The sequence below is a fragment of the Phoenix dactylifera genome, chromosome 2, assembly GCF_051530095.1.
Source record: "Phoenix dactylifera cultivar Ajwa chromosome 2, Ajwa_hap1_PhDact_Kaust_v1.1, whole genome shotgun sequence".
In the NCBI taxonomy this organism is placed as follows: domain Eukaryota; kingdom Viridiplantae; phylum Streptophyta; class Magnoliopsida; order Arecales; family Arecaceae; genus Phoenix; species Phoenix dactylifera.
The window spans coordinates 46,071,365-46,215,543 of record NC_143191.1 but is presented as its reverse complement, the minus strand read 5'-3'; the positions used below and the strand labels follow the sequence as shown (position 1 = coordinate 46,215,543).

Here is a 144,179-nt window from a genome sequence, read left to right as displayed (position 1 = left end):
CTTATAATAACTGTTACAATCGCAACTATTTTATTCTCAAATAAACTCATTTTAGAGAAAATAGCCGTTATTTCTGTTAAATGGAAAAGAGTTTTGACTGCGGTGAGTTACGGTATTTAGTGCAAGAACCCTATTTTTTATTTTTTTGGTATAATATAAGGACGGAACTATTCAAATTTCAAAACCCGAGGGTGGAGTTATTCTTTTTGTTTCCCTAAATTAATAAAAAACTGTAAATGTACTCTTCTTTCCAGCTGTCTGCAGGAACAAACAGCTCTGGTCCTCCTATTTCAACGCAGATGTCCTTATCGGACAGAGACTACCAACCTAAGCCGTCTGATCTGCTGTCTGTTTGTGCGAAGTATTCCAAATCGGTTAACGAGTTATATTATCATTAGATAAAAAATAAATTTTTAGATCTGACGATCAAGATTAAGCGAGTAAGATTTTAGGAACAAATCCCTCCCATGCATCGCAAAAGCCTTGGACGGATTAATTTCCACTGGGCTGTTCACCTATGGCCCAATTAGTGATGGCTCTCCTATTCCAGCCTTCCAGGTTGCGCCTAGGAATATGCCGATCTCAGTATTTTTTTTCTGAACTTAAATTATTATATCATAAAATTTTCATTTGAACACTCCAGAGTCTAGAGAACCAAGTTGAGAACTTGGATTCTACTTGTTGCTGAAAATTGGACCCTGGGGCGGCTGTCGGCTGAGAAGGAGGAGCTCCGGCGTGAGATGTCAGGTGGCGGTCCGTCGGCGGGCGGCGTCCTCCGAGGACCTGCAAAAAGCCGGTGGCCGGGGTTTCTGGCGCCGGCCTTTCGATGCCTAAGTCAGAGGGGGTCAATATATGTTGGAAATTGTATCCTAAATGTCAATCGCCAGCATATTGATGATTGAATTTTGTAAATGAATTGATAAATTAATAAAGTGTTATTTGGCATTATTCATCATTTTATCTTCAAATGAACTCTTATATGATGAAGTCCTTAGGACTTATGTTATGATAAAGGAGGATTTATCTTTGAGTCCTTAAACTTGTTCGCGACCAAATGATATGTTGTTACTAGGACGACAACATTATCGAGAGTAGGTCGTTGTGTGACATATACGTTGGTTGTCCTCTTAACCAAGGAGTGTGGAGACACTGGTATGCCACACAGGTGAAGTATAGGAGTACATTTCATCGAACGTGACCAATTCCGGAATGCTCTACTGTCGAGAGATGTTCCGAGTAGATATGGGTATAAGTTTGGCCTTCTGACCTGAGACCGCAACCTGTGACTAACAAGCAACTCATTGTACTTTGGTACCGGACTACCTGAATTTCTAATTCAGTGACGGAAGGTCACTGGGTGTAGTCAAGTACTTGCATAGTCAGTTGTGAGTCAAGATGGAATTGACCCCTCCTGGAAACAGGAGATAATGTCTTGTGATTAATTTAGCAAAACCTTGGCCAGGGTAATCCTAGTGAGGAGTCACGGGATATCTGAAGTTAATCACATAATGGATGTACTAATTATAGGGTTAACAGTGAGCTCTAAGTCATCCTGGCATTAGAAGTCAAAGGGATTGAATTATACAGTAACCATAGTCCAGGGTTCCAGAATATTTGCTTCGCATATATTCGGCCTATCTGGACGTCGGGTACCATTGCTAGATGGTCACATCGATTAGTATAGGAAGATGTTCCTATACTATCGGCTTAGGTTCGAATCTATGAGGCCACATGCATAGAAGTTTCTAGGTTGATCAAATGGCTGATTGATGACTAAGAATCATTCAGGAATAATTTGGTCAATTCGATTGACAAATTATCCTAAGCAAAAGTTGCATTAAAATAATTATTGAATTATTGAAGGATTAATTAGCAATTAGATTGCTAATGAACTCAATTTGATTGAGTAATTGGGCTTAGGTTGAGCCAAATTGAATAGGATTCAATTTGGGCTGCATCAGGGTTTGACCTAATTGGATTGGGTTCAACCCAAGTAGATTGAGCTTGACCAAATTGATGAGACTTGACCCAATTAGATTGGGATTGATCTAAATCAATTAGAAGACCTTATTTGATAAGGATTATGAGTCCAAATAATCAGAATTGGATAAGGAGAAGAATTCCTAAATTTTAGGAACCCATCCTTATCTTCTTGGAGAAGAATGACATCTTGATTTATCCCCAATATTTTTTATGCCTATCCTCCTTATTTTTGGCCAAAAATTGGCATGAGAAGAGAGGAGGCGTGGAGCTATATTTTCTATAAAAATGGCATCTTAAATCCTTCTAGAAAGATTTAGATGAATTTCCTAATTTGTAGGGATTGCATGGTGTATGAAATAGGGTGGTCTGCGGCTGACTTTGGATGCATGAATTCCTATCTTTTAGGGATCCAAAATGCACAAAATTTGGATATGTTTATCTCCTCTTATCTACCAAACCACCAGAATTTTTTGGGAATTTTATCAGCTAAATTAGTTGGCTAAATTAGGTGTGAGGAGTGGGGTGGTTTTTTAGCTATAAAAGACCCCCATGCCTTGGGTTCAATATATACAATATTTAGAAGTTTCAAAAAATTCTGAAAAAAATTTCTGAGTGCCTCCATCCCTTCTTCTCCTTCTTCCTCACGTCCATCCTCTATATCCTTGAATAACAATCAAAGGTTGAGTGTTTAGAAGGAGACAACTTCAGCCATTGCAACGTTCCTGCGCGAGCTAGCACTCCCGTGGAAGACGATCTACCTAAGGCTTCGCGTGTACTTCTCATAGAGGCCATTCGTGTGCGTGGCTGCGAAGTCAAGGATCAGATCTATAAATTTCTTCTATCATAAAAGGTATTAATCTCACATCAATATTTTATTTTGGAGTCAGGGTCTAGGTCTGATTTTCCGAGGTTTTATCTTTCTTTGGGGCTCCTCACGGAGTTATCTCCAGAATCCATTCGATGGATATTCGGAGAATAATCGGAATAGATTGTTTACCTTTCAGATCTGATAGTTAATCATGCATGAAAGTTTTAGCATAATTGTTTAAACGATTCCGGCATAATCCTATGTGTTCTTAAGGTGCTGATTTCTAGATTTGATCTTGTAAGCATGCACGAATTAAATTGTTTGATTCGATTTTTTCGCTACATTTTTGAAACTTAAAAAGAACTATATATGGCTTGATCCCCCTTATGAAGGGGTACATAGGCAACTCGATGAAGTTTAGCCATGGTCTTAAAAAAAAAAATTCAGCATGCTTAATACCGAAGAACCTAGGATTCACTTTCATGGGGGGAGAGAAAATATGTCTCAGGAGTTTCAGAGTCCAACCCCCTCTAAGATGGAGGGGTTCCCCTTTTATATAGGGGTACAGGATTACCTGTGATGTGATGGGGCAAACGGGTTACCGTCATGATTGAGCATGTCGTATGAATTAATGCACGATCGTGTGAATTAATGCATTGCTGTAGGATATCAGGCCGGAGCCAATGAGTCGTCGTGGCTGATCGGACGTAGCCGAGCGGGTCAGCTGTTTGCCGTGGAGGGCTTGAGATCCGGAGATAACATGGGCATTAATTGTTGAGTAAGCCGGAGATTAGCAGAGGCCATTCATATTAATTGTTAAGTGAGCTGAAGGTCAGCAGAGGCCATGCGCATTAATTGTTGACAGCGGTAGCAGGGCATGGTCCCCGGTCGAGCTGTAGAAGGATGTGACCGCAACGGGTGGATAGTGAGGCCGGGCTTCCGAGGTCGAGGATGCTGAAGTTGGGTGCCCAGGTCGGGAGTCTCGAAGTTGAGCGCCTGGCCAGGCGCCAGGTCGAGAGCCCTAAGGTCGGGTTTCCAGTTGGGCATCTTGAAGTCGGACACCTCCAAGTCGGGCGCCAGGTCGGACACCCTCAGGTCAGATGCCCTCAAGTCGGGCGACTCCAGGTCGGACGCCCTCAAGTCGGTTGCTTTCGTCATGTGCCGGCGATGCGTTCATGCGTTTTTGGGGTGATTTGCTTTTCCCCCAACACTACTTAAACTCAGATGCTTGAATTAGTCAATCATATTCATTTCCATTGATCCATATGCCTTAATGATCGATGGAGAATTATCATACAATCCCTATGTTTATACATGTATTTCTTGGCTTTCTTTCTTTCTTTCTTTTTCTTTAACCTATGGTATTTCTGTTGAAGCAGAAGGAACTCTAGTATTTGAAACCGGTCTTGAAGCGTGAATTAACACTGTCCTTAAGCGAATTTTGCCCCCACTATGATGCTGTTGATGATCCAGCAAATTCGCTCCAGGATACAACAAAACCGAAATAGAGCAAAACTAGGATTTCCCAGAACAACGGAATGAAAGATTTTTTTTTTTATATAGAAGAAGTTAATTTAATCTGTGAAGGAAATTGGCAATTTATAACCCTGAACTAAACTCTAAACCAACACAACTTTTGGAACAATGTCTGTTCAAAACATAACTGCTAGTGTAGTTATTTTGTGCAAAATGGATAAAAACTGCTAATCAGAATTTTATTTTACACGGATAAAGTTCCAATTGCCAATCTTTGATTAATATAATATTGGCTTTCCCTCCACAACTTCCCACCAAAAAGTTACTTTATCATGTGTAGGATATGAATGCTTATAAAGCTATCTAAAAAACTCTATACAAGTAATGTGGGACTAAAATCCTTCTCAATATTATAAACTACTAAAAGGAAGGAGACTTCTAACAATTTCTTTTTCCCACCTCTATACATAAGAATGCTTGGAGATAGGTAGGGTTAATGAAAAAATATAGAAAGACCTCATGATTGGAGTTTTTTTAAAAAAAAAGATGAAAAAGTAAAAGCTTATGTAGGATATGGAAAAGTCCAATTTCCATTAGCTGGTAATTAGAATATTTTTTTTCCAAATATGCCTTTAAGTTTTTAGATAGAATGGGATAAAATCTTTCCATTTATTAAAGGCATACTCAGAGCATCAGCTTTCTAAAAAAAATATTCTAGCAAATTTTTTTTTTCCGCAAATCAAACGAACCCTTATTATCTTATGTCATGCCTTTGCCCAAGTCATTAACAAGATGAGTAATAAGTATGCGAGTTGCTTATCATGTTGATTCCTAATCATAACAAAACTGTAACTTAAAAAAGATTTCCGGAATGCAATGCAGTGATGGTGTGTAAATACTTTATCCAGAATAATATTCACTGCATTATAAAGCTGCTTGGCGGAAAGTTGGTTGCTTCCTGTTTTGATTATAAGAATGATTCTATTAGCTTCAATCTCTAAAAGCCAACCGCATGGATGACAAATATAAGACTGCAGATATCCGAGAGGGAGTGTAACCAATAATTCTTTATTCATTAAGTAAAGTTGGATATTATTAAAACTACAATGGCCACAATAGTAGAAAATTGATACATGATTGTTAAATGATAGGATGATGATGCCTTACATTATTTGTCCAAAGATGCCCTTATTAAATTAATGTAGCGGCAGTTGCTTAAAAACAACAAGCATACTGGAGACGGCCATCCGTTTTTTTTTTTTCCTTTTAAATTTTTTCCTTTCATAAGCTAATACTCATGGACGTACTTTTTGTAAGAATTTATTTTTTTTTGAAATTTTTTTGAGGATACATGCGCGCGTATGTTTAGTCCTATATCGATTATTTACTGAATAGATCCTGCATATTTATATAGGATTAAGAAATCTAAATAATACCTTTCGGCTAGCCACTTTAGATGAGATCCTAGGTTATTATAAATGGCATCAGAACAGATCCAACTCATAACCTATATGAATTAAAGAGAATTACAGTACGGATATATTGGGACTGACCACATGCCGATGTCGAGAAACTTAAATCAAATATTGGGGCTAGTCTTTTTAGGTGAAATCATGACTTGTTACAAGTTTTGAGGCTTTGCAACTCTGCTTCAGATTTCAATGTATCAATTTTTCTTTTTTTAAAAAAAAGACGGCAGAGTGCCACATATTTCTAGACCATTATCTTAAAACTAATCTATCTTATTTATCTTCATCTAAACCATGATTAATTTTATCAATTACTGTCCGTTGGCTTTTTGGAGTGTTGTTTGCTTCTAATCCATCATCATTTGGACCACCATGACCATTGGCTTGGATGGGATCATTGACCCTTATACAAGACAGTCTCATGATCAGAATATCCACATTAATTTACAGATAATAATGCTTTACTAATGTCAGGAAAACAAAAACTCATATTAAAAGGTTAGATAGCTAATGTGCCCGTTGAAAAGGGATTAATATGAAAGCTTCACTCTAGCTGTTTAACCCTTTTTTAGTGTAAGATTTCCATCATATCTTTTTTTTGTTTTAAATTAAATAACTAAGTGCCTTGTCATATATTTGTTTTAAAGGGAAGGTACACCACTTGACACTATTTAATTTGGACAAGTAGTTTTCATGTATTCAGTTATTGTTGAAGGTGGTGAACTTGTCCTTGAAGATGATGGAGTAGAATTCTCTTCCTTCTAGGCAAGATTAGGTGAGCCTCCTAGCACAAAATAAACAATTCAGTGATTTCTTTAAAACAAAAGAATTCAGTAAAATGCCTCAATCCCTAGGTCTAAAACAATGCCACTAATTAAACGTGGCCATCTAAGATTCATTGTTTCACTGTGTCATAAACTACACATTAGGGCATTTGCCATTTCCATCACCATCAAGCCACCTACGCAATTGGGCATACAAGGCATGTGGATACGTTCATTTGTTAATAAAGGGAGAACTTTCAACATCTCTACTTTGGTTAGTGTAAATAAGAAACAAAGCAACAGGGGAAAAAAAAGGGGAACCTCAGTAATTAAAAAACTTAAATGAAAAGGCAAAGGCAAAGGCAAAGGAAATCCATTTGATCCTTTGCTTCCCAAAAGCCAACTCTCACCAAACCCATTCCTGTACTGACTACAGCTAACCCTTCAATCTTTATTAATTACTTACCTCCAATTGGCTAATGTCCAATCCTGGTCTCTCTCTTCCTATGTATTTAGAGGAGACAGCTTGAACACGGCAGTTTCTTTAGCTATTGTTTAACCTTGGATCCAAAACACAAAGAACAGCTTGGAAGATTGGAATCTTCATTGCTTCTGTAAACTGTAAAGCTCCCTTCTTTCCTTAACCCTTACCCCACCCGCCTTTTGTCAGTTCCTTTTTCCATTGGCTGTGTTTAGCTGATCTTGCTCATGACCAAAGCCTCTCCAAGTCGTTTTTTTAGCATTGTTGGTATCATGTGTTGACTTCCATTCTCTATATATTTGAATGTTCTCCTTTGTGGGCATAAGGTTTTGGGGTGAATTTAGTGAAGAGTTTTGACACAAGATTGAGGGGGAAAAAAATATCAAATTCAACCCATGGTAACATTTGGAAAAGTTGGAAGGAGGAGAAGGGTTTGTTTTTTTAACTTTTTTTTTTTTAAGGACATTGAATAACACCCACATGGTTTGGGGCTTTGCAAGTTATAACTGGAGATACCTTCCCCACAATGCAGCTTTGTGGAGGGCTGGAGATCAGGGGAGGAACAGAACCGTAATCTTAGCTCCTCTTGGTCTCTTCCTACTCTTTTTACTTGCTGCATTGGGCCTGGAAACTTTCTGTGGGTTTTCTGAAGCAAGACCCGATTTTGATGTCGTAACTCGAGGAAAAATTTGATTTTGAGATCTAAACATCAAGGGTTTAAGAGCATTGTGAGGAATTAGGGGGTTTTCGTTGTTTAGGCTGCTTGTCTATATTTTCAGGGAAGGAGCAATGGTTCCAAGCTTGGTTCTTTCGGAGTGGTGGACGAAGGACACGAGGAAGGGGGGCACGCCGGTGGTTGTGACAATGGAGAACCCCAACTACTCGGTTCTCGAAATCAATGGCCCCGACCCCGAGGCATTTGGATCGATGGACAAGGACCGTGGGAAGAATGCCAAGCAGTTCACTTGGGTCTTGCTCCTCAGGGCTCACCGTGCGGTGGGCTGCGTCGCTTGGCTGGCCGCCGCCCTGTGGGCTCTGCTCGGCGCTGTCAAGAAGAGACTCTTTCTCCGGCGTGGAGTCTCCCAGGAGCGCGAGAAGCCCGGCAAAGGCCGGCTGCTGTTCAAGTTCATCAGGGGATTCTTGGTGCTGTCATTGGCAGCTCTGGCTTTCGAGCTTGTCGCTTATTGGAAAGGATGGCACTTCCAGAACCCCGATTTGCATATGCCGGAGAGCTTTCACATGCTGGAAACTATAGAGATCCAGGGGTGGATGCACAAGTCCTACCTTTCATGGCTTTCGTTCCGAGCTAAGTACATTGCCTACCCAATTCAGGTCTTGTCAAACATATGTATCATTCTGTTCATCATACAGTCGGTGGATCGCATGGCCCTGTGCCTTGGATGCTTCTGGATCAAGTTCAAGAAGATCAAACCAAGGATAGAGGGAGATCCTTTCAAAGCTGATGATGGTTCAGAGTACCCCATGGTTTTAGTTCAGATTCCCATGTGCAATGAGAGGGAGGTAATGAACTCTTACCTTTTAGTTCTATAATTCTTTTGTTTCCTTTTTTTTTTCTCCTTGATGAAACAAACATACATATAGCTTTCTTTGGTCAGCACATGAGTTAAAACAATCGGTTTCTTCGATTAGATCTTTACATTGCCATACATGTTCCTTCTATTAATCCTGAATTATATTCCACTGTTTTCAAATGTCTTTGGCATGATCTTTACATCACCTTTTCCCCAGGTATACGAGCAATCGATTTCTGCTGTGTGCCAGCTCGATTGGCCCAAAGACCGTCTACTAATCCAAGTGCTTGATGACTCTGATGATGACACCATTAAGCTTTTAATCAGAGCAGAGGTTTCTAAATGGAGCCAGCGGGGTGTCAACATAGTCTATCGTCATCGGTTGGTGAGGAATGGTTACAAAGCTGGAAATCTTAAATCTGCCATGAGCTGCGACTATGTCAAGAATTACGAGTTTGTTGCTATTTTTGATGCTGACTTCCAACCAAACCCTGATTTTCTCAAGCAAACAATTCCACATTTTAAGGTATTATTGATGCCTTGCAGTCCAGCTTCATGAAGTTTGTTTCCAAATAATACTTGGGTCCTTTCGGTTCATTAAACATCCATTTGACTTGTGATTCAGGGAAACCCTGAGCTGGGACTAGTTCAGGCACGGTGGGGTTTTGTGAACAAGGATGAGAATTTGTTGACTCGCCTTCAAAACATCAACCTCTGCTTCCACTTCGAAGTGGAGCAGCAGGTGAATGGCATCTTCTTGAATTTCTTCGGCTTTAATGGGACTGCCGGTGTCTGGAGAATCAAAGCTTTGGAGGATTCTGGAGGTTGGCTCGAGCGAACAACAGTCGAAGACATGGACATTGCCGTTCGTGCCCACCTCAGTGGTTGGAAATTCATCTTCTTGAATGATGTCAAGGTGCTTACATGCTTTGAGCTATAATTCTCATGTTTTATGTCCACTTTAGTATGCACTTGGATTAATGATAGTAACACCATTCTGCAGGTCCTCTGTGAGGTTCCTGAGTCTTATGAAGCTTACCGGAAACAGCAACACCGTTGGCATTCTGGCCCAATGCACCTCTTCCGTTTGTGCCTTCCAGCAATTATAACTTCCAAGGTTTGCCCTCTCCTTGGAAAATAAATATTGTTATTTGTCTCTTAGTTCAAAATTCTGAAGGAATCCATTGATACTGGATTGCAGATATCCATGTGGAAGAAAGCGAACTTAATCCTCTTATTTTTTCTCTTGAGGAAGCTGATCCTTCCATTCTATTCTTTCACATTGTTTTGCATCATCCTGCCTCTAAGCATGTTCGTTCCGGAGGCCGAGCTACCTGTTTGGGTAATCTGCTATGTGCCTGTTTTTATGTCCTTACTCAACATTCTTCCAGCCCCAAGATCCTTACCTTTCATTGTGCCATACCTCCTCTTTGAGAACACCATGTCTGTGACCAAATTTAATGCTATGGTCTCTGGATTATTCCAATTGGGAAGCTCATATGAATGGGTTGTTACTAAGAAAGCTGGTAGGTCATCAGAATCAGACCTGTTGGCAGCAGCAGAGAGGGAATCAAAGACCTCACAGCTCCATAGAGGATCTTCTGAGAGTGAACTCATTGAGCTGAACAAATTGAAGGAGCGGCAAGAGAAGGCTCCCCTTCCAGTTAAGAAGGCCAACAAGATATACAAGAAGGAGTTGACTCTTGCTCTTCTCCTCCTCATTGCAGCGGCACGGAGTCTTTTGTCTGCCCAGGGAATTCACTTCTATTTTCTGCTCTTCCAGGGAGCGTCATTCCTTCTTGTGGGTCTTGATCTAATTGGGGAGCAGATGAGCTGATGCAAGGGAGGAGAAAAAGAAAAAAAAAAGGAAAAAGTGGAAACAACCCATTTTGTCTGAGCCATCCAATTTGCACTTCAATGGAAAAGAACATACGGGGATCGTATCTACATATTGGTTAAGTTAAGATTGTCTGGTTAAAAGATCTCCTATCAATTCCCACTTCTTCTCTTCAGAAGCATTAAGGGAGGAAGCTCCTCCCAAACAATATGATATCAAGTCCTGTATAAGATTCTTGTCAGTCTCTATGCTCTTAGAGTCTCTCTGCTACAAAGGCATTCATTCCTTTCTCTAAATTAATACTCTTTTAATTGGTCTCTACCCAGACCTGGCCTGTTTGTACTTGAAGAAGCTGCAAGGACCCAAAGGAAGAGAGAAAGAGTTGGGTTCCGTTTGTACTTTTGAAATGGTGATAGAGTTTGTCATTCTAGCTCCCCAGTCCAATTATACTGAGATTGTGTAACAGTATGTATATCAGATTTAATTCAGTTTATTATAAAGTTCAAAGAGATATTTGTTTCTGAATTGTCTTCATGGGCCTTGTTTGCTCCTCTCCCTGTGCTTGCCTTTTCCCTTTTATCCTCATCTCTCTCCCTTCTTGTTCCTTTTGGCTGATCATGACTGTGTTTGGTTATAGCTTGAGAAATTGTCGGCAAATACAAAGGTTTTGTTTAATAGCAACCACCACTCAATTATGTATTGAATCATGGAGGGCTGGAAGGGCTTCGAGCTCTCAAGCATATGGACCCACTCAGAGCATCTCTGTGAGAAGAGCATAACAGAATTCTGACATGCCATTGCTCCAACTTTCACATAGGAGGATGGGGTTCAAAACAAGTTAAAAAAGTTCAGTTGGTATTGAATGCCGACAGCAGTTCTCTAGCTGTTGATGCTGCCGGCAGCTTTGTTTGCTCATGGGCATCACATGTCCCTGCTGCCAGCCAATGATGAATATGGAAGTGGATCCAGAATTAGATAGATCGGTTACCTTGTAATGAGTATATAAGTGCATAATAGATATGTCTTTTTGTAATCTCATAACCTACCCTGTCTCAGATTAGGAGCCATGAATATTGAAGCTAAAATAATGTGCAACTTATAGGCTTGGCATACTTGCGAATGTGAAAGTTCTCATCTGCTTTATATAATGTGGATGGTTTTTAATCTTGGATCCATGAGTGAGAGACTGATTGGGGTTAACAAAAACATATTACATGAAATGAGGTTCTTTTTAACTGTCCTGGAATCTAATTATAGAAAGGAAAACTAAATGAAGAAATACTAATGAAGATTTTCATGAGGCGTCGAAGCTAAAATTTGTGCCGGATAGAATTGTAACTCTCCATCCCACCTCTCATAAGAAATTACAGCTGACTGATGCTTCCAACTCACTTCTCGTAGTGAGGTTAGAATATGCCAGATTTCAGGGGCAACTACTTTCTTGTTTGTTCATCTAACCAGAACGTATTTCTTACAAAGGGAATAACAAGTATGAAGTATATCTAATCTTCTCTGAAATAGTCAATAATACTTTTTTTTTTCTTGTTTGTTCATATAACCAGAACTTATTTCTTACGAAGGGAATAACAAGTATGAAGTATATCTAATCTTCCCTGAAATAATCAATAATGCATCGCTGATAAAAATCTCTCTCTCTTCCTCCCACCACCCGGGCGCTGCGCATGCACAAACAATATCAATTGTCTGAATTCAGCCTGGTTAGTATGGCAGTATCCTCAAAAATATCTCAACCACAAACAGCAAGACTAGCACCAAAAGTGAGAATAATTTTGAGTCCTCGGATGTACATAGCCTTGCCCATGCATTTGGAGATGCTATTTGCATGTTTCGAATCCGTGATAGCTAATGAAGCAACCTTACTATTGCACCAAGGTCACCCTCTTCCACCCATGGACCTTTCATTATAGAAATCAAACCGATATTTAGATTATTATTTCCTATACAGCGCATCGAGACCCATAACATAAAAAGAACCATTTTAGCTACAGCACAAGGAGATTCGGATACTCAGGCATGTTTGCGATCTTTTGGCACAGAAATCGGACAGCCCATCGACCATAGGCCCAGTGGCGGGCAAGAAAGACTGAAGGCATGGCACCCATGTCCGAGGGGGATGTTGCCGACGACGACCTATGGTTTCAGCTCGATGATTGCGTGATTGGAGCAAGTGGAGAAGAACATGGCCTTGTAGCCTCTTCTGATACCACCTTGCCATGAGTCAATCCATGGAGGGATGAACCGGTACGTGGAGGCAAGCACGTGTTCATGGGGTGAGATCGACAGGCGACCTAACGCCCACTTCGTCGAGACAAATATCGACAGCATGGCCTAATGTAGATACTGGTCTGCTTGCGTTCGGCCTGGCATTGTTGCCGCATTTAAGAAGATTTAACGGTTCATGAACTGAGGCCAATTGCCTTCTGGGTGGATTCTCCTTCTCTAGTCGGTGGTTGGTTGTGTTAGATTGTGGCCTGGAAAGCGTTTGAAACTGTGATGCTGGTAACTGAGACTTCCCCTGCTTTAATATCTTTGTGGCCCAAGGGGACAAGGCTTGGGACAGATGATAAGGTGTGGGTTCCAGGCCTGGCGGGCGGATGTTCATTACTCGTGCCCTGCTTTGGCTTATTGAGAGTCTCCGTCTCCCTCCCTCCCTCCCTCTCTCTCTCTCTCTCTCTCTCTCTCTCTCTCACACACACACACACACACACACAAGTGGGTTCCAGGCCTGGCGGGGGGATGTTCATTACTCGTGCCCTGCTTTGGCTTATTGAGAGTCTCCGTCTCCCCCTCTCTCTCTCTCTCTCTCTCTCCCTCCCTCCCTCCTCCACCCCCCCCCCCCCCTCTCTCTCTCTCTCTCTCTCTCTCTCTCTCTCTCACACACACACACACACACACACACACACACAATTTGTCCTCTTAATAATACAAGAATATTATTGCCTTTAATTTAAAAAATAATGAATCACTACCAGAAAACACGTGTATAGTGACGGAGATTTCCGTCACTATACCGTGTTTCCGGTTACTAATACGGAATTTGTGATTGGAGCTTCCGTCACTGAATTAGTTACAAAAACACACGTCAGTAAATTCTCAGCGACGGCAGCGATTCCTGTCACTAAACTCCATGACAAAACCGCCGTCACTAAGCCGTTACAAATTCAAAAATTAAATATTTAAGAAATTACGTATTTTCCGTCACTAACCAGTCTCTGAGTTAGTGACGAAGATAACTTGGTCACTGATTTGTTATGGAATTCGGTCACAAGTTTGGTCACTGATCTGTCACAACTTTCAGTGATAGATTTAGTCGTTACAGACATGGTCACAAATTTTGTCACTAATTTTGTCATTAATCCCGTCACTGACCTAGTGATAAGGTTACCGTCACTAATTTGTCACAACTCACTGAGCAAAATCAATTTTTAGTAACCGAAATCATGTCACTAAGTTTATGGCTGCTCGTCACAATACTTGGTAAAACAATTCAGTAACCAAATTTGGTCACTAATCACATTCCAATAACCTAGTACATTTGGTACATTGATTGGCTCATAATAATAATAATAATAATAATAATAATATCAGTAATAGCAAAGGCATTTAACATTACGCAAAAGTCATTTAACATGTCATTCAAAATAGGCATCAACATACTCTAAATCCATCAAAATCAAAGTCCAAAAGTATGTCATAGAGATCAACAGAGATTTCATTCCTCCTACAAATGCAAAGACCTACCATCTAAGGCAAAAGCAATCATAATGAAGCATGATAAGCAGAACCAGAATCACCATTACTTTTCTGATCTGCATGCCTTGGTCTAAAGCCAATCTCTTCTCTCATCTTTTGAAGAACCTCGTTTTGCCATTTTTTCTTTTCGTGCTCAAGAATACCTAGAAGGTCTTCATGCGTGTACAGCTCTGGAGCTTGACTTATGGAAGTGGAAGAGGATGATGATTGCCCAATAATTCCATTAAGATCCTCCAGGGGAAGGATCATACAATGCTGGGAGAAGAAAAAAAAAATACCAACCTCCCTAGTCCCAATATACAAAGGACAATGTACATGCATGGAAAAGAATCTAATCCTCATTACATAAATAATCTAATTAAACCACCAATTTCCGACATGTAACTACAACTCAGATTCATTGGAAACTGTCCACCCTAAAGGATGAATTTTGATGATTACAAAACACTTGAGATGATGTTGTGTACTAATGACATTGCCTTAATTGTGAAGTTTTATAAGTCAAGAAAAATCAGAAGAATTGAAGCATTGCAAAATCTTAAGTTCCTCGCAAATATCTCATTGGACATATTCTAAAATAAAATGATCTTAATCTAGTCCATGGAGATCAGAGATGAAGTCCAAAGTATTCTGTTTGAAAGACTTGAGTCAACCCCTAAGCAAAAAAGGACAAGTTTAAGTTGATTCTGATATGTTTTATTCAAGGAACACAGTCAATGAGTCGACCCTCGCAAAACATGAGTCGATCCTTATATAGTTCAAAGTAAACAGAAAGCTTTCACCGCCTGAGACAAAGTCTGAAGAGTCGATCCTTGTTCAAAATGAGTCGATCTCCGAAATTGAAGAATCGACCCCTGCATTTGAAGAGTCGACCTCTACTCAGTCTTAGCGCCGGCCGAAAAACCAAAGCATGAGCCGACCCTTGTATTTAAAGAGGCGACTCCTGATGAAGATGAGCCGATCCTTAAGGATAAAGAGTCGACCCTTTGCAAATATCACAGCATAAGCCTTCTTGATATTTTGAAGTGCCAATCCAGAATGAACATGAGTCGACCCCTGAGTTACATGAGTTGACCCTTATACTGCTGGGACCACAACAGGAAGCTTTGAACGACTTTTGTCTTCTTCTGTAACAGAAAAAGATTCTCATCAGAACAAGAAGAAAGAATTTCAAATCCCGCCGAAGAATTTGTCTATAAATACGAGGGAACCTCAGAATGGAAACAATAAGAAAAGAAAAAAGATTCTATAGAAAACAAAAAGGTTTCCACTGAGAAAAAGAGAAGAAAAGCTTAACAGTTCATCATCTTCACTGGCATTGAATCAAAAACTTTCTCCTGGGAGGAAATCAGTCGAAGCTTCTCACTGCAACGTGAAGAGTTGCTGTTTGGACATTGGAACATCCTTCCACAGCCAACTTCTTCATCGGCTTCAGCTTTTATTTTCATTGATTCACTCTTTATATTCTGAAGCTTTAAGTTTACTGGTTACAATATTCTTTTTTTTAGTTGGATTAATTGTTGCTGTAACAGTTTCATTGATTTGAAACTTGTAAAGGCTCTTCTAAGCCTTGATTGGAAGTTTCCCGATTCAGCAAGGTTTAGAGTTTTTGGTTGGTTTATCTGAAAACTGACTGGGTTGTTTGTGAGCCCGAAAAAACAAACGGTGTAAAGTTTTTGGTTGGTATTGCCCAAGGTGACAAGCCAAGAGGGGGGGGGGGGTGAATTGGTTTCTTCTAAATTTTGATGCTTTAAACGTTTTCTTAATTAAGTGCGGTGGATGCTTTCTTAAGCTATTTGAGTGAGTTAAACTAACGCAAGAGTAGAAGATGATGCAAGAGTAAATGAAAACACAAGCACAACACAAACACAACAATATATAGTGGTTCGGTGCTCTCCTTAGCACCTACGTCCACTCCCCAAGCGTCCCCTTGGGAATTCACTATAATCTCGCGGATTACAGTTGGATTGTTTTCCGGGCTCACAATCCAAAAACCTTTGTTGGTTTTACGGGCTCACCAACGAACCTATACACTTTGGTTTTTCGGGTTCACCAAAAACCTTTGTTGGTTTTGCGGGCTCACCAACTAACCTTTACACTTTGGTTTTCCGGGTTCACCAAAAACCTTTGTTGGTTTTGCGGGCTCACCAACGAACCTTTACAAAGTGTTTAATTAACAAAAGGAAAGATTCAAACTCCTAAATGAGCATATGAAACAATATAAGCTACAAGGAAGAGTTAGAAAGTATTTATCGCTTTGAAGTCGCTTTGCTCTTCTTTGTCAAGGATGCTTCACTCTTTAAAGGGGATGGAGCTCTTGATGCCTCTTTGAATCTGCTCAATCCCTTTCTTTGATTCTTGAATGAAGCTCTTGATGAAGAAGATTAGGGCACTTTTGTATTCTTGGGTACTCTTTGATATTCAACTCAAAAGTTGTTCTCTCTGATGAATAGTGCCCCTTTAAATAGCTTCCCACCTTCTTAGGACAAGTCCCAATGGTTAGATTTGAAAAACTAGCCGTTACTCACCTTGGGAAGGACAAAAAGTACAGTTGCAGAACTAGCCGTTACTGTTCAGCCCGTGTTTGGGTCGGCTCAACCTGTCCTTGGGTCGACCCAACTTTGCCTTGGGTCGACTCAAACATTCCTTGGGTCGACCCTCTCAGAAACCACAGAAACTTCAATTTCAGCCTTCCTTCCCATGGGTCGACCCAACCATTCTTTGGGTCGACTCAAAGTCCACTTGGGTCGACTCAACTTCTTCTTGGGTCGACCCTCTCAGTAATTCCAGAGAACCAATTTCTGTCTGTCTTTCTGTCTTGCCTTTGGGTCGACCCTCTCAGGGTTTGGGTCGACTCAAGCTTGGGTCGACTCAACCACTGTTTGGGTCGACCCTCTCAGTAAATCCAGAGAGCATTCTTCAGTTGTGTTTTTGAGGTTCTTCAAGGTTGGGTCGACTCATGCTTACCTTGGGTCGACCCAACTCACTGTTCATTTGTGCCATTTTTGCAGGAGTGTGCCAAATGATTTCTTGATGTGCCGGGGTTGACCCAATCAACCTTTGGGTCGACTCAATCCACACTTTGCTGCATTCTCAAGGTTAGATTCATTCAAATGAACAAGGTCATGTATCTATTTTCAATTAACCAAATATACTGAGAGTAATGAACTTATAAATGAAGTATCAATTTAACTTATAGCATACTCTAGATAATTGCTTGTCAATCATCAAAATAACACTATCATCCTCAATCTCCCCCTTTTTGATGATTACAAAATAAAGAGTATAAGTCTATTGATACTTGTCTTTAAAATCAGTTTATAAAAGGGATTAAATTGCTGAATTTCAGCTTTTCATATATACTTGTGAAATCTCCCCCTATATCATTCAAATGTTGCCAATTTGACTTTTTGAATTGCTCCCCCTTTCATTTATAATTCATTAGCAATGAAACTTCAAAAATTGGAGATAAACTCTGAGTTTCAGGTTATGTATCGGGGTGCGAGAGGTGCGTGCCAAATTCTGAATTTATATGTGCCAAATTCTGAACTTTGATGGAAATTTTTGATTTAGTCAATTTCATTGTTACAAATTGCTCCCCCTTAGATGTATAAGCTTTCTTATATGATTTTCAATTTGTTTGCCCATTTATTTCTCTTTTCTTTACATAACTTTTATCTTTATTTCTCCCCTTTTTGTTATATTTCTTTACTTCTCCCAAAATTAATACTCTTTCTTTACTTCTTAAATAAAATACTCTTTCTTTACTTAAATTGAATACTCTTTCTTTTCTTAATACTCTTTCTTTTCTTAAATACTCTTTCTTTTCTTCTCCCCCTTTTTGTTATCATCAAAAATATATATATGGGAAAAGATGCAATAAATAATAAACTTCAAACTTCATTGATCAAAATAGGAACATTTTCATACATTCATGTCAAAAACAAAGACAGATACAATGTTCCTTACTCAAGATTTAAAGATACATAAGATAAAAACAAGATACATAGGAGAAAAGCAAGATACATGTGAGAACTAGATATCTAGCCTAGGCTCTAAACATAGACGCTAAGATCAGCCTAGGGGGAATCTAATAGCTGGGATCTAGTCCTCATCCTCATCCTCTGGTGCCTCACCCTGAATGCCTGCACCGGTGTGAATCCACTGCCCGTTCACTTTCGCATATCCCATGCGTATGAGTGTCCGTGCAGTGTACGTATCCGTGTGATGCAGACTCTTGGATGCCTCCTCCTCAAGAGGTAAACCATGCTGACGGAAGATCAATGTAAGTATCATACCATAAGGTAGTGATACCCTGTTGCTGCACATCACCTTCCTCATCTGTCTTAATATCATAGCCGGAAGATTTAGAGGAGTCCCCCGAATCATACACTCCATAACTGCTAGATCTCGCTCTGAGATGAGATCAAATCTCCCGGTCTTCGGAAATAAAATCCTATTTATCATATTGAGCAATAACCTCATCTCAGCGGAAAGAGAACTAGCTATTACCTTCTGAGAAAAATCGAAGTTCTCGTTTTCCATGATCAATTGCAGAGCTCTCATTTTGTCTTCTGGCCTCTCCGGAGTGGCTCCTATGCAGGGTAGGTGTAGTAACTCACTCAAGCTCTCCTCGGATACACGGATCCGAACCCCTCGAACTTCCGACACAAGCCCTCCCATAGCAGTCTTGAGGAAGGCATAGAACTCTTGTACCAATCCGGGGTAGATGACCACATCTAGGGAGCAAAGATACTCCCAACCTTGTCTTTGGATCCATTCCCAAATCCGAAACCCTTCTTGATTGAAAAACTCCGAATGGATCCTTCTCCCGGTAGTAACCGGCCTCCCCGCAAATCTTGCAAGGATCACTGAGGGGGAAGGAGGAGGAGGGACCTCCGCACGTGCCTCACGTCGTGGAGACACGGGAGAAGGCTCGGTAGGACGCCTTTCCTCTTGTTGGACTCGGGTCACTCTTCCGGATCTCTTGGCTACGGCTCGTTTGGGTCCCATTTCTCCAAGATCCTCAGGAAATCTACTGTTTGGAGGAGTTTAGTGGAGATTGGAGAGTGGGGGCTAGACTTTTCGGAAGGAGACAAAGGGCAAACAGTGCCCTAGATGAGCTCTCGGGCCCCCTTATAACAGTGGGGTCCCGACGTTGGGTCGACTCAAGAATTTTCTTGGGTCGACTCAACGTAGGGTCGACCCATGTTCTGGGTTGGGTCGACCCAAGTGCAGAAATTTTGTTTTCTCTCCCTTTTTGCTTCTAAAAAGTTTTCCTTGCTTCCAATCCTTATAACCTCTTTATGGAACAATGATACATGAGTAAGGAATCTATAGATAACAAATTTGACTCATGTTTCATGGGATTTTTGAAGTTAGAGGAATGTATCATGACACTATTAGCTCCCTTTCATATTCATTCAATAAAAGGATCACATATACCTAATTCCCTCCTGAGCATACAGAATCTATCTTCACTCAATGGTTTTGTAAATATGTCGGCCAATTGTTTTTCTGTGCATATATGCTCAATGCATACGTTTCCATTTTGCACATGATCCCTAATAAAATGGTACCTTATTTCTATGTGTTTGGCCTTAGAGTGCTGAACTGGATTTTTAGTGAGATTGATAGCACTCGTATTATCACATTTAATAGGAATATTATCTAGTTTAACTCCATAGTCCTCTAATTGTTGCTTGAGCCATAATACTTGGGCACAACAACTACCAGCAGCTATGTATTCAGCTTCAGCTGTGGATAGTGCCACTGAGTTCTGCTTTTTACTAAACCATGATACTAAGTTATTTCCTAGGAATTGACATGTCCCACTTGTGCTCTTTCTATCTAATTTGCATCCGGCAAAATCTGCATCTGAATATGCAAGCAAATCTAGACAGGAGTCTCTCGAGTACCATAATCCAATGGTGGTAGTTCCTCTTAAATATCTAAGGATTCTCTTAACTGCACTTAAATGTGACTCCTTAGGATCCGATTGGTATCTAGCACATATCCCTACACTGAATACAATGTCGGGTCTACTAGCAGTAAGATAGAGCAAGGATCCAATTAGTCCTCTATAGAGCTTAATATCCACACTTTTCCCTTTTTCATCCTTGTCTAGCTTACTAGTGGGATTCATTGGAGTGCCAATTCCCTTATGATTTTCATTCCCAAACTTCTTCAGTATTTCCTTTGTATACTTAGTTTGATGAATGAAAATGCCTTCTTTGGTTTGTTTGATTTGTAATCCTAAAAAGAAACTTAGTTCTCCCATCAAACTCATCTCAAATTCTCCATGCATTAAATCAGCAAATTCTTTGCACAGAGTATCGTTAGTGGCACCAAAGATTATGTCATCTACATATATTTGTACCACTAGTAGATTTTTGTCCTTTCTTTTGAGAAATAGAGTTTTATCTATATTTCCTCTACAAAAATCATTATCAATCAGAAATTTACTTAGTCTATCATACCAAGCCCTAGGTGCTTGCTTTAATCCATATAATGCCTTATGTAATTTAAACACAAGATTTGGCAATTCATGATTTTCAAATCCTGGAGGTTGTTCTACATATACTTCCTCCTCAATAATACCATTTAAGAATGCACTCTTCACATCCATTTGATATAATTTAAAATCCATAAAACATGCAAATGCTAGAAGTAATCTAAGAGCTTCTAATCTAGCTACAGGAGCAAATGTCTCATCATAATCTATTCCTTCTTCCTGATTGTATCCTTTAGCTACGAGTCTGGCCTTATTTCTTATAACTACTCCATTTTCATCTAGTTTATTTCTAAATACCCATTTTGTTCCAATTACTGAATTATGCTTTGGTCTTTCAGTTAATGTCCATACATTACTTCTTTTAAATTGATTTAATTCCTCTTGCATGGCATTTATCCAGTTAGTATCTTTTTCAGCTTCTTCATAAGTTTTAGGTTCTAATTGTGAAACGAAAGCAAGATAATCATTTAAATTTCTAAGAGAAGATCGAGTTCTTACCCCTTGAGATGGATCACCAATAATTAAGTCTTTAGGATGTCCATGTGCATACCTCCATTCTTTTGGCACGTCTTGGGGTTGTGGTGGCACGCAATCATCTCCCTTATCTTGATTTGGTACGTCATCAATTTTTAACTTCTCAAAATCGATAATTCCTGTATCATCATCAATAGAGTTTTCTTTCCTAGCAGACTCACTATCAGACTCATCAAATATAATATTGACTGACTCTTCTACTACTAAGGTTCTTTTGTTGAATACTCTGTATGCCTTGCTAGATGTGGAGTATCCTAAGAAGATACCTTCATCTGACTTGGCATCAAATTTACTTAAGTCCTTCTTGCCATTATTTAAGATAAAACATCTACATCCAAACACTTTAAAATATTTTGCAGTTGGTTTCTTATTCTTCCAAAGTTCATAAAGAGTTTTCTTAGTTATAGGTCGTATTAAAACTCGATTTAGAATATGGCAAGAGGTGTTTATAGCTTCAGCCCAAAAGTATTTTGGAAGATTTGACTCGCACAACATTGTGCGTGCCATTTCTGCCAATGTCCTATTTTTCCTTTCAACAACCCCATTTTGTTGAGGCGTTCTAGGTGCTGAAAATTGATGTGATATTCCATTTTTAGTGCAAAATTCCTCGAAGTGTTGATTTTCAAATTCAGTACCATGATCACTTCGAATGGCTACTAAGGTGAGTTTCTTTTCATTTATGATTTTATTATATAGTTTCAAAAATTCTGAAAATGCTTCATTCTTATGTGCCAAAAATGAAACCCATGTATACCTTGAAAAATCATCAACAATAACTAGTCCATATTTCTTTCCTCCTAGACTTGTAGTTCTAGTAGGTCCAAATAAATCCATGTGTATGAGTTCAAATGGTCTAGTTGTTGATACTACGTTTTTCGATTTGAAAGATGACTTAGTTTGTTTTCCCAATGAACATGGTCCACATATTTTGTCCTTTTCAAAAATCAATTTTGGCACATCCTTTATTAATTCCTTCTTAACTAGTTTTGATATTAATTCCATACTAGCATGTCCTAATCTTCGATGCCAAAGCCAACTAGTTTCAATTTTCTTTTCTTCATTAGTAATTAAGCATAAACCATTTTTCTTGCCTAACTCATGAAGATCTACTAAGTAAATATTTCTTTGCCTTTGTCCCACAAGTACAATGCTATTATCTTTAGGATTTGTGATTATGCATACAGATGCTTCAAATGTAACTTTAAATCCTTTATCACAAAATTGACTTATGCTAAGAAGGTTATGTTTCAAACCCTTAACTAATAAAATATTTTCTATAAAAATAGATGGAGCAATGAAAATTTTACCCTTTCCAATGATATACCCTTTACCATTGTCTCCATAGGTCACTACTCCACATTTCTTTGGTTCCAAGGTGACAAATTGATCTTCGTCACCGGTCATGTGTCTTGAACAGCCACTATCTAGATACCATCGTTTTTCCATTTTATCAGCTGCAAGACACACCTGCAATCAAGATCAAGAAGAACCTTTAGGTACCCAAGCTAAGTTGGGTCCTTTAGGGTTAGTACTCCATGTTCCTTTTGGAACCCAAACTTTCTTGAATTTTATCTTTTGATTATTACTTGATCTGTTTTGACTAGACTTTCTAAAATTACATTCATATGCTCTATGTCCTATCTTATTACAACAATAACAAGTAATATTTTCCCTTTTAGCTTTTACAAAAATATTCTTTAAGAGTTTTTGTTTCCTATTTGTTCTATACCCTAAACCGGCCTTATCATATACAGCTTTTTAGCTATCAAGAATCAAGTTTAATTTGGTAGAACTAAGAGTAAATCTATCTACCAAAGATTTATATTTTTCAGCATCTTCTTTTAGCTTGACATTTTCAGCAATTAGATTTTTGGTTTCATTTTCAAGTTTCCTACTTAATGTTTCATAGTTATGAGACAGTTTTATCTTATCTTTAATGAGAGATTGATTTTCTTCTTTTAGAGCTTTATTTTTATTAATTACTTTCTTATGTTCTTCCATGAGTTCTAAGAATGCATCATGCAATTCATCAACAGTAAAATCACAGTCAAGTTCAGAATCTACCTCATCGTCATTGGCCATATGACATATTTGGGCTGTGTCTTGATGATCTTCGTCCTCCGAACTTGATTCCTCACTTTCACTCCAATCGGCCATAAAATTCTTCTTTTTCAACTTTCTTGCCATCCTCTTCAAATCTGGGCAATCTATCTTATAATGCCCGGGTTTGTTACACTCATAGCAAATGGGAGTCTCCTTTTCTTTTTCCTTATCCTTAACCTTTTCTTTGCTTGAGTTACCTTTAAGAAAGGGTTTCTTTTTATGGAACTTATTCTTATCTCTCATGAATCTTCTGAATTTTCTCCCAAGCACTCCCATCCCTTCTTCATCAATATCTTCATCATCATCTGAATCTTCCGATTCAGTTTGTTGTCTAGGGGTGGTAGTCTTTAGGGCAATGGGTTTTCTTCTCTTGACCTCATCTTCTGAATTTTGCCTCATTGTCAACTCATGGGTCATGAGAGATCCTAGGAGCTCCTCTAACTGCAGTGTGTTGAGGTCCTTTGTCTCTTGAATAGCGGTTACCTTGGCCTCCCAATTTCTTGGTAGAGACCTGAGAATTTTACGCACCAAATCAGAGTTAGAATAAGACTTTCCTAAACTTTTAAGCCCATTTATAATATCAGTAAAACGAGTAAACATATCAGTTATGGACTCAGTAGATTCTATTTTAAACAGTTCATACTTGTGTACTAATATGTTTATCTTGGACTCCTTAACTTGATTGGTCCCTTCATGTGTGACCTCAAGTCTATCCCAAATTTCTTTGGCGGTGGTGCAAGTGGATATTCTATTAAATTCATTTACATCTAAAGAGCAGTAAAGTGTATTTACAGCTTTTGCATTTAACTGTGCTAATCTTCTATCACTTTCATTCCAATCCATTTCTGGTTTGGGTATGATAGTGCCATCTATGTTAAGTGTGGGTATGTGAGGTCCTCTAGTGATGATTTGCCACAGTTCATAGTCCGAAGCTTGAATGAATATCCTCATTCTAGCTTTCCAATATGTGTAGTTTGTGCCATTAAATAGAGGTGGTCTATTTGTGGATTGCCCCTCACTCATTGCACATCCCACTTGGGTTGTCATGATCTTTAACTCTTGATTGTTAGATCAATGAGCACTATTAGAGCACCTCGCTCTGATACCACTTGTTGCCCAAGGTGACAAGCCAAGAGGGGGGGTGAATTGGTTTCTTCTAAATTTTGATGCTTTAAACGTTTTCTTAATTAAGTGCGGTGGATGCTTTCTTAAGCTATTTGAGTGAGTTAAACTAACGCAAGAGTAGAAGATGATGCAAGAGTAAATGAAAACACAAGCACAACACAAACACAACAATATATAGTGGTTCGGTGCTCTCCTTAGCACCTACGTCCACTCCCCAAGCGTCCCCTTGGGAATTCACTATAATCTCGCGGATTACAGTTGGATTGTTTTCCGGGCTCACAATCCAAAAACCTTTGTTGGTTTTACGGGCTCACCAACGAACCTATACACTTTGGTTTTCCGGGTTCACCAAAAATCTTTGTTGGTTTTGCGGGCTCACCAACTAACCTTTACACTTTGGTTTTCCGGGTTCACCAAAAACCTTTGTTGGTTTTGCGGGCTCACCAACGAACCTTTACAAAGTGTTTAATTAACAAAAGAAAAGATTCAAACTCCTAAATGAGCATATGAAACAATATAAGCTACAAGGAAGAGTTAGAAAGTATTTATCGCTTTGAAGTCGCTTTGCTCTTCTTTGTCAAGGATGCTTCACTCTTTAAAGGGGATGGAGCTCTTGATGCCTCTTTGAATCTGCTCAATCCCTTTCTTTGATTCTTGAATGAAGCTCTTGATGAAGAAGATCAGGGCACTTTTGTATTCTTGGGTACTCTTTGATATTCAACTCAAAAGTTGTTCTCTCTGATGAATGGTGCCCCTTTAAATAGCTTCCCACCTTCTTAGGACAAGTCCCAATGGTTAGATTTGAAAAACTAGCCGTTACTCACCTTGGGAAGGACAAAAAGTACAGTTGCAGAACTAGCCGTTACTGTTCAGCCCGTGTTTGGGTCGGCTCAACCTGTCCTTGGGTCGACCCAACTTTGCCTTGGGTCGACTCAAACATTCCTTGGGTCGACCCTCTCAGAAATCACAGAAACTTCAATTTCAGCCTTCCTTCCCATGGGTCGACCCAACCATTCTTTGGGTCGACTCAAAGTCCACTTGGGTCGACTCAACTTCTTCTTGGGTCGACCCTCTCAGTAATTCCAGAGAACCAATTTCTGTCTGTCTTTCTGTCTTGCCTTTGGGTCGACTCTCTCAGGGTTTGGGTCGACTCAAGCTTGGGTCGACTCAACCACTGTTTGGGTCGACCCTCTCAGTAAATCCAGAGAGCATTCTTCAGTTGTGTTTTTGAGGTTCTTCAAGGTTGGGTCGACTCATGCTTACCTTGGGTCGACCCAACTCACTGTTCATTTGTGCCATTTTTGCAGGAGTGTGCCAAATGATTTCTTGATGTGCCGGGGTTGACCCAATCAACCTTTGGGTCGACTCAATCCACACTTTGCTGCATTCTCAAGGTTAGATTCATTCAAATGAACAAGGTCATGTATCTATTTTCAATTAACCAAATATACTGAGAGTAATGAACTTATAAATGAAGTATCAATTTAACTTATAGCATACTCTAGATAATTGCTTGTTAATCATCAAAATAACACTATCATCCTCAGTTGGTTTATCCGAAAACCAACTGGGTTGTTTGTGATCCTAGAAAGCAAAAGATTTTCGGTTGGTTGCCTAGGAAAACCGACTGGATTTTGATTGTAAGCTCGGAAAACAATTAGACTGTAATATGCTGGGTTATAGTGAAATCTCAAGCTAGGCTTGAGGAGTGGACGTAAGTGCTGGAAGTGCACCGAACTACTGTAAACCTTGGTGTTTGTGATTGTGGTTCTTCTCTTCCTTTCCTTTGCATTTTTCTGACTGCTTTCCTAACTTTATTCACTATTGTATTTGTGCAGTCTTGTTTCCGCTGCTGAATCTATAAGATAACAGTAACCCATACTCTCTATACATTTTATCTTTAATTATTTTTTAAAGAGACCCAATTCACCCTCTCTCTCTTGGGCTGTACCTCTGGGCAACAAGTGGTATCAGAGCCTAGTACTCACAAAAAACGTTTTGATCTAAAAATCAAGAGTTAAAGGTCATGGCAACCACTATGGGATCCTCTGTTATCGAAGGGTAATCTACTAACTGACCACCTCTTTTCAATGGCACAAATTTCACTTATTCAAAAGCTCGTATGAGAATTTTTATTCAAGCACTTGACTATGATTTATGGACTGTTATTGTTAATAGACCTCACACACCAGCTAAAATTTTTGATGGCATCACCTTATTCAAATCTGAGACTGAATGGAATGACCATGATAAAAGAATGGATCAGCTGAATGCAAAAGCTATGAATGTTCTTTACTGTTCTTTAGATACAAATGATTTTAATCACATATCTATTTGCATGACTGCTAAAGAAATCTGGGATAGGCTGAAAGTTACACATGAAGGCACTAACCAGGTCAAAGAATCTAAAATCAGTATGCTAGTGTATAAGTATGAATTATTTAAAATGGAAAATAATGAATCTATAACTGAAATATTTACTAAATTTACTGATATTATAAACGGCATGAAAAGCCTTGGTAGATCTTACTCTAACAGTGATCTTGTTCGAAAAATTTTTAGATCTCTTCCTAGAGCATGGGAAGCAAAGGTTACTGCCATTCAAGAAGCAAAAAATCTCAACTCTTTCCCACTAGAAGAACTGTTGGGTTCCTTAATGACTCATGAGCTCTCAATGAAATAGAACCTTGAGGAGGATGAACCCAAGAAGCGCAGAACCATTGCTCTTAAATCCACTCAACATGAAGATGAGAGCGAGGATTCTAAATCTGATAACAGTGAGGAAATGGCCCTGATTACAAGAAAGTTCAAAAAATTCTTTAGAATAAATAAAGAAAACTTCAAGAGAAGGCCTGTAATCAAGATGGAGCAAACCAAAGAAAATAAGCAACAATATGTTTTTTATGAGTGCAAAAAGCCTGGACACTTCAGAACAGACAATCCTCTGTTGAGAAAGGCTCCGAAGAGGTTAAGGAAGAAAGCTATGATGGCTACTTGGAGTGACAGTGATGAATCTAGCTCTGGAAAAGAAGAGCAGCAACAAAAAGCTGCAAATCTGTGTTTAATGGAACACGAAAATGAGGTATATCTGAATACTGAATATGATTTCACTTTTAATGAGCTTCAAGATGCTTTTTCTGAGCTTATGATTAAATATAAAAAGCTTAGCTTAAAGAACAAGGAACTGAAGATTAAGAACCAATCATTAGAAAAAGAAAAAAACTCTGCTTCTGAATAATAAGAAGAAACTGCATGAAGAAAATCAGAAGTTAGTAAATGAAGTTAAAAAACTGAACCTATAGTTGATAAATTTATCCTAAGCTCTGAGAAATTAAATCTAATTCTAGAAAGTCAGAAAGCTGTTTCTGATAAAGCTGGTTAGGATATAATTCTTGGAAGAAACAGAAATCATTTAGGAATATATTTGTAAAGCCAACTTATGTAAAACCGAAATCTACACTGTTTAAGTTAGATAAACTGAAACAAGAATACACTGCATGTAATCCTAAAAGCAAAAAACTGGTAAGTAATGGTTCAGTTAGGAAGATCTGGGTTCTGAAGGAAACCATCATTGCTAATATTCAAGGATTCAAGAAAGCTTGGGTACCAAAGATAAAGAATTGAATTTCTGATTTGCAGGTGTGTTTAGCACCCTAAGCATCAAACAGAAAATGGTATTTGGATAGTGGATGCTCTAGACATATGACAGGGGATGAATCTCAATTCATGTCGCTCAAAAAGAAAGATGAAGTAATGGTTACCTTTGGTGATAATGGAAAAGGCAAAATCATTGATATTGGTAACATTTGGATTACTCCAACTACTGTTATTGAAAATGTTTTATTGGTAGATAGATTAAAACATAATTTGCTAAGCATTAGTCAATTCTGTGATAAAGGATATGTTGTGACTTTTGAATTATCAATGTGCTTAGTTTCTAGTACTAATAACAGTGGTATAATATTTACTGGACATAGACATGAAAATGTGTATTTGGTTGATTTAGATCAAATACTCAAGAAAAACATGGACTGTTTGGTAGCAATGAAAACCAAAAACAGTGAAGCTAGCTGGTTATGGCATCAAAAATTAGCTCATGCAAGCATGGACTTAGTTTCAAAACTTATCCGAAAAGAACTTGTTTTCGGCTTGCCTAAATTGTCATTTGAAAAAGATAAAATCTGCTCTGCATACCAACTAGAAAAACAGACCAGAACCTCTTTCAAATCTAAAAATGTTGTCTCCACAAATAGACCTTTAAAGCTTCTGCATATAGACTTATTTGGACCAACTAGAACTACAAGTCTAGGTGGAAAGTATTATGGTTTTGTTATTGTGGATGATTTTTCTAGGTATACATGGGTTTTGTTCTTGGCACACAAAAGTGAAGCATTTTCAGCTTTTACTAAACTGTATAAAAAGATTTCAAATGAACATGGACTGCAGACCATCAAGATTAGAAGTGATCATGGAACTGAATTTGAAAATCATGACTTTAAAAATTTTTGCACTGAAAATGGTATTGATCATAACTTTTCTGCACCAAGAACACCACAACAAAACGGTGTTGTAGAGAGAAAGAATAGAACTCTTACTGAAATGGCTAGAACAATGTTATGTGAAAGTGACTTACCTAAGTATTTTTGGGCTGAAGCCATAAATACAACTTGTCATGTTCTTAATAGAGTTACTATTAGGTCAATTCTAAAGAAAACTTCTAATGAACTTTTGAAGAATAAGAAACCAAATCTTTCATACTTTCATGTTTTTGGTTGCATCTGTTTGGTTCTAAATAATGGTAAGGATAACTTGGAAAAATTTGATTCAAAATCAGATGAAGCTATTTTTCTTGGATATTCTTCATCAAGCAATGCATACAGAATATTTAACAAGAGAACTCTAGTCGTAGAAGAGTCAATACATGTTATCTTTGATGAATCTAATGACCCTTCTTCAAAGAAGAATGTAGATCTCAATGATGATGTAGAAGAACTAGATGAGCAAGTCAAAAAATTAACCCTAAAGATGTTTCTGCATCTGAAAATTCAGAGCATGATGAAAATCAAGAAGAAGAAGATCAAATGCTTAAAGGTAAAACTAGTCTACCAAAAGAATGGAGGTATGCACATAGTCATCCTAGAAATTTAATAATTGGTGATCCTTCATAAGGCATTAGGACTGGATTCTCCATTAGAGATGTTAGTAATCATCTTGCATTTGTTTCTCAAATAGAACCAAAATCTTTTGAACAAGCTGAAAAAGATAACAATTGGTTAATGGCAATGCAAGAAGAACTGAATCAATTTGAAAGAAACAATGTTTGGAATTTAGTTAGAATGACCGAAAATATTTCTGTAATTCGAACAAAATGGATTTTCAGAAATAAATTAAATGAGGATGGAATTGTAATTAGGAATAAGGCTAGATTAGTTGCTAAAGGGTATAATCAAGAAGAAGAAATTGATTTTGATGAAACATTTGCACCTGTAGCTAGACTTGAAGCTATTAGATTATTATTTGCATTTGCATGCTTCATGGATTTTAAATTATTTCAGATGGGTGTCAAAAGTGCATTTCTAAATGGTTTTATAACAGAAGAAGTTTATGTAGAACAGCCACTTGGATTTGAAAATCATAAACTTCAAAATTATTTTTTAAATTGAATAAAGCACTTTATGGCTTAAAGCAAGCTCCTAGAGCTTGGTATGATAGACTAAGCAACTTTTTAATAAAGAATAATTTTTTAAGAGAAAATATTGATAAGACTCTGTTTATTAAAAAGAAAAATGCTGACATTCTAATTGTTCAAATATATATTGATGATATTATATTTAGTGCTACTAATGAAAGTTTATGTGAAGAATTTGCTAAGCTCATGCAAAGTGAGTTCGAGATGAGTTTGATGGGTGAACTCAACTTTTTTCTCGGACTCCAAATTAAACAAATAAGAGATGGAATCTTTATTTGCCAAAGCAAGTACACAAAGAAAATCTTAAAGAAGTTTGGAATGGAAGATTCAAAATCAATAGGTACTCCTATGAGCCTCCCTTATAAATTAGAAAAAGATGAGCATGGTAAATCCCTTAATTCAAAGCTGTATAGAGGAATGGTTAGATCTTTGCTTTATCTTACAGCAAGTAGACCTGATATAATGCATAGTGTTTGTATGTGTGTAAGATGTCAAGTAAATCCTAAAGAATCATACTTAATTGCTGTTAAAAGGATATTAAGATACTTAAAAGGAACACAACACTTAGGCTTATGGTATTCTAAGACATCTACAATTGACTTAATCGGATATTCAGATGCTAGTTTTGTTGGTTGTAGATTAGATAGAAAAAATACAAGTGGAACTTATCAATTCCTTGGAACAAACTTAATTTCTTGGTTTAGCAAAAAATAAAATTCTGTAGCATTATCTACAGCTGAGGCTGAATATATTGCTGCAGGAAGTTGCTGTGCTTAAATTCTATGGATTAAGCAACAACTCGAGGACTATGGCATAAAACAAAATAAAATTCCTATAAGGTGTGACAACACTAGTGCCATAAATCTTACAAAAAATCCCATAACACTTAAGGTCTAAACATATAGAAATCAGATATCATTTCATAAGAGATTATGCTCAAAATGGGGATATAAAAATGGAATTTATAAATACTGATAAATAAATTGCAGATATATTCACTAAACCTCTTAATGAAGAAGTATTTTATAAATTTAGAAGTGAATTATGCATTTGTGATCCATTTTGATGACTGATTATGAATGATAAATTGTGTATTTTGATTGACTATTAATAGTTGAATTTTAGTTGATTTGATCCATGGTTTACAATTGAGTTTTAAATGTTGTTCAAAAAGATTTTACCTCTTGAACAGTCTGAGGAGACGACTCATGTAGTAAGAGACGACTCTTAAGTTAAAAGAGTCGACCCCTAACTCACAAGAGACGATTCTTAAGTTAAAAGAGTCGACTCCTAGTTTATAGGAGATGACTCATGAGTTGAATGAGTCGACTAAAGAGAAAACTATTCGAAACGGATTCTAAAAGGCTTTTTCTGTCTCTCTCTGAAACGTTGAACCTGAAAGGTTTCATACCCCTTAGAGCGCCTTTCTTGACTTCAAACTCTTCTTCAAATAAAAACCTCCAAAAACCCTAGAAAATCTTTTCGAGGTCTTGATTGATCTTCCAATGGTGAGGGTAAAGCAAGTGACATCCGGACCTAAGAGGAAGAATGCCACTTCACACACAAAGAGAAGAACGAAGGCTAGGGCAGAAAAGGAGATGAATCCACAAAGGCAAGCAACGCCACCGCCTCAACCTGTCACAACCCCTCTGTCACCTCCGTCCTCGGTCTCAAAACAAGGACCTCTCTCCATAAGAAATGTATCCACAGGAAGGAGAGTGGATTTCAAGTTCTTGGAAAAGGAAAACTTCCCGCTATGGCAGAATCTAAAGGATATGGGTTGGGAATACTTATGCTCCCTGAATGTGCCAACCTACCCAGACCTGGTACGAGAGTTCTACAACAATGCCAGATATGAAGAAGAACAGATCTCGTCCAAGGTAAAAGATGTACCTATTCTAATTACTGAAGAGATTCTTAGAGATACCCTTCGAATTTCAAATGATGGTGAAAACAGAGATCACCTAGAGAATAGAAATGAAGGAATAAGTACCATTTTGAATAGAGAAGTCACAAGAGATTGGATTGAGATCAGTGCCAATCAACTGAATTCAAAGATGCGTCTACTGCATCACATGATCAACAAAATGTTCTTCCTGAAGACAGAAAAATTTGATCATGTTTCAGAACGGGATATGCTAGTAATGCATCATATTTTACAAAGATTTCCGCGGAACCTACCCTGCTTGATGCTTAGATACATGGAAGCTCAAGGACAGAGAAAAGGAGCTTCACTTCCTTATGGTATGGTCTTAACTCAAGTCCTCTGTAACTTCAATGGAAATCTAGAAGGAGAAACCAAGAAAGAATTATTGTCTTCTGATGTTTAAAATGACAAATCATTGAAGAGGATGGGATTTGTCAAATCTGAGGGAAAATGGACTCATAAATGGAAAGGATCTCAAGATGAAAGTGGTCAAGACACTCCTACACCACACAAAGGCAAAAGAATTCCTACACAAGCACCTCCAACAGAATCTCTAGTCAGTTAGCCTCCACCTATTCAAAGGCCATTAGATCCTCCACTCAGACTTGAGAAATGGCAGTTAAAGTTCATTAGAGATAACATCATAAATACAATGTTCAACTCTGGAGTATGCTGGATTTAGGTTATTGACCTCATTGATTTGGTAAAAGAAGTAAAATCTGAACGGCAAGGATTGAGGCAACTAGCAGCTAACCATCAGAGGAAAATTACCGAGATTGAAAATCAGTTGAAAGAACAAGAAAATACTATTCAAGGCTCTATTCAAGAATTGAAAGAAGAACACACTCAGCTCAATTGCTCCATCACTGCACTAAACAGTAAAATTGACAAGCTGATGGAAGAGCCAAAGAAAGATCAGTCTAGACCTTCATCTTCAAAACCTTCAACCTAGACTGACCTTAGACTGAACCTAACCTGAACTTAGACTGAAACCCATGTTTTCAAAATATAATTTTGTACTAAGCTGAGTTTCATGTTTATTTGGCATACTTGTATGCTGACTGATACCAATTGATACAAATTGTAATCTTCTGATTTATCAAATGTACTTCACAATGAATGATTATCTTTCTTGGAATATATGTCTTTATTAATTTATACACTACTTTGATACCTATCAAAATCTGTAATGGTATCAAAATCCTTAATGTTAGCGTCAGATATTATTTTTTAGTTTTCTTCCTTTTATTGATGACAAAAAGGGGAAGAAATATATGAAAAAGAATTCTAAACTGAGAAATAAGAAATGTGAAAAGAATTCAGAATACAAATCGGGAGAAATATATAAAAAATAATTCTAATATGAGAAATAAGAAATGTGAAAAGAATTCAGAATACCAATCTCTACATTAAAGATAATATATAGGGGGAGATTTAAATTATGATGGTAAACAAAACTTAAGAAAAGATGAAAAACAAGAACTCTGCATAATTCAAATGTTTATAATTGATAGGGGAAGACTTTTCTCCTTAATTTGGTGAAATTATGCATATATCTCTAAATGTCATATGTGCTCTGAACTTCATCATAAAATTTTGATAATTGCTGTGAAATTTCTTGCAAAATTCTTTTTAACTCAATGATTTTGTCATCATCAAAAAGGAAGAGATTGTCAACCCTAAAGGATGAATTTTGATGATTACAAAATACTTGAGATGATGTTGTGTATTAATGACATTGGCTTAATTGTGAAGTTTTATAAGTCAAGAAAAATCAGAAGAATTGAAGCACTGCAAAATCTTAAGTTCTTCACAAATATCTCATTGGACATGTTCTAAAAGAAAATGATCTTAATCTAGTCCATGGAGATCAGAGATGAAGTCTAAAATTTTTTATTTGAAAGACTTGAGTCAACCCCTAAGCAAAAAAGGACAAGTTTAAGTTGATTCTGATATATTTTATTCAAGGAACACAGTCAATGAGTCGATCCTTGCAAAACATGAGTCGACCCTTGTATAGTTCAAAGTAAACAGAAAGCTTTCACCGCCTGAGACAAAGTCTGAAGAGTCGACCCTTGCGTTTGAAGAGTCGACCCCTGCTCAGTCTCAGCGTCGGCCGAAAAACCAAAGCGTGAGCCGACCCTTATGTTTAAAGAGACGACTCCTGATGAAGATGAGTCGGCCCTTAAGGATAAAGAGTCGACCCTTTGCAAATATCACAACATAAGCCTTCTCGACATTTTGAAGTGCAAATTCAAAATGAACATGAGTCGACCCCTGAGTTACATGAGTCGACCCTTGTACTGCCGGGACCACAACGGAAAGTTTTGAACGACTTTTGTCTTCTTCTGTAACAGAAAAAGATTCTCATCAGAACAGGAAGAAAGAATTTCAAATCCCACCGAAGAATTTGTCTATAAATACGAGGGAACCTCAGAATGGAAACAACAAGAAAAGAAAAAAGATTCTATAGAAAACAAAAAGATTTCCACTGAGAAAAAGAGAAGAAAAGCTTAACAGTTCATCATCCTCACCGGCATTGAATCAAAAACTTTCTCCTGTGAGGAAATCAATCGAAGCTTCTCACTGCAACGTGAAGAGTTGCTGTTTGGACATTGGAACATCCTTCCACAGCCAACTTCTTCATCGGCTTCAGCTTTTATTTTCATTGATTCACTCTTTATATTCTGAAGCTTTAAGTTTACTGGTTACAACATTCTTTTTTTTAGTTGGATTAATTGTTGCTGTAACAGTTTCATTGATTTGAAACTTGTAAAGGCTCTTCCAAGCCTCGATTGGAAGTTGCTGAATCAGGAACATTCAGCAAGGTTTAGAGTTTTTGGTTAGTTTATCTGAAAACCGACTGGGTTGTTTGTGAGCCCGAAAAAACAAACGGTGTAAAGTTTTTGGTTGGTTTATCTGAAAACCAACTGGATTGTTTGTGATCCCGGAAAACAAAAGGTTTTCGGTTGGTTGCCTAGGAAAACCGACTAGATTTTGATTGTGAGCCTGGAAAACAATTAGACTGTAATATGCTGGATTATAGTGAAATCTCAAGCTAGGCTTGAGGAGTGGACGTAGATGCTGGGAGTGCACCGAACCACTGTAAACCTTGGTGTTTGTGATTGTGGTTCTTCTCTTCCTTTTCTTTGCATTTTTCTGATTGCTTTCCTAACTTTATTCACTATTGTATTTGTGCAGTCTTATTTCCACTGCTGAATCTATAAGATAACAGTAACCCATACTCTCTATACATTTTATCTTTAATTATTTTTTAAAGAGACCCAATTCACCCTCTCTCTCTTGGGCTGTACCTCTGGGCAACAAGTGGTATCAGAGCCTAGTACTCACAAAAAACTTTTTGATCTAAAAATCAAAAGTTAAAGGTCATGGCAGCCACTATGGGATCCTCTGTTGTCGAAGGATAATTTACCAACAGACCACCTTTTTTCAATGGCACAAATTTCACTTATTCGAAAGCTCGTATGAGAATTTTTATTCAAGCACTTGACTATGATTTATGGACTGTTATTGTTAATAGACCTCACACACCAACTAAAATTGTTGATGACATCACCTTATTCAAATTTGAGACTGAATGGAATGACCATGATAAAAGAATGGGTCAGCTGAATGCAAAAGCTATGAATGTTCTTTACTGTTCTTTAGATGCAAATGAGTTTAATCACATATCTATTTGCATGACTGCTAAAGAAATCTGGGATAGGCTGAAAGTTACACATGAAGGCACTAACCAGGTCAAAGAATCTAAAATCAGTATGCTAGTGTATAAGTATGAATTATTTAAAATAAAAAAAAATAAATTTATAATTGAAATATTTACTAAATTCACTGATATTATAAACAGCATGAAAAGCCTTGGTAGATCTTACTCTAATAGTGATCTTGTTCAAAAAATTCTTAGATATCTTCCTAGAGCAAGGGAAGCAAAGGTCACTGCCATTCAAGAAGCAAAAAATCTCAACTCTTTCCCACTAGAAGAATTGCTGGGTTTCTTTAATGACTCATGAGCTCTCAATGAAATAGAACCTTGAGGAAGATGAACCCAAGAAGCGCAGAACCATTGCTCTTGAATCCACTCTACATGAAGATAAGAGCAAGGATTCTGAATCTGATAATAGTGAGGAAATGGCCCTGATTACAAGAAAGTTCAAAAAATTCTTTAGAAGAAATAAAGAAAACTTCAAGAGAAGGCCTGTAATCAAGATGCAGCAAACCAAAGAAAATAAGGAATAATATGTTTGTTATGAGTGCAAAAAGCCTGGACACTTCAGAACAGACAGTCCTCTATTGAAAAAGGCTCCGAAGAGGTTAAGGAAGAAAGCTATGATGGCTACTTGGAGTGACAGTGATGAATCTAGCTCTGGAAAAAAAGAGCAGCAACAAAAAGCTGCAAATCTGTGTTTAATGGAACATGAAAATGAGGTATATCTGAATATTGAATATGATTTCACTTTTAATGAGCTTCAAGATGCTTTTTCTAACCTTATGATTGAATATAAAAAGCTTAGCTTAAAGAACAAGGAACTGAAGATTAGGAACCAATCATTAGAAAAAGAAAATACTCTGCTTCTGGATAATAAGAAGAAACTGCATGAAGAAAATCAGAAGTTAGTAAATGAAGTTGAAAAACTGAACCTATAGTTGATAAATTTATCCTAAGCTCTGAGAAATTAAATCTAATTCTAGAAAGTCAGAAAGCTGTTTCTGATAAAGCTGGTTTAGGATATAATCCTTGGAAGAAACAGAAATCATTTAGGAATATATTTGTAAAGCCAACTTATGTAAAACCGAAATCTACACTGTTTAAGTTAGATAAACTGAAACAAGAATACACTGTATGTAATCCTAAAAGCAAAAAATTGGTAAGTAATGGTTCAGTTAGGAAGATATGGGTTCCGAAGGGAACCATCATTGCTAACATTCAAGGATCCAAGAAAGCTTGGGTACCAAAGATAAAAAATTGAATTTCTGATTTGCAGGTGTGTCTAGCATCTCAAGCATCAAACAGAAAATGGTATTTGGACAGTGGATGCTCTAGACACATGACAGGAGATGAATCTCAATTCATGTCCCTCAAAAAGAAACGAATTGATTTATCTGCTATAGCTGATGCCACCGTCGATCCATCTGGACTCTGCTTCAACAAATGAAGGAGACGATCTAGAACATTAGCATGACCATGCAGTAAATTTTAAAAAAAAATCAATTATAGACAATTCTCTGCTTTTGTGGCTTCTAGACCTGAGAAAGATGTAGGACTCTGGTTTCATGACCTCTTAAATCCACAATCTTTGACATAGAAGGGTATGACCACAAACTTAGATGATTTTGACTGTAACCATGGGCACTCAAAATCTCCTTCTGATGTCTGTTCCACTCCAATGCACAGACTTGTTTGATAATATCAAATACCTTGAGACATGAGACTGCTATTAAATGGTAACAAGTTCCTACTTATAAGTTATTCTTTCAAGATGGAGCTGAAAAACGGAACAGAAGGAAAATATCACAAATTAGGCTCATTCCATGATCTATGGAGAGAGAGAGAGATGGACTTTACCTGTGCATAAGTGTCGATGCTTTTTGTACACTTCCCTGTCCGGGCATTCCAAATCTTAATGCATCGATCAGCAGTGCCACCACCAGATGCTAGTATATTTGACTGAAATGGGCACCAAGCAAGGGCCCTTACAGCTGCACAGTGATCAGTAAACTTATGCAGGTATTTGGAGGATCCCATGCTTGAAGATTCCTAGACATGAACAAGATTGTCATTGCCACCAATGGCCAGCAAATCCCCAGCTCCTGACCATCTCAGACCACACAACTCGTCGGTGTGCCCTTGCAAATGGGTTGCTGATCTGCCAATTGATCTCATTGCAAAAGGAGTCGCATTTGGAAAAAAGAAAAGGTTATTCTAGAACTGTTATATCTTCTTTTTTTCATCTCTTTGTGCAGTTTTATGCAAACATAAGGTATAATGTAATGAAGGGTAAGAGAGAATGTACCATCATGGTTGATGATAGAGGCATCAAGGCTCCCTGATATCAAAATGTTCTGATTCCAAGAAAGGCTTCCAACTCTAGATGTGTGTCCTTCTAAGATTCTCACCTGAGGGAAACCTTAAGATCAGATCTATTTTCCTCTATTTTTGAAATTAAGGTAACAGGATTGTTGATATTTGCAACTAAAACCACCATTACAGTTTAAAATGTTAAATAGATACTGCAAAGAGAAGTCCCCTCAATGGTGTTTTATTTTTCTAGTCAAATAATTCTCATGATAAACAAGATTAGGATTTGCTTCTGGTTTACCTGCAGCAATTCCTAATCCAAGAACCAACAATATCCGCTTGTTTGTTATTGTGATATTGAAAACTATCTGATCTATTGTTAGAACAAATTAAGTATTCCGCGGCGACATGCAAAACTGATACAAGTTTACATTAACTTTGTTCCATATCTAACGCGAGGATGTAACATCCCAGAGCGCAATTCTGAACCTTGCAAATCCAACAGCCAATCTTTTCCCTTCTCCAGACCATGCAACACTTGTGGGGTGATCCTCCTCATCATTCACTCTTAGGAGTAACTTCACCTTACCATTCTCAGCATTCCGCAGGTATATTGAGGGTCCCAATGCAATAGCTAGGATGTTACTCTTCCCCCAATCCAAGAGGTTTAAATAATAGTCATCCATTAAATTTGGCCCATCTAATATGCTATTTGCAGTCTGCTCCACCATTAGAAAGGAAAAGAATGCAGTAAGAATCACTAAAAATCATTCTTTCTTAAATGAACATAATCTACAGGTATAGTAGAAACTCCTATATCATGGATCCCCAAAAGCTTTTAAAGAAGAAATTGATGAATTAATGCCATCAACTAGTATAGTTTATTTCCATAAATTTGCTTAGACAAAGATTATCAAAATACCACCAGCTCATTAAGAAAGAAAAATAAATACAATCTGCTCATATAGAAGATACTCTGATACCATTGATCTAATCCTTCATGTTTTTCATAACGTTCAGATGCCCCAAAAGCTTTCAAAGAGAAGTAAGAGATGAATAAATCTTAAATTCCTTAGAGAAACTTAACGAAAACTACTAATTCTTTAAATACCGCCAACTCATTAAGAAGTTGATTTCATGCTTTCATTATTAGATTACCATAATGAGTTGGTTGCCTGGGCATGCCCCAAATCGATATATAGCCTTTATCTACACAGAAAGAACCAATATGCACCAATATCTTAAACATAAAGATGAAATCTTTCCCCTTTGTTTTACTGAGTTAAGGGATCACGACAAGAAAATTTAGGCATTACTGTGGGAATGCGACGGAAGGGCTTAAAGGGTCTGGGTCATTCCCACTCCTCTTGCATCATCTCTTCGACAAGAGGTGTGTTCTTGCATCTTCTTGGGATTCCCCTAAAAGTCAGCATCCTAAACGGCTTTCCTTCCGAATCCAGCGTTAGCTGCTCTCTCACCTTCCTCCTATACTCATTCTGCCAACAAAATTCGGGCAAAGTAATTCAAAAAAAATATGTCTAAAGAAAGAAAAAGATTAAGAAAGAAAAGGAGGAGATGAAGGATTATCCTAGTGGTCAAGATTGTCGAGCGATCATCTTTCTTCTACGGCCTTTCCCACAGCAAGCTTTGTGCGAGGTCAAGATTCATCAGGCTCCTCGTGGGTATGAATCGATCTCCCTTGAGAAGCGAAAAGAAGAAATTAGGGGAAAAGGGTTCAAGAATTCAAGAATGAGCAAAAGAAGGAAGGGGACAAGGTTTCCAATTGACACGAGTATGGGTTATTTATAGAGAGAGAGAGAGAGAGAGAGGGGGGGGTGTTCTTCCCGCCTCTTTGCGAGTCATGTTCTGTAACGGAGTTATTAACAGCGTTGAACAGATTATGTGAAACTTTCTATGGGTTTGCATGGATCAGTCCAAAAGGATTTCCTCCTCACTTGGGATATAGTATGTTAACCTATCCAGTTTAGTAGTCTTAGTATCCATTCACTATCTTCTAGACAGGATGCATTGATGATAAGACATAATGTCAAACTACTTTTAGAGCCTCAGAATTTTTGGAGTATGTTGATGAGAGTCAAGTATGGAGTGGGTGATTTGAACATCAAGGGTAACTAGTAGTGTAATTGCTCTTTCATTTGAAAGTTGATATGCTCTTTTATTCCCTTGCTTGCCTGTAGATTCAGATGGATGGTTGGGGACTGAAGGACTATCAATGTAGTGAACAAACCTTGGATTTCTATAGTTTAATTGGCTTGTTGTCTATACACTATCAAGTATGAGGCCTTTAATAACAAAATAATATGTGATTTGATGGCTACTACAATGAGAGCATGGGACAAAGGACTTACTGAACAATGCTTTGGAGTTGACTGTCAATGAGTACTGACCCCCCCCCCCCCCCCCTGGGCTGAATAGCTGGATAACAAGTGGTATCAGAGCCTAGGACTAAAGCCTCTGATTAACCTAACTGTCAATGAGTTAAACATCTATGGCAACGCCAGTTGGAATCTCTCTTGTCGAGCAACAGTCTACAAACAGACCTTCACTTTTAAATGGAATAAATTGTTTTTATTAAAAGCATGCATGCATATTTTTGTTCAAGCACTAGACTATATCATGTGGGTGGTAAAATCAAATTTAGTAATCCTTTTGAAAAAGGGAGAGCTTTTGGTGCAATTTGGGTGGTAAAATCATGCTATGATGCTTCCACAAGCTACAACAAGTATGACACAAGCCGAAATAGTTCGATCATTGCCATGCAACTTTTTTATCCTGTTTTAGAATGGAGGGAGTATCAATCTGCCAGCTTGCATGAGTGCAACTCTCATGCAGCTAACCTACATTGGTGCAGTGATGTAAACTAGCTTCATGCAGCAGCTGAAGTTTCGAAGGGATGGCAGAATGAGCAGGGTAATCAGAATAAAAACCTCTTCCCACCAGCCAATCAGCAATAAAATTGGCGTCTCTATAAGCATGAACGGCCCTGAACTAATCCAGCGATGAAATAAGATACTGAATATCCTTTTGAAGGGGACTATAGGCTGACTTATGAGATATGTCATTGATCCGGATGATAACAGTAGAAAAGTGTCCTTCTAAGATAACTACCCTGCATTGCAAAACCATGACAGCAGTAGTGAGCCCCTACCAAGCTGCCCTCAATTCAGTCAGAGGCAGTTGGGAAGTTCTTTGAACTAGCTAATAGAACTTGGCCATTGTGAACTCTAATAACATGGTACCCTGCACCACCAGATTCATCAAAATTAATTTTGAGCAACCCATAGGGAGGGAGCATCCAATGAACCTATAAAGGACGAAGTAAATAGGAGCTACTCGGGCTGCAGGTGTCCCTAGATTGATTAGCAATAAGATAAGGATTAGAGACAGCGTTCTTCAAAATTCTATTATTTCTGGATATCCACAACAACTAGGCCGCATTATGGAGTAATAGACTGAAGAATAGAGTGGTCCATGGTGAAAGGGAGGTCAACAAATCGTGCAAGGAGACATAGGGACCAGAGAAACCATACTATTCTGAACCTATAACATAATTGAACCCATCGTCCCCATCTTTCTTCTTACCTTTCTTCCGCGCCTATATCTAAATCTAAACAAAATTTGAGCAAAATCAATATTGACCGCATTCCAACTATATTCTAATGAGGTTATCCTGAAAGTAGACATTAATTCTTTTTACAGGCAAATGACTTCTTTGGCCAATCAAAAAAGAAGAAAACCTGAATATGAACATGACTTCTTTGGCCAATCAAACTTGCAGCCTGCAGGCTAACAGCGCAGACATTGCAGTAATGCAAAGTTGCAACCAAATTCTATTAAGAAAGCTATTCAGCTACACCCAAGGTGTTAATTAGGTGGAGATAATTGTCACCATCATCCTCTGGTGAGGTTTCACCTTTCAATGTCCAATGCCGCCTCGGCACTGGCTTCTGTTAGTCGTCCACAATCAATGTGAACCGCGTAAACTGCTCTCTTAGATATCGTCTTCCTCATTTTACATTGGATAAGTCATATTATGATATTAAAGTGAATATCAACACAATCCTTATATTTTAGCGCACCGATTGGTATTTCATTTGACTATGGACAGAGTCATTCTAAGCCCTAAGCCGGCCAAGGCCAAATCGGTGGTCCACTTACTTGGTCTGACCATTTGATAGATAGATACCTGTTTGACTAACTTGGCCTGGAAAATAGAACTGTTTATTGGTAAAGAAACATGCAAAAACAGCTATTGGTGAATAGGATAAAAATATTGAGTTCACTAACTAGGAATACAAAAGAAGAAAGAGGGCGATGACATTAGATTAGGTAAAAAGAGGAAATGTCACTCAGCCTACCATTGGACAAGAACTTCAATAATTAGCATCCATTTACCTTCAATCTTATGCATGAGAGTATTATGTAAAATAAACAACTTAAGATGGAAGTTCAAGATGATTGTGAGCTGATGCATCACCATGGAATCTATAATTACTAAAAAAAATCAAAACATCCATTTCTCCTGCTTGTTTGCTTCACTGATTCAAATCAACACCCAACAAGAGAGGTGCCTGCTCTCAGATAACAGCTATAAGTTACAGTGTCAGCTGCAGACATTGAAGTAAGACGAGAATGCAAATTTTGAAGGGGTAAAAGTGATGTTCGTTGTGATAAATACACCTAGATTGTACAATGTGAGGGAGCCGGAACTTATAACAACTACAGACCTACTGATAGAATACAACACCATTGCTATCGGAAACCATCTCCTTTTGCTTCAACAAGTAAGCCACATCCCAGGAGTTGTAGATGAATAACTATTTGGATGGAGATTTGGATCCCATAAACCCCATAGCATACAAGGTAGAATCCTTTCCGAGAACCCCTCCATGCTACGGGGGATTCAGTGAAACAAGCAGCACCAGCCACCGTAATGAGTATCAGTAGCTACTAATCATATGGGTCTGCAGAGAAGTCAGGCTCATCTGGTTTCTGTAACTTGGGCATATCAATGCCCTTGATTTTTTGAGCTCCTTTTCTTGTGCTGGCAGCAAATTTTGAAGCCAGAATGGTCACCCCAAGATTCTGTTTAGGTTGAGAAGCATTAATGGAGCTTGAGTTGCCGTCCTCTTCCTCCTGTCCTGACTCATCAGCAGCTTGTTCATCTGACTGGGAGGAGAATGATTCCCTCTTGTTCAGATCCTTTGCCATCTTTCTCCTCTTGAACCGACGCCATGCTGCTTGAATGAAGCAAGCTGCCCATGTTCTCCAATGGTGGGAATAGAAGCAGAATGTGTGCTGTAGTTTCCTGCTATGAAGCTGCCTAAATTGGTTGGCAAAAAATTTTAGGTCTTCTGCTCGCAGTGCAAAGGCCTCCACTTCGGCAAGGGCTCTTACGGTCCAAGTGGAGGAAGGCAAATTGACAGTGGATTTTGGAAGCAGAGCAGAGCCCAGGCAAGCAGTTCCTCACCACAGAAGTCACCAGGTCTCAAAGTTATGGAATTAAAGAAATCTGTCCGGCCCCCATTGGTGGTAGAGCTTTCTAACCTGCCACGAATGATAAAGAGCATTTCTGTCACGGGGTCACCCTCACGGACAATGTAGGTACCTTCGGTGATCAAGCAGGATACCAGACGTTCGCATATGGCATCAAGAAGCTTATCATCCATTTGTGATAAAAAAGGAAACTGCAATTTGGAATTTGGAAAAAAAAAGGCTAGTTTTTAACAAAAATTGAGAAAAAATATTAGAAAATCAGTCTATATAGGAAAACATATATCGTAAGATGAATATCATTTGAGGTCGGACAACCAAAATGAACTATTGATATCTCACATGGTGAAAAAGCTTTCTAAACCCTGTTTAGCCTATTTTCCAAACGTTATCTGCATCACTTGAAACCAATATATGAAATCATTACACCTATATAAAAGTCTTGATATTTCTGTCCGTTGAAACTTTGACATTTTCTAAACCAAATCACCCCTGTGCCCAAAATAACCTTAAAATATAATCAAAAAAATAACTTATAATATCCATGACAAATAATAAACAGAGCAAACTGTTCGGCATAAATTTTATTCCTAAGATACACCTTATAATTGTAAATACCATATTGTATACTATTTCCTCCCCTTTCCTCGATCACGAACAAGGATTCAGTTTCCATTTCATGTCTCATTATATGATGCAATCCTAGAACCTGGCCACCACAACTCAACCATCCACTCTTCCCTGATGGCATCTTCAAAACCCACCCTCAACTTTGGGATGCCCAAAATACACATCCCCTTACTTTCCAATAATAAAATCCCCACCAGTCATAGCTGCAGCACTACAATTCCCACCAACTTCAGGAGATGAGTCAGGTGGTGACAGGGATGATATTCTCTCCATTCTTCATATTTTCTTTCACTTCTAAAATATATCTCGACGATAGTCATTATAAATTTAGCTTAGTACCACTTCTTAAACAACTTAAGCTTGCAGGTAATTTGTTGTGCTAATATAATAATTGCCAACTTTATGCTTTATTTGGTGTGAGACCCACTGAGATCTATGGAAAAAGCTGAAGTTTCAACATAAAGAAATCAAAAGGAACAAAAAAAAAAAAAAATCTTCACATGTTCTGATATATAGGAGTTATTGTAGTATTATCAAGTCCATTTATTAGAAGGATCCGAAATAATCATCATGCATAATAAATGGATTTCAACCTAAAATCACTAATAGATGATTGCTTGCTCTTTAGATTTCCATTTGCACTAGTTTGGCATGCCAATCATACCTAAACATAAATTAATATAAACCCTCATACAAATTTCAGTGAGTAGGAACCTTTAAATTTTAAATTGGATTTCATCGAGCAAAATGAATGAATTGGCCAAAATTCATGTAAAGTGAATGATCAGTAGACTAATATATTTCCCCAATAACTAGTCTTCCTTGAAAGCTGTTATTTATGAAGCATGTTTGACACATTATAGCAACGTAAGCTCATCCATGATATCATACATATTACTCAATAACCAGACACGAAACTCTTCTAAAAATCTTCTATGTGACTGTTGGGTATAAATCAACACATTTTAATTGCATCACATTCCACTGGTTAAGCTAAGGCAAGGTTGTAATTGAGATGCTCAAAACATAAGAAGATCGAATTAACTAAATGATATTTTACATTAGGACATTAAAAAGGAAGTTTGAAAAAAAGAATCAAAGAAAGAACAAGTATCTGGAAATGAAGTGAAGAATGACACTCCACATTGCATAATGCTTTTGTCTTCCATTTATAGAAGTAGATTAATTTGATAAGAAATAATCAATTTAATTAACTGCCTTTCCATGGATCATACAGAAAAGGAATCTGAAAGATAAGTTTGTCCTTTCCCTCCATGAATGAAGGGAAAAACTCCAACAGATACCAGTGTCTTATCTATTGAGATCTAGATAAAAGATGGGGTTAACATTGTACCCGTCAAACAAGGTCCAAGCAGAGGTGACGTTGAATATCTCGTCGAAGGTCTGCAGGTAAGCCTCGCAATATAGATTCTTCATCAACGCCTCGGGTTGCAAGCCACTTATATTGAACAAAACGCTTGACTCCTTCCCGCAGATCATGAGGAAGTTGGCGATGTCTCATCCACTCTTCAGTGTCTCTTTGCTTTAGCCTCCATTCTTCAAGCCTTACAGTTATAGATTGCAGGTATGTCTGAAATATAAATAGAATTTTATCAGATGAGAGAACAATAATAATGTTGCGCATTCTAGAAGCCTGAAACAAGCACACAGGACGTCAAATTTTCATTTTGCCAATTTCATGGTTTTAGTTTAAATCAAATAGGGAAAGGCATGCCCAAAACAGCATAAAAGAAAGCCAATACAGAATAGAAAAATATATCAATAAGAATACAATAATATAATCAAATACGAGGCTCAGCATTAGTTCATAAAATAAAATCAAGAGAATGCACACCTAAAAACATGGAATGGCACTAGTTAATTAGAAGCATAGATTCAATACAGCATGGCATATATGGTGTTGAACATTATTGGTGTGTGGCACAGCTTGCATGCTATTGCGCCAGTGTATGCCACGCACCAGTATGACACGGCATGCCATGATACATACCATGCCAGTACCAGTCCAGCATGCAAGACCTCAATCCTCGATACATACAAGGTTATGCATTGGAAACATAAGGTGATGGAAGATATGTATGTACGCATGTAATATGCCAGACATTTTTCTATTTACATTGCTAAGAACGTTATAACACAAGTAAATGAGTATTGGTACTGTAACATTAAAAAAAAGTACACTAATGAACATAATAGAAATGAAACTAACTCAGAAAATAATAAACTCAGACAGAAATGCAGCATAAAGAACATTAGTGCACATACCTCCAAGAAAAAATGAGATAAAATAAATTAAAGCACAAACACAACAGTGGATAGTAGAAAGCAGTGATAATGTTCCAACAGACAAGTGGCCAATGCCTCACCTAACAAATAATAGCAACCACAACCAAATCAACAAACCTTATATATTTTGGAACTTTGGATCACCTTTTATGAATTTAGTGCTCACAATTTTCATCAAGGATTTCTTAAGCCACCCATCATTTTTACCACTCAAAACAAAATCCAAAATTCATCTCTATCAAGCCCTTCCTGTTTTCTAATTACAGTTGCAGCAAAGCTCATCCTCCTTTTATGAAAACTATATGTGACATAAAAAATGTGAGTGCAGATAAAACTAACAAGGGCAAACTTAGACCAGCCAAACGTCCATTTAGACAACATAAGTCTTGCCTAAGTCCAAACCCACACGATTCCACTCTGCACATCACCATCTGCATGCTAATCACAATGCAATTATGAAGAAATATAGAGGCAAATGCATTGAATGAAAAACCAAAAAGTGATAAATTTTGATCTAAGAATAAATTATCAATAGCAAAAAGTGAATTGCGGCAGTGGTCACATCAAGAGATTCTTGATTCGATTCTTCGATGGCATATCACCACAAAATTTGGACTTGAGTAAGGCCTCACTATATACGTACATACATACGCACACATATAAAGGTCTTTGGTAGTTGATATCACCCAATTATGTCCAAAACAAAATTAAACCTGTGGTTTGACCTAGTGTATGCATGAAGGAACAAGAAAAGCAAGACAAGCTGTGGGTCATCTTAATTACAGTAGCAAAGAAAATTTGCTAATTAAAAGAGTCCAAATACAATAATGCAATTTCGTAATCTAGGTTACTAAGGAAAAAGCAAATTAAAGTACTGAGCTCATGCTAAAACAATGGGCATGGGTTACATGCTACACAAGTAGCATGGTTTGATGATGCTACCCCCATGTAAATACTGCCAACTAGACATTGCTTCAATTAAAACTTAGAAAACCAATCAACAGCTGTCAGCCTATAATTTAAGGGGCACCATGTCACTCACCAAAGTCATCGTAGTTCAAAGTGAGTATCATACATGGAGGGTAGCATCATGATGGTGCTACTTTGTAGTACCTAAAATTCATCCTAAAACAATACGGCGATGATCTCATGCTCTTTTTATAACATCTATCCAGGACTATAAAAATTCAGGAATCACTTAATTTTTAGGCTTGATTAGTTAACAAATAACTTAACATTCCTGAAAGATGTAACATAATACAATTGGATAAAGGAAAGCTTGGAAATTTGCATTATTTTTGTACCTGCATGTTTCCAATTAAATGTGCAAATAAGACAAGACCAAGGATAGCAAAGAGTATAGCAAACAACATCTCCCCGATGAAGGTGCTTGTAGTCAAAGTCTGACCATATGAGCTGACAATAAAAAGAGAGAGATATTAAAAATCTGAAATCAATGTATATCAAGAAAAATTCCTAAACAGCTGTTATAGACACTGTCAAATTAAATCAACCTTTTCTTTGTTAAGTGATGCCATAAAAAACATTTTCACAAAAGATGTTCCACCTAGGCAACTAAAAGGGAAACTAGTGAGTGGCGCAAAGGGCACATTTTTCTACTCGAAATGGACTGGACTAACAATGGCCAACGAAAAATGCTATACTTCAATTATACCCTTGTGAGATATATCTCCTGCTAGCTCAAAGGGTTAGGATCCTAAGGCACTCATTTGGTAACTGCAATCAGCCTAATTTGACTAAATTGGATAACAAACAAGAAGATATAGGGCCTCCAAATCAACAGTAACATTGCTAATATACTCCTTTTTTTGGAGAGGGGGGGGGGGAGCATGAGAACCAAACAAAATCATACCTCAAATTTTGCAAACCCCACCAGAGACAATAGAAATATTTCCTGATGAACCCCGCGGAGACAGCATCATTGGTTAGTGCAGGTGAAAAATGCCAAAGTTGAAAGAAATATCAGAGTTACTAGCATCACAGTTTGTAAAGACGGTCGTGTTAGTTGCCCAGACTTGTCGATTGCTTTTTCTTGAAGAATCACAATCTAGAAACTTGGGATCACATAATGGTGTATCCATAGTGCCTTTCTCCTTTTTGCATTCTAACTTCCAACATGTTGTCAGTCTTTCAACTGATAGCAATTACCATGATGCTCCTAAAAGCTGATCAGATAGAACTTAATTCAGAAAGGGATTAATTTAGAGTGTAAAATAAACATATTGAATATAATCTTTGAGTAGTACATCCTATTGTAAATTCCAACAAAATCATATAGAGTAATTTATGCAAGTTAAGTAAGGGAAAGTTACAGACGTGGCTAGCTATCATGTAAAGCAGTAGATTATAAGCAGCTCCCACCCAAGCAGTCTTTGTAACAACTCCAGTTGCCTTAATAATTTGGTAGCTTAGAGGAAATATGAGATATAATCTTGGAACATATTGAATCAGAACAATCAGAGCAAGAGCATTATTATTATGATCAGCCCTTGAATTCCTAATTGCTGGGATCACTAGCCAAATACCAATCTGCAAAATGTAAAATAAAAAGTAGTGTTAAGGCAACTGTTAGATATCAAAACAGAAAAGACAACCTGATGATGACACCTACCTGTGTTTACAACTTTTGGAGCTCAAGAATATTCATAAAAGTAGAAATTCTCTTCCACATAAATCTTTATGTTCCACCAAGGGTAAGTTTGAGGTTGACCAACAAATAAGGTTTTAGTACTCATGCAGTTATCCTGTTATACTACACCCTCACAGAAACTGTTATAACTTGTAGTGGATACAAAGGCCCTTATTTACCCAAATCTATCTAGATCAAGAGTATTTGGGATTAAAATAATGATAGTTACAGGATCCGTTCTTTGCCATTATAATGAGAATAACTTACAGTTAAAACTATGTTTTCTTCTGTGTCTTTTTTCAATTCCTTTGTTCATAAAAGTAGTTGTTCAAATGCACAAGATCGCCATGCAGAAATAGAAAATCGACCTATCAGAAATTCATCCTGTAGCTATGGCCCATAGCTCCTGCAAATTGTAAATGACTAGCCAATACATCCACTAGAACAGCAGTTTTTGTTAGCTATCAACACATGAAAATGTGTGCTATCAGCATTTAGTGGCCCTTCCTCTTGCTAATACAAGAATATTATTGCCTTTAATTTAAAAAATAATGAATGTATATTTCACAAAATCATACAACGCTGGGGGAAGGAAAAAAAAGATACCAACCTTCCTAGTCCCAATATACAAAGGACAATGTACATGTATGGAAAAGAATCAAATCCTCATTACATAAATAATCTAATTAAACCACCGATTTCCAACATGTAACTACAACTCAAATTGATTGGAAACCCACACAAGGCATGACCACCTTGCTTACAGACAGATTTTGCTCATCTTATGTGCAATCTTTTCAGGGACAAGAGGCTGGTATCATCCTCATCGCGCTTCCTTGAGAAGGCCGATGGAGGTGGTTCAAACACCTTCCAGAAACGAATTGATTCATCTGCTGCAGCTGATGCCACCGTCGATCCATCCGGACTCTGCTTCAACAAATGAAGGAGAAAATTGAGAACATTAGGCTGACCATGCAGTAAATTTAAAAAAAGAAATCAATTATAGACAATTCTCTGCTTTTGTGGCTTCTAAACCTGAGAAAGATGTAGGACTCTGGCTTCATGACCTCTTAAATCCACAATCTTCGACATAGAAGGGTATGACCACAAACTTAGCTGATTTTGACTGTAACCATGGGCACTCAAAATCTCCTTCTGATGCTTGTTCCATTCCAATGCACAGACCTGTTTGATAATATCAAATACCTTGAGCCATGAGACTGCTATTAAATGGTAACAAATTCCTACTCACAAGTTATTCTTTCAAGATGGAACTGAAAAACGGAACAGAAGGAAAATATCACAAATTAGGCTCATTCCATGATTTATGGAGAGAGAGAGAGAGAGATGGACTTTACCTGTGCACAAGTGTCGATGCTTTTCGTACACTTCCCTGTCCGGGCATTCCAAATCTTAATGCATCGATCAGCAGTGCCGCCACCAGATGCTAGTATATTTGACTGAAATGGGCACCAAGCAAGAGCCCTTACAGCTGCACAGTGATCAGTAAACTTATGCAGGTATTTGGAGGATCCCATGCTTGAAGATTCCCAGACATGAACAAGATTGTCATTGCCACCACTGGCCAGCAAATCCCCAGCTCCTGACCATCTCAGACCACACACCTCGTCGGTGTGCCCTTGCAAACGGGTTACTGATCTGCCAATTGATCTCACTGCAAAAGGAGTTACATTTGGAAAAAAGAAAAGGTTATCCTAAAATTGTTATATCTTCTTTTTTTCATCTCTTTGTGCAGTTTTATGCAAACATAAGGTACAATGTAATGAAGGGCAAGAGTGAATGTACCATCATGGTTGATGATAGAGGCCTCAAGGCTCCCTGATGTCAAAATGTTCTGATTCCAAGAAAGGCTTCCAACTCTGGATGTGTGTCCTTCTAAGATTCTCACCTGAGGAAAACCTTAAGATCAGATCTATTTTCATCTATTTTCGAAATTAAGGTAACAGGATTGTAGATATTTGCAGCTAAAACCACCATTAGAGTTTAAAATATTAAATAGATACTGCAAAGAGAATTCCCCTCAATGGTGTTTTATTTTTCTAGTCAAATAATTCTCATGATAAACAAGACTAGGATTTGCTTCTGGTTTACCTGCAGCAATTCCTGATCCAAGAACCAACAATATCCACTTGTTTGTTATTGTGATATTGAAAACTATCTGATCTATTGTTAAACAAATCAAGTATTCCGCGCCGACATACAAAACTGACACAAGTTTACATTAACTTTGTTCCATACCTGACGCGAGGATGCAACATCCCAGAGCTCAATTCTAGAGCTTGCAAATCCAACAGCCAATCTTTTTCCATCTCCAGACCATGCAACGCTTGTGGGATGATCCTCCTCATCATTCGCTCTCAGGAGCAACTTCACCTTACCATTCTCAGCATTCCGCAGGTATATTGAGGGTCCCAATGCAACAGCTAGAATGTTGCTCTTCCCCCAGTCCAAGAGGTTTAAATAATAGTCATCCATTAAATTTGGCCCATCCAATATGCTATCTGCAGTCTACTCTACCATCAAAAAGGAAAAGAATGCAGTAAGAATCACCAAAAATCATTCTTTCTTAAATGAACATAATCTACAGGTATAGCAGATACTCCTATACCATTGATCCCCAAAAGCTTTCAAAGAAGAAATTGATGAATTAAAGCCATCAACTAGTATAGTTTATTTCCATAAATTTGCTTAGACAAAGATTATCAAAATACCACCAGCTCATTAAGAAAGAAAAATAAATACAATCTGCTCATATAGATGATACTCTGATACCATTGATCTAATCCTTCATGTTTTTCATAATGTTCAGATGCCCCAAAAGCTTTCAAAGAGAAGTAAGAGATGAATAAATCTTAAATTCCTTAGAGAAACTTAACGAAAACTACTGATTCTTAAAATACTGTCAACTCATTAAGAAGTTGATTTCATGCTTTCGTTATTAGATTACCATAACAAGTTGGTTGCCTGGGCATACCCCAAATCGATATATAGCCTTTATCTACACAGAAAGAACCAATATGCACCAATAACTCAAACATAAAGATGAAATCTTTCCCCTTTGTTTTACTGACTTAAGGGATCGCTGCAAGAAAATTCAGGCATTACCGTGGAAATGCGACGGAAGGGCTTAAAGGGTCTGGATCGTTCCCACTCCTCCTGAATCATCTCTTCGACAAGAGGCACGTTCTTGCATCTTCTTGGGATTCCCCTAAAAACCAGCATCCTGAACGGCTTCCCTTCTGAATCCAGCGTCAGCTGTTCTCTCACCTTCCTCCTATACTCATCCTGCCAACAAATTCGGGCAAAGTAATTCAAAAAAAAAATAAAGAAAGAAAAAGATCAAGAAAGAAAAGGAGGAGATGAAGGATTACCCTAGCGGTCAAGATTGCCGGGCGATCATCTTTCTTCTGCAGCCTTTCCCACAGCAAGCTTTGTGCGAGGTCAAGATTCATCAGGCTCCTCGTGGGTATGAATCTATCTCCCTTGAGAAGCGAAAAGAAGAAATTAGGGGAAAAGGGTTCAAGAATTCAAGAACGAGCAAAAGAAAGAAGGGGAAAAAAAGAGCGAATCTTTGGTACCGGTTCAGCGAATCTGCTCGAGGACGGGGTGGACCACTGGTGCTCTCGAAGCCTCATCAGGGGTGATCCCATGCTGTATCTTGGAATCCTCTGATCCATATCGGCGGTCACCGATTGTTGAACGATGGAGAAGAAGCTAAAGATTAGAGGAGGAAGGAGAGATTAGAGCTTCTTTTTCTTTTCTTTCTTCGAATTGATGCAGAGATTAGGGTTCTTGGCAGAACGAAAGAAAGCGGGAGAGAAGGAGGGAGAGACAGGAGCAAACGGCAAGGTTTCCAATCGACACGACTGTGGGGTATTTATAGAGAGGGAGAGAGAGAGGGGGGTGCTCTTCCCGCCTCTCTTTTTTTTTTTTTTTTTTTTTGCTAAAAAAAAAAGGGGAAGGGGGGAGGAAGGGACAAGCCCACCCCGCGTAGCAGCCCCGACCACTGGGCCCCCACCCCGCCAGGAGAATGTTCGATGCGGGTAGACCGAGTCGTGTGTTGGGCACCCCGACCTATTTTACTCATACCCTCCCCACCCGTGGGCCGGCTCAGTTATCCGACCCGACCCTCCGTGTGAGTACGTCACACCTGGCACCACCCAGGCTACCAGCCGACCAGTAGCGCTTCCAGACTCCGTGTCCAGGCGTGGGGCATCCGGTCCCCAAATTTAATCGACGCCCGTGCGTTTCGAACCTGGAACCACTTGGTTGGAAGCAAACGCTCCGTTCCAACTGGGCTACCACCTTGGTGGCCTCTTCCCGCCTCTTTGCGAGTCATGTTATGTAACGGATAACCCGATCCGAATAGGTCTTGTCCGGGATCAGGTGGAGGTGTGTGTGTATATATATATATATATATATATATATATATATATATATATATATATATATATGCTCACACACTATAATAATATATAATATGATAGATATTTTATATTTTAAATATTTCACTTCTCTGACCTGATTCATCACAGTTGCCATGCCGACTTGCGACCACGCAAAAACCATCACCATGTGGATGATTTGTTTTAATTTCTACCTCGTCCAACAACTCTTTCGGATCTCCTAAGGAGGACCAATAAGACTGTCTAAACTACATGTGATGCTATGCAACTTGATTGTTGTAGTTACTTTAATTGAATTTTACATACACACATACATATATGTATACGTGATATATACGTATGTATGTATGTATCAATATGCTTCTTTTGAAAAAAAAATTAAAAAAAAATTTGTGGAGCCTTTTGAGCTATTCCGTTTTCTTGTTACCAAATTTTTTATATATAAAATGTTGTATCCAGTTGGTCGGTTGAGAATACTTGTTTGGAAACATCTGATTTATTCATGAATGAGAACATTTCTTGATAGAAGAGAACTGGTGAGAAACCAAAGAGAAGAGAGAGAGAGAGAGAGAGAGAGAGAGAGAGAGAGAGGAGAAAGATATAGAATTAGACAGAGATAAAAACAAATATCCGTTTGCATCAGGGCTGCCTATTGTCACCATACCTATTTAGTCTATGTGCTTATTCTTTGATCAGAATGTTGAATCTAAAGATCAATTAGAAGCTTTTGAGTGTTTATTAGGATAAACCGGTTGGCTCATCCACCATCGCATTTATTGCTAATTGATGATCACTTATCAATTGCTAGAGCTACTCTAATTGATGCTGTAGTGATAAGAGATTTAGTTTAGGACTATTGCTTGATGTCGAGTCAACATGTAAACATTCATAAATCTGCTATTAAATTTAGCCTTAATGATCTCCGCATCAAGCATCAGATTAAAGTATGCTTTGGTGTTGAAGAAAATGAGAGGGTGTGGCAGTATTTGAGGTTACCTATAATGGGTAGACGACCTCGTTATTCTAAATGCAGCCCAAGGATTCAGAGAGTCCAAGATTGCTTGGAGGGATGGCAATGGAACTCATTATCGATGATGGGCAAAATTGTTCTGATCAAATTAGTGTTGAGTACTATGCCAGCATATATTATGGCTAACACTTTCTTACCTAGAGAAGTTATTAACAGAGTTGAATAGATTATGTGAAACTTCCTATGGGTCTGCATGGATCAGTCAAAAAGGATTCGCCTCCTCACTTGGGATATAATATGTCAACCTATTCAGTTTAGTAGTCTTAGCCATTCACTATCTTCTAAACAGGATGCATTGATGATAAGACATACTGTCAAACTACTATTAGAGCCTCAGAATTTTTGGAGTATGTTGAGAGTCAAGTGTGGACTGGGTGATTTGAACATCATGGGTAACTAGTAGTGCAATTGCTCTTTCATTTGGAAGTTAGATATGCTCTTTTACTCCCTTGCTTGCCTTTAGATTTAGATGGATGGTTGCGGACTAAAGAACTATCAATGTAGTGAACACACCCTGGATCTCCATAGTTTAATTGGCTTGTTGTCTATACACTATCAAGTATGAGGCCTTTAATAACAAAATGGTATGTGATTTGATGGCTACTACAATTAGAGCATGGGGCAAAGGACTTGCTAAACAATGCCCCCCCCCCCCCCCCCGAATAACAAGTGGTATCAGAGCCTAGTACTTAAGCCTCTCATTGACCTAACTGACAACAAGTTAAAGATCTATGTCAATGCCAGTTGGAATCTCTCTTGTCAAGGAACACTTTACAAACAAACCTTCACTTTTAAATGGAATAAATTGTTCTTAGTGGAAAGCACACAAGCTGAAATAGTTCGATCATTGCCATGCAATTTTTTTATCCTATTTTAGAATGGAGGGAGTATCAAGCTGCCAGGTTGCATGAGTGCAACTGTCATGCAGCTAACCTACATTGGTGCGGTGAAGTAAATTAGCTTCATAATGCTACACCATTTTTTTTTTTTTGGTACAAGTGATGAAGGTGCCAAGAAACAGCAGGAAACAGAATCAAACTCAAACAAACTAATTATCAAGAGAACCGAAAATAAGAAAAACCCATAGCTTCTATTTGAGGCAGCAGCTGAAGTTCCGAAGGGATGGCAGAACGAGCAGGGTAATCAGAATAAAAACCTCTTCCCACCAGCCAATCAGCAATAAAATTGGCCTCTCTATAAGCATGAACGGCCTTGAAATAATCCAGCGATGAAATAAGATATTGAATATCCTTTAGAAGGGGACTATAGGCTGACTTATGAGATATGTCATTGATCCGGATGATAACAGTAGAAAAGTGTCCTTCTAAGATAACTACCCTGCATTGCAAAACCATGACAGCAGTAGTGAGCCCCTACCAAGCTGCCCTCAATTCAGTCAGAGGCTGTTGGGAAGTTCTTTGAATTAGCTAATAGAACTTGGCCATTGTGAACTCTAATAACATGGTACCCTGCACCACCAGATTCATCAAAATTAATTTTGAGCAACCCATAGGGAGGAAGCATCCAATTAACCTATAAAGGACGAAGTAAAGAGGAGCTACTCGGGCTGCAGGTGTCCCTAGATTGATTAGCAATAAGATAAGGATTAGAGACAGCGTTCTTCAAAATTCTATTATTTCTGGATATCCACAACAACTAGGCCGCATTATGGAGTAATAGACTGAAGAATAGAGTGGTCCATGGTGAAAGGGAGGTCAACAAATCGTGCAAGGAGACATAGGGACCAGAGAAACCATACTATTCTGAACCCATAACATAATTGAACCCATCGTCCCCATCTTTCTTCTTACCTTTCTTCCGTGCCTATATCTAAATCTAAACAAAATTTGAGCAAAATCAATATTGACCGCATTCGATCTATATTCTAATGAGGTTATCCTGAAAATAGACATTAATTCTTTTTACAGGCAAATGACTTCTTTGGCCAATCAAAAAAGAAGAAGAAAACCTGAATATGAACATGACTTCTTTGGCCAATCAAACTTGCAGCCTGCAGGCTAACAGCGCAGACATTGCAGTAATGCAAAGTTGCAACCAAATTCTATTAAGAAAGCTATTCAGCTACACCCAAGGTGTTAATTAGGTGGAGATAATTGTCACCATCATCCTCTGGTGAGGTTTCACCTTTCAATGTCCAATGCCGCCTCGGCACTGGCTTCTGTTAGTCGTCCACAATCAATGTGAACCGCGTAAACTGCTCTCTTAGATATCTTCTTCCTCATTTTACATTGGATAAGTCATATTATGATATTAAAGTGAATACCAACACAATCCTTATATTTTAGCGCACCGATTGGCATTTCATTTGACTATGGACAGAGTCATTCTAAGCCCTAAGCCGGCCAAGGCCAAATCGGTGGTCCACTTACTTGGTCAGACCATTTGATAGATAGATACCTGTTTGACTAACTTGGCCTGGAAAATAGAACTGTTTATTGGTAAAGAAACATGCAAAAACAGCTATTGGTGAATAGGATAAAAAATATTGAGTTCACTAACTAGGAATACAAAAGAAGAAAGAGGGCGATGACATTAGATTAGGTAAAAAGAGGAAATGTCACTCAGCCTACCATTGGACAAGAACTTCAATAATTAGCATCCATTTACCTTCCATCCTATGCTTCACTGATTCAAATCAACACCCAACAAGAGAAGTGCCTGCTCTCAGATAACAGCTATAAGTTGCAGTGTCAGCTGCAGATCTTGAAGTAAGACAAGACAACGCAAATTTTGAAGGGGAAAATGTGATGTTCGTTGTGATAAATACACCTAGATTGTACAATGTGAGGGAGCCGGTACTTATAACAACTGCAGACCTACTGATAGAATACAACAACACCATTGCTATCGGAAACCATCTCCTTTTGCTTCGACTAGTAAAGCACATCGCAGGAGTTGTAGATGAATAACTATTTGGATGGAGATTTGGATCCCATAAACCCCATAGCATACAAGGTAGAATCCTTTTCCGAGCACTCCTTCATGCTGCAGGGGATTCAGTGAAACAAGCAGCACCAGCCACCATAATGAATATAAGTAGCTACTAATCATATGGGTCTGCAGAGAAGTCAGGCTCATCTGGTTTCTGTAACTTGGGCATATCAATGCCCTTGATTTTTTGAGCTCCTTTTCTTGTGCTGGCAGCAAATTTTGAAGCCAGAATGGTCACCCCAAGATTCTGTTTAGGTTGAGAAGCATTAATGGAGCTTGAGTTGCCGTCCTCTTCCTCCTGTCCTGACTCATTAGCAGCTTGTTCATCTGACTGGGAGGAGAATGACTCCCTCATGTTCAGATCCTTTGCCATCTTTCTCCTCTTGAACCGACGCCAGGCTGCTTGAATGAAGCAAGCTGCCCATGTTCTCCAATGGTGGGAATAGAAGCGCAATGTGTGCTGTAGTTTCCTGCTATGAAGCCGCCTAAATTGGTTGGCAACAAATTTTAGGTCTTCTGCTCGCAGTGCAAAGGCCTCCACTTCGACAAGGGCTCTTACTGTCCGAGTGGAGGAAGGCAAATTGACAGTGGATTTCGGAAGCAGAGCCCAGGCAAGCAGTTCCTCACCACAGAAGTCACCAGGTCTCAAAGTTATGGAATTAAAGAAACCCGTCCGGCCCCCATTGGTGGTAGAGCTTTCTAATCTGCCACGAATGATAAAGAGCATTTCTGTCACAGGGTCACCCTCACGGACAATGTAGGTACCTTCGGTGCTCAAGCAGGATACCAGACGTTCGCATATGGCATCAAGAAGCTGATCATCCATTTGTGAGAAAAAAGGAACCTGCAATTTGGAATTTGGAAAAAAAAAAAAAAGCTAGTTTTTAACAAAAATTGAGAAAAAAATATTAGAAAATCAGTCTATATAGGAGAACATATATCGCAAGTTGAATAGCGTTTGGGGTTGGCAAAATGAACTATTGATATCTCACATGGTGACAAAGCTTTCTAAACCCTGTTTAGCCTATTTTTCCAAAGGTTATCTGCATCACTTGAAACCAATATATGAAATCATTACAGCCATATAAAAGTCTTGATATTTCTGTCAGTAAAAACTTTGACATTTTCTAAACCAAATCACCCCTGTGCCCAAAATAACCTTAAAATATAATCAAAAAAATAACTTATAATATCCATGACTAATAATAAATAGAGCAAACTGTTCGGCATAACTTTTATTCCTAAGATACACCTTATAATTGTAATTACCATATTGTATACTATTTCCTCCCCTTTCCTCGATCACGAGGATTCAGTTTCCATTTCATGTCTCGTTATATGATGCAATCCTAGAACCTGGCCACCACAACTCAACCACCCACTCTTCCCTGATGGCATCCTCAAAACCCACCCTCAACTTTGGGATGCCCAAAATAGACATCCCCTTACTTTCCAATAATAAAATCCCCACCAGTCATAGCTGCAGCACTACAATTCCCACCAACTTCAGGAGATGAATCAGGTGGTGACAGGGATGATATTCTCTCCATTCTTCATATTTTCTTTCACTTCTAAAATATATCTCGACGATAATCATTATAAATTTAGCTTAGTACCACTTATTAAACAACTTAAGCTTGCAGGTAATTTGTTGTGCTAATATAATAATTGCCAACTTTATGCTTTATTTGGTGTGAGACCCACTGAGATCTATGGAAAAAGCTGAAGTTTCAACATAAAAAAATCAAAAGGAACAAAAAAAAAAAAAATCTTCACATGTTCTGATATATAGGAGTTATTGTAGTATTATCAAGTCCATTTATTAGAAGGATCCGAAATAATTATCATGCATATAAATGGATTTCAACCTAAAATCACTAATAGATGCTTGCTTGCTCTTTAGATTTCCATTTGCACTAGTTTGGCATGCCAATCATACCTAAACATAAATTAATATAAACCCTCATACAAATTTCAGGGAGTATGAACCTTTAAATTTTAAATTGGATTTCATCGAGCAAAATGAATGAAGTGGCCAAAATTCATGTAAAATGAATGAGCAGTAGACTAATATATTTCCCCGATAACTAGTCTTCCTTGAAAGCCGTTATTTATGAAGCATGTTTGACACATTATAGCAACATAAGCTCATCCATGATATCATACATATTACTCAATAACTAGACACGAAACTCTTCTAAAAATCTTCTATGTGACTGTTGGGTATAAATCAACACATTTTAATTGCATCACATTCCACTGGTTAAGCTAAGGCAAGGTTGTAATTGAGATGCTCAAAACATAAGAAGATCGAATTAACTAAATGATATTCTACATTAGGACATTAAAAAGGAAGTTTGAAAAAAAGAATCAAAGAAAGAACAAGTATCTGGAAATGAAGTGAAGAATGACACTCCACATTGCATAATGCTTTTGTCTTCCATTTATAGAATTAGATTAATTTGATAAGAAATAATCAATTTAATTAACTGCCTTTCCATGGATCATACAGAAAAGGAATCTGAAAGATAAGTTTGTCCTTTCCCTCCATGAATGAAGGGAAAAACTCCAACAGATACCAGTGTCTTATCTATTGAGATCTAGATAAAAGATGGGGTTAACATTGTACCCGTCGAACAAGGTCCAAGCAGAGGTGACGTTGAATATCTCGTCGAAGGTCTGCAGGTAAGGCTCGCAATATAGATTCTTCATCAACGCCTCGGGTTGCAAGCCACTTATATTGAACAAAACGCCTGACTCGTTCCCGCAGATCATGAGGAAGTTGGCGATGTCTCATCCACTCTTCAGTGTCTCTTCGCTTTAGCCTCCATTCTTCAAGCCTTACAGTTATAGATTGCAGGTATGTCTGAAATATAAATAGAATTTTATCAGATGGGAGAACAATAATAATGTTGTGCATTCTAGAAGCCCGAAACAAGCACACAGGAAGTCAAATTTTCATTTTGCCAAGTTCATGGTTTTAGTTTAAATCAAATAGGGAAAGGCATGCCCAAAACAGCATAAAAGAAAGCCAATACAGAATAGAAAAATATATCAATAAGAATACAAGCATATAATCAAATACGAGGCTCAGAATTAGTTCATAAAATAAAATCAAGAGAATGCACACCTAAAAACATGAAATGGCACTAGTTAATTAGAAGCATAGATTCAATACAGCATGGCATATATTGTGTTGAACATTATTGGTGTGTGGCACAGCTTGCATGCTATTGCGCCAGTGTATGCCACGCACCAGTATGACACAGCATGCCATGATACATACCATGCCAGTACCAGTCCAGCATGCAAGACCTCAATCCTTGATACATACAAGGTTATGCATTGGAAACATAAGGTGATGGAAGATATGTATGTACGCATGTAATATGCCAGACATTTTTCTATTTACATTGCTAAGAACGTTATAACACAAGTAAATGAGTATTGGTACTGTAACATTAAAAAAAACTACACTAATGAACATAATAGAAATGAAACTAACTCAGAAAATAATAAACTCAGACAGAAATGCAGCATAAAGAACATTAGTGCACATACCTCCAAGAAAAAATGAGATAAAATAAATTAAAGCACAAACACAACAGTGGATAGTAGAAAGCAGTGATAAAGTTCCAACAGACAAGTGGCCAATGCCTCACCTAACAGATAATAGCAACCACAACCAAATCAACAAACCTTATATATTTTGGAACTTTGGATCACCTTTTATGAATTTAGTGCTCACAATTTTCATCAAGGATTTCTTAAGCCACCCATCATTTTTACCACTCAAAACAAAATCCAAAATTCATCTCTCTCATCTCTCTATCAAGCCCTTCCTGTTTTCTAATTACAGTTGCACCAAAGCTCATCCTCCTTTTATGAAAACTATGTGTGACATAAAAAATGTGAGCGCAGATAAAACTAACTAGGGCAAACTTAGACCAGCCAAGCGTCCATTTAGACAACATAAGTCTTGCCTAAGTCCAAACCCACACGATTCCACTCTGCACATCACCGTCTACATGCTAATCGCAATGCAATTATGAAGAAATATAGAGGCAAATGCATTGAATGAAAAACCACAAAGTGATAAATTTCGATCTAAGAATAAATTATCGATGGCAAAAGGTGAATTGCAGCAGTGGTCACATCAAGAGATTCTGGATTCGATTCTTCGATGGCATATCACCACAAAATTTGGACTTGAGTAAGGCCTCACTACATACATACATACATATGCACACATATAAAGGTCTTTGGTAGTTGAAATCACCCAACTATGTCCAAAACAAAATTAAACCTGTGGTTTGACCTAGTGTATGCATGAAGGAACAAGAAAAGCAAGACAAGCTGTGGGTCGTCTTAATTACAGTACCAAAGAAAATTTGCCAATTAAAAGAGTCCAAATACAATAATGCACTTTCGTAATCTAGGTTACTAAGGAAAAAGCAAATTAAAGTACTGAGCTCATGCTAAAACAATGGGCATGGGTTACATGCTACACAAGTAGCATGGTTTGATGATGCTACCCCCATGCAAATACTGCCAACTAGACATGACGTTGCTTCAATTAAAACTTAGAAAACCAATCAACAGTTGTCAGCCTATAATTTAAGGGGCACCATGTCACTCACCAAAGTCATCTTAGTTCAAAGTGAGCATCATACATGGAGGGTAGCATCATGATGGTGCCACTTTGTAGTACCTAAACTTCATCCTAAAACAATACAGCAATGATCTCATGCTCTTTTTATAACATCTATCCAGGACTATAAAAATTCAGGAATCACTTAATTTGTAGGCTTAACTAGTTAACAAATAACTTAACATTTCTGAAAGATGTAACATAATACAATTGGATAAAGGAAAGCTTGGCAATTTGCATTATTTTGTACCTGCATGTTTCCAATTAAATGTGCAAATAAGACAAGACCAAGGATAGCAATGAGTATAGCAAACAACGTCTCCCCGATGAAGGTGCTTGTAGTCAAAGTCTGACCATATGAGCTGACAATAAAAAGAGAGATACATTAAAAATCTGAAATCAATGTATATCAAGAAGAATTCCTAAACAGCTGTTATAGACACTGTCAAATTAAATCAACCTTTTCTTTGTTAAGTCATGCCATCAAAAACATTTTCACAAAAGATGTTCCACCTAGGCAACTAAAAGGGAAACTAGTGAGTGGCGCAAAGGGCACATTTTTCTACTCGAAATGGACTGGACTACCAATGGCCAACGAAAAATGCTATACTTCAATTATACCCTCGTGAGATATATCTCCTGCTAGCTCAAAGGGTTAGGATCCTAAGGCACTCATTCGGTAACTGCAATCAGCTTGCTTCCCCTTAGTTTTTCTGAGCTAAATGAATAAAGAGAGAAAATGATTTCCAGAAACCGGTCCTGATAAGATTTTATATTATTTCAAGAAAATATGTAGTAAACAAATGCAAGATTTGACTAAATTGGATAACAAACAAGAAGATATAGGGCTCCAAATCAACAGTAACATTGCTAATATACTCCTTTTTTTGGAAGGGGGGGGACATGCCTACTTTAGCCTGTTTCTGGAAAAAACAAAAAATACACCATAATAGTTCCATGTTGGCTTTCATATGAGAAATATGGGAACCAAACAAATTCATACCTCAAATTTTGCAAACCCCACCAGAGACAATAGAAATATTTCCTGATGAACCCCGAGGAGACAGCATCATTGGTTAATGCAGGTGAAAAAATGCCAAAGTTGAAAGAAATATCAGAGTTAGCATCACAGTTTGTAAAAACAGTTGTGTTAGTTGCCCAGACTTGTCGATTGCTTTTTCTTGAAGAATCACAATCTAGAAACTTAGGATCACATAATGGTGTATCCATAGTGCCATTCTCCTTTTTGCATTCTGATTTCCAACATGTTGTCAGTCGTTCAACTGATAGCAAGTACCATGATGCTCCTAAAACCTGATCAGATAGAACTTAATTCAGAAAAGGATTAATTTAGAGTGTAAAATAAACATATTCAATATAATCTGTGAGTAGTACATCCTATTGTAAATTCCAACAAAATCATATAGAGTAATTTATGCAAGTTAAGTAAGGGAAAGTTACAGACGTGGCTAGCTATCATGTAAAGCAGTAGATTGTAAGCAGCTCCCGCCCAAGCAGTCTTTGTAACAACTCCAGTTGCCTTAATAATTTGGTAGCTTAGAGGAAATATGAGATATAATCTTGGAACATATTGAATCAGAACAATCAGAGCAAGAGCATTATTATTATGATCAGCCCTTGAATTCCTAATTGCTGGTATCACTAGCCAAATAACAATCTGCAAAAAGGAAAATGAAAAGTAGTGTCAAGGCAACTGTTAGATATCAAAACAGAAAAGACAACCTGATGACAACACCTACTTGTGTTTACAACTTTTGGAGCTCAAGAATATTCATAAAAGTAGAAATTCTCTTCCAGATAATTTTTTATGTTCCACCAAGGGTAAGTTTGAGGTTGACCAACAAATAATGTGTTGATACTCATGCAGTTATCCCGTTATATTACACCCCTACAGAAACTGTTATAACTTGTAGTGGATACAAAGGCCCTTATTTACCCAAATCTCTCTAGATCATGAGTATTTGGGATTATAATAATGATAGTTACAGGGTCTGTTCTTTGCCATTATAATGAGAAATAACTTACAGTTAAAACTATGTTTTCTTCCCTATGTCTATTTTCAATTCCTTTGTTCATAAAAGTAGTTGTTCAGATGCGCAAGATCGCCATGCAGAAATAGAAAATTGACCTATCAGAAATTCATCCTGTAGCTATGGCCCATATCTCCTGCAAATTGTAAATGACTAGCCAATACATCCACTAGAACAGCAGTTTTTGTTAGCTATCAATACATGAAAATGTGTGCTATCAGCATTTAGTGGCCCTTCCAACTTTTCAACATAGTTCAGCAAAAGCAAGCCTAGAATTATGTGCAATAGCACACACAAAAAGTTCATATATCTCGCAGAGGTTTGGAGCAGTGGTAGTCAAAGGTTACACATTTCTGTGATATTAGATATCAATACATGAAAATGTGTGCTGTCAGCATTTAGTGGCTCTTCCACATTTTTGAGTTCGGAGGGCTAAATCAAAAATGTTGAATTGTCACTCTGGGGGATGGCGGAAGCGCTACAGACAGCTCCTTTTTTGTTATAGGTCGGATTGCTGCATACTTAGAACTCTCTTCCCATACTGCTTGTACGGAGTCTTTCTCGACCATATTTTTCAACATAGTTCAGCAAAAGGAGAACTAGAGTTATGTGCAATTGCACACACAAGAAGTTCATATATCTTGCAGAGGTTTGGAGCAGTGGCAGTCAAAGACTACACATTTCTGTGATATCTTTAAGCAGCTGCCCAACAGTACCAACTTCATAATACACTTGTTTACTCTTTTCATCTTTTTGATAGATGTCTAAGAATCAGCTTCAGTTTAGAAGGAAAAGTATTTGAAGAATCCAGATGAGGAACTGCCAAAAAAAGCAAAATAAAGAAACAGAATGCAAAAGCTTGTAAATTTAGTTTTTAATCAGTGACATGACACATTATATATGACTTGAAGGCTTGCGAAGAACTCATAATATAAGCTTTAGAGATGCATGTAGTTTCCTCTTCATCCTTATTCTTCTTATTCACTCGATAAGAATAGCTGCAAGGTTTTAAATACTGGTACCAAGCCCTATCCCATGTTTCAATTGGAATGGTATGGTATAGGTATTAACATTACATACTGAAATTGTCATATTCCAAAAACTTAAAAAACTATGGATATAGATGCTGACAGATACCGCCACCACGCATCATTACTAACCGGTTCAGACTAGTACAGCTGGGATGCACCGATACAACTATTTTGGCATCCCAACACCCGTATTAGTGCCCATTTCATGTCAGAATGGTACAGTACCAGTCGTATCATTCTGCTTCAGCAATTTTTTTATATGTAAGTTATGGTACCATCATAGTCTACAAGTAATAGGAAACAACTAATCAGTCAATGATTACTAAAATGCTACAATTGGAAAAAGCATGAACCCCAACAGGAAAACTTTGATTTTGCTTCATCAGAAAAATGTGTTATAACTAAATGGATTCATCATAAAAATGTTTCAATAAGGAAGATTGCTTTCTTAATTCTGGTTTTAATAGAGGTTAAAGTTTTGGTCTTTTAGAGTCAACAGGGTCCTTTGGTGCTTTTGGAATTTTTTATACGAAAAGGGTTCAATGAAGCTCCAAAACAGAGAAGACCTCATCTCAAGAAGTTCACTCCAATATCTTAAACACTCCCTTTTTCCCCTTACAATGATTTGCTCAATCTTGACTCAAATCAGAAGGTAATTCTTTTCTTAAAAAGCTGTGGGAATGTCCGTTTATGGTTATTATGTAGTGGCAGGATGAATTGCTAAGGAGAAATTGAGCAAACAAGCAAGCATTTCTACGTATATGTGGGATATTTAAGACTATTAATACTGAACTTAACAGTGAAGATTTAGATCTTTTTTAAGAATCTTATAAACTTGATTAAACTTGATTAAATTATAGCTACTTCTCTACTTTTATTTTATTAAAAGGAAGGCATATCCATATCAATGTACTTCCTGCATTTCACATATAGCTTATCTGAGCGATAACATTTATGACAATGAAATTTTAGAGATAAACCACATCAACAATTCAATAGTCTTTCTAAAGATCAACTTTGAAAGAGAAGAAAATACCTGTGGTAGAGGCAATGCAGCTGCCAGATCAACAAAAAAATCGGATCTCAAATATCTCCTGGCAATCTTTTTAGGATCCTTGACAAGCTCTCCCCGCCCAAACACCCTGGAGCTCGGTGCTACGTAAGCGGTCCGAAACTTTATAGCCATGTGCAGTACATAGAATAAATCAGCAAGTGTCCGGAAAAAGGTAACAATGATGCTCAGATGATGGTCCATCCTAATACATGAAGTTTTATTGCCCTTACTGATGGAAGGCAAATAGAAATATAGAGGATCTATAAAAAGAGCGACCAAGCATGAGACGAGGAAAACCCAGTTCCATTTTAACACAAGGTCACTTCCTGGATCAAGGATCCGCTTCCTCCATGGCTCATGATCCTCGGCAAAAACCTTGGACTTTCCAGAACTCCCACTACTAATTTTGCTCGTTACAAGTCCTCCAGGTTTTGCTATCCGATAGGTGGGTTTGGCTGGGTTTTGCATCTCATCACGATTGAACCTGCATAACAACGAGGCACATCAACACCATGAGAAAACTTTTAAACAGGTAATGCTTCTGGCTCTTGCTTGATCCTGGAACCTCATCGGACAATTCAACAATCATGTTAAATGGACTTGTTAAGAGGGAGGGAGGGGGGGAGTTCTTAAATTCTGGCAATGAGTTAGATACAACAACGGTGTATTTTGCTTCATTCTGTATTTGCATCAGGAAAAACATCAGATGTCTGATATGATCCCATAAAATTATTAGCAGTTCAACAAAGGTTCTTCTTCAAATTTTCAGTTCATCCTGTAAAACAAAGTCAAGAAATTCTAGCAAAACCTATAGCACTAAGAGAATCAAGACAGGTTTTGTTGGGGTTGGGTTTAAATCCCAATGTCACAGCCACATCAAATATCTGCTTTCTAACCGTGCCTTCTCCAAAAAAGGAAAGCAACAAGGGTCTGCCTACTGCTATCGTGCGAATCTTCCTCAGTTCGTAGAAGTATAAATCCAAGAGAAGTAAACTGCGGGTTTTGTTCATTTCTAGATGCGAAAAGAATGAAATCACTGATGGATTCTATCGGGCTTCAATTCCTAAGCTAAGAACCACATCAAGATTGGATTTTTTTTTTTTTAAAAAAAAAAATAAGTCTTGCTCAAAAAGAACAATAATAAAGATGGTTCGCGCACTCACCTTACGGTTCTCTCCTTCTTGAGCTCCATCTCATCGTCAACTCTCTTCGATCCAAACATCGCTTCGAATCCGATCGAACTCGCAGAGGATCTACAGACGACCTCGTCATCGAGCGAACTCTTGAAGAACCCCTGCAACCCTAGCCATTTACTCCAACAAGGGGCACTAGAATGCCGACTGGAAAAGGGAGCAAAGATGACTCCTTTTGCTACAGTGGACCTCCCGACTCCCGCACCGCCAAGTACGGATCCTTTTCTCAGCTGGGAGTGGGTCCAAAGAGGAAAGAAAATCTCTGGAGGCCAGTATCGTCGCAGAAGCCGAGCGAACGAGACCGGGATAACCTTTTTAATTTTTTTGTTTTCTTATATCTATGCAGGCGGTTGATAAACTTTTGTGTTTTCATCAGACCTCAACCTCAGAAGGGGGAGCGTCACGGAGGAACAGAGAAGCAACAAGAAACTTTTGATTTTTCTGTACGAACACACGAAAAAGAACTCGAACATAGACCCAAGTGAAGGAACCGGGAGCCAGGCTTGCACGACCTTCAATCTAGACCTTGTTTACCGGGGTCTTTTTTTTTTTTTTTTTTTTTTTTTTATGAGTCTGCCGGTGGCGCAGAATTGAAAGTAGCTTGAAAAGATATTACCGATGCCAAAATTGCGCTGAAGCAGATTATAATCATCTTGAAAAAAATTTTGAGTGATCGACTAGATTCAGCAGAATGTTGATAGACGGATGGAGTGACTGGCACCCACTACTGCATGATATATGTGAGCTCATAATGGAGCTTGTGGCATTTCGGGCCACTTATATGTTTTGGAAGAAGAACAGTGCAACGAACTGGATCACCACCTTCGCAGTACACCATTCAGAAAAAATTTTATCAGAGAGTTTTAAGTCCATCTATTTTCTTCCCCGCCCTCTATTTTACTATGGCTCTTATGGGCGCACTTATGCGCGTATAGCATGAGCTATCCTGTATTGAAAAAAAAACAACAACAGACAAACTGTATATATTTAGTATGCATATATCTAATAAATTTAGAAGATAAAATATTCTAAAGTAGCAGCGGGACGGAGAACTCTATCCGCAAAATTTCATCGGAACGCTGGATCCAATCCGTATGTATGCCTGGCATTCTAGAAGTCTCTGGGCTTCCCACTTGAGTAGAAATATTTTAGTATTGAAACTGAGCATAAAAGTAGTGTCCCCCCAAGCTGCTTAATCTTTTCCTATTAGAACTTATCCTAACATAAAAGTTGTTTTCTATTTCCAGACAGAGGCACGTTTATTAATCCATTTATTGTTTACACAATGTCTCACTTTCAAATCCCTGCTTGTGCTAGGATAAATGCTTAGATTGTTTATGTTGATAGAGGAAGTCTAGAGTCAATGGATAGATTAATTTATTCATAAAGAGAAACGAGTTGTTTCATTTAATTTTGCAATACCTGTTTTACTTTGAAGATCAATAAAATTTGATATTATTTTATCGGCTGAAAATAAAAGGAATAAAGTTGGAGAATATTATTTCATCTAATTCCATCTTATTCTGCAGCCAAACTCGATCCGTATCATACTTCAAAATTATGGAATGTACTGTGGTCCAAATCTAATCAGCCAATCATAAGTGATGTATAATATTAAGAGATAAATAAATAAATATATATATATATTAATTGAATATTTTTTTAAAAAAATAACCAAAAGGTTGTTTTCGACCTCACTTAAGGCTTAGAAATTTAATACGGGTTGGTTGGACAATAATTCGGTATCTGTCAAAAAAAAAAAAAAAGGCCTGGCATATCAGATTGTGAACTCTCCTTTCTGATTCGTTATTTAGAGTTTAGTTTTCTTATCATTCTCCATAACGTTTTTAGTCTTTCTCACGGACATAACTCCGGTGATTTTTATTCTATTCTTCGTCGTTCCTTGGGGGTGCAAATCGATATCTTTCAAATTTTAGTATCGGACAATGGCAATAACAAAATCTATATTGGTTTAGTTTGTAGGAAAAAAAATTATTAAAATATTTTTTAAAAAAAATTGATTTATAAAAATATATCATTTAAAAAAATAATTTTAGTATATTTGGTTGACAATAAAAAAAATTTCTTTTTAGAATGAATTATTTTTGGTTGAGCATCTTTTTTTTGAAAAAATACTTTTAATAAAGAAAAAAAATTTAATCCATCGATTTTAATGGCTTAAAAATAGTTCACAAGAAAAAAATTAATTTTTAATTGATGGAGAAATAGCTTTCTATATTTTATATAATTTTTTATAAAATATAAAAACTTATTTTTTTTATAAAAATACTATTGTTTATTTTTTGAAAATATTTAAAAGAAAAAAAATTTCTGCAAATGTGTTTTTGTTTTGTATAATTGCGGCTCACATTTTGCGAGTGCGGATGCGGCCAATAAAATTAAAAATAATAAAAATAAAAAATTTGGCACTCCTTGGGAAAAGAAAAAAAAAAGAAAATTCCCAAACGAAATTGTTGGTCGTCGTCCATTCAGTCCACCTTTTGATGCCGTGGGCCCGTTAGATTCTTTCATTTTATAATGCGAAGGGACCGCCGAGGCGCGTCGTGCTCTCCACGGTAGTCATCGCCGGTTCTTTTGGACGTCGATGTCCACCCCACCTTTGGGGGTCGCCTTGACTCTGGAGACCGGACCCACCAAAGAGGACTTACAGCTCCGCTTAACGGTCCGGCATAAGAGTGGCAGCGACCGCGCCACGTGTATTATAAGGGTTCACACTGCCGTCCCTGCACTGAGGGATAGCTGGGTCTCTGTATTACACAAAAGTCTTATAGATCGGATCAGGATAGATTGGATATAAATTGAATAAATACAAATCGGATCTAAAATTCATCAATCAAAATCAAAGTTTTAAATATGAATCTGAATTTTTTATTTTGACCTGCATAATCTATTTTTTAAACAGAATAAATAAATTTTTAATGAATTAAATAAATTTAAATATATTGAACAGATTAAATAGGTTGAATTAAACATGCTAGAAAGAGATTAAGTATGTTAAATAGGTTTATTGAATCGTAACCTGATCTAATTATTAAATGGATTAAAACGGATTAAGCAGGTCAAAGGTTTAAATCCGAACCCAACCTATTTAATAAATAGGTTAGATGGGTTGTTCATTTATGATCCAAATTCATTTATATCAAACCAAAACCTGCTTAAAACAGAGATGGATGTTGTTGCATCCGAAGAACCGAACCATCAAGTTCAAAGGGGTGAGAAACAAGTCCAAGATCGAACAGCTTAGCACAAATCCAAGAGCACGATGAATGCTGATGTTTTTTAAGGTTTGAACGGCTGACCGGGCATGGTTGTCCCTTGCCATCTTCTTATTAAATAAACAGATGATTTACCAGATGCTTCACTCGCCAAAGTTCGAAGAGAGAAGGAAAACAGTACGAAGATGAAGAAGGAATTGGAACAACATAACCAGGATGCTAGAAGCACAGGGCGATGCTAAATCGGCCAGGATGGCCGATGAGGTATATTTATTTATATATTTTCTTACACTTTTTCTTATATGTGGGCCGGACTTTCCTTTAATGGGTGAATCCAACATGTGAAATTTTTAATAATGGGGTTAAAAAGTACGGAAACAGGTTCGAACTCAGAATCTCTGTTTTGATACTATGTTGAAATCACCACTTGGCTCAAAAAATTAAATTGATAGGATGACATGGATTTATTTATATATTTTATATTTTCTTACACGGGAAGAGCATATCAAGCCTTGGTGTCATCCATTCAGGTGAAACCAAGACTTCGTATACCAGATAATTATAGAGAGGGATGCACTTCGAGTACAAAATGGGTGCATGGAGCGTGCAATGCGTTTTCTAAATGACTTGAAACACATGAAGATACTAGCATCAAAAAGCTCTGCCTTCTATCAGCGATACCACGAGAGCAACTCCTGCAGTAGAAAAGACTTCAACAAGTAGCAAATCAACTTTGATGAACAGTTCCGTAAACCAGATTTCCGGAGAGGGGAGAAGAAAAGAAGCTCTAAAAGAAAATCACCTTTTTAGGCTCAAAATCTAAGATTAAATTACTTGGGAAATTATCTGTGGTGAACAGACATGGAAAGCAGCTTCCATGCTCTGCCTCAACAAATCATCTGCAATAGTCAGCAGGTTTCATCGAAAATACGAAGCTTTCAGACCCACAAGCAAATCTGTTTTTTTTTTTTTTTCAGATGCTGAGGTTGATGTTGCCTGTACTCGTTAGCGGGCAGGCCGGAGGTAAGTTTCTTGGCCGAGGGTTTTCATTGGACTTTATTCAAAGGGAGTTGAAGAGGAGGTGGAACTTGGAAGGTAACTTCCTTGTGTGGGTGCTATCAGAGGGGGGGTTTTGGTATTTTAGTTTTCCAACGGAGGAAGCTAAAAATCGGATGCTTGAAAGGGGTCCGTGGCCGTTGGCGGGCCAACTGTTGGGATTAGAAAGCTGGAGACCAAATTTCCAACCTCGTCTGGATACCTTTTGGTACGCTAACGTATGGGTACGGCAGCCGGATCTTCTGTTGGAGTTGTGGAAAAGGATAGTATCTTGAAGATAGCTTCAATGGCTAGCCAACCCCTATCCCTCGACGAATGGACGGTATCTTCATTCAAGATACAATAATTTGGTTTAGCCCGATCCTTTTCTAACAAGCACGACCCAACCGACCCATTTAGATATTCAGAAAATAAAAAAATAAAACAAGAAGTTGAAGCATAGAAAAACTCTCGATCCGCAGAAGAAACTTTCAAGAGACAGAGTACTGGTGAGAAAAAAGTGAGATCGGATTGTTTTTGAATTAATTTTAGAAAAGTTTATTTATAGACTTCATCTGGAACACCGAAGAGACGCAATGTTTCTAAAATACGTTTCAGAAATATCGTATTTTTTTGGAAACCAACGGCCTTTCGAAAAGTCACAATTGTTCCAAAAAGCGATATCTCAAAAATATATATATATATATATATATTTTAAAATATTTAACACAACTAAAATTCAAGGGATAAAAAAATTAAAAAAAATTTAATTAAAACTCCAACAAACCAGAGATCAAATCAAAAGGACTCCATGCACTTGGGCAGGATTTTCGTTATTAAATTCTTTTTAATTAAAACTCCAACAAACCAGAGATCAAATCAAAAGGACTCCTTGCACCTGGGCAGGATTCTCGTTCTGCTCCTTTACTTAGCAAAGAAGTCATAGCATCTTAGTAGTCACAAGCGATAGATTTTACTTTTACTTTTACATCCAAAGGAGGGACTTTGGGGGGGAACTACTTTTAAGGAGAAAATAAAGCGATCGCCTCCGAAGGATCAGGTGGCTAGGTCGCTTGAATCTGAATCTCCCTAACGAGGGTGCTAGTTGTTCTATTTCTGATCAGAAACAAGGTGACCAACTTGAGCAGCTACAGGGTGATAAGCAGGAGGGAGTTTCTATGATGCAGGGTTACAAGGAAGGCCGGAGGAAGGAGATTTCAATGAGCAGCTTCAGAAGACTCAGGTCGACTCTTTGCATCAAGTAAGGTGTCTACTAATCACTCTTTGCAATTTTCTAAACTTCAGCACTCCTTTCACATTACTAAGTCACAAGAGGGTCATAGTAGGGCAGACTCATCCGTGGGACCTGAGGTGGGGGTATTTGATTCTGGTCAGTCTGTTGGGTTACTAACGGAATGGGATAGTCTTCTTCCTTGTCAATCTAAATGAAGGCTTTGACTTTGAATGTAGAGGGGTCTTCATCAAAAAAGACTTTGAATGTAGAGGGCCGGTGAAGACTTTCTTTGTAAATGATACCAAGACTCTTGGAGGAGTCTTTGCCTTGAACAGTTGAACCCATAGAGTGATGGGGTCCGTTTGGGATGTTTATATGGTCCCAGCGTTAGCGCTGTTTGGAGGGATTGTTGTGGCATGGCGCAAGGATCTGTAGTGTTTGGTCTTATCACACAACATGATTCATCGCCTTGGATTTTGGAAATTCTTTATGTTAGCACTTGTGGCATCCAAAAGGAGATCGGTGTCCTATGTTTACCGAAAGGCAAACAGTGCTGTTGGCTAAGTTGCCTTCCATGCAGCTCATTATTTTTTTCTGATTTTATTGGTTGTTCTGATACCCATCATGTGTGAGGCGTCGTTGTACTTAAAATAAAAAAAAAAAAAGAGAGAGATCACTTTGCAATCTCTTGGCATACCTCTTGTGGTGATTGGCGATTTCAATTGCATTTTGAATGCAGAAGATAAAAAGTGGGGTAGACCTTTTTGATTGGATAGGGACATTAGAGAGTTCAGGGCATTCTTCAACATACTGGTCTTTTTGATCTATGTTTTCAAGGTCCCCAATATACTTGGTGCAATAACCAGAAAGGCTTGGCCAGGGTTTGGGAGAGGTTGGATCGGGCATTCGCATTGGATGCATGGTTGGATATGTTTCCGAATTCCATGGTAAGTCATTTAACCCGCTTTGCATCAGATCATTGTCCCTTGTTATTATTTGCTGTGCATACTAGACATAGAGGTTCATCTTCCTTGTGGTTCGAGAAATTTTTGCTCTGGAGCCGAGGGATTAATGAGGTTGTCCATCATGCTTGGACTTGTAATGGTAATCATTCTCCGGAGGTCAGGCTTTCTTTGTTATTATCTAATACCAGGAGGGCTCTCAGAAGGTGGAACAGGACCAATGTTGGTTCCATATTCAGGTGGGGTGAGATTATTAACAAGGAGTTATATGATCTTCAGGTACAAGAAGCTCAATAGGGATCTCTGATTAGCTCGGACCATTTGCGTCTCTTGACACTCTTGCGCTCCTTTCAGAAGACAAAAATCCTAAGTTACATGGCTAAAAGATGGTGATGCCAATACTACGTTCTTTCATCTGAGATATTAATTCAAGTATTTACAGAGTAAGAGGTGGAGGAGGCCATTCAAAGAATCCACCCTGATAAAGCTCTGGGACCTGATGGATTTCAAGCCCTCTTCTTCTTCACAGAATTTTGGCAGATCATTAATAAAAATGTTATTCAGGCTGTCAAATATTTCTTTAGATATTCACGGATGCCTATAGCTTGAAAACGGGCTTTCATAACCTTGCTGCCCAAGAAACATAATCCCCAGTAGTTAAATGATCATATACCTATTAGTCTATGTAATACAATTTATAAACTGGTTGCTAAAATCATGGTCAATAGGTTGATGGTCATCCTTCCTTCTTTAGCGTCTGAAGAGCAAGGTGGTTTTGTGCTGGGCCGAAACATTGCTGAAAATATCCTTTTAGAAATCATGTACTCCCTTCTTAAAGATCCTTCTACCAGAAGCTTAATGACTCTTAAAACTTGATATGGAGAAAACATATGACCGGGTCCATCTTCTTAGAGTGTTACATGCATTTAGCTTTCATCCTAAGTTTATTGAATAGGTAAATGGCCTGCGTATGTAATCCCTAGTTTGCAGTGTTGGCTTCAGCCGGGGTGTGGATTATGGAAGGGTTGTCCATTGTCACCTTATCTATCTATCTTATGTTCTGAAATACTTTCTATATTATTGCATATGGTAGCTCAAAATCATATGCTTCGCATGTATCGACCCGAAGATCAGACATTCAGACTGTGCTATTTTATGCATCTTTTTTGCTGATGATTGTCTTCCTGTGGCTCTCGCCATGATACAAGATGCTATACGGTTAAATGTTCTAATTGATACTTATTGCTCTCTCTCTCACTCTCTCTCAGGTTAACCTATCAATCTTGCTAAATCATATATTGTGTTCAGCCCATCTACACCAAGCACCTAGAAGGGCCAGATAAAGACCATTCAAAAACAGGAGAGAGCAGGCACTTGTAAATACTTGGGAATACTTCTCTCAGGTATGAAACCAGCAGTTTCTGATGTTAATTTTCTAATGGATAAGGTGCAGGCATGGATTGCGAGTTGGAAATGGAAGGCTCTATCATTAGCAGCTGGTAGAGCAACCTTGCTCCAATCCATGTTGGCATCTATTCCATTGTATTGTATGTCATGTATTCCAGTGCCTTCGTCAATTTTGAAAAAAAATGGATCGGGATTTTCGAGTGTTTTTGGGTGGACATGCAAATGATCAACAAGGGCTCCATCTAATTTCTTGGTCTCATGTGTGCTTGCCTAAAGATGCTGGAGGCTGAGGCTTGCAGCCCTTATATGTTAGGTGGCAATCCTTGCAGTGTGAACTTGCTGCTCGTTTGATTTTTCACTCGAACTCCTTATGGGCCCAAGTAATCACAGCCAAAAGGTTGTTCTACTACATGGCCGTCCATTGCTAAAGTCGGCCCTATGGTTCAATATCAGTTTGTCTGGTATATTAGAAATGGTTCTTCTATTAATATTTTGCATGCCTCTTGGATCCAACCTAGACCTTTAAGTGCTTGACCTTGGCCAACTTATTTAAATATGGATGTGGATAAGCTTATATCTGATGATGGCTGTTGCTGCTCACAAGAATTAAGGGGCCTATTTTCTGCCGAGAAGAGGACCCATATTGAAAGCATTCCTATTTCTTATGTGCAGTGGTCTGATCAGCTGTGTTTGGGAAGGAATAGGGTTGTTCATGTATCGGTTAAAGATATGTATTGTGTATTGCCTCAGTCCCATGCTATAGACTCAGCAAATAAATGTGCATGGGATTTGGCTTATGGAGGTACCCATGAGGGTGAAAATCTTGTGATGGCGCCTTTATTGGCGCAAATTGCCTTGTAATCAAGTGTTGCACTTGCCTCGTGATGTTCAGGGTTGTGATCTATGTCCTTAGTGTTTAAATATTTGGAGAAGAGGAAGACAAAAGAAGAAAAAAAAGAAAGAGCGAAAAGTGATTTTATTTTTCTATTGCTCCATATTCGGTACATCTCAAGGGTTATATATATTCGTGTACAGACTCCATACATAAAAAATAATATAGATTGATATAAGATCTCACTAACAATAAAAAATATTATAGGTTATACAGGTTGTCATGTGATCCCTAAAATCACTCTAACAAAATTATGCTAACAAAGAAAACTAATATAGATTGACATAGAATCACGCTGATAAAGAAAAATATTATAAGTGATGCAGGTTGTTACATGATCCCTAAAATTATTCTAACACTTAGAATATAGAGAATATAGAGGATTGTGATCATTTGATTATATTATGTTACTTTGCAATGGATTGCTGGATGAAGCTGGCCAATGTGTGCGGGCAGTCTTTTTGCCCATCTTCTCTGCCAGCTCCAGCGGAATTTCTTGCCAACGCCATGGTAGAGAAAGGGTATCAAGGTATCCTCGCATATATGGCTTGGCTTATTTGGAAGACTCGGAATGAAAGGACTTTTCAGCACATATCATGTACTCCGGACTAATTGGTTAGGAAGATGTCTTTTATGCTTGCTAATGTGTTTCAACGTCAGGTTTTTCAGTCCCTTTATGCTCATTCAAGGAATTGGGTTGTTGTTTTATCTCTAAACAGAGGCAAGATACCTCCATTCCGGTTTCTTGGCAACCCCCCTTCCCTTGAAGTATTACAGCTGAATTTTGATGGTACAATGGTTGATCATGCAGCAGCAGCAGCAGCTTTTGTCCTTAGAGATCACGAGGGTGAGCTTCTCCAGGCTGGTGGAAGGGTTTTATCACCCTCTTCAGTGCCATCGCTGAGTTGGTTGGCACGAGAGTGAATCAAAAATCTTGCTTGCAAGATATTCATGTGTAGCACGCCTTCACGCAATCCAATGAGACCAAGGCCTGGATGAGCATTATTAGGGAGGCCATCTTTTCTCTTCAAGCACAACAAGTTTGGGTTGAGGGTGATTCTTCAATAGCTATTCACTGAATTTCTAAGCCATGGTCAGGTCAGCGAGGGATAGTAATATGCTGTTGCTGATAGATGTCATTGCTTGGAGGGTGGCTACTCAGGCTTGCCCTGGTATCTCATGTGCATCGAGAGGCCAATCAGGCTGCAGATTGGTTGGCCTCTCAAGCACTCCAAGGATCTTTCAGTACTACAGCTAATGCCAGTTTGCCTCAGGAGCTGGGCCTTCATTTGTGCTGCAGATGCTTATGGAGTTATCTATGATCGCCATACATAGTTGCTGGATTTCTTTGAGTGATTTTTCATGGATAGTATATTTATTAGTTTACTCTATGCTGTTAACAGCTCCCTTTTATGCCCTTCTGGTTCTCGTTGCTGGTTATCTTTAGTTTACTCTATGCTTAAGGCTATCAGAGGCAACGGCCACTGCGGTAGTTGCTGTGGTGCAGTATTCAAGTCATTTGCCTCCCAGATTTCTATTATGGCGCCTATCATTTTCGATTCAAATGTGCTTGCCATCAGCAGGGTCTGGCCTACTGTTGTTGGTCTCACAGGCTGTCTCTCCTGGAGCTTTCAATGCAGTAGACATCTTCCCTTTCTTAGCTTTTGGCAGTGGGCAATGATGCTGCAGGGCCCAGCGGTATGTTGACGTCCGTTTGGGTGCCGTTTTATCTGCCGTGGAGACTCCGTCACAGGATACCCAGCTCTTTTTTATGGCGCCTATCATTTTCAACTCACCGTGGAGCCTGGGTTTCTCCACTTATTTTGGTTCGGGACATGATCGATGCTATTTCTGGTATCAGCAGCTTTGTCCTAACTGTGCTGTTGGGGATGTAGGTATGTTACAACTGATGTGTGTTATCCTGTACTAGTTTTCTTCTGCTGATATAGCTCTTAGTTCCTTGTTACCAAAAAAAAAAAAACCATAACCACAAACGGAAGAGAAATTTATTCCACGAAGCATTAAAAGCACTCACCCAAGCATGCACAAAATCAGGTAATTTAGCTTTGCATGTTGAAGTTGGTTGAAAGCATAGACTCCCCGATAACTTCATAACAAAGTAAAATTTATGTAATGCCCCTCTAATTTAGATGTTCCAATCACCATGAACTATAGACTATTGAAGCACCCAAAGCTCCATCAGTGCATTAGTTCGAGTGGTTAACATGTAGGACGTTGGAGGTTCAAGCAGACAAAGCAGAGTGATGTTGAATTCGAATGCAAACAAAATCACCATCTAAAAGTGCATCAAAGGTGGCAGCTATTTTTGTTAACTGAAAAAATCCTTCTTGGCTATTGATGATTAATGACTCAAAAACGAAAACACAAGACAATACAACCCAGTAACCAGGTATGGCCTTCCCTTCCCAAATGTTCAACTACATTTTGCAGCCAAAGAGGAAGAAGCCAGATTGACCCTCCGAGACAGGATGCAGTTTTAGGTTATCTCACCTTCGAAATTGCGAGCAACAACCCAGCAGACCTGTAGGTCTAGGAAGTAAGAATCTGAACTGCCTACTTTTTTTAAGAAAACATAGTGGTTTAGTAACTCCTCAAACCTTTATATCAGGGAGGAGAGGGTCGTTACAAGTTTTGACAGAAGCAGCATCACAGCCGAAGAGTATCAAGCACGGAGAAGCACCTAGCAAGAAGCAAGGAAGATATCGCAATTTGTTCGAAGGTAGCAGGTCAGAGCAAGCGAAGAACAAAACCACGTGGGAGTAGAACCACAAAAGCAATGGGTGCCGAAGTCAGGCGAGTCGTTAAGCAGGACCACACCTCCTCAACACAAAAGAAAAGAAGATATGGATCTCAGTTGCATTGCACATACCCATTATAAATGTCCCTATTCCCTAACACTACAAAACCAAAACTATTTGGCATATGATTGGAGAGATATATCGAAAGGTAATTAAAGTTAAAAGTAACTTATCCAAATTCAAGCAGTCGTCGTTGAGTGTTGCTCAAATAGAACACAGTTCACAGCCAACAAAGCCCAAGGAGCTATTGTCGAAACAGATGAAGTATCTAAACTTAGAATTAGTTCTCAGCTCCTACTGCGGCGCCTGTATCTGGCAGCAGAAGTTCTGCACAACAATCATTAGTCATAAGTCACTTCACATGGCACACGAAATAAGCGATACCAACAATTGTCTCTCATAAATCAACAGTAAGCAGGCACAACAGAATTTAAGCTTACCCGTTAGCATAGGGTGACTCATCACGAACATGGCGAGGCGGTGGCGACTTGCTGTAGCTGCGCCCACGAGGTGACACACTGCGACGCCTTGGAGAGCGGTCATGAGGACTGTAGCTCCTGCTCAAGGCCAATTAGTTATTAGCATTAAATACATCATACTGACCATCTGCCAAGTGATGTCCGCGAGAATAGTTATATTTGAATTACATATGCTATCCCATACTTAGTACACTGAATGAATAAATATAGGTTGATCCTCTAATGAAGAAACGCATCTTGCCATTAAATTCTGGTAAATTTACACCCATAACAAAAAAACTCGGTGCATAAAGTGGTATATAAAGAAAAACCACAGCATATGTTTTTACCTAACATCTGGTAGGCGAACTCAAAAATATTATTCCAATTATGAGTCCAGGATAGCATATATACAGCAAGAAACCTTTAGAAGTAAGATTGAAGCGCCTACGGCTGTTTTTACTTGAAGTCTGCAATATTGAAGTCTCTTCAAATATAAACATACTACTTTACTTCCCCTCATCCTAAATATAAATAAATTAATCCCCTCCATCAGATTGAACAGTTCATACAACTGTTAGTTGAGGATAACATGCAAATAAGAGAGTTTCAAACTCGTCAATAGCTAACTCCGATCTCTGGTAAACCTACCAATATACAAGTTAAGGAGCACTTTTCAATCATAGAATATGTTGTAAAATACTTTTAAGCATTCTTTATGAATTGTTCCACCGAGCAAAAAGCTTACGTCATGAGTCCCTCCCACCAGAAAGAGATGGTAACATGATTTAATGTAACAAGGTCAGGATTTGTGACAGAAGAGAGAGAATCACGATGACATTGGAGAATATAGAGTGATGAGACTGAAAAATAAGAAAACTTCATACATGCGCTACCTAGTGAACTGCTGGATATATATTTCTATACAAATATTTCATTTAAAAAATATCCATTTATGATTTGGGAGTTTCTTATAATTTTTCAAAATCAGAAGCAGAATTCTGTTGGAAAAAAATTCACCTAAGTAGCAAGAAAATACTTAAGAACAATCTAAAAGAACAGTCCCAGTTAACAAAGGGACAAGGCAAATGGCTTCTACATGCTTGTAACACCTTTTCCGCATCTTCTATTCCAAATCTTTTCAATTGAAATAACCGATGCAATTTCAGCTTGTATGATGCATAGAATATTAGCATGTGATCTACATTTACCACACACAGGTGTGTCGCATGTGGAAAGTTGTCAGAAATTCTGTCAGCTGATAACAATTGGCACCAAGCATGAACCCTATTGCCCCTCATCACATGAACAACAAAAGTTACTGATATTGCAATTATAGACATTAGACTACTAAATAATGAATATAGGTGCATAGTGATTTGAATTGTTGTTCCAAATGGCAGTTAAATGTCTGACACTGGTTTTGTTCTTTCTTACCTTCTACCATAGCTTGGGCTCCTACGATATCTAGGACTTCGGCTACGACGCCTTCCACTGCCCAACCCTCCAGAACCAATTCGCAAACGGCATTCACGAGCAAAGTGACCAGGCTCGCCACACTCATAACACTTCATATCAGAACCTCCATAACGGTCACGCCCACGGCTGCCACCACTTGAGTTATGGGACAGCTCAACTCTCCATCCATTCTTACCTATTACAGAAGGAGCCAGAGTATGAATTTTAAGCATAAGATGATGTTTGCATAAAATGCTCTAACAATATCAAATAAACTTCAGTCAGAAGTAGCATAAGGTTATTGCTACATAAAGCAAAGTTGGCAAGATATTTGTCACAATTGAAATGAATCAAAGCTTAACATTGCAGAAACATATAAATACAATTCACATGCTCATAAATATTATAATATATCAATTCAAGCTAACTGACTAAAAATGCATATATTATATCAGAAGCTTTAAAACTTTGTATTAGGCATTTGCATGTAGAACTTCCTATGTTGTATCCAATATCACAGGCTCTGACTTATTCCATTGGGACATCATTGCAAAAGTGTGTACATTTTACACTGCTGCCCACCACAAACAGAAAAGTTATTGGATTATACATACATGTGAACAAAACTATTTCCACTTATCTTAGTTGACCTTTAATGGTCCCACTAAGCCAATGGCTGTAACCCCCTTCAATATGGTTGGTGGGCGTACCTCCTTCCCCCTTACCATCTACAAACCTTGAGCAGCAGAATGCTTCTAACAAGCAACAATCACCTAGATAAAAAATTGCTACAACCAAAATGTTCTGGCAGGCATGGAACAAGAGGCTTGGCAGACTGAAAACGTGAACTACTACAAGCAGAAAAGATTAAGCAAGAAAGGATGCGCAATCAACATCCAAAACATCTAAAACCAAAATCACATAGGCTCTGATTTCTTTATTCATAAGTACGACCAATCGAATATTTCAAAGACTAAACAGGAAACTAAGAGTGGATGCTTTCACATTTATAACCTGAATGTCTTGTAGAGGAAATATGATGAACTTTAATGGTCAACTACCTATTTAATGCATTCAGCAATCAACCAGAGAAAACAGTTAAGAGCTTTTCTGAATTATCATTACCTTTTGCAACAAAGAGAAAAAGGAGAAGGTGCATGGAATGCTTGAAGAACAAAGGAAACAGAAGAACAGACACTTCAGGCTAAAAAAATCATATAATACAACATAAAAAATATCAACCCAGTTAGGTTAAAAAGATCTGAGGGTAACACAATAGGGGCACTGCTTGGTGTGTTGATAAACAGCTTGAGCTGACAAGTGCAATAACATGGGTTCAAATCTTGAAACAGCTATTTTGTGAAGAAAAGGCCAAAATTTAGGCCTATCCCCAGTCTGCCCCTTCTAGGACCCCAGACTGCTGAGACCACAATAGGGTAATGACCTTACAAATAAGGGCCTCCAGGCATCACTAGCATCACATCAGCACATGCAACAATTGTGGCACTTAAAAATGAGGCCAGTGGAAACAGGGAAGAAAAGTTGACCTTTAAGACGCAGCAGGACTGATAGAATGGGGATAAAAATGAGAAAAAATGAAAAGGAGTGCTAGATATTGTGATGCTCATTTAGTCAGGGAGATATACAGGTTTTAAAATTCAGAATAGTAGGGCATTTTATAATGTCGAACAAGCAAAAATTCACAGTCATGAGGAGAAATAAACACATGACTAAGTAACAAAGATTCATGATTGACTGTTTCAAGCTTATGCTTCAAAAACTAACCATACAAGAGGATTCTACCAGCAAAAGAGTAAATTTGAAATACAATCCAAGAATTTCAACAGTGTAAACTGCTTCTATAGCTTGTAAGTTTGAAGACAAATTAGTATCAAAATACTAACCATTGCGAATGGAGTTATAGCAAGGGGAGAGTATAACAGTTACAAAATTACCACACTACGTTGATATACGATTGTTGGCTATACTGAATAACAGTAAAATAACAAAAAAATTTATAATGATCTGTGTGCATATAAAGCACACACAGGAGGGAAAAAGTGAGGTTGTGCTTTAATTCTTGTAGAAGCACAGTGTTGGACAAGCGTTGGAGTGGTATTCTTGATATATTTGGTTGGGGGAGAGGGTTCCCTGGAACCAATCCAGGACTCGAGTGGCTATGTAATCCGTTTTACCTCTGCTACTCTGGAATTAGGTTTGCCTGGTACCATTTTACTGGACTGCTTTGGTGGTCCGGTGTTTCTAATTTCAAAAAGTCATTCCATGCTAACCATTCAAGATATATTTGATTCATCCACCAAATATGTATGTTTTATTAGCCTATAGCTAACAAGAATGAAGATCGATGACTTATCAAAAACAGCCTGTCCAGATAAATATTTCAGAAGGATATAATTAGGTAAGCTTCTAAACAATGAACAAATTCATCAAAATTAAAGACCTTGCACAAGTTTCAAATACGTGTCAATAAAAACATGATTTATCAACATACCATCCAATTCACGAATTGCATCCTGAGCATCCCTGCGGTCATCAAAATCAATGAAAGCAAAACCTGGTGGTTTCCTGGCAACCCACACACTGCATCAAAAAATAAAAGTTATTTAAACAATATAGATTCTAAGGGGTCGAATACCATGTGCATATAATGTGCTCTTACTAGGTTACAGGAAGGGCATTCTACTGAACGTGGAATGCTACGAAGATCATGTGAAGCAAGTAATGTCTCAACCAAGTATCTTTTTAGAGACTGTTTATTTCTCTAGGTACATTCTTCCCTTTGACAAATGTTTCAGTTAAACGTGTACAGTAAATATTTTTTTGGGATTGTCTCACATATAAAAATATAGGATCCTGTTCAATATGTTAATGGAGCATCTTTCATTGATACAGGATATCTTGTATCAGATAAATAGCTAAGACAGAATATGTTTTATCATTTAAAGTCTTTTCTCTAAAAGAAAAAAGAAAGAGGAAGAAGAAAACTCAACTTGTCAGGGACAAAAAGAAAAGAAGTTTTTCCTCTGTATGTACAAGCAGTGTAAATAGTACAAGGAAATTTAGCCTTTCCATACATGCATGCTCTACCGCCAAAGATGCCTTATCATGTATCTGCCAATCAGCATTGTCCTTGCTGTTAAATATCTCTTACAGTTCTCCAAGGAGACTATGTATTAAAGAGTCATAGATCAATATGATGTAAACATGACATGTGTGCTAAAATCCATAACCCTCTTGTTGGTATAGATCCATCATTATACATTATCATATGTTTTTCTTATAAAAATGTTAATCTTTACAAACAAACAACCAATCAGTCCTATTGAATAAAGTGGCATGGTGTATACCATTTATCCAACATCGCTGATAAATGATTCATAGGCTTACGAAAACAATATCATCATAGAGCTAGAAGCAATGTTGAAGATTATGCAAACAAAAGGAGGATGACGAAATATTGTCGCCATTCTTCCACTAGTGATATTGAATAAGTGTATGTAGTGAGAAATGCAGGATTGCTGCAATTTTCCATGAGATGTTTACCCTATAAAGTGAAAATTAAGGAGACAAAAGGAGTTCTATTTTTGTTACAAGACCTAAGGACAGTGGACTATTTGATCAAGAGACCATCGCATGATTCAAAAATTTCAAAGGGACCTAAGTATATCTAAACTTAAGCATGCATCTAGTAGTTCCCAATTGAAACACTGCCATGGACAAATTGCATGAGCCCAATCTGAAACTTTCTTCCAGCACCCTGGAACATAATCCACAACCAGGTCATTACTTGATGGATCGGAGGTCAATCCATCTCCGGTCTTCCCTTGTTTCCTTCTCTTTTTCCTTGATGGAATTTTATATTTTCTTTTTTGGGATTTGTTTATTTTTCACTGGACTTTATTTTTTAACGGGTTTCACCAAGCCTTGGACATTGAAGGGCATTGCTTCAACCAACGCTCATAGCAAATCCATGAAGCGGGCATGACTTAGAGGCAGGTGCAGGTTACAGAACATAAACTGGAATTCTGTACCCCTACATCCCCCTCCTTCCCCTGGATGTCCGGCCCTCCTCATGTTAGCTCAAGGTTATGGGGCATCACATAACACAACTACTAAAACACAATTCAAGAAACGAAAGCATTTCAAGTTGATACATATACATAGATCATAAATGAAACAGATCCAGTAATTAAACAACTTTAAGCACATGTGAGCTCAAAAAGGGTGATCATCAGCTAATGCTCATGTTAGATAAGATATAAAATTAGCATCTAAACAAATAAAAGGAATGTAAACCTCCAAGCAAAAAACTACAAAAACTGGAAAATATAACAGCCCTGTTTAATTCTGCCCTATATATATATATATATATATATATATATATATATATATATATATATATATATATATATATATATATATATATATATATATATATATATATATATATATATATATATATATATATATATATATATATCCATCTTGACCATAAGCATATTACCTTCGTAAAACCCCAAACACCCGAAACTCGTCTTCAAGTTCCCGGGCAGTAGCTCGCGGATCCAAATTGCCAACATAAACACGAGCCATTCTGGGAAAGGATATCCACTAGCATCAGTCAAAATAATATATCAACAGCACATCCCCTAACTCTTGAAGCAGGATATAGGGAAAAAGGATCGATTACCCAGATTCAACAGTTGCCAAAAATTAGACACCAAGTTTCATCCAAGATACCCAAAAGAAAAGATAGGTAAGACTGTAAAGATTTAGGGAAGAAGCAGCAGATCGCTGAATCCAATCCGATCAAGAATTTGTATTAGATTGCAACGAAATACCCAGAACGCTAAGTTCCTTTTTCCCAAAAGTCTAAAGTGTAAATAATAATATCTATTGATCAATCCATCGTGTATGTTTCTCTTTAACAAAAAAAATTAAAAAGATCGTCAGAAATAATATCAAGAAATTGTAGAAGAAATAGCTAAAATTTAACAAATCCGAAAAGCACACTGAGATCGCACGAATACCTGCCTCCTGCGTGCCGGGAAGGTTTTCTGAAGGGATCGATCGAGATTATTCTAGGGTTCGACACGAGGACATATCGCCCGGACCCCGAAGCCGAGGAGAAGAGGCTGAGATCGAGAGAAGAGATAGAGAGAGGATAGGGAAGAGATGGTTGCTTACTCGCGAGGAGGAGACTGAGATCGGGAGTTCTTGGGGTCGCTCCAAATCCTGCCGAGGGCGACAAGCTCTGCTCTTACCGAAAGAAGCACTACTCTGGCTGGCGTCGCCTCTCCGACCAAGAAACGACCCCGGGTCACCTTTAAAGGTCGGGGCGAGTCGAGAAAACCCGGAGTCGAGCCGGTTTGGACCCATGCTCTTGACCGCAGCCTGCAATGAGATTGTGTACAGATTTCGTAGAGGTGGGCCTAACCCGGTGGCTTTCACGTCTCTCATGTAATTCAGGTGAGAAATTAGGGGCTTATATGTTGGCGGCCGAAGCCATCAAATAGACCGCCACGTAAGATTAAAGAAAATTAGGTTACAGTAAAGGTGCAATAGCTAGACACTCGAGCTCGACTTGAATCCAAATACTTATGCACAAAACTCGACTCAAGAGCGTTTAAACTTTAATATCCAAGTTCAAACTCGATTGGATCACAAAAAAAAAATTTAAGATTAACTCGGCTCGACTCAAATATCAACCGAGCCATACTAGAGCTCGAATTCGATCCTTGGTTATAATTAAAAAAATTATGGTTAAAGTAAATATAATGTAATATATTTTAAAGTATAAAATTAATAATATATTTTAAATAAAAATAATATTATTAAAAATATATATATTCGACTAGGCTTGCAAGCTTTCGGGTTGAATATTAATACTACTCCAGCTCAGTAACATTCGAGTCGAGTCAAGCTTGGATCTAAGTCAATTGCTAGTAGTTTGTGAGTTGCTCGGCTTATTTGCATCCCTAAGTTATAGTTTGTTTGAGAAATATCTAGAGTTCATATTTCATCTCTATAACGGTTATGCTTGGTTGGAGTGAGTAAAACTTTGGAATGGAAATAAGAATGAGTGACTCCCACCCAATCCTCCCAAAATCCAATCTCTAGCTCTCCCCTCCTCAATATTCAAATCCTATTCCATTATGTTTACTAAAAAAATTGATTTTCCAAAAATACTTCTATGTTTAATTTATCTAAAATTTATTTTAAAATATTTTGATTACGGTTCCAATCACAAACCAAACACATCGGAGAATATGGCCATTTTAATTCATATTTAAATCCATACCGATTTTAATTGTAGTCTCGAACCTAACGCATCCTATAGTTATTTAGATCCCAATATTTAAAAATAAATAGTCGAAGATTCAAATCAAAAGATCTGATTATTAAGCAAAAAAATGTATAACCACTGGTGTCTTCTATACGTCTAATTTGATGAATTCTCATATCATTTCTGGAGTGCCGTTAGCTTTCCTCAATCAGTAGCAGATATCTCATTGGATATGGGGTTATTTTCTTCATTTTTTCAAATTTATCATTAATACTAGCATTATTAATATCGGTATCATTAATATTTATATTCACATGCAATGCAGAACTCTACCTATGCTAAAGCTTCCCTGAAAAAACTTTCCATATCTGAATGCTGGCCATGCACAATGCAAGAAGTATGTTTTGCCTTTTTTTTTAAGTTGTCCCTGAAATATAATATAATAGTATAACAAATTATAATAAATAAAAGTCTTAATAATGGACAAGTAGATTTTTTTTGTCATTAATATCAATGTTCACATGGTACACAGAAAACTATGTATAAAAATCTCCATACAAAACTCTCATCATTAATATGGTCTCACGCGATGCATGAGGTACAGTTTTTCTTTCTTTTTCCAACTCTTCTTAAATTGCGATATAATATTTTAATAGACTATAATAAATATAAGATTTCAATAATAAAATTTCTATTCTAGAATAAGAAATAAGCTTTAAATAATGACCGAGTATATTAAAACCACTATCATTAATATTTATTATACATTAAGTAATAAATTTTAATGATGGTCAAGCATATCTGTAGTAGCATTATTAATACTAACATCCACATGGCACATAAAGAGCTCTAAAAATAATGAGCCTCCATTTTAGATATATACTAGCATATAACCTACGCAATACCTGGGGTACAATTTTTCTCCTTTTTTCCAACTATACTTTGAAATATAATATAGAATATATATAATACAATAGATAGTAGAAATAGAATAATATATAATAAATATAAGAGTCTTATTATTTTTCAAAATAAATTTTTGATATTAATATTATGATATACTATCACTATACAAAATTCTATTAGTATATATTTCAATACTATAAAATAATATATTATAATAAAATAATAAGATCATGATCCAAGTTATATTTTCTATAACAGTTTAATAAGCTAATAAGCTTCTAATATATTAATTATATTATATTATATATATTTTGAATTGTATTAAACAAGAGTTCTATTTATTATCTAAAATAAAGAGCTATATTGATAATGTTATTAATATGAGTGTTCACGTGGCGAATGGCGAGCTCGACACAAATAAAGCCTTAATTTTATTATATGCATGCGCGCGTGTATGTATTATATTAGACATGTGGGATAATATTTAAAATCTTTCTATTCACATCAATTGCCACTTTTAAATATCTTTTTGTCTTGTATCTCATGCCTTTAGATTCATCCACTGATTATTCCATGAGCTTTTTGGTCTGGTAATTCAGATCGTATTTTCGTTCTAAAGCTAATACTACTTGGACAGCTTTTAAGCGTATGATTAGGCTGAAAATTTTATTAGATTCATAGATTGGACCAGTACGGCCAGCAAAATTATAGCTTTTGTTTTTTTTTTTTGCCTTTTCTTCTTATGAGATTCAGATCGTTCGATTCCAAAGCTATTCATGGTTACTAATGAATATAGGCCCTAAACTGGAGAGGTCTGGTTTTCCAATACAGAACCATGAAAGAGTAGATGCCCTACAAGCCAATCGCAATATGTATTGCGAAAGGTTTTTTCTTTTGATTTGTCCAAATCATGTACATGACATTTAAATATGAATAAAGGCGTTATGTTTTATCATATGCTGTTGATTATATTTATGATAAACTCCTTAGATTAGGGCAATGGTTTTAAGACTATGATGAGATCATACTAGTGAGACTTAAAATCCTAAAATCCTAATCTTAAATATTTCCAGTCATTGGTACATTGAGTCGGGGATCAATGATTACCGGAAAGACTGGCATGTCTTATGTATGCTCGATGCAGTGGATGATTGATCTCACAATCATTTGTGTGGAGACACTAATACAAAGATGTGGGTGCTCATTAGAGGAATGAGTTCACTGAATTGACCTACAAAGAGAAATCTTATGAAGTCTTACTTACATGTCAAAAGATGATTCTCTTAGTGGGAGTTGTGCAACTGATCCTATGACCTGAGATCACCATGGTATCTTGTGCACATGAACCCATATTTTGGTTTACACTCATTCATGACAATAAGTTATGTACGAGGTCTTCTGGATATGGTGAATTGTGTACGAAGATTATGAGTAGGTCAACAAGGAATTAATCACTTCTAGTAAGAGAAGATAGCATCCTATTTATTCTAACATATGATAATTCAGGAAGCCTTTGATCAAAGCAGAATGAAAATTAGAAAGAGTTTCTAATGTTTCATTATTTGAATTATCATTAAAAGATTGAGAAAAATATGAATATGAAATTGAGTTTGACATATATTCATACTCATATACATATTTGGGATGCAGTTTGATTAAAGGGTTGAATTGCATGGTAACTTGCCACTGAAGGGTATTTTTGGTATTTCTACCAAATTTCATATTTTCCGGATAGACATGACACGTTGCTAGACGTCAATCTTGTTTTATAGGTTTGATCAAATTAAAGAGTTTAATTCGATCACCAATTAGAAAGGATTCTAATTGTTAAGTTCGGGTTCGCGCAGTTTGGACTTAAATCGATTAGAAGAGTTCTAATCAAGTTGGGTCAACTCGCACTCACACCTATTGCTGGCTAAGTATGGAACCCAATGGGTCACACACAAGGAAACTTATCAAGGGTCTAATTGGATTAGATCATGTTTGCAAGATAAACATCCTAGCAGGTGTTGCAAACCTTAGCTCCTGATTCGAATTGGATTCGAATCTGATTCGAATTGGATTCGAATATGATTCTTAATTGATCTAATTTGATTAGATCATATTCTAATATGGGTTAGCCAAGAGTTGGCACCTAATTGGCTTAGTTTGAGTCTAATTGGATTAGATTTAATAAATCATTCAATCTAGACCGTTAGATCTTGATCTACCGTTGGATGAAGACATAATGGAGAGTTGGTTTAACCCAATTGGATTGGGTTAGAGGATGGCTACCATAATTGACCATTGGATCTTAATCCCACCATTGGATGAAGACATAATGGGTCAAGTGAATGGCACTTTGCATTGGAGCCCTTGGATCATCATCATGAAAGATCAAGAGGTGAGGCATAATGGACATGTGATTAGCATATGATGTTGACTTGGTCAAAATATGGCACCACATGAAAGGACATATCATTTGATACACCTCCTCACTTGATCTGCACCTCCTCTTATTTGATATGGCCCTTTAGATGATGCCCTTTCATGAGAGGATATGTGCATGGGATGCATCCCTTGGAGATGCATCCCTACACCTATTATAAATAGGTTAGCACTCCATGGGTTTCATCATTCCAATTCCACCCCACTCCTCTCTTCTTTCTTTCTTACATTAGTTTCTTTCTTTCTAGCATTGCTTCTAGTGTGTCCTAAGCCAAGACAAGGTGGTCTTCTTTAGAACAAAAGGATTAGAAGTGATTTTAGAAGGCTAAAGGAAAATAGAAAGGAAGGAAAGCAAGCCATTAGAGTTCTTTAGAAGAATTCTGCATTAAGGATCAAAAGTCTTTGGAGCTAAAGTCTTGATCAAGTTTTCGTGTGGATCACCATTGGAGGGCGGACACTTGGACGCCTCGTGGAGATTGTATACTTTGGATTAGCGTTTGAGGTATTCTACTAATTCTACATTTATTTTATATCATTTGATTATAATCATTAAGGTGATCTAGGCTTAAAAGGGTTTCATGCATAGGAACTTTATTAAGAAATTATGAAAATCCCTAGCTTCCGCTGCGCATTATAACATGCTAAAACCCTACAGTGGTATCAGAGCCATCCTTAATTGGTTGAATCAAATAATAATGCATGATGTATGATTATTAATTTACTATGAGATAGTAATGTCATATGCTTAATGAAATGCTGAAATATATGATTCATATATGATATGTTATGTAATAAAATATCATGATATGAAATTTTCCATATGAAAATATGTTGAAGCATATTAATTAATTGCTTATGATTTATTCATGCTATGAGATAGCCATGATGCATAATAGTTTATTTTAGACATGTTAAATATATGTTACAATTAAAGAATGTGCTAGAGACTAGTAAGCCCTCAATAAAAATTATATTAAGTCATAGTGTTGAAAAACTTTGAGCTAACCCATTCTAGAACAATTAATCTAATTGGTGTCTAAGGAAAGCACTAAAGGTGGTTACTTAATTAGGACCTTACTCTCTGAGTAAGGGGAGCCTCCCACCTGCTTACCTGGCCAATTGTTTGATTGCCTATTATGGATAAGCTTAATATTGATATAACACTATTGATAGCCTTCCTTCATGCCTCGATATTATTATGTCAAGATCCATGCTAGTTTGTTGTGCTAACACAAGACTTGCAATGGGGACTGATATTATACTGTCTTGGTGCATTAAGATGCTTATGGCATATTTTAATATATTGCCTTGTTGTGCAACCACAAGGGCAATATTATTCGAATATGACTATATGGAAATGAAGGGTTTGACTTAACTAAAATATTATTGTTTGTTGTGCTAACACAAGGCAATAGTATTTTAAGAGGACAAGATAAAGTTGAGAATTGCATGAGATGCAATTGGAAAGAGTTTTCTACCTTTGAACTCATAAGAGTTTGTTGTGTAAACACAAGGCTTTTTATGATGAATTAGGATCTCAACCCTACTAAGAAAAATTATATTTTCATGTTTATCATAGGAGAGGGCTATGATATTCGATAAAAATAGTAGGAGACAAATTAGATTAAAGTCCTTATCTAGTTGCAAACATGTCATCATGATTGGTCTGCTTATATTAGTTTTGTTCTTGCATATATAGAATTATTAAATGGCTTCTTCACTTTCACTAAGAGGCATCTTAGATGCCAACAAGTTGACCGGACCAAACTATGTGGACTGGTTGAGGAATTTAAAGATAGTACTCACTCAGGAGAAAATTTTCTATATACTTGAAACCCCTGATCTTGGAGATCTAGGGGATGATGCTACAGAAGAGGAGGTTGCCACACATAAGATGTGGAAAAATGACAGTGTGACTGTCAAATGTATCATACTTGCCTCTATGAGCAATGAATTACAGAGGCAACATGAAGGCATGGACACTCAATCCATACTTCTCAATTTAAAAGAGTTGTATGGAGAACAAAGCAGGACTGCTAGGTATGAGATATCTAAGCAGTTGTTCCATGCTAGAATGAATGAAGGAACTCCAGTGCAAAACCATGTTCTTATAGTTATAGACTTGATCACCAGATTAAGTCAATTAGGTTTTGCTATGGATAGTAAGCTCAGTCAGGATTTGATCCTACAATCACTGCCTGATTCATTCTCTCAGTTTGTTGTGAACTTTCACATGAACAAGCTGAACACCTCTCTGCCCGAGCTGTTAAATATGCTCAAAACAGCTGAAGGGCATATTAAGAAGGATAAAGGTCCACTCCTTCTTATAAATAGCACCTCTATGAGGAAATCGAAAAATAAGGGTTCTAAGAAACGATTGAACCCCAAGAGTAGCATCAAAAAGAAAAAAGGAAAGAAAAACTCCGGATCAAGTACCTATTTTTATTGCGGCAAAGCTGGCCACTGGAAAAGGAATTGCAAGAGTTTTCTTGCAAGTATGAAGACCGATGCAAGAGTTGCATCAAAAGGTATGTTTATGTTACATGCCAACTTGTCATTAAGTTCTTCAAATTCAAATTTATGGGTATTGGATACCGGCTGTGGTTTTCACATTTGCAAATCTTTGCATGGACTACAGAAAATTAAAATTTTGAAGAAAAATGACTTCGAGCTATATGGCGCTGGAGGAGAGTCCATCCAGGCTGAAGCTGTTGGAACCTACAACTTGGAATTGCCTTCGGAAAAGCTCCTACAATTAGAAGATTGTTATTATATGCCCAAAATTATTAGAAATGTAATTTCCATTCCTTTGTTGTTAAAGAAAGGTTTTGAAATTAATGGAAAGGGCAATGGTTGCTCTATTTATTTTTCTAATAAGCATCTTTGCAATGGCATTATGGAAAATGGTCTTCTAGTTTTATTACTTAATGACAATGTCTTTCATATTAATAAAAACAATAAAAGAAAGAGAGAGGAAGTGAATAATACCCTCCTTTGGCATTGCCGACTTGGTCACATAAGTGAATCAAGAATCAACAAGTTATACAAAGAAGAGTTCTTTGATCCTTATGATTATGAATCATTAGGAACTTGTGAATCTTGTCTTATGGGAAAAATGACCAAGTCTCCATTCACTGGACATAGAGAAAGGGCAAGTGAGTTATTAGGACTTATACATACAGATGTATGTGGTCCTATGACAACTCCAGCTAGAGGTGGATACTCTTACTTCATCACATTCACTGATGATTTATCAAGGTTCGGATTTGTGTATCTTATGAAACATAAATCCGAAGCCTTTGATAAGTTTAAAGAGTATCAAAGTATGGTTGAAAAACAAACCGGAAAGTGTATTAAAATCCTTCGATCTGATCGAGGAGGTGAATACCTTTCTAGTGAATTTTTAAATCATCTTAAAGAAAAGGGTATTCTCTCTGAATGGACACCTCCGTATACGCCACAACTAAATGGTGTAGCTGAACGGAGGAATCGTACTCTATTAGATATGGTAAGGTCCATGATGTGCTTTACAGATCTTCCTATTTCCTTCTGGGGTTATGCCTTAGAAACTGCTACATATGTGCTAAACAGGATACCTTCAAAATCTGTATCTAGTACTCCATATGAGATATGGAGAGGTAGAAAGCCCAATCTTAAATATTTTAAAATATGGGGCTGCCAAGCATATGTCAAAAGAAATTTTGGACATAAGCTAAGTGCTAGATCAGATAAATGTACATTTATAGGTTATTCCAAAGAAAGTATTGGATATCTCTTCTATCACCCTACTGAACAAAAGGTATTTGTTAGTAGGCATGCCACTTTCTTAGAAAAAGAATTTATCTTAGAAAAGGGCAGTGAAAGAAGAATTGAACTTAATGAAGTTCAAGACCTACAAATAGAAACACAAGAAATTCTTCAACCAGATGTACCCATTGATGAAGTACAACCACAACACACATCTCCTCTCCAAAGGTCAGATAGAGTGCGAAATGCACCTAAGAGGTATGGATTTATCATTGAGAATGATGAAGCCCACATCGTCGAAAATGATGATCCTCTGACCTATTCGGAAGCTATCATGAGTAATGACTCTAACAAATGGTTAGAAGCTATGAAATCCGAAATAGACTCTATGTATACCAACCAAGTATGGACTTTGGTTGATGCACCAGAAGGTGTAAACCCTATAGGTTGCAAATGGGTCTATAAGAAGAAGATTGGAGCAGATGGCCAAGTAGAAACCTACAAGGCTAGATTGGTGGCAAAAGGTTTCAGGCAAAAGCAAGAAATTGACTATGATGAAACTTTTTCACCAGTTGCCATGCTTAAATCTATTCGGATTTTGCTTGCAATAGCTGCATACTATGATTATGAAATTTGGCAGATGGATGTCAAAACCGCCTTCCTTAATGGTTATCTTGAGGAAGAGGTTTACATGACACAGCCAGAAGGATTTGTCTCAAGTGGGAGAGCAAATCAAGTATGCAAGCTTAAGAGATCCATTTATGGATTAAAGCAAGCATCGAGGAGTTGGAACATCCGTTTTGATACAACAGTCAAAGAGTTTGGTTTTATCAAAAATGTGGATGAACCATGTGTATACAAGAAGACTAGTGGGACTGTCGTTGTCTTCTTAATATTGTATGTAGATGACATACTAATCATTGGAAATGATATTCCAATGTTACAATCGGTCAAGACTTGGCTATCAAAAAGCTTTTCCATGAAAGACTTGGGAGAAGCATCCTATATACTTGGTATAAAGATCTATAGGGATAGATCTAAAAGGATGCTAGACTTGTCTCAGTCTAAGTACATAGATCGTGTGCTGAAAAGATTCAGCATGGAAGGAAGTAAAAGAGGTTACTTACCTATGAGTCATGGCATACGTCTCTCTAAGAAGATGTCTCCTAAGACATCTGAAGAGAGGAATAGAATGAATTCTATTCCCTATGCTTCGGCAGTAGGATCAATTATGTATGCTATGCTATGTACTAGGCCTGATGTTGCTTATGCCTTAGGCATAACAAGCAGATTCCAGGCTGATCCAGGAGAAAATCATTGGATAGCTGTGAAAAATATTCTTAAGTACTTAAGAAGGACTAAAGATATTTTTCTAGTTTATGGAGGATCTGAGTTAAAACTAGAAGGATTTTCTGATTCTAATTTTCAATCAGATCCAGATGATAGCAAGTCCACTTCCGGATATGTCTTTACCCTAAATGGTGGTGCAGTGAACTGGAAGAGTTCCAAGCAGCAAACTGTAGCTGACTCAACTACTGAGGCAGAATACATCGCTGTAAGTGAAGCCGCTAAGAAAGCTGTCTGGATGAAGAAGTTCATCGCTGAGTTGGGAGTAGTTCCTGAGATTACTGGACCAGTTTCAGTTTATTGTGACAACACTGGAGCTGTTGCTCAAGCAAAGGAACCAAGATCTCATCACAAATCCAAGCACATTCTAAGACGCTTCCTCCTCGTTCGAGAGATCGTCGAGAGACAAGACATAGTCATTGAACGAGTAGACACAAAGAACAACTTAGCAGACCCGTTCACTAAAGCTCTACCACAACAGCAGTTCGATCGCCACCTCGATTGTATGGGGATAAAATATAAGAGCGATTGGCTTTAGTGCAAGTGGGAGATTGAAAGAGTAGATGCCCTACAAGCCAATCGCAATATGTATTGCGAAAGGTTTTTTCTTTTGATTTGTCCAAATCACGTACATGACATTTAAATATGAATAAAGGCGTTATGTTTTATCATATGCTGTTGATTATATTTATGATAAACTCCTTAGATTAGGGCAATGGTTTTAAGACTATGATGAGATCATACTAGTGAGACTTAAAATCCTAAAATCCTAATCTTAAATATTTCCAGTCATTGGTACATTGAGTCGGGGATCAATGATTACCGGAAAGACTGGCATGTCTTATGTATGCTCGATGCAGAGGATGATTGATCTCACAATCATTTGTGTGGAGACACTAATACAAAGATGTGGGTGCTCATTAGAGGAATGAGTTCACTGAATTGACCTACAAAGAGAAATCTTATGAAGTCTTACTTACATGTCAAAAGATGATTCTCTTAGTGGGAGTTGTGTAACTGATCCTATGACCTGAGATCACCATGGTTTCTTGTGCACATGAACCCATATTTTGGTTTACACTCATTCATGACAATAAGTTATGTACGAGGTCTTCTGGATATGGTGAATTGTGTACGAAGATTATGAGTAGGTCAACAAGGAATTAATCACTTCTAGTAAGAGAAGATAGCATCCTATTTATTCTAACATATGATAATTCAGGAAGCCTTTGATCAAAGCAGAATGAAAATTAGAAAGAGTTTCTAATGTTTCATTATTTGAATTATCATTAAAAGATTGAGAAAAATATGAATATGAAATTGAGTTTGACATATATTCATACTCATATACATATTTGGGATGCAGTTTGATTAAAGGGTTGAATTGCATGGTAACTTGCCACTGAAGGGTATTTTTGGTATTTCTACCAAATTTTATATTTTCCGGATAGACATGACACGTTGCTAGACGTCAATCTTGTTTTATAGGTTTGATCAAATTAAAGAGTTTAATTCGATCACCAATTAGAAAGGATTCTAATTGTTAAGTTCGGGTTCGCGTAGTTTGGACTTAAATCGATTAGAAGAGTTCTAATCAAGTTGGGTCAACTCGCACTCACACCTATTGCTGGCTAAGTATGGAACCCAATGGGTCACACACAAGAAAACTTATCAAGGGTCTAATTGGATTAGATCATGTTTGCAAGATAAACATCCTAGCAGGTGTTGCAAACCTTAGCTCCTGATTCGAATTGGATTCGAATCTGATTCTTAATTGATCTAATTTGATTAGATCATATTCTAATATGGGTTAGCCAAGAGTTGGCACCTAATTGGCTTAGTTTGAGTCTAATTGGATTAGATTTAATAAATCATTCAATCTAGACCGTTAGATCTTGATCTACCGTTGGATGAAGACATAATGGAGAGTTGGTTTAACCCAATTGGATTGGGTTAGAGGATGGCTACCATAATTGACCATTGGATCTTAATCCCACCATTGGATGAAGACATAATGGGTCAAGTGAATGGCGCCTTGCATTGGAGCCCTTGGATCATCATCATGAAAGATCAAGAGGTGAGGCATAATGGACATGTGATTAGCATATGATGTTGACTTGGTCAAAATATGGCACCACATGAAAGGACATATCATTTGATACACCTCCTCACTTGATCTGCACCTCCTCTTATTTGATATGGCCCTTTAGATGATGCCCTTTCATGAGAGGATGTGTGGATGGGATGCATCCCTTGGAGATGCATCCCTACACCTATTATAAATAGGTTAGCACTCCATGGGTTTCATCATTCCAATTCCACCCCACTCCTCTCTTCTTTCTTTCTTACATTAGTTTCTTTCTTTCTAGCATTGCTTCTAGTGTGTCCTAAGCCAAGACAAGGTGGTCTTCTTTAGGACAAAAGGATTAGAAGTGATTTTAGAAGGCTAAAGGAAAATAGAAAGGAAGGAAAGCAAGCCATTAGAGTTCTTTAGAAGAATTCTGCATTAAGGATCAAAAGTCTTTGGAGCTAAAGTCTTTATCAAGTTTTCGTGTGGATCACCATTGGAGGGCGGACACTTGGACGCCTCGTGGAGATTGTACACTTTGGATTAGCGTTTGAGGTATTCTACTAATTCTGCATTTATTTTATATCATTTGATTATAATCATTAAGGTGATCTAGGCTTAAAAGGGTTTCATGCATAGGAACTTTTTAAGAAATTATGAAAATCCCTAGCTTCCGCTGCGCATTATAATATGCTAAAACCCTACAAAGCATTCATAATTAGTGCGACGGTTGTAACTGGATAAGCCCCATGCTGTATCTTGGAACACAGATCCTTCCTGTCCATGTTCGGTCTCGAGGAGATCCTAAATATTTTAACCTGCAAGTCTATTCTTATGATCACCGATTTATGGAGTTTTGTGACAAACTACCTACTTTAATTTTGGTTTGCGGTTGGTCTTGATCTACTCGCTATTTCTCACTCTATTAACATGAGACCTGAATGCGCTTATTGATTTAAATCAAAATATACCGTTATCCTGAATGATGTCCGCAGGCATCATAGCTTCCTCGAAATCATGCCATACGTGGAGTGCAATGATGGGTTGAGCAACCAGGAAATGTGAGTCAATTTACTGGTCAGTTGATTCTTCCATGAGGAAAACTCAATATCTGGATGGAAAAGAATTCACAAGGGACGTAGTGGTCTACTCCTGGATGTTATATAGATTGGATTCATTGCGTTCAATCAATTTATACAATGGGTTTGATTCATCAAGCTGGGTTAGTTTTTTCTTTTTTATTTTTTTCTCTCTTTTTTCTTTCTTTTCTTACTGTAAATTGGATGATTTATAAGTAAACACATGCGAAAAGATCCATGGAAAGCAATCTCGCAATTGTTGTGGGAAGTGTTGCTCTCCTATTTCAAGATCTAAGCTGCTGCATTATACTTTTCTGAGGGAAAAGGGGGGTGAAATACCACCCAGCTTTTGTTTATGAGGAAAAGAAGATCAAAAAATTACAAATGGTGAACCAGAAGCACATCAACTTGACTATACGCTCAGGTCTTGTTTCACTCAACACGGAGAGAAGGTAACAGCAAACAGAGGGACAATCAGAAGACAATTCTTTCAGACTAAACAGGCACGCCAAGAACTGCTCAAAAGAAAGGCTAATCTTCCGAACCAGGAACACTCGTGCGGATGAACAGGTATGCCGTCCAGGCCGGAGAAAAGAATTGGACCTTTTTGAGAAGACAACTGATTGAAGGAGAGGCTGTAGAACTTTAATTCCAGCTCTTCTGCGACCACGAGAGAGGAGCTGAGAAAAAAAAATCAGTTCTGAATATACATCTCATGTCACAAGTCAGTGAGCTTGTGCCAGAATCGACTATGGTGGAGTGTAGTGAATGGTATATTATAAAATCATATATAGGTATATGATATTAGAATGATCTTGGATTCCTAACCTCAAAGACTGATATTCCATCAGTGGGTCTAGGGGTGATTTAGAATTACTGTCATGTAGGATCACTATGGTGCAACCAAATACGATGATTTTATTATCTTCAGCCACATCGTTTTTGATCTTGGGATGATCACCCATACCAAATGTCCCCTAATTGATTCACGATGCATCTTCATTTGATAGATTGGGTTTTTTTCGGATGTTCGAACAACTAATATACCGATTAATTTTTATTCAACATGAAACTTTAGTCCAGTCCATGATTGATGAAATAGAGACGGTTTAAGGAGTATCTGAGATTCCTTTATCCCGATTCTTTTCCAAAGTCTTGTTAAACCACTCCCGTTTCCGCGTGTTTTTCGGACTCCTGTTAAGCCACTGCTGTTTCCACGCGTTTTAAAACGCAACGCGTTTTAAAATCCAAACACCACCGATAAGATTAGTAAGGGTATTAGCAGGCGGCCTTGCTCTGGGCCTTTCTTATAAATCTTGGCAGACCTTGTTCGTCGGCCTCACCTTAGCCTGGCCCGCAAAACTCTACACGGCCCATGTTTGACGCTTATAATAACATGACAATTACGCATGAATATTTTTGTAATAACCTAGAATTGTTTAGCCCTGTATAAGTACTCAAGATCTTTTCAGACCATAATTTATATGGAGTTAAATATACGCCCATATGAATCCTTGCATACTCCCCTCATATAAACCTTGGGCATTCTTGTTAAGCTAAAAATTCAAATCCAATCAAATTCAATTATAAATAGCACGATCGGTCCATGGTTAGCCTAAAAGAACTCATACTATACTATTCCCTAGTCCACATGGGATATGAGCCGAGTTCGATCTAATACCATTTGTAATGACCTAGAATGCGAAAAAGGCTAACAAAAAAAAACATGCATTACTTAGTCTTGTATAAGTACCCAGAGTCTTCCTAGCATATAACCAAATTTGGGACTAAATACATCCTCGCAAGGATGCTCATAGTTTTCCTTAATGTATATATATTTTCAATATAGTAAATTATGATTCTGGTTTAATGAATGCCATTATGATTCTGGTTTAATGAATGCCATTTTAGGTATATGCATGACAATCGTTTGAAACCATAATTAGCCATTATGGCAATTTAGTGGACTATTATTTGCTTGAAGGTTCAACAAAACCATTTTTTAATATTATTTTATTGCTATTTTTAAGGGCGTATCCGCATATTTATTTCTTCATCATTTATCTCTAAAGACTATAGATTTGAGTTTACAGTAACAGATGGACCAATTGACGGTGAAAGATCAAAGAATGCCCGTTTTGGCTGCCATATAAAGTTGCTGTAACAAGCATAGCGCATGTTTTTTTTTTGGCTGTAATGATATTTGGCAATCATATGCATTATAATGTAATGAAGGCGCCCTGAAGTTGTTATTATGGTCATCTTGTAAAACCATGAGTTTCTAGGGTGCATGGCAAACTTGGACGGTCTGTAATTCGTCCCACAACTAGTTGCAGTCATCAAGAACTCAAGTTTAAAAGTGATGAGCCTTTTTTTTTTTGGTACAATGGCGGATCACACCCGACGGGTGTGAATGCAACCAATAGAATCAGAAAGGAGAAGAGCATATAGTGAAGTAGGGACCGACATGTGGTCCACCCAAAAGAAGCTCCCAGAGTGATGGGCCGCATAGCCAATCGGCAGCGTTGTTTGCCTCCCTATAGTCGTGTGATGTCCTCAATAGAGCACTTCGTCTAAAAGCCTGCAAATATCGTGGAGAAGTGGACTAGAGCCAGCACCCCGTCCCCGACTCTAGATCCAATTGATAACGGTGGCCGAGTCGCCATCAAGGAGAATGTGATCCGCCCCCACCATATGCCTCGCACAGGTGACCCCCTTTCATGTAGCTCAAAACTCAGCACATACCGTGGACGTGTCAAAGATTCACCGACCCCCAGCCGCTACTAGTCTGGCAATGTGGTCTCGAATGACAAATCTAGTGCCTCCAGTGCTCCCTCCCTCACCAATACTCCCGTCAAAGTTCACATTGAGGAAACCAGGGGGTGGGGGCTTCCATGAGACCAGCACGATCCTGGGCACTGCACGAGCAAAAAAGGGGCCCCAAATTTTTCCGACCATCCTAAGGAATGATGATGTAGTAGTGCGGATGACCTCAGCTGCATGAAGAAGAGCCCTCTCCGCCACCTGACTCGAGAGCGCTCTGCTGTCCTCGAAGATCCGAGCATTCCTATCTAACCAGTAATAATAGGCTAGATAGACAACCCTGATGCCTGATACTCCCTAATTAGGGCTTCGCGAGGTGTCCAAGAAATGTAGAAAATCCTCGGTAGACACCCATCTCTGTCGAGGACCATAGAGACTCGAGGCGTACCCTCAGATCCGTGCGGCTCTCGGGCACCCAATGAGGGCATAAAAAATAGATTCCTCCGCCCTCAGTAGTCAATGCAGTCCGGAGAGATGCTCATCCCATGCCAAGCTAGCACACCTCTGGTAGGCAAGTAGCCCCATGCCACCTTCTAGATAAACATGGCAACACATGGGTGGATACGGGTCATACGAGGTCCTCATCCCATGATTGCCTGCTTGGAGCAAATAGATCATAGACTCTACCTCCCTCCAACTGTCCCACGTCAATCATGGACGACCAACTGCTCAGTGGCACCCCTGATAACCATCTATCCTCCAAGACTCGGATGGCATGCTCGTCTCCAATCTCCCATCTGATCTCTAGTAGGACCGCTGGGGCGCGGGCACAAATCTCTCTCCAGATAAAGAAACTGCGGTTGCATGTACGAAAGACTATCAGATCGGCCAAATCCCCGTACTTGGCCCTCATCAGAGCACCCTGAGGCTTTTCGACTTAAGAATGAACCTGGCTGCCAGCCTGGTCGTGAGGATCTCCCGTCGCTCGATCAAGGCATGAACTCCCACTCCTCTACTGTTGGTCGGTTGACTAATGGAGTCCTACGCCAGAAGATGCACACCACCTCTGCCTCCATACCGCCCCTAGAGGAAGCTCCTAAACTGCCACTCTATACACTGTAATGCTGCAATAGGCACCAAGGAATGTGATAGCAGATAAACAAGGATCGAGCTCAAGACTTACCTCACTAGAATGACTTTGCTCATCATCGATAGGGTACCCACCTACCAGCTCTCCAATCTGCTCCCAATGCCCTGCTCCATAAGAATGCAATCCGCCCTACATAGCCGCCTACCTGAAATCGGGACCCCCAAGTATCTCAAGGTCCCCTCCTGCTCTTCGATCCACAGGATGTCGGTAATAGTCATCCTCACATCTGGATGGATCTATGGGCTGAAGCAGATAGCTGACTTTGCTAGGTTGACTTGCTGTCTGGATACCGCACAGTACTCCCCCAAATTGACCTTCCATGGAGACATGCTTCAAGTGTTTCCAAACTAAGTATGGTTGCATGGGAGGTGGTTTGCCAATGCCAACCTAAAGCACTTGCGGGTAGGGCTAATCGGATCAAATACTAGCATATCCATATCCATATTTATTTTATTTGTCGAATACAAATATAGATATGGATGTCAATCGGATGCAAAAATTCTTATCCATATTTATTTTAAATGGATATAGATACAAATTGAATACTTAAAATACGGATATAAATCGGATAATTAAAATTATGACCACATTATCAAAGATATTACTATATAAATGATAAATTAAGTTAATAGCATATTAATGTGGTTATTTATTTTTTTAAAAAGTTCAAAGTGCCATATAAAAATGAATAGGATTATAAATGGAATCGGATATTCCAATTTGAATCGAATAGTTAATATGTATATGGATATGGATATTAGTAGAATGCTTAAATTTCTATATATATTCGAATAGATTTGGATATGAAAACAGATCCAGATGAATATTATCTGATCCACTTTCATCCTTAAGGGGCTCGATGTTCCAAATGGCCAGAGGCAGTACTCTGGAAGGTGGCTGGGAGAATTGTTCTACATCTTACGATATGATGCCAGCTAGAATACTCAAAAACAAATATGTTTTTAGTGGTTCAAAGGAGGATTACTTTGCATCAAGATCTGGTTCACCTATTTGAATTGCTTTACCCAAGCTAAATACTCACCACTAATGCGGAGCTGTTATCCCAGATTCTTAGCATAGATAATTATATTGATGCAAATAGATGATTGAATGCCACCTTGGTTAGGCAATGCTTGGCTTCATATATTGCTGATATGGTCCTTACAAAACCCAAAGCGATAGCTGATGATGATAATATTCTATCTTGGGATGACAACTATAGGTGTACACTCGTAGCTCAGGCAAATTTGCAGGAATATGTTACCCAACTAGTGATTCAGATTCCTACTGTAGATCATTTTGTTGATGCAAATGGAGGATGGAATGTAATATATTAGTGTATTCTGTGTTGTGGTCACAACTATAGAAACTAATTTGGTTCAGCAAGTGAACAGGAATTTGTTACCAGCATCAAATCCCAACAAATGGGGCATGCCATTTGTCAGCATTGTTCGGAATGGAATGGACTTGGTTGATGACCACTTTTTTTTTTCCAGCATGTTTCTTACTAGTGTTCAAACTAGTGCTCAAATGGTAACTCTCAGACTAAACTCCTCTATGATCTTTGAAAAATTTGGAAATCAACAAAAGATCAAGTATTCTATGAAAAATATACTATTTCAAATCTGGTCATATTGTGAGGATTCGTGTGCGCATGTATTTAGTTTCATTTCAATTGTGCACCAGATAGATCTTGGTACCTGTACGGGATCAGAAACACCTAAATAACAACTTCAAACTAGCTTTTTTTGCATGAACGTATCAAGCATTACTACTAGCAGATGAATATTTGGATTCCATTAGCAATAGTAACCAATGGCAGCCTTGTAGACATGGCTTGATATGAAAGCAACTTTCTAGGATCTACACTGTCAAAGAATCTATTTGGAAGGCAACTTGGCAGCAGTTACTTTTAGGATAACTGGTATATTCTCTACCACATTAAGCATTCTGAGAACTAATATAGCTGATTTCGAAGTGACACCAGCCACAAGGAGAATTAACTTGTAGAATTTTTTAGCAAGGTGTGCTTTCGCACCCTTTAGGCCTTGGTTCTGGTCATCCAACTTTGATCCAAATCTTATTCTTCTTGCAAATAGTAATGCTAATTTTTATGGTTTTCCTGCAATATAATGCAGTAACCCTGCTTCTACGTACACACACACACACATACAAAAAGAAAAAGTGCATGATACTAATGATTCTATGTGAGTTAGGTCGGATAGATAATGATAAACAATATATTTTTCTTTGTATAATGATCGAACATCTAAATCATTTACTTGAAGCCTATATTCCTTGTAACAAGGTAAAGACAGAGTCCTTTAATAAATAAGCAAAATACCTCTATGGTGCAGGGGAGGTAAAAAAAATACATACAAAGAAATATTAAAGAAAATAAAATATAAAGAGATAGGTTTTAAATTTTAAATCTTAATTATTGGACAAGTGATAATATTTCTTGACAAACATATTATGCAAACAAATAGTTGCATTATATGTAACAATAAATACTATTCCAGTTGGTTCAAGGAAGGGATAGCAAGGGAGAAATAGGTGAAGAGTCGTCTTGCAACCCTTGTTCAACTGCAAATGCCCTATCAACCATCACCCGTGCCTTAAAACCAAAATGATTATTTTTCATTCTTGTGCAAGAAGAAAACCAGAAAAAACTCAACTCTTGAAAATAAATATAAGCAAAAGAACCAACCCCAACCAAAAAAGATCATTTTTTTGATTAAGATAAGGTGGAAAATACAATCTTGGAAATAAATATGAGCAAACACCCATCTCCAAATCAGAAATCAAAAAGAAAAAGTTTGTAAACAAAATTAAACAAAAAGGTAAAGTTTGGCATTCGAATTTATTTAGCAAATGCTCCAAAATCTGAGATTTAAAATATTGGAAAAAAAGAAAGGCTAAAAAGAAGAAATAATAAACTAAAAATTGTACCTTGACAAAGCCATTGCTCTCACCATGTATCGAGCCTGCACGGCTTTCAATTTTGGAGATCAGCTCATTTGATGAGAAGGAAATACGTTAAAGAAACCATCAATAAATAAATTTTCCAATAGATAAAGATAAATAAAGTGGATGTCGATTTGATTTAATCCTATTCGCATTGATTTGATCAAAAAATTTTACCTTCTTCTTGTCGATGTTACTTCAGATGCCAACGAAGCCCATATGTTGAGAACAACGAAGAGAAATGGAGAGGATTTTTAATTGATTTTAATTAAGAAGAATTCTAATTAGTTAAGAAATGTTAAATCCTTCCAGTTTAATCAATTCTGATTTTTTTTTTTCACTTATTTCTATTTTCACTTTTTTAATTGATTTTAGTTAAAAAGAATCCTGATTAGTTAAGAAATAATAAATCTTTCCTTTCTAACCAATGCCAACTTTTTCACTTATATCTATTTGGAAAGTTCTTAATAGGCAGATAATTTTAAATTTCAAAATTGCACTCCTAAAATGGCGAATAACATGCTTTCTTGATAACATGACAAGGATGTTATTTTTTTTTTTTGGTTATTTCGAGATTTTAGTGAATTTCAAGACAAATAAGAGGTTTATCGAGATAAGTTGTAGTCTTAGTTAAGTGTCATCTAACCCAAGCTAGATTCGGAAAAAAATGGGCTTATTTAACTTTGATTGTCACTGGAATGCGCATCAATTTGTAAGCATAGATCATCCATTGCCCAATCTAGATGCATGCTGATGAATGATGGATAAAAGAAATGGACTTGCATGAAAAAGCAAATCTCATGCATGGTGGTGGACCTTTGGCTTTTCTTAAGCACATTCATCCATCATTCAACTAATGAGTAACAACCTAGTATAAAGTGTGCACTCTTCAACAATTATGACTTGGATTTTTGCAACTTATTCAACAGAGGAGATAACTAACCCCCTTTTGAAAGATATCCAGCAGAAAAAGAGTCTTTTTTATTTTAGGCTACCCGCATCTACAGAGAAAACAATAAGACGGCAGATTGGGTAGCTGCGAGAGCCTTGAATGGTTTCATCGGTCTGAGTTTGTTTACATTTTGCTTGCTGATATGAGTGGTGTAACTCATCAAAGGTTTCAGTTTGGCTTTGCCCTTTCTCTTGTACCAAAAAGAAGAATTCTAACGACCCGGCATGGCCGGTCGCCAAGTTGCTTCAGAGAAGTAGGCAGTGGGGTTGCCTTCTCTTCATATCTTGCAACCGCATATGACCATCCATGCGTTAATCCTTACAATCGCATCGTCACTCCCGAGCCAGTACCGATCAAATACAGTACCCGTCGGATGCTTGAGATATACGCACCGCGTCAGATACAAGCGCGTGTCAAGTACTTGGTTGTGGGGCCCGCTGTCAACGCCCGCCCTCCTTAAAAAGGGTGGAGGTCATATTTGTTTGACCTTTCGTCTTCTGCGCCCCGTCTCCCCCCCCTTCCTTGTCTCTCCCCTTGATTTCGATCCTAGGGTTTCGAATTCGGATCGCTTTCTACTTTCTTTTGATCGATGGATGGCCTAGATTCCGTCGTCGATCCCTTGCGGGAGTTCGCCAAGGACAGCGCCCGTCTCGTCAAAAGATGCCACAAGCCCGATCGCAAGGGTAAGTCCCGATTCCGGATCTCCTATTCCGATTTGATCGATCTGTGCGATGTGATGCGTTATATCGCTTAGAATTTCTGTCTTCCGTCGGATTTTTGATTCTTTCCTTTGGATCTTGCGGGTTTCTAACTGATCGGGCCTGTAGAATTCACGAAGGTGGCGGTGCGCACGGCGATTGGATTCGTGGTGATGGGATTCGTGGGGTTCTTCGTGAAGCTGATCTTTATCCCGATCAACAATATCATCGTCGGATCCGGTTAGGTAATGCGATCCGTACGCGAGGGAGATCCCTAAGATTTAGTTTTACCGTAAATAATTTCCAACTATTGTTAGTCTTCGTAGAAAAATTTGATTTTGGTGAATTATTGGTCATTACGATCATATTTTTTTCGTCCGTTTTCTGCAGTCAGGATCCTTGCTGTTAAATCGCGGTAATCTTTCTCTGAAAAAGTCAAGATTTTCTTTCTTTTTGCTTGTTATCATCTTATGCCCTTTGGATGTGAAAAATAATTGCTTTTGCTTTGGTTCCTGTAGATTTAGTGGACATTTTTTGCAGCTCGTCAATATTTGATGTATGTTCAGAGATTATAGGATTTCTACACCGTTGACATGAAATTTCGTGCTAAACTTATGCCCTTTAGATATGAAAAATAATTGCCTTTGCTTTGGTTCCTCTAGATCTAATTAACAATTTTTGCAGCTGGTCAAATATTTGTTGTCTTCTCAAAGCTTATAGGATTTCTACACCATTGACATGAAATTTCGGGCCAAATTGCCCTTTAGATATGAAAAATAATTGCTATTGCTTTGGTTCCTGTAGATTTAGTTAACAGTTTTTGCAGCTGGTCAAATTTTTGATGTCTTTTCAGAGCTTATAGTATTTCTACACCATTGACATGAATAATGACTACTGCTTGTTGGTATGTTTATATTTGTTTTACATGTTCAACTTGTGATACAAATAACTGTAAGGAGTCGTCGATTAAGTTGATATCTTGTCTCAGCACCTTGTGTGAATACATGGAAGGGTTGATTTACATTGGAAATGGCGGATCAAACCCATCACATGTTATATCATTTTCCTTATGGACAAGGAGCTATCAGTTATGGACATTGTAGAAAGTTAATCAGTGCTTACATAGGTTACATAATTTATCAAATAAAGGACTTGCCTGCCCTTAGGAGATTAGCTTGGGTGAATCCAGAGTGCAGATGAATTTTGCTATTTGGTAAACATTGTTATTTGTGAAAGGAAAAGGCCATTGAGCACTTGCCAGATTGCCCATTCCCATTCCATAGTAGGAACTATTACCCCAGAAAAAAAGGCTGTGATCCCCTTGTTTCATTCAGACAAGCAACTGGCAGATGATCTCACAGGTGCTATATAGTAATATTCTCTGTGAAAAAAATTATCATGATATGATGAAAATAGAAGGGATTGAATAATGATTAGGATTAGCAAACTTCTTGTCGATAAAATTTTGCTTAAAAATTATGCAAATACACAAGCTTCCACTTCTTGGAAAGAAATAAGGCCATGCATTTTTAGGCTTGTTGAATATCTTTCTCTCTCTTAAGCATGGTAAGTGTTACAGCAAGAAGTTAAACACTTTGTGGCAGTTTTGTATTGTTTCTTAGGTAGAAGGTAAATCAGTTAACTTCCTGTATTTATTTAATTCCCCCTCCCTCTTTTGAATGTCGTAAAATGCTAAGGAGGGCTACTTCTGGAGGAAGGATTTTGCATTACTTGGACAGACACTAGAGCTACACCATAGATGGAGACCGAGGCTACTTTTTGGTCAAGAAAAAATATTCTTGCATTCAGTGTGTATTTTTCAAGTGGCCTATTCTGCATTTTCAGTTGTGACCATACTCAAAAATGTCTGTAGCCATGAGAAACTTTCTGGTAATAGCTTGAATGATTTATTAGTGTAACTCATCCTTGTGCTGCAGCAGAATGACTAGAAGATGGACTTATATGGAGTTTCTGGTTTGAGTCTTGACTAGGTGTTGGAACACATTCGTGTGTGGAATCAATGAGGTGGAGCTCTCAAAATACTCAGCATGTGGAAGTGCTTAGAAGTATTCATGTAAAAAAAAATGCAAAATGTTACAAAATAATACAAAAAAATCCAATTTGTTGTTTTTTCTATGAAATTCATGATATAAAGATTCTTATTATGGTAAACGTTAATATTGGTACTATGCTGGAATTAACTTCATTAAAATATATTACAACAAAAGTTGTTAGCATGAAGCTGATCGTACAGGAATAAGGGCAAGATTTTGGAGCAAGTACAACATCTTAACCGGAAGATTCTAGCTACTAAGTTAACCATATGAGGGCCCTTAAGCATCTTGTCCATGCGAGGCATCATTTATATTACCAAATACAACATCTCCTATTGATGATGTACATGCCGTAAAGCTTGAACAAGTCTATAATTCAATTTTTGTGTATAATATTCAGATGCTAATGATTGCGTTGTGTATGCATAGGTTTTACATTGGGAGTATAGAATGCTTTCATTCTGATTTTTCTTGTGAACAATCCTCCTTTTGAGTTTTCTTGGGAACAATCTTTCTCTTGATAAGCCTTATGAATGCCTCCTCTCTCCTCTCGTTCCTACTTATTCTATGCTAATTTCTATTTTGCTAGGTCTTTGTTTCCTAGCAAATTGACATTTATCTTTTTGTTCCTTGATCTCTTTGTATTTGTCTATCTATCATGTTTTTTCCAAGTCAACAAAACTCCCTTCCCTTCTTTATTCTCTTTTACATAATTCTGTTCATTTTTCATCAGAACATCTTGTCAAGGAACTGTTTGTAGGAAGTCCCTCCGTTTCACCTGCTGTAATAAGTCCCTCTGTTTCACAGCAATTTTTCTTAGCTCTCTCAATTCTCATTATCCATGTTCGGCATGGTTATGCTTGCCTCTTGGGAGAGGAAGATGTTTTTCTCATTAAGAGGAGGAATCAAGCTTTTAATCTTCTCTTCCTTACTGTTTTACTCTCTTTTTTTCCCTCCAAATGCTCCTAGCTAATTTTGCAGATGTAGAGAGATTATAAGATAACTTTCTTTGTGAATACTAACAAAAAGAAGTGATGTAAAAATTTTCTTTGCGATCATCTGAGAGATTGATAAATTGAAATTTGGCTCTTGCTTCTGATGAATATGACAATTTTGGGCCGGGAGTGTTACATTTGTTAGAAAGTTAGGCAAATCATTTTAGCAAGAAGTATCTTCAATCTGCTTTATGGGGTGATGCTTGTAAGACTGAAGAGTGCGCATGGCAGGACCATGGGAGGGCAGGCTTCATTTCGGAAAGGGGAAAAAATTTTGAATGGATGCTACCATTTAAAAAGCTTGTGCGAACTCTGGAGGATGCCATAGTTATCTTGTTTATTTAGTCTTTATGAACTCTTATGAGAAACTCACTAATGATTTCATCTGGGAACTTGCCATTGAAGAATTAAGTAGGAAAAAGTTATTCACTTGATTGGTCCAATGTAATTAAATGAAGTTTATATTTGTTGATTTAGGTAGGATATGCATGGGTCCAGGATTTGCCAGATCTTTCTCTTCCAAGTCTAAAAGGTTAGGGGAAAAACTTCAAAGAGTCCTCTAGCTCAGCTTCAAGCATCAATGCGTAGGCTCCATGATGGGTGATTTCTTTTGTTGGCTGGCAAGCCAATGTCAATCCTGACCTATGACTAACACTTGCTAAAAATATTACCTTCAGAAGGCCTTCAATCCATTATTGGCATTATGTACTGGATGGTTGATGAGATCACCACTTGCTTTCTTCACTTTGTAATTAGTAAAACATGTTTTCTACTTTTCTCATGAAGGTTGATAAACTTGCATTTCTGTTCCCATACATTTTAAGGATGCTTTCTTCAATTACATGAGACACAGCAATGTAGTATTTGAAAGGAGTTGTTGAACTGATGTCATGCAGCTATCCATCCACATTCTGTAATTTAGATCTTTGCATTGCATCATATTCATGTTGGTATGCTGCACGGCTTCACAATATACATGTTCATCTAACTCTGCCGTGTGCGCTTTTGCTTGCAGAGAATGAGTTGTTCGAAGAAGAGACAAGGAGAAATGGCACATTACCAATATATAACCTCCAGCCTCTTTTGACTCTCCGAAGGACAATTTTTATACTAAGAATCCATTATTCGTATTAGACATTTAGGCTGAGCAGATTGGTTTTGTGGTCAACTTTCTTAGATTTTTTTTTACAAAAAAATTGAGCTTGCTATATACAACAATTTTGTGGTGGACTCATTTTCATTGAATTTAATCTGGCAGCAGGCATTGTTAAAATCTTAACAATTCCTCAGGCATCTGCCTGTTGCTGATTGTTGATTTATGACATACTTTCTCAGCATCAATGGCTATTTCCTTGTGCTCTCTCTCGAAGAACTAACGGGTCTTATCTTTAAAGAAATGGCTAGAGGATTCATGTGGATAATGTTATATAACCAGTTGATCATGTTTGGTTATCTGTAAAGGAGGCAGCCCAGGAAGAAAAAATGATTAGAGCTTGGTGGTTGCATCTTGCATGAGATAATGCACTTTAGCTTTAATCTGATACACCTGAATTTTAAGAAATTGTTGAAAAGAAGATCAGAGGAGGCACCGGTAACAGTGATATCTACAAATCCTTAATATTAAGCACAGAAAGGTCATTATGACGAAAAATAATGGAAAAGAACGATAAAACTTACTGCCTGGTACTGCCTTAATCGAGATAATAAAATATTATTTTTTGAACTGTTGGAGGGATTTGATTTTGAATATTGAAATGTAATGTTTTCTTCAAACGTGAAATAAAATGTTTTTTATTAGGTAACAAATATGCTTATGTACTGATGTTTTTTCCACGATGATTGCAATGTTTTAAGGTTGCAGCAAACTTCGGCTAGAGTTGAGTGGTTGCACCCTGTTTCGAGTTCTAAACTTTTTTGGAGGTCTTTTTCGGCAGACGGAAGGAGGTAATTCTTGCATACTTTTCTTTAAAATGACTGGTATTGTTTACGGGTAAGCCACTTAACAAAATCATGCGCTATCTGAGCGAGCTTTTTGGAATCCAAGACCTGTAAAAGGGACGTTATGCTGTTTGTAGTCGAACCGGTGAGATATTGATCGCTTGCGTTGGCATCTAGTGTGACCTTCCGCGTGAAAACGAAAACCAAACCGGCAATCATCATTAGCCGTTTTTCCTAGTTTTTCAAGCAAGAACAAGTTTCTTTCTCCATCCAAATAGGATGGTGCGATTCCACGTCTCATATGTTCTTATTATTGACCCTAATGGATACACTCCACCAATATGTTTAAACAGAGTTGAATGGTACATGCACACATTCTTCTTGTGAATGGAAAGCGCATACATCGAGTGAAGACTCAAGAATAGGAAATGTGAGTCCCACCAACTAAATAAAGGATTACTAGATGCAAAAGTGATTTTTTTTTTTGGGGTCTAAAATGGATGATTCATACAGTTCTAATATGAATACATCCAATAAAGTCAGAAAACAATAAGTTACGGAGCGCCCTAGGCAACTTTTTTTTTCAACCCACAGACCACCCTCGGAGTGAGGGGCTACATATGGGGTCACCCAGTCCGCAGTTCCATTAGCCTCTTTGAACACGCGTAGCAAGGGGCAAAGTGTTGGAAGTTTTTAAATTAAATTATTTGTAGAAAAAAAATATATAAAATGGGTTTTTAAAAATAGATATAAATAAATAAAAAAACCTTGGCCCCATAACTAACCCAGCCCTCCCCGGTCCCCATCCCACGCTCCTCCCTCCTCACCTCCTTTCTCCTTTTGGACCAAGATGAAAGGGCAGCCCTGTCGTGGAGACCTATAAGGGTGACCCAGCCAACAAGGGCTACAGTGGACTCGTTTCCTCTGCTGCTGGGAGACTAGGAGAGTTGGAGAGGAGGGCCTTGGCCTGTTGGATGCAAGATTTCCAAATGATCTCGACCGTTGAATTTCGAACTCATTTGGACGTGTTAAGTTATGAGCTCGTGAGCTGCTCGGGCTCGAATTTAAACGAGCCTCATTTTTAGCTCGGGCTCGTTTGACTAACGGGCCGAGCCGAGCCCGAGCAGTTCGGCTCGTTAACAGCCCTAGCGATGATAATATAGTAGTTTTTGCGATGTGACCGGTTCCGGGGTTTGTGATAGTGGGGTGTGGAGGTGGAGATGCTCTTAGGCTGGTTTCTTGTGGAGGAGAACTCGCTCTGCATTGAAAATAGAAGAGGATTCAATTAGAGCCCCTTCAGGGGTCGCTATGCCCAAACTTTGTCCAATCTAACCATGTCTGCCTTTGTCATATGTCCCTCGCTATTAGGGCTATCATGCTTATTTAAACCATATCTCAATATTTTAGTTGACAGCTAGGAGCAAGCACCATATAGATTAAAGTTGATAGAATCAAAACATACGAGAATTACATGACTTTTGTCGAGATGAAATACAGTTTAGTTATTAAAATTACACTAACTGGGCACTCAAATTGAACAGATAGAATTCGATCATAATGTGAATAAGCAGACTGAAACGATCAAGTTTTTGCCATGAAAGATGATTGGTAGAAGATCAAGATAGTCATACCGATCTCAGATTCCCAAAAACAGAGGATTATAGCATTAGACCGAATGAGGAGAGACGGCCGATGCAAGCTATGGTAAGATAAGTTAAAGACCGATAAAACAAGACTATCAATCTGGTAGCTACAGAATGATCGTGCTTGTATCCATGTATATTGCGAAGACGGTTGGCAGCAGTTACCAAAGCCATTGAGTGGAGACCAGATATGGAAAGCAATCGTTGCACTGAATAGTTATTATATTTGAGGGTAGTTATTTTGTATGAGCATAAACAATAGAATTGTACTTTGTAAAAGGACCCATTCGACAATCAATCTAATCAATTGATCTTTACCTTAGTTTCTTAAGCTAAGAATAGGTGTAACTTAAAATCTCTATTGTTTCTAGAGGTACATCTTTATTATAGCCTAGTGTTATACCCTTCTGCTATAGTTCAATGCCACACCCCTATCAAGTTTCATCTTTTCCAAATAATCGTATAACGGTGGCGAAAGTTTATAAAGATTAAGGCCCTAGATCCCCACTGCTTTTTATCTTTTCTTCAACCTACCTGTTTCTAGGTAGCCCAACTCCCGTGGCATGCCCGCGTACACATCCAAGCTTTACCCAGACAAACTTGGCGGCGGGTTTTCTGCCCCAACCTATCGAATTTTCTGAAAACCCCGAGTTCCGTGGTGCATCCGAAATGGAAAAGAAAGGTAGCAGACTCCTTCACGCTAGCTCGCTCTTGTCGGTGAAGAAGATCGGTAGCATTTTGTCGCTCGATGGGGGGAAAAGACCTCATTGTGAAGACCTCATTGCTCGATGGGCAGAGAGGAACAAGTAAGGCAAATCGATGAGAGACCCCCAGGTTTTGGTACTAAGAGTAAGATAGTTGTTATTTTCTCTCTCTCTTGTTACTTAACCAGAAATCTTTTAGGACTTATTTGGTTTGTGACAAGAACAGAAGGAAAGTTATGGTCCACAAAAAAAATAAAGAAACACCTTATATTTAGTTAGAGTTTTCAAAAGAGAAAAATAAAAAAAATAGTTTTTTTAATAAAAATAAGATTTACACATTTCATGAAAAAAAAAATTCATAAAAAATATGAAAAAGTCCAATTCCTATCACTTAAAAATTTAGGTATTTTTTTTTTCAAAAGTGCCCTAAAATTTTTAGAGAGAATAACGAGTTATTTTATTTTATTAAGAATATAACATTTTTTCTACAACTTTTCTAAAAAAGTTAATGCTCAACCAAATATAAGCTACTCTAATTCATATCACTTTTTTATATTCAACTAAACATACAAAAGTCACTTTCTATATATTATATACCTGCCTTCCTAGGAAAAATATTCTAATGGGGTGAAATTCTTCTTGTGTACTAAATAAGCACTTGGTTAGTGTAAGGCCCCATTTGGGAGAGTCTTTGGAGGGCCAAAAAACACTTTTTGGCCCTACAACAACACTTTTAAATAAAAAAGGATGTTTGGTAAAAATTTTGAAAAGCTGTTTTAGCTTTTTCAGAAAACTAAAAGCAGCTTTTTGAGAGAAGCTCCATTTTAGAGTTTTCCGAAAAAATACTTTTAGGCTCCATTAGGAGGCTATTTTTTTGTACCAAAATATCTCTAATAAAATATAACAATTACACACTTTGTCCTTTTATAATCCTAAAAATTTGCTGGAGTTCTAACAAAAAAATTCTAGCCGTGGATAAGATCCTTTTCCATACGGAAAATGTATTCTTCTTTTCTATTTTTGTATCCATCCTTTTGAATCATGTTTTAGGAGAAAAAATTTATAATTTCTTCTCCATTCCTTCCGAAATCCATCGTTTTTTTATCGAATTCACGATCCACGGTGAGGTCTTCCTCAGACCGTGATGCATCAGGAGGTTATGAACCGCGACATCGTGGTCCATGTAGAGAAGAGCTAGACCGCGGCATCGCGGTCCAGGCTCAAGTAGGGACCGCGATACTGCGGTCCTCCTTTGAGCATGGACCCCGACATTGCGGTCCACGCATTAGAAAATATGGACCGGGATCGCGGTCCAAGCTCAAGTGTGGACCGCGGCATCGCGGTCCATGCTCAAGCGGTGTCATGGTTCAGGCTCAAGCGTGGACCTCATTGAGCCTGGACCACGACACGCGGTTCTTTAGGAACGCTGGACCATTTTCCGGCACCATGGGACTTGATATAGGATGCGAGGATTCGATCCTCCTCTAAGGATTAGCGTAGAGAACGCGGTTCTTCAGAAAGCTCTACTTTCAAAAGCTTTACTGCCAACAGCTTCTCCAAACATGGCCCAAGTGATAAAAGACTAATAGAAGGGCCATTTTGTATATAAAAATAAATTTATTTGAATCAGTTGGTAAATAGGTTTAAAAAAAGGGGACCTATGCAATATTAACAAATTTTTGGCTCCGATATGTATTAAAAAAAAAATCTATCAAAATAAGCAACTTGTTGGCCTGCTTCAAATTTCCCAATCTTCTCACCTTTCATAACATAAATTTCCTTCAAATATTCTCTGAAAGATTCTATGCGATGATAGAAACCATCCTATTTCAGCAGTATACCGGTCAAGAATGTCCAAATCACCTAACAATGACACACACAAAAAAAATGACAACACCACTTAATCTGCCATTATTCCCAGCTATGATTGAATGTTCTTCCAAACAGATGCATACTGACTGTCTTATTACCCATCATCTGAAATTCCATGTGTCGCCTCAATACATTTTTGAGTACTTTCCTGGCAACCAGCAGCCTGGTCTCATACGGTTTTCTTCCCCAACCTCACCAGTCTAATTCTCCCTTCTTACCTTACCAAGAGGGCAGTCCAAGGCCGAAGAAAAGGTCCAAAAGAGGAGGAATAAAAGAGTCTTCGTTCCTCACGCTTATCCAATCATCCAATAAAGTTAATAAAGAAAGCTAAAGTAGTGCCGATATTAACCCATTCCAAACCCATAAAGGGGAAGCAGCTGTACCGGACGCCAATGTGGAGAATTTGACTCCTCTAATGACCAATCCAGTGGCCGAGACCAGCATCTTCTATCTAAAACAGCAAAGCCAACACGACCGCCCACAATGGCATTATTTTGACTTGGAACAAACAAGATAAGAAGCCTTTTTTTCTACTCTTTCCTTTTCTTCTGCAGCCACGCAGCTGTGCCCATATCTGATGCAGCGCTGCGGCACACGGCACGTAAACGCCTGCGTCCGGGTTTCCCGCCGGGAGTCACCTACTGCCCTCATCCGCGTGGACGGGGTTGGGGTGTTACGTATTTGACTGGGTACAATGTTGGGATCGTGGCATTCTGCGAGATGAGGACTTTTCAGAAGGTCACCCTCATGCATGCTTAACTGCAGAGTTCTGATAAGGTTCGACGCATTAGTGCTAGTATGATGATCGCACCCATTAGATAGCTTTCAGACTACTGATTCAGATACCATCTTAATGCTCAAATATTTTCTTTACTGAATTTCATGGACATATCTAGCAGACTCGAAATGATTGAATCTATCCAAATTACGAAAAAAATAATATAGAGATAGACTTTGCTAAATTCTTCAATTAACCTAAACTCTTACTTGTGTGATTCTTTCATTTGCATAATTAAAAATACCTTTTTTTTTTTTTTTGAAGATACATGCTTTAAAGTGCTAGTATAAAATAGTTCCCATTTTATAAACCGTAAAAGTGCCCAAAATTAACACGAGGTTAAGCAAATCTGGCTCTCTAGACTTTGTCCTCCCAGCCTCTGTTGGTACATGTACCTACCATGGGAAATATGTCTTATCACATTCAATTTTTTTTTTCTCCAAAGAAAGCATTTCAAACTCGCCATTAGTCGATCAGATTTTATCCTTTCAACTTGAACCAGTCATGCTTCATGCCTGTCCAACTCTGGTTGGCTGCACAGTCCGTCGTCAGATCATTGTTCTCTCAGAACATTGCTTCCACATGGCACCGCCCAAGGTAAGGTCCACCTCCATATGGTTTCATTTGGATGGACGTGAACGTCAAGCTGTTTGTATCAACAAGTGGTCCACAGAAGTGGAAAGCGCCTAGAAATTGATTGATAGAAGAAAATTTCTTGATAATGTTAAGGTAACCACAAAGAGATTAATTTCATTCAAACCATGTTAATGACTGCGTCAGAAGCAGTTTGAAGGGTAGACTTATTATTAAGGAAGCAATGCCCATATAACAACATACAGTAAACGTAGAACAGTGCCTCACAAGATATGAAAGAAACGTGAGATGAGTGAGATCATATATATATATATATATATATATATATATCTGTAATCTGCACCTACAAAGAAAAGCTGAAGAAAGAAAAAACTTTTTCTGTGATATATACAATAGATAGGATGAACTGGATTTTGAATACCAGCCACAGCTCCAGTATAATGGCTTGGCTAAATAATCCGAAAGAAATCAGCTTATTTTGTTCCTTCAGGTAGATCCAAAGCATTCCTCAATGCAACAAATCCTCCACCGGGCTACCAAATCCACAATATCGAATAAAATGGCTTTAATAGCTTCCTGCTCCATGAATTATGAGTGTCTCCACCAACCAAGTGATGACCAACCTTAAAAACTTATTATACTTAATTGGACCTCAAAACCAGATGTTTTAACGGACCAGGTCTGACAGACGAAGAAGAAACCCTTCGTTTCGCTCAGAGAGATCCTTCGAATGAGACTTGACGTTGTGCTGGTCTGGGTAGCTGCGATGATGCATTGGCCAGACCTTGGAGCATCTTTACGACGTCGACCGTATCATCAAGATAGTACTTAGCCTTGCTTGGTTTCTTACCAACGGTGCATGCAAAGACTTCAGCAATTGCTGGCAGTGATGGATTATTCATGGAACTCATGATGCTCTCAAACATGTCTTCATCAGATCGATCATCTCCGATGCATAATACAAAGTCCGGTGGTTTTCCTCCACTCAACATGGTCGCAATAAGATTTTCCACCACCACACCTTTGCTTATACCCTGCACATGATCCCACGTATATAAGCCGACAAGTTTTCTCCGTTCTAATTTAATAGCTGAAGGCAAAACAGAGAGGGAAACATAGTTTTCTTTCAAAACGAAAAACACCATTAGAATGCAGGTCGGACAATTTGAAGGCATGGCCCATGCAGATACGGAGACTTGTTTACGAAATCCAAATCAGAGCATGTGGGGACAAGCTCTTATCTGTGGTTAAGAGATAGGGCTAGCAAAATATGAGGTAGGCAGAGATTCACTAGAAGTCAATCCTAATCAATGCACCTTTAGTTTGAAAGCTACACTCAATTGATCATGATCCATCATGGATATAAGATAAAGTCATTCTTTTGTCTGAATTCAAACTAAACAATTCAGAAAAGGTGCTGAAAGCATAAAAGCCACAGTAGTTCTTCTTCTTACCTGAGGGTTTACTTCTACAATATGCTGGCCCCTTTTCACAGACACAGGTTCGTTGGCAAGCACATTCTCTAGATGATCAAGGAGTTCTTTTGCCTGGCACGACCCAAAATCAGGATCAGCCTCTTGATGATGCCAGACTAGCGCACTTTCTTTATGTTCAATGTAAGATCCATCGGTTGCCTCCATGTAGAGCCTCATTACAGGTTCTGCAATCTTTTTCCAATCAAAGTCAGCTGTTAACATGCATGACTCCCAAGGAGTATCCCGACTCCACCTACAGCAAAGGAAAAACAATTCAAGACAGGCTTGTTGTTAGTTGTCAGCCATACAAAATCCATGATCCTCCCTTCCGTTCAAATGATAAGAAATAGAGATGCCATCACTTATTTACACATACATGTTATGAATTGCAACAAAAATAATAGATTACAGACTATTACATTTCTAATTGGAAATAGTTACAAACTACAAAGTATGATACACCTCATCCCTGCTCCTCAATAATGAGCTTGGATTTGCTGTATTTCTATACTGTAACAACAACTAAAATGCCAAACTAAGATTACATCCCATGATCCAATTGAATCCAATTTGACATTCGAAACACTTCGGTAAAATACCAAATCAATCTTCGTATAGTTCAATTATCAGAAAGCTGAGAACTGCTGTGATCACCAATGTGACTCGTGCTACTTCTGTCTCTATTTGTAGGATTCACACATTCCCTCTCTCATCTTCTTATAAATGCACTTTGCATGCAAGATCCTAATTCAGATGTATTAATCTTTTCTCTGTGCTTTGCAAAAACCCTAAACTGAAAGGTCGATACTGCCACATAGCTTCATTTAATTACATATGCGCATGTACTTAAAAATTTTACAACTTATCACGAAGGGGCTCTAAAATGGTATGTCTGAATAATCTCGTAGTAGAGCAGTTCATATTTCCACACCCTACCAATATCGAGATAATTGTTTCATTTGGTTATAAGTCTTCTACGGTAACTAAGATTATATAACAGAGTATCAAAGCAAATGCCAGAATCAAAGAACTTAAACACAAATTCTTACCTTGTGAAATATCCATGCTCAGCAGAGATTCCTAACTTCTCGCATGGAGCGAACCACTTGCTCAACTCGTCCTTCCCTCTGCCGCTGACAACAAAAACTACATTCTTTGGGTCTGAGCACAAACTATTCAAGATTGAAGTAACTTCATTGCTTGGTGTTTTGTCGATCGAAGACTGCGGCATCATTGTCCCGTCGTAATCTAGTAATATGAGCCTGCTGTTTGTCCTCCTGTACGCGGGGGCTATATGCTCCACCGAAAGCCTTCTGAAATTAGGACCAAGAGCAACCACGCGGAAGCTCATCCCAAATCCAATCCCCCAACACCTCCTGAGGAAATGGTCCTTGCATGCCCGCTGCAAGTCCTGATCGAATGACCTCGCCCAGTAGGCGACATCATGAGAGCTGACATACTTATAGTGCTTCTCGTGCCGCAGCTGCTTCTCGGCCTCCAGTGTTGTGATAGCCAAATTCATGGCCTCTGCCACAGCATCCACATTCCATGGATTGACCCGAATTGCCCCACTGAGGGATGGGGAGCAACCGATGAACTCCGACACCACGAGCATGCTCTTCTTGGGAGATCCCTCCAATGCCAGGCTCCCCTGACGGCACACGGTGTACTCGTAAGGGACGAGGTTCATCCCGTCCCGCACCGGATTCACCACGCAGCACTCGGACACGGCGTAGAAGGCAACCTTCTCGTAGGTGGGTACCGGGCGGTCGATCACGACGATGGGCTCGTAGCCAGGGCGGCCAAACCTGTCGTTGATCCTCTTCGTGATCGACCGGGTCTCGTCCTCCACCTCCTGCACGTCCCTCCCCTGGCTCCTCGCCGGGTTGAAGATCTGGACCAGAACCACCCGGCCGCGCAGCTCCTGGTGCTCCTCCAGCAGCCGCTCCATCGCCAGAAACTTCAACCCGATCCCTTTGAACAGGTCAACGTCGTCCACGCCAAGCAGCAAGGTCTTGTCCTTGTACCTCCCCGTGAGCTCCTGGACCTTGTCGGCCGCCTCCGGCGACGCCATGACGGAGCGGAGCTGGCCCATGTCGACCCCGACGGGGAGGATCTTGATGGTGACGGTGCGGCCGTAGTACTCGATGCCCATGTACCCTCGTTTCGACTGGTAATCGAGGCCGAGCGAGCGGGAGCAGACGGAGAGGAAGTGGCGGGCGTAGTCGAAGGTGTGGAAGCCGACGAGGTCAGCGTTGAGGAGGGCGCGGAGGAGGTCGTCCCGGACGGGGATGGTGCGGAAGATCTCGGAGGTTGGGAAAGGGGAATGGAGGAAAAATCCGAGCTTTACCCTGGGGAAGCGCTTGCGGAGGAAGGTGGGGAGGGCGAGGAGGTGGTAGTCTTGGATCCAGACGAAGTCGTCGTCGGGGTTGAGGACCTCGGTTAGGCGGTCGGCGAAGAGCTTGTTGGCCGAGAGATAGGAGCGCCAGAGGGATAGATCGAAGCGGAGGCCGCCAAGGGAGGAGGGGGAGATGGGGAGGAGGTAGTGGAGGAGGGGCCAGAGGTAGTGCTTGCAGAAGCCGTGGTAGAAGCGGGCGTGGAGGTCCGGGGGGAGGAGGACGGGGACGCAGCGGAACTCGCGGCGGAGCTGGGCGGCGACGGCGTCGTGGTGAGCTGGGTCGAGGCCGTCGGGAAGGCCACGGAGGGTGCCGACGTGGAGGACATCTACGCCAGGGGGGAGGCCGGAGCGGAGCTGGAGGACCAAGGCGTCCGGATCGTAGGAGAACGACCAGCCAGAGGGGGAGGCGGGGTCAGGAGTCGCGCGGAGGGGGAGGTGGTGGGAGACGATGATCCGGCGCTCCGGCAGCGGCGACGGCGACGCCGGCGGTGACTCGTCGGTGGCGGCACCAGCGGAGGAGAGGATGCCGGGGTCCGCCATGACGCGGGGGAGGCGGGCCGGGTGGCGGGGCGGCGACGGGAAGTCGGAGTCGGCGGCGGCCAGCTCCAGAAGGTTCGGGTAGGACCGAGAAGGCATCTCCTCCTCTCCTAACCTCGTCCTTCTTCCCTCTCGTTCTTGTTGTTATGGGTTGGGAATTAGAGTCAGGGGTAGGTTCCGGCTATCGGTGGGTGTTGCAGACGACGACGACGAAGGAGACGGGTTCATCCGGCGAGGGTTCAAAATGCGGTCATCTTTATCTTGGTCTCTTTTTGCTTCTGTGCAGCGATCGGAGAACCAGAGGAGAATTCTCGGTTTTCTTCCTTCTTTTCCGTCTTCCACACGAAAACGAGCTCCTCGTCGGAGAGGAAGATAGCGAGGATAAAAAGAAGAGGAATGGATGAAGAAGGAAAGGGGATAACGTCGGGGTACATAGCCTTACGAGGTTGGCTACCGGCGCTAGGCAGTGGGCTTTTAGATTTATATTTCCGAAATGACGAAACTGCCATCGGAAGGAAGGGGTATTTTAGGAATTCATGAGATTTGTGGTTGGCGGGTTTGAAGTTGGTCCGCGCGGACTCCGTGATTGAATGTTCCATTCAAATCACGTGCAATTATTTTTTTTTATTTGGTCTCTACCATCTTTTCACGCGCGCATAAAATTTTTATGCGCTATCACTCTGATCTGCCGTTGCTCGGATCTTTTAATTGCATCCTGCCCGTCAATAAGTGGAGTGGGAACGGGGCGTTTTTCTCCTCCGACGCTTGACTGGCGCCTCGGCCGCATATAAACTTGTATGCAGATCAAAAAGTTAGACAGCCGACGGTCAAGCGTAGAGTTGGGCAACGGGCCGTGCCGGGCCGGCCCGGCCCAGGCCCCCCGGGCCAAAACTCTAAACGGGCCGTGCCTGGCACGGCCCGCTTATGAAGCGGGCCGTGCCGTGAGGCACGGAAGGCAAGCCCGGCCCGGCCCCCGGCCCCTCTATTGGTGGGCCGGGCCGGGCACGGCACGGCCCGTAACGGGCGGTAATGAGCCGTGCCAGGCACGGCCCGCAACGTCTCTAAACGGGCCGTGCCTGGCACGGCCCGTAACGGCTCCAGACGGGCCGTGCCTGGCACGGCCCGTCTGGAGAGGGGGGAAGAAAATAGCCGTTTCCAACGGCTATTTTCGGGAAAAAGACGGTTTTGCCCCTCCCAACAGTCCTATACGGCTGAATTGAGGGGTATTTTGGGAAAAATTTTTTTTTGGGCTTCTATAAATAGCCCATTCCTCCCTCATTCTCACAACACCAAACCTCTCATTCTCTCCTTCTCTACTGCTATTATTTCTCTCTTCTAAAGTGCTCTTCTAGCAATTTAATTTTTAGTTTGTTCAAGTGCTACACAAGAGGAGGTTCCTGTTGAGAAGAGAAGGTCGCTTCTGTTGAGAGCACAAGAGGAAGCTCGGAATCTCGGCGCTGCCTCTGCCCTCCGACCCTCTACTCAATTCCTCCTTGCGGTTAGTTTTTATTTTTTGAATTAATCATAGATATGTCATCTTTTGAGGAAAGTCAGTTTGGCATTCCTGTTTCTGAGGGGGAAGAAACTAATCCCCAACCCCCTGTTCCTAGTTCCTCTAGAACTGGTGAACCGAGTGAAGGTCAAACCTCTTCTCGTAAGAGGACTAGTACTGTATGGAATGAATTTGATAGAGTTATGGTTGAGGGAGTCTGGAAAGCTAAATGTAAAAAATGTGCCAAACTTTATAGTTGTAGTAGTAGTGGGGGAACAGGGCATTTAAAAAGACATCAAGAGAGTCATAGGATGCATGATTCTCATGCTCAAACTCAAAGTAGCCTTAATATACAAGGGGGATTACTTGTAGGTAATTTTGCATATAATCATGAAAATCAAAGAAAAGCACTTGTAAAATGGATAGTCAAGGATGAATTACCTTTTAGTTTATGTGAATCTTTTAATTTTGAAGAATATGTTCAATTAAACCTACAACCTGCTTACAAAAGAACTAGTAGGCGTACATTTAGAAGAGTAGCTATGACCAATTTTTTAGCAATGAAACAAAATTTAATTGAAACACTTTCTACTTTAATGTAAAAATTTCATTAACTTCTGATATTTGGTCAGCATCTGTAGGTAGTAATTCTTTTATTGCCATTACTGCTCATTATATTGATAATGATTGGCAATTAAATAAACGTATTCTTGCTTTTCGTGCTTTTGATTTTCCACATTCTGGGCAACAAATTTCAAATATAATTTATCAAACTGCATGTTCATATAATATTAATGATAAAATTATGTCTATTACTTTTGATAATGCATCTAATAATAATTCTGCTGTTGTATTATTAAGAGACTCATTGCATCCCATATTAGATGGAAATTTACTGCATATTAGATGTGCATGTCATATCTTAAATCTTTCTGTTCAAGCTGGCATGGGCATGATTCAAGATGTGATTTCAAAAATTAGAAATGCAGTTTCTTTTATTCATGCTTCTAGATCAAGACTTCAAGAATTTAAGGAATTATGCATAAATCATGGTAAACGTTTTAAAAAATTTAAACTTGATGTAATTACTCGTTGGAACTCCACATATAGCATGATACATGATGCATACCCATATAAAAATTTATTAAGTGCATATATTAATGATCGTGGATTAGGATTTACATTGACTGAAACTGATTGGAATAAAGGAAAAATTTTGGAAGATTTTTTGCTTAGTTTTTATAATGCTACCAATGTTCTTTCTGGTATTTATTACCCTACTTCATGTTCATTTTTACAACAAGCATATATAATTAGTCAAAAATTTGCAGAACATAGATATGATGATGTTTTAATGCCTATTATTCACCTAATGGAATCTAAATGGAATGAGTATTGGGACAGGATATGTCCTATGCATAACTTAGCTGCTGTATTTGATCCTAGAGTTAAATTAAATGGCGTGCTAATTTTACTTAATGCATACGCTGAAAATATGAATCAAGATGCTGAATCTGCTAAAGATAAGGTAAGACAACTTCTTTATGATATTTATGCTATATATGATGAAAAAATTCGTGGATCTAGAACACAAATACAAACCTCTATTCCTCCTTCTAGTAGTTCTCGTTCGTCATCTATTTTTTCATTCATTGCACAGAGAAGACACACACATGCTTCAAGTTCCTCTTCATCTTCTTCATCTTTAAGTAGTGAACTAGAATTTTATTTACGAAATGATCTTCAGTCTGCATATGATGAAAATCAAATAGAGAATCTAGATGTATTATCTTGGTGGAAGAGTGTTAGAAATCAATATCCTGTTATGTCTGCAATTGCACGCGATATTTTAGCTGTGCCGATGTCCACGGTAGCATCGGAATCCGCTTTTAGTGCAGGTCGGCGTGTTCTTGACGAAAAGAGAAGTAGGATGACGGGCGAAACGGTGGAGATGCTTCTCTGCTTCAAGGATTGGCTGGATGCTGAGGCAAGACTTCAAGATAAAGGTGGACATAATACAACATCCTCTGATGATGATGATACAAACACTACTGAAGACTGAAGACTGAAGACTGAAGAGTGAATACTGATTCACTGAATCACTGATGATTAGTAAGATTTCTTAATTTTTTATAATTGTACATTTTTATTGTATTCTGGAGGTCAGACCAAGGTCCAAACCTCGGCCCTTTCTTAGTTTCTTATTGTATTCTAGAATCTAGAGGTCAGACCAAGGTCCAAACCTCCCTTCATGTACCATTTTGATTGAAATTAATAAACTGGTAGGGGTCTATGCCAAACCCCCCACCATTAAGGTGGCTTTATATTCATAAATCAAGATTTCTTAGTGTTCATAATTTATTAATGTATTAAAAAAATTTTATCGGGCCGAGCCGGGCCCAGGCCCGGACCGTGCCAGGCCCGCGTGCCAGCCCGGCCCAGGCCCTTATGGGCCGTGCCGTGCTGGCACGCGGGCCGTGCCGTGCTTGGCCCGCGTGCCTAGACCGGGCCGTGCCGGCCCAGGCCCGAAGCGGGCCGTGCCTGGCACGGCCCGCTGGCCAGGATTCGCTAGCCCAGCACGGCCCTATCAAAGGGGCCGTGCCAGGCACGGCCCGTCACTGTAGCTTCGTGCCGTGCCGTGCCGGGCCGTGGGCGGCCCGGCCCAGTGCCCATCTCTGACTCAAGCGGGATGAATACTCGCCGGATTTAAACTGAGATCCAGTCAACATGAAAGTCGTCGTAGAAACGCAATTTTTGAGATTTTTTTATGTTATGTTTGGTAAGTGTTGGGGGGGAATAAAGTTTCCCCCCAAATGACATAAATGCCCCTAAGAAGCCGTACAACCTCCGACCCCGGACAGCCGAAATCAGCGTCCGACCTCGGAACGCTCGGCCACAAGACGACCGACCCCGAAACCTCCGACCTAAGAGAAACCCCGATGTCCGAGGACCGTACTCTAACACCCCTCCGGCATTTATTGCGCATGGCCGCTGTAATCTTCCGGCACACTCAACAATAAATGCGGATCTCCGGCTTACTCAATAATAAATGCGGATCTCCGACTTACTCCATAATAAATGCGGATCTCCGGCTTACTCCACCAATAATGCGGATCTCCGGCTTACTCCATAATAAATGCGGGTCTCCGACTTACTCCACAATAAATGCGCATGGCTCCTGACATCTACGGATCCCTAGCTCTCCACGGCAAATCGACCCAGCAGGGTCTAGTCGACTATGATAAGTCTCTGATCTCGGCCATACCGCCGACATCAGTGCAATGATTCGCCTGACCGAGCGCCGACCTGAACAACATGCCAAGCCGTACTACGGCCTCGCCCTGTTACATCACAGGTAAACCGACCCCCGCATATAAAAGGGAGCCTTGGCCTCCCAAGAGAGGATTGGAACATTCATACACCCAAAAATCACTGTTTATCTCCTTCTCCCCACTATTTGCCCCCTCCCTGACTTGAGCGTCGGAGGGCCGGCGCCGGAGAAACCGGCCACCGGTTCGTGTGCAGGCACCCGGACGGAGGACGCCGCCAGCCAACGGATCGCCGCCCCGCTGCGAGGACCTGCTGTTCCTTCTCTCCGACCGCCCCGGACGGAGGACGCCGCCAGCCAACGGATCGCCGCCCCGCTGCGAGGACCTGCTGTTCCTTCTCTCCGACCGCCCCGGACGGAGGACGCCGCCCGCCGACAGACCGCCGCCCCGCCGTGAGGACTAACAGTCGTTCCCTCTCCTCGGCCGAAGATTGCCCCCGGGTCCAATTTCCAGCAACAGTTGGCGCTAGAAGGAGGGCACCGAGTAGCAGTCATGAAGTTGAGAAGTAAGGGAACCTCTAACGTCTCCCGGCGTCCCCCGCAAAGTCCTGGACACTCCGTCCAGAATTCTCCAACTCCGGCTGACCCAGCTCCTCAGGTCCAGCCGGAACAGTTCAATGCCCTGGCACAGCAAGTCCAGGCCCTGGCCGCCGCCGTTCAGGGCCTGCGGCGCGTGGAGGCTTTACCGGCACTTCCCCCGCAGGCCCAGGCCCCGCCGGAGTGTCTCCCCAACGGCCCGGTTCTCCCCAGCCAAAATTTGCATGGCTCCTCCAGAGCCAACAATGGAGAACGAGCTTCTCCCCGGAGAGAGTTACCGGGAGAAGGTTTCGACCGGAGACCCCAACTTTCTGAGGCGGAGTCAGCCCCGGATCACCGTGAGCTGGCGCAAACCACAGCGACAATCCCACGGGTGGGGGAGCTCGACCGAAAAGTCGAGCATCTGGAGCGCCAGATTGCGGCACTCCACAGCAAGAAGGCAAGACAGGAAGGGGACTTTGAGTTCACTACCAAGTCCCCCTTCTCCCGCCAGATCGAGGACGAGCCAGTTCCCGCGAGGTTCAAAATGCCTCAGGTGGAGCCCTACAGCGGAATCACCGACCCCCTCGACCACTTGGAGAGTTATCGGGCCCTAATGGCCCTACAAGGGTCCTCGGAGGCCATACTCTGCAAGGCCTTCCCAGCAACCCTCCGAGGGACCGCTCGGCTTTGGTTCTCTGGTCTGAAGCCGAACACGGTGTCCTCTTTTGAGCAGCTCGGCAGGCAGTTCGCCACCAACTTTGCTGCCAGCCGGCGCCAGCGACGGACATCAGACTCCCTCCTGGACATCAAGCAGAAGGAGGGGGAATCCCTCAAAGAGTACCTGGACCGCTTTACCGCCGCCACATGGGAGGTTCGCGAGCTAGACCAGTCGATAGCCATGTCGGCTCTGAAGACTGGGGTCCGCTCCTACCGATTCCTCTTCTCCATCGAGAAGAGCTTCCCGGCCAACTTCACCGAAATGCTGGCCCGAGCCCGGAAGTATGCCAAGGCCGAGGAGGCAGTCGCCTCCAGGCGGGGGGCAATCGAGCCCACCTCGAAGAAGCGGAAGAAGCGCCGCGAGGAGCGCGGTCGACAAAGGAGCTGGTCTCCCCGCCGAGAGAAGAATCTCCCCAGACTGAGGAGCCCGCCCCTTCAGCAGGGGCGACCTCAGCAGAGGACACCTCCTCGTCCGAGGTCTCCACCACGGCCCCGGACGTACCAGGCGAGGTACGAGAACTATACACCCGTCAATGCTCCTCGGGCCGAGATCCTGATGGAAATTGAGGGTCGGGACTTCTTCCGACCCCCGCCTCCTATGCGAGACACGGGATTTCCCCGAAATTCCAGGAAGTACTGCCGCTTCCACCGAGATCGCGGGCACGACACGGAGGACTGCTTCCAACTCCGGGACGAGATAGAAGCGCTCATCAGACGGGGAGTACTCAACCGGTTCGTGAGGAACCGACATGAGGAAAGGAGGCCGGCGGAGAATGTCGCACCAACCGAAAATCCTGGCGGCAACAGGCCTATCGCCGGCACCATCAACATGATTGGGCGGACCTCGGCAGGAACAGCCGCCCAGGGAGCACCCCCGAAGCGCCCGCGCACTGATGAAGTCATCTCGTTCTCGGACGAGGACTTAGAAGGGGTCAAGACCCCTCACGATGACGCTGTGGTCATCTCAATGATTGTAAATAGGTTTGATGTAAAGCGTGTCCTAGTTGACAATGGAAGCTCAGCCAACATTTTGTACTACCATGCCTACCAAAAAATGGGTTTGACAGAAGGACACCTCCGGAGAATCAATGCCCCGCTGGTCGGGTTTACCGGAGATGCGGTCCCGGTTGAAGGTGAGGCTAGCTTCCTTGTCACAGTTGGCCTCGCCCCCCGGGAGAGCACTGTGAGGACGGACTTCCTGGTGGTCCGTCTGCCCTCGGTCTACAACGCCATCCTTGGGCGCCCAGGGTTAAACGCCCTTCGAGCCGTGGTTTCAACTCGCCATTTGCTCATGCGGTTCCCCACCGGCCAAGGAGTGGGCGAGGTCCGCGGAGACCAACTGGTCGCCAAGCAATGCTACATGGCGGCCCACACAGTAAAGCAACCAGCCGAGGCACCAGACCGCCCGATGGGCCCTTCACTGCCCATAGAAACCCTCGATGCGAGGGACACCCTCTGGAAGAAGCAAGTAGAGCCCGGTGAGCTCCTTATTCAAATCCCACTACAAGAAAATGTTCCCGAGCTAACCGTGCGGGTTGGCTCCGGCCTCGGCGCCCATGAGAGGAATCGCCTCGTCAGCTTCCTACGGGACAACGCTGACGTCTTCGCCTGGTCGCCCGCGGACGTGCCAGGAATTGACCCCGAGGTCATGGTCCACCGACTCCAGGTGAGGCCAACCAGCAGGCCTATAAAGCAGAAGAAAAGAGGCTCCGCCCCTGAGCGACAACGAGCTGCGGCCGAGGAGGTGGACAAACTCCTCGGAGCCGGCTTCATCCGGGAGGTCTCCTACCCGGATTGGCTCGCCAATGTAGTCCTCGTAAAGAAGGCCAACGGAAAATGGCGTATGTGCGTGGACTACACCGACCTGAACAAGGCCTGCCCAAAAGACAGCTTCCCTCTCCCGAGTATCGACCAGCTCGTCGACTCCACTTCAGGACACCAACTGCTAACTTTTATGGACGCCTTTTCAGGATACAACCAAATCCGAATGGCGCCAGAAGACGAGGAGAAGACGGCCTTCATCACCGACAAGGGCACCTACTGCTACAAGGTGATGCCCTTTGGCCTGAAAAACGCTGGGGCCACCTATCAGAGACTGGTCAGCCAAATCTTTAAAGACCAGATCGGCCGGAACATGGAAGTCTATGTGGACGACATGCTGGTAAAGAGCCAAGCGGCGGAACACCACATAGCCGATCTCAGCGAGACATTCGCCAAGCTCAGAAAATACCAAATGAAACTCAATCCGGCGAAGTGCGCGTTCGGAGTCACCTCGGGCAAGTTCCTGGGTTTCATAGTGACCCAACGCGGAATTGAAGCCAACCCGGAGAAAATCCGGGCACTGCAAGAGATGTCGCCTCCAAAGACAGTTAAGGAGGTGCAGCGGCTCGTGGGGCGGGTAGCTGCCCTGGGAAGGTTTGTTTCTCGATCAGCCGAGCGTTGCCTCCCCTTCTTCAAGAGCCTCAAACGGCCGAAAGACTTCCGGTGGACAGAAGAATACCAGCAAGCCTTTGAAGAGCTTCGGAGCCTTCTGGCCTCTCCCCCGCTGCTCACCAAGCCCCAGAAGGGCGAAATTCTTTACTTATATCTGGCCGTCTCCCCAGCTGCAGTAAGCTCGGTCCTCGTCCGGGAAGAAGACAAGCTCCAAAAGCCGGTCTATTACACCAGCCGGGTTCTCAGGGATGCTGAGACCCGATATTCTAAACTTGAGAAGACCATCTTCGCTCTCATCATCTCGGCTCGGAGACTCAGGCCTTACTTCCAAGCCCACACGATAGCTATATTAACCGACCAGCCTATGAAGCAGATATTGCAGAGGTCGGATCGTGCGGGGAGGATCGCCAAATGGGCGGTCGAGCTCGGGAAATTCGACCTAGAATATCGGCCCAGGCCGGCTATCAAAGCTCAGATACTCGCCGATTTCATCGTGGAGTGCACCCTTCCGGACGACCCCGAGCCGCCATCTGAGTCCGTGGAGGAGACCCCGAAACAGCCATGGGTCCTGCACTCGGATGGGTCTTCGACCCCGGGGGGCAGCGGGGCTGGACTTATCCTCATCAGTCCAGATGGAGTGGTGGCCGAGCAAGCTCTGCGCCTCGAGTTCCCGGCCTCGAACAATGAGGCCGAGTATGAGGCTCTCATCGCCGGGCTCAAGCTGGCGAAAGAACTAAAAGTGGGAGACCTGACGGCCTTTAGCGACTCCCAGCTGGTGGTGAACCAGGTCCAAGGAGATTTTGAAGCTAAAGAGCCATCCATGCAAAAGTATCTCCAAAAGGTGCGGGAACTCACATCTGCCCTGAATTCTTTCAATATTCAGTATATTCCCAGAGCGGAAAACCTCAGGGCAGACCAGCTATCCAAACTGGCCACCTCCCGCATGAGCGAGCTTCCCAAGGGAACAGCGCTCGAGTATCTTCGGGTCCCCAGCACGAAGGAACCCGAGCCCACTATGTGCATCGACTCCGAGCCAAGCTGGATCGACGGGCTCGTCTGCTATCTTCAGGACGGAACTCTACCTCATGACGAGACGGAGGCTCACCGAATCAAGCGCCAGGCTCCCCGGTATGTCTTGTACGAGAATAAACTCTATCGACAATCATTTACTTCTCCCCTTCTCAGATGCCTCCGCCCCTCCGAGGCGGACTACGCCCTCCGAGAGGTCCATGAAGGGATCTGCGGAAATCACCTGGGGGGTCGAGCCTTGGCCCATAAGATCCTGCGGCAGGGATACTACTGGCCCACACTCCAGAAGGACACAACGGATTTCGTCCGCAAGTGCGATCGGTGCCAACGAAACGCCAATATCCAGCGCCGACCTTCAGCTCTGCTGACCTCCATCATCGCCCCCTGGCCGTTTGCCCAATGGGGGATCGACATCCTGGGGCCCTTTCCCCTGGCCACCGGACAGAGAAAGTTCCTGGTCGTCTCCATCGACTACTTCACCAAATGGGTCGAGGCCGAACCTGTTGCCCGGATCACCGAGCAAAAGATGCGGGACTTCGTGTGGAAGTCTATAATCTGCCGATTCGGACTACCCCGTATCCTTATATCTGACAATGGTCGACAATTTGACAATGTTCATTTCAGGGAGTTTTGCTCTGAGCTCGGCATTGATCATCGCTTCACCTCGGCTGCCCATCCCCAGACAAACGGGGAAACTGAGGTAACTAACCGAACTATTTTGCAGGGACTCAAAGCTAGGCTTGATCGGTCCAAAGGACAGTGGGTCGAGGACTTGTACAATGTCCTTTGGGCGTACCGGACCACGTTCCGACTGCCCACGGGAGAGACCCCCTTCAACCTAGCATACGGCACTGAGGCCGTCATCCCATTGGAGATCGGCTTGCCTTCTCTGAGGGTGGAGCATTACGACCCCGATACCAATTCCTCCCAGCTCAGGAGCAATTTGGACCTCGTCGAAGAGACAAGAGAGGTCGCCCGGGTGCGCATGGCGAGATATCAACAGCGAACGGCCCAATACTACAACTCCAGAGTTAAGCCCAAGCTCTTCAAAGTAGGAGACCTCGTCCTCAGGAAAGCCGAGGCTTCTCAACCAACCGAGCAAGGAAATCTCGCCCCAAACTGGGAAGGACCGTATCAAATCGCCCTGGTACAACGGCCAGGGGCGTACAAATTGAAGTCCCTGGAAGGGACTCTGATCCCACGAAGCTGGAACTCCGAGAATTTACGAATGTACTACCAGTGAAACCCCAAGGGGTTCAAGATAATCAGGATAATGGACTCAGCTCCTTTTTCTGCAAATATTTCTCTCATTTTGATGACTGTAATCCTCTTCTAATATTGGGTCGTCTGTGATCCTCAGATTCCCCGGCCAAAATCGGGATGCCTCGAGGCTCGACCGTAGAGTCCCAAACTCCCTCGACCTCGGGAAGAATCGCAGGACGGTGAAACGTCGACTGGTGCAAGATTCCTCGACTAAGGTCGAGATGCCCCGAGTGTCGACAGTGCGTGCCCAGACCCCTCGACACTTCGGGAAGACGGGGTAGTACCTTCGCAGTCCCCCGTGGCGCTCGACACCAACAACGGGGTAGTACCTTCGCGGCCCCCCGTAGCGCCTCCTCGACTAAGGTCGGGATGCCCCGAGGGTCGACCGTAGAGAACCAGACTCCCTCGACCTCGGAAAGGTGCCGTGAGGGGTGGAAAGGGTGGCTCCACCGGGGGCGCCACAAAGTGGACCCCCGGGAGCGGTCGACGATCCCCGATCCCCGAAGCGAGCGATCCCTCGACTAAGGTCGGGATGCCCCGAGGGTCGACCGTAGAGAACCAGACTCCCTCGACCTCGGGAAGCGTCGCCGGTCGGTAGAGCGTGCCCAGACCAGCCGACCTGACGAACGATCCCTCGACTAAGGTCGGAATGCCCCGAGGGTCGACCGTAGAGAACCAGACTCCCTCGACCTCGGGAAGGCGCCGTAAGGGGTGGAAAGGGTGGCTCCACCCGGGGCGCCACAAAGTGGACCCCCGGGAGCGGTCGACGATCCCCGATCCCCGAAGCGAGCGATCCCTCGACTAAGGTCGGGATGCCCCAAGGGTCGACCGTAGAGAACCAGACTCCCTCGACCTCGGGAAGGCGCCGTGAGGGGTGGAAAGGGTGGCTCCACCCGGGGCGCCACAAAGTGGACCCCCGGGAGCGGTCGACGATCCCCGATCCCCGAAGCGAGCGATCCCTCGACTAAGGTCGGGATGCCCCGAGGGTCGACCGTAGCGAACCAGACTCCCTCGACCTCGGGAAGCGTCGCCGGTCGGTAGAGCGTGCCCAGACCAGCCGACCTGACGAACGATCCCTCGACTAAGGTCGGGATGCCCCGAGGGTCGACCGTAGAGAACCAGACTCCCTCGACCTCGAGAAGGCGCCGTGAGGGGTGGAAAGGGTGGTTCCACCCGGGGCGCCACAAAGTGGACCCCCGGGAGCGGTCGACGATCCCCGATCCCCGAAGCGAGCGATCCCTCGACTAAGGTCGGGATGCCCCGAGGGTCGACCGTAGAGAACCAGACTCCCTCGACCTCGGAAAGCGTCGCCGGTCGGTAGAGCGTGCCCAGACCAGCCGACCTGACGAACGATCCCTCGACTAAGGTCGGGATGCCCCGAGGGTCGACCGTAGAGAACCAGACTCCCTCGACCTCGGGAGGTATCACAGGTCAGCAAAGCGTCCACGAACCCGCCGACCTGATGTGAGATCCCTCGACCAAGGTTGAGGCGCTCCGAGGTCCGACCATAGGGTCTTAAGCCCCCTCGATCTCAAAAAGGGCTACAAATCAACAGAGCCTCCCCAGATCCTCTCAACTCCGGCAGGAGTCGCCGGGTCCATGGGAAGCCCGAGCCCCTTTTACAAGTCAAAAATGACCCCGGAGGTCGACGAGGAAGGGAAGCGACCTACTCCACCATGCGAAGCATGACCCCGAGAATGCAAGAGGTACACCCAACTAGACGCCCTCCTTGTCAAATTTTATCTACATATTGCCGAGCGGGATCTCGTCCAATGTTGGAGTCTTATTTTGCCCGAAAGCCGGGCTTCTTCGCTGGGTCGGCTTAAGACCGACCTCCCAACCTCATTATGCCTGCTCTGTTCGTCAAGTCCCCGTAATCCGTACTAAGGCTTCATAAAGTAGGACCCAACTCGGCTCTTCTAAGTAAACTCCGACGTCCAGCTGGAAAAGTGGTCCCGGCCACGAATGTACCAGCCAAGCACAGGTACCAAGGCGATCTTTGGGAATCCCAGCCTTGTTCACCGAAATCTCGGCAGGGTCCGAAGACGATAACTATGAAAACCTTCGGCAATAACTTGTTTATTAGCCCGCGCTCCCTATGAGAGGTTCGGAGTTGAGTTCGGAAACCCGACTAAACTCCCCGAATAGCGGCACGAATAGACCTATTCCGGTCCCACTTGAAGGGCTAAGGCCCGACCTCGGTGCCTTAAGATTTTCCTAAAGGCCAAACGTGGCAACTCCCACGACTCTAAGATCCGAGTTATAGGACTTAGAGAAATTTTCTAGAAACCTAAGCTCGGAGCTCCCTTTGGTCGAGACGACTGGGATCCGAGAAGGCTAAGATATAGCCAGGGAAAAGGGCAGCTTCGTTAAGCAGCCCAAAGATTAAAATACGAAGTTAGAGGTCGTCGAGGCGGTTAGCCAAGGTTCTAGCCTCATCCACGACAACAGAGGGAAAGATGAACACAGAATGACAAACATTTCTTCATTAACAAAGGGCCGGAAGGCCAATTACAAAATTGGAAGTCGGCCACTCAAGGGCCGACCCCGGATACAATGAAAAAGAAAAGAAAAATATGCTTAAGTCCTAAGCGGCGGGAGCCACATCCGGGGGGTCATCCGGCACATTGATGACCTCATGGTCTTCCTCCGGAACAGGCTCGGGGCCGGGAGCAGAAGCTTCGGGCGCCGCCTCCGGGACAGCATCGATCTCGGCCGCCGGAGCCGCCTCCATGACACCGTCCGCCTCGGCTACCCCCGTCGAAGGCTCGGCGGGGTCCTGCTCGTATATTCCCGCCTCGGACGTCAGGATGGCAGGAAGGGCTTGCACGTCGGACCCCCAGCCCCGGTCCTCCCTCGGACGGACCGTCGAGAAGTCGTACTGAGGGCAGTACCGGCGCACCTGCTCCCGGAAGTTCTCGAAGCCTCGAAGGAAACCGTCGACCGTCTCCTCCTCCAACATGTCGCGGAACTCTTGCGACTCTTTGAAGAGTTCCACAGCATGCTCGGCTCGTTCGAGGGCCCTCTCTCCCGGGCCTCAAGTTGCCCGAGTCGGAGGCGTAAGACCCCCTCCTCATACTCGAGGGCCGCGACCCTGGCCTGGACCTCCCCTAAGCGCGCCTCCGTGCCGCGCATGGTTGCCCTGGTCAGGGCATGAGCCGCCTTCTCCTCCTCGAGCGCCCCCACCATGGCAAGGCGCTCAGCCTCGGTGGCTGTCCACCGAGCCTCGGCCGCGGCCAACGCCGCCTCCAGCTCGGCGACTCTTTTCTTGGCCGGCTCCAGTTGCTGGCCGAGCTGTTGAACTTCTTCCCATGGGCGATGAACGCCATGGTGTCGAGCTCGAGAATATGCTAAAAAGAAAGAAACGAGGGTATTGTGAGTTGAAAAGCACATATGTACGCTAAAAACTCGGGGAAATTAAGAAGAAAGCTTACCCGGGCAGTGTTGCAGTAAGCACTGCCGACGACCTCCTCCAGCGAAATACCCCGGAACACGGCCCGGTCCGCTGGAAGCACCGCACGCCGCAACATGGAGCGTGCGACCTCGGCATCTTGAAAGGCCGAGCGCCCCTCGGGAATAGAAGAGTCCGGCTCGGCCGACTCTTCTCGGAAAGCCCGAGAAGAGCTCGGCACGATCGAACCCGAGGTCCCGGAGCCACTCGCCTCGGTGTCTCGGGTAAGCCCGGGTCCTGGCTGCTGCGGCCGGACCACGGACGGCTCCCCCCGCTGGGAAAGGGGGGTAGGGCAAGGAGGGGCCGACGGGCCCGCATCACCAACAACCCGCTCCCGCCTCGGGTCGGCTGCAGGGGCCCCCGCCTCGGGGCCACTCGTCCCGGCCGACGAAGAAGCGCCGTCCGTCCTCGCCCTCTTCCGAGGCTGGGGCACAACACCCCCGGCCTCGGCCTCTCGCCTCCTCAGGCGAGAGAAAAGTGATGTGTTGCTGGTCGGCATGCGTGGAATATCTGAAATCAAGAATTTTGTTAAGAGTCAGACCAGTGACCGTAAAGACGGAGAACAAGAAATAAATAAATAGAATAATGCAACCGCCCTTACCCTCGGGGCGCGCCGAGCTCAGACCCACGCTCGCCAGGGCGTCCTCCCGCAGGAGCTCGGTCAGGTCGTTGCCCCTCCCGAGGGCTCGCAAAGAGTCCAGGGTCCTCAGCTCCCTCCCCGTGGGCTCGGAGAGTTTGTTGAGGGCCTTCAGCCGAGGGTGTCCCCACCTTGGCTCGAACCCCCAAGGCGCCGCAGACGCCAGAAAGAAAAACTTCCTCTTCCACTCGTGAATCGAGGAAGGGGCGCCCCGGAAGAGTGACATACCGCCCCGAAAGGCGAAATATAACCACCCTACGTCCGCCGAATTTTTCTTTAACAGAAAACACCGGCGAAAAAGGCCTACCGAAATCGGGATTCCGTGCCCGAGGCACAGGGATAAAAACCCAATTATGGTCCTCCATGAGTTCGGAGCCAACTGCGCCGGGACGAGTTGGTACTCGGCCAGCAAGTTGCTCACGAACTCATGGGCGGGAAAACGCAGGCCCGCCCAAAGTGTCTCGCGGTAAACCGCGATCCGACCTGGGGGCGGCTGCGTCACCCTGTCTTCCGGCCCTGCGGTTTCAAGGCGAAACCCGGGCTGGAAGAAGAAACGGGAGCGGATTAACTCCAGTTCCTCTTCCGACAGACTCGACCCAACCTCTTCGGGACCGGAACCCATTCTCACGGAAGAGTGGAGCAAAAGTTAAGAGTAGAAAATGGAGGTTGACGAGGAGGAGAAAAGAGGAAACCCTAGTGAAAACGGGAAGAAAACCTACTGGACATTGCCGGAAATCGCTCCGGGCACCACCAGCAAGATTCAGCTGAGGGAGGAAGCAGGGGGAAAAGACGACGAAAATAAGAGGCAGCCAAACAAGACCTTTAGGGCAGACTCGTGGGGTTTATATAGACCCCCCTGACGGCCCAGATCGACGGGGTCGGTTCCCGTCCCCCCGACCGGGTTGCGCCACGTGTCGACCTCGGAAGCCGAGGCACCGTATTCACTCCGGTTTAATAAATCGGATACGAAATCGAAGCGTTGTCCCATCGGATCTCGGGGCCTCATCATGGGTCCACAGAATCAAATCGTCTTGAGGAACGAGCGGACGTAACCCCCGCTCCCCTCGGTTAATAAGATCTGGGACACGTGGAGCCCCGATGAGGCCTCCACTTCTTCGGAATTATGATCCAGTAACATGAAATCGAAAGCGTCCGACCTCGGGTCGCGCCGCGTGTCCGTTTCAAACCCCGTAACGGCACACTCATTAATGAGCCAGAAACGTCGATTACGGAATCGAGACACCGCCTCGACGAGCTCGAGGTCCCCCATCATTAATCCGCCGTAAAATGATCCTGGCGATTCAAGAAGCATGATGATACGAGCTCCATCATTAGCTCACCGAATAAAGCAGCCTCGAGACGCCAAAGGGCGCATATCTCACCATAAAAGCTCCGGAAAGCACAAGGGGGCGGGCGAGACCTTCCCCCCAACCTTAGTGACAGACTTTACTTCCCACGTCCGAGCCCCACAAGCCGCTCGAACTCGAAAGTCGGGGGGTAGTGTTGGGGGGAATAAAGTTTTTCTCCAAATGACATAAATGCCCCTAAGAAGCCGTACAACCTCCGACCCCGGACAGCCGAAGTCAGCGTCCGACCTCGGAACGCTCGGCCACAAGACGACCGACCCCGAAACCTCCGACCTAAGAGAAACCCCGATGTCCGAGGACCGTACTCTAACACCCCTCCGGCATTTATTGCGCATGGCCGCTGTAATCTTCCGGCACACTCAACAATAAATGCGGATCTCCGGCTTACTCCATAATAAATGCGGATCTCCGGCTTACTCCATAATAAATGCGGATCTCCGGCTTACTCCACCAATAATGCGGATCTCCGGCTTACTCCATAATAAATACGGGTCTCCGACTTACTCCACAATAAATGCGCATGGCTCCTGACATCTACGGATCCCTAGCTCTTCACGGCAAATCGACCCAGCAGGGTCTAGTCGACTATGATAAGTCTCTGATCTCGGCCATACCGCCGACATCAGTGCAATGATTCGCCTGACCGAGCGCCGACCTGAACAACATGCCAAGCCGTACTACGGCCTCGTCCTGTTACATCACTGGTAAACCGACCCCCGCATATAAAAGGGAGCCTTGGCCTCCCAAGAGAGGATCGGAACATTCATACACCCAAAAATCACTGTTTATCTCCTTCTCCCCACTATTTGCCCCCTCCCTGACTTGAGCGTCGGAGGGCCGGCGCCGGAGAACCCGGCCACCGGTTCGTGTGCAGGCACCCGGACGGAGGACGCCGCCAGCCAACGGATCGCCGCCCCGCTGCGAGGACCTGCTGTTCCTTCTCTCCGACCGCCCCGGACGGAGGACGCCGCCAGCCAACGGATCGCCGCCCCGCTGCGAGGACCTGCTGTTCCTTCTCTCCGACCGCCCCGGACGGAGGACGCCGCCAGCCAACGGATCGCCGCCCCGCTGCGAGGACCTGCTGTTCCTTCTCTCCGACCGCCCCGGACGGAGGACGCCGCCCGCCGACAGACCGCCGCCCCGCCGTGAGGACTAACAGTCGTTCCCTCTCCTCGGCCGAAGATTGCCCCCGGGTCCAATTTCCAGCAACAGTAAGTTTTTTAAATCTATATTTGGTATTACATTGGGGAAATTTGGTAGCAAGCTCCTTCCCTTGCGGAGGCGAGTGGTAGGATTTATCTTGGTTATTGGCTTTTTGACTCAAGTTAGAGCTTTGGAGCTCAAATAATTTTGCCGTAGGTGATCCTACCCATGACTTTTCAAATTAATGCCAGAAAAAGTAGAAACCAGGAGGAAGAGGAGGAGTGCTCCACTGTTCAGGTACGATGGGTACTTTTGTCATATAAAAGGCTTTTGAAACTTCCTCGAACCAAGCCCGTCAGACACGTGGCAGTACTCCCGGTCAAGTGACCCAGGATAAGCTCCAGCTGGACGGAGTAACTACTCCACGAGACGAAAGCATATCCCCTCCCATCCCCTTCCCGCCGACCTCCACGATCCCGCCACGTGTCGCCGGCACTCCGCCGCGCCATCCTCCCGGAAGCCGTGGTCCGCCCGGCGCGTGCGACGGGCGTGACCCGCCCGGATTTTGACCGTAGATCGTGATTTCCCCCTCTCGTTCCGCTCGATGGCTACTCTGTCCGCATGGAGAGATCTATGCGGTCAACGTTTCTGGATAGGGTTTTTGCCGGAAGTTAGCCAACTCCGCAACATTCCCCCCCTCCCTACTCGGACGTAGGACACGTCACCGACCAGTTTGGGGTGACGTGGGATGACGTAAGACTCACACGTGGCACTCGGCGCGTTGCCTTTTGACCGCTTCGGCCGCGGGCGGGGGTGGGGCCCGAAGCGCGGATGGCTATCCGAAACCAAACCAAACCCCTCGCCCCATCCCGCGTGCGGGTCCACCGTTCCCCACAACGTAGACTTATCCGAACTTGGGAGCAACGGTTCGCTCTGGCGATATGCTACTCCCAGGGATCCATAAGGCTAACTAGGATCCCAGGGTCTACGTTCCCCACAACGCAGACTTATCCGAACTTGGGAGCAACGGTTCGCTCTGGCAACGCAACTAGGATCCAACGGTGTTCCGCCGGGCTGAAGAGGACAAGCAAGGTATCCAATCCACTCTATTCTTCGAGGACGAGGATTAGGCGTAGGCTCCTAGATTTAGGTGGAAGCCATTAATGTAATTCGACAAGGGTGGGGTTTGGATAAGAGTCAGGCTTTGTGCGGGTCCACCATTAAGACGGTGGTCCAGAAGATCGCAGCCGTCTGATTTGATTTCATACTTTTCAAAGTGGAATCCAAAGGAAATAATTGGGGTTTTTCATAGGGGAATTGGTGGGTTGGTGATCCTATAAATTAAGATCATGGTGCGATCCTATTAGTCCAACCTGTAGATGTGGGGTGTTAGGAGTGTTCAAAGTAGGTATCATGCTCTCCATGCAGCTAATCCAAGTAAAAATATTTAAGACCCAAAACTAGGGATAAGATTAAATAAGTGCAGGCATGCATTTCAAAAGCATGGAGGTGGGGCTGGTATCATCCAAATAGGATACTAGTAAAGGTTTACATGGATCTATTAATTTAAATCCTTATGATTGCCTTTTTTTAAATTATATAATATGAGTAAAAAATTAGGAGCTTTTAGGAAAAAGCACTGTCTTTTTATTTTATTTTATTATTAGTTCTAGTTTGCAAACTTGTTTCTAGACCTAATGCAACTTTCTTAAGTGTAATGCGTGGGAAAGGGGCTTTAATTGAGTGGGAAGTGAGAAATAGGAAGAAAGCTTGCATTGAGGGTAAAGGGTAGAGTGCCACATTTTCTGTAATAGTTTATGATTAGCCAGTGGATTTGGTTAATGACACGAGAGCGATGGGTGCACGATCATCGTGATTGGTCGAATCATGTGTCGTCGGTTGCATGGAATTCTTGCCTTGAACTGCAAATGATCCCCTGATTTGAGGTGGTAACGACCATGCCTCGCCTGCTTTCCCAAGGCAGAGCAAGCACTTTTGCACCGTTTCCATGAACAAGATGCTGCGGTTTCAAGCCAATCCACTTTATGAGGTGACACTATGGATGAAACATGAACCAGGTCGCACTTGCTTCAAGATTGGAAAAGTAAATCAATTGACCATAGACTAAGGGATGCAGGATAACGATCCAATCCAGAGTGGGAAAAATCCTCATAGGAGTGGATGGATTTCATTATCAGCTATCCAAGTCAATTAGTGGGCCGGCAGCCTAACAAGATCTTTGCCTTGATTGTGCCATGGATTTTGGTATGGTAGAAATTTTGCCCACCAAAGTAAAAGATCATGATATATGGAAGTACTCATCACGTTCCATCCTCCATACAGGAAAATAAGCAATTGCAAAGCCTTAGAAAAGCCAGATGATAAGGACCCACTCGTTTTGCCATCCATTTGAGATTAAAAAAAGAAAAAACCATGAAAAGAATGCGATTGGGGGTTCCCTATCCATACCGATATCCAAGGTCTTTACCCTTCCAGCGCAATAACAAGACGTTTCCTCCCACTTTCCAGCCGAAGGCCAGACTAACCAATCGCCAGAGAGACCCATGTGGTGGCAGACAGTGGCAGGGACAGAGTGGCAAATCGAGTGGTTGTGGGGCCCTGCCCGAGACAATGTGGGATTTCTCCTCCTCTCCAATCCAGAACCATGGCCTTGAAGCCAAAGCAACAACCGGCTTAATAGCTCTGCGGATTGGATGGTTTCAGTCACTCCGATAGCATTTTATGAATTGGAGATGAAAAAATGCTTCTGGCACTCCAAAATATTTTATTTTTTAATTTTATTAGGTGCATTCGTATTCGTCAGATATGATCTACTCATCCTAGTAAAAAAAAAAAAATAATAAAAAGATAAGCATCTTTATGGGCATCCAATAACGAAGAAGGGAGAACGGTGAGAGAGGCACTTTGTTAGGAGTGTCTAACCTTACCGTGTTTTCCGTAGAATCTTATGTCGGCAAGTTCCAACTTCCCACAGGACAAGGGAAGAAGCTGTTCGAGCTACCATGCCACCGATCCAGTTCGGGAGTCCGTCATCCAGTGGCTACGTCAGTCGAGGGTATGGGACTTATCCAGACAAATTGGAGAACACTTGCCAAAGGTCATTGCACGATTCGAGGGTATGGATATTTCCAAAAGAAGCTATAAGATCCTATTGCCAAAGGCCTCGCGGCAAAAGACGAACTCTTGCCCGACGCCCAACAAGTTTGGAACTGATAGAGATCGACAGTCCACTCCAGATAATTTTCCATGAAGAGCTGCTCCGGGCTGCTGCCATTAGGACGAGAATAGTAGAATCTATCCTATCTTAGCTCTGCATAAGTGTCCCATAACCCCCGGCCAGCGCCTTTATATCTTTCAATTTTACCATGTTTTCTCTAGTACCCATCTTAAAGAAGAAACCTAAAAGTTAAAAACTCCTTCTATTAACAGAATCTTTAGTCCCATGATTAAAAAAAATATAAAAACAAAATTGCGCATTACATTTCTTTTTTCTCATTTCTAAAATATGCTTTTTCTTATGGATACATACTACATGACTAAGTAATACACACCAAGCAAATTAGTCATATAGCAAGTCAATACACATCTAATAAATCAATGCACAGTTTCTAAAACAATATTCATCAATATACAGTACACGGCCAAATGATACCATTTAGTAAATTAGTCATCTAGAACCCAATATATACCTCCAAGCAAATTGATAAATAATTTTCAGAACATTATATTCATCAGCTATATGGCCACTGATACATACTCGTCGACTTTTTGATACATTCCGCAAACTTATTTGATGCATACCTAGTAGTGATCCAATGCACGCCTCCAAATAAATTGATATATAATTTCTAGAATATGCTTTCTATAAGTATACACCATATAGACAGACGATCAACACCAACAAATTAGTTATCTAGCAAGCTAATATATAACTCTAGATAAATCGATATATAGTTTTCAGAACATAGTATTCATCAACACCAGTATATAATTTTCTAGCTTTGTCTTATATAAGAAATAATATACATACTATTTTTTAGATTTTGCTAAACTCTTAGATGCACAAATCTTAAAAAATAGAAGAGAATTTGAAGGAAGAGAAAAGAACTTGGAAAAAGAAGAAAGAGAATAGATGGAAAAATTTGATGAGAAAAAAAATGCAGATGATCTCTCTCAACATATTTATTTATTTTTTTTAACTACATGATTGACAAATACACTTAATAAAAAGTTCTATCCTTATTTGACTTTTAGATTTTTTTTCTTCAAAATAAGTACGAGAAGAAACGTGGCAGAATAAAAGAGCCCGCCCCATAATTGTAACTAAGACCAGCCA

The 144,179-nt window shown here is 40.4% G+C and overlaps 6 protein-coding genes, 2 long non-coding RNA genes and 2 pseudogenes across 21 annotated transcripts; 3 read left to right on the top strand and 7 right to left on the bottom strand.

Moving 5' to 3' along the window:
- The first annotated feature begins 7,045 nt into the window (after positions 1-7,045).
- LOC103699350 (putative xyloglucan glycosyltransferase 5) lies at positions 7,046-10,871 on the top strand. The gene is made up of 5 exons (XM_008781381.6): positions 7,046-8,502; positions 8,731-9,039; positions 9,139-9,429; positions 9,517-9,630; positions 9,715-10,871. Exons 1-5 carry the CDS (start codon positions 7,771-7,773, stop codon positions 10,348-10,350), a joined length of 2,082 nt encoding a protein of 693 aa, XP_008779603.4. The 5' UTR covers positions 7,046-7,770; the 3' UTR covers positions 10,351-10,871.
- A 26,097-nt stretch (positions 10,872-36,968) lies between these two features.
- On the bottom strand, positions 36,969-40,175 carry LOC148714856 (cell division cycle 20.2, cofactor of APC complex-like; annotated as a pseudogene). The gene is made up of 4 exons (XR_015975714.2): positions 39,370-40,175; positions 37,601-38,151; positions 37,282-37,452; positions 36,969-37,174 (listed from the first exon to the last, which is right to left on the bottom strand). The product of XR_015975714.2 is annotated as a cell division cycle 20.2, cofactor of APC complex-like (transcript).
- Positions 40,176-42,570: 2,395 nt separating this feature from the next.
- LOC103700061 (cyclic nucleotide-gated ion channel 17-like) lies at positions 42,571-49,525 on the bottom strand (annotated as a pseudogene). Its single transcript, XR_015975713.2, has 5 exons — positions 48,842-49,525; positions 48,378-48,690; positions 47,809-47,920; positions 45,552-45,788; positions 42,571-43,761 (listed from the first exon to the last, which is right to left on the bottom strand). The product of XR_015975713.2 is annotated as a cyclic nucleotide-gated ion channel 17-like (transcript).
- A 139-nt stretch (positions 49,526-49,664) lies between these two features.
- On the bottom strand, positions 49,665-53,046 carry LOC103700069 (cell division cycle 20.2, cofactor of APC complex-like). Its single transcript, XM_039125527.3, has 8 exons — positions 52,754-53,046; positions 52,547-52,657; positions 52,281-52,460; positions 51,414-51,683; positions 50,961-51,063; positions 50,513-50,829; positions 50,190-50,339; positions 49,665-50,081 (listed from the first exon to the last, which is right to left on the bottom strand). The coding sequence occupies exons 1-8, from the start codon at positions 52,850-52,852 to the stop codon at positions 49,932-49,934; spliced, it is 1,380 nt and encodes a 459-aa protein (XP_038981455.2). The 5' UTR covers positions 52,853-53,046; the 3' UTR covers positions 49,665-49,931.
- A 4,212-nt stretch (positions 53,047-57,258) lies between these two features.
- LOC103699361 (putative cyclic nucleotide-gated ion channel 14) lies at positions 57,259-68,326 on the bottom strand. Its single transcript, XM_039125535.3, has 7 exons — positions 67,514-68,326; positions 66,333-66,834; positions 63,680-63,892; positions 63,218-63,528; positions 62,465-62,576; positions 60,193-60,429; positions 57,259-58,407 (listed from the first exon to the last, which is right to left on the bottom strand). Exons 1-7 carry the CDS (start codon positions 67,570-67,572, stop codon positions 57,676-57,678), a joined length of 2,166 nt encoding a protein of 721 aa, XP_038981463.3. The 5' UTR covers positions 67,573-68,326; the 3' UTR covers positions 57,259-57,675.
- A 4,493-nt stretch (positions 68,327-72,819) lies between these two features.
- Positions 72,820-76,579, top strand: LOC120104036 (uncharacterized). Its single transcript, XR_015975712.2, has 3 exons — positions 72,820-73,075; positions 75,279-75,413; positions 76,090-76,579. It is a non-coding gene; the product is annotated as an uncharacterized LOC120104036 (long non-coding RNA).
- Positions 76,580-78,632: 2,053 nt separating this feature from the next.
- LOC103699372 (serine/arginine-rich splicing factor RSZ21) lies at positions 78,633-86,407 on the bottom strand. Of its 11 annotated transcripts, XR_015975709.2 has the most exons (8): positions 86,096-86,377; positions 85,756-85,987; positions 85,570-85,659; positions 83,557-83,645; positions 81,024-81,240; positions 79,569-79,685; positions 78,928-79,455; positions 78,633-78,851 (listed from the first exon to the last, which is right to left on the bottom strand). XR_015975709.2 is itself a non-coding variant. In XM_088716654.2 (7 exons), exons 3-7 carry the CDS (start codon positions 85,656-85,658, stop codon positions 79,416-79,418), a joined length of 552 nt encoding a protein of 183 aa, XP_088572780.1. In that variant the 5' UTR covers position 85,659; positions 85,756-85,987; positions 86,096-86,377; the 3' UTR covers positions 78,633-79,415. The 11 variants fall into 11 exon arrangements, 4 of the variants coding, with proteins under 4 accessions (XP_088572780.1, XP_088572778.1, XP_088572781.1 ...); XR_015975706.1 differs by lacking the exon at positions 85,756-85,987 and having other exon boundaries at positions 86,253-86,407; XR_015975710.2 differs by lacking the exon at positions 85,756-85,987 and having other exon boundaries at positions 86,096-86,382.
- Positions 86,408-107,232: 20,825 nt separating this feature from the next.
- LOC103699398 (protein transport protein Sec61 subunit gamma-like) lies at positions 107,233-111,845 on the top strand. 2 transcript variants are annotated; one of them, XR_015975704.2, is made up of 4 exons: positions 107,233-107,440; positions 107,585-107,700; positions 110,982-111,036; positions 111,520-111,845. XR_015975704.2 is itself a non-coding variant. In XM_008781420.6 (3 exons), exons 1-2 carry the CDS (start codon positions 107,347-107,349, stop codon positions 107,698-107,700), a joined length of 210 nt encoding a protein of 69 aa, XP_008779642.1. In that variant the 5' UTR covers positions 107,238-107,346; the 3' UTR covers positions 111,520-111,845. The 2 variants fall into 2 exon arrangements, 1 of the variants encoding a protein (XP_008779642.1); XM_008781420.6 differs by lacking the exon at positions 110,982-111,036 and having other exon boundaries at positions 107,238-107,440.
- A 6,461-nt stretch (positions 111,846-118,306) lies between these two features.
- Positions 118,307-122,895, bottom strand: LOC103699387 (putative alpha,alpha-trehalose-phosphate synthase [UDP-forming] 9). The gene is made up of 3 exons (XM_008781408.6): positions 120,558-122,895; positions 119,488-119,761; positions 118,307-119,067 (listed from the first exon to the last, which is right to left on the bottom strand). The coding sequence occupies exons 1-3, from the start codon at positions 122,540-122,542 to the stop codon at positions 118,747-118,749; spliced, it is 2,580 nt and encodes an 859-aa protein (XP_008779630.4). The 5' UTR covers positions 122,543-122,895; the 3' UTR covers positions 118,307-118,746.
- Positions 122,896-136,759: 13,864 nt separating this feature from the next.
- Positions 136,760-143,904, bottom strand: LOC149768360 (uncharacterized). The gene is made up of 2 exons (XR_016399505.1): positions 142,771-143,904; positions 136,760-142,525 (listed from the first exon to the last, which is right to left on the bottom strand). It is a non-coding gene; the product is annotated as an uncharacterized LOC149768360 (long non-coding RNA).
- Between the last annotated feature and the right edge of the window lie 275 nt (positions 143,905-144,179).

Coding starts and splice junctions, on each gene's coding strand:
- LOC103699350 (XM_008781381.6), top strand. CDS start 7,771: ATGGTTCCAAGCTTGGTTCTTTCGGAGTGGTGGACGAAGGACACGAGG. Junction 9,040..9,138: donor AAACAATTCCACATTTTAAG/GTATTATTGATG, acceptor CTTGTGATTCAG/GGAAACCCTGAGCTGGGACT. Junction 9,631..9,714: donor CAGCAATTATAACTTCCAAG/GTTTGCCCTCTC, acceptor ACTGGATTGCAG/ATATCCATGTGGAAGAAAGC.
- LOC103700069 (XM_039125527.3), bottom strand. CDS start 52,852: ATGGATCAGAGGATTCCAAGATACAGCATGGGATCACCCCTGATGAGG. Junction 52,658..52,753: donor CGAGCAGATTCGCTGAACCG/GTACCAAAGATT, acceptor TCGCTTCTCAAG/GGAGATAGATTCATACCCAC. Junction 52,461..52,546: donor CGGCAATCTTGACCGCTAGG/GTAATCCTTCAT, acceptor ATTTGTTGGCAG/GATGAGTATAGGAGGAAGGT.
- LOC103699361 (XM_039125535.3), bottom strand. CDS start 67,572: ATGTTTGGATCGAAGAGAGTTGACGATGAGATGGAGCTCAAGAAGGAG. Junction 63,529..63,679: donor TTTACATGATAGCTAGCCAC/GTCTGTAACTTT, acceptor CTATCTGATCAG/GTTTTAGGAGCATCATGGTA. Junction 60,430..62,464: donor ATTTAATTGGAAACATGCAG/GTACAAAATAAT, acceptor TTTATATTTCAG/ACATACCTGCAATCTATAAC.
- LOC103699372 (XM_088716652.1), bottom strand. CDS start 85,658: ATGGCTCGTGTTTATGTTGGCAATTTGGATCCGCGAGCTACTGCCCGG. Junction 83,646..85,569: donor GTGTTTGGGGTTTTACGAAG/GTAATATGCTTA, acceptor TTTTTGATGCAG/TGTGTGGGTTGCCAGGAAAC. Junction 79,456..79,568: donor GAGTCACCCTATGCTAACGG/GTAAGCTTAAAT, acceptor ATTGTTGTGCAG/AACTTCTGCTGCCAGATACA.
- LOC103699398 (XM_008781420.6), top strand. CDS start 107,347: ATGGATGGCCTAGATTCCGTCGTCGATCCCTTGCGGGAGTTCGCCAAG. Junction 107,441..107,584: donor CCACAAGCCCGATCGCAAGG/GTAAGTCCCGAT, acceptor TCGGGCCTGTAG/AATTCACGAAGGTGGCGGTG.
- LOC103699387 (XM_008781408.6), bottom strand. CDS start 122,542: ATGCCTTCTCGGTCCTACCCGAACCTTCTGGAGCTGGCCGCCGCCGAC. Junction 119,762..120,557: donor GAGCATGGATATTTCACAAG/GTAAGAATTTGT, acceptor CCTTTGCTGTAG/GTGGAGTCGGGATACTCCTT. Junction 119,068..119,487: donor TTGTAGAAGTAAACCCTCAG/GTAAGAAGAAGA, acceptor GATCATGTGCAG/GGTATAAGCAAAGGTGTGGT.